At 46.2% G+C, this 144,179-nt stretch overlaps 3 protein-coding genes and 2 long non-coding RNA genes across 7 annotated transcripts; 1 reads left to right on the top strand and 4 right to left on the bottom strand.

Moving 5' to 3' along the window:
- Positions 1-2,035: 2,035 nt before the first annotated feature.
- Positions 2,036-30,402, bottom strand: LOC126525102 (techylectin-5A-like). Of its 2 annotated transcripts, XM_072287321.1 has the most exons (7): positions 30,211-30,402; positions 27,514-27,743; positions 9,737-9,938; positions 9,206-9,348; positions 7,813-7,918; positions 5,571-5,738; positions 2,036-2,639 (listed from the first exon to the last, which is right to left on the bottom strand). In XM_072287321.1, exons 2-7 carry the CDS (start codon positions 27,652-27,654, stop codon positions 2,356-2,358), a joined length of 1,044 nt encoding a protein of 347 aa, XP_072143422.1. In that variant the 5' UTR covers positions 27,655-27,743; positions 30,211-30,402; the 3' UTR covers positions 2,036-2,355. The 2 variants fall into 2 exon arrangements, with proteins under 2 accessions (XP_072143422.1, XP_050029120.2); XM_050173163.3 differs by lacking the exon at positions 27,514-27,743 and having other exon boundaries at positions 30,211-30,386.
- LOC140212846 (techylectin-5A-like) lies at positions 2,036-61,915 on the bottom strand. The gene is made up of 6 exons (XM_072286924.1): positions 61,759-61,915; positions 61,227-61,369; positions 59,836-59,941; positions 51,100-51,267; positions 42,402-42,751; positions 2,036-2,290 (listed from the first exon to the last, which is right to left on the bottom strand). The coding sequence occupies exons 1-5, from the start codon at positions 61,898-61,900 to the stop codon at positions 42,477-42,479; spliced, it is 834 nt and encodes a 277-aa protein (XP_072143025.1). The 5' UTR covers positions 61,901-61,915; the 3' UTR covers positions 2,036-2,290; positions 42,402-42,476.
- An 11,775-nt stretch (positions 61,916-73,690) lies between these two features.
- On the bottom strand, positions 73,691-94,037 carry LOC140216443 (uncharacterized). 2 transcript variants are annotated; one of them, XR_011893116.1, is made up of 4 exons: positions 93,957-94,037; positions 90,043-90,107; positions 74,680-74,728; positions 73,691-74,558 (listed from the first exon to the last, which is right to left on the bottom strand). It is a non-coding gene; the product is annotated as an uncharacterized lncRNA (long non-coding RNA). The 2 variants fall into 2 exon arrangements; XR_011893115.1 differs by lacking the exons at positions 90,043-90,107; positions 93,957-94,037 and adding an exon at positions 81,320-81,418.
- Positions 94,038-95,785: 1,748 nt separating this feature from the next.
- LOC126525104 (techylectin-5A-like) lies at positions 95,786-127,737 on the top strand. The gene is made up of 6 exons (XM_050173165.3): positions 95,786-95,891; positions 99,864-100,021; positions 108,277-108,419; positions 119,055-119,160; positions 120,010-120,177; positions 127,250-127,737. Exons 2-6 carry the CDS (start codon positions 99,883-99,885, stop codon positions 127,510-127,512), a joined length of 819 nt encoding a protein of 272 aa, XP_050029122.2. The 5' UTR covers positions 95,786-95,891; positions 99,864-99,882; the 3' UTR covers positions 127,513-127,737.
- Positions 104,617-119,039, bottom strand: LOC140216783 (uncharacterized). Its single transcript, XR_011893474.1, has 3 exons — positions 115,340-119,039; positions 111,920-112,150; positions 104,617-104,724 (listed from the first exon to the last, which is right to left on the bottom strand). It is a non-coding gene; the product is annotated as an uncharacterized lncRNA (long non-coding RNA).
- Positions 127,738-144,179: the final 16,442 nt, after the last annotated feature.

A 144,179-nucleotide genomic window follows, 5' to 3' on the forward strand; every position in this document is an offset into this window, starting at 1 on the left:
GCTCGTCTACAGCCTGATTCCGTAATGCCTGCATGACTGCTGAGGTTTCGACTGAATCAAACGCTTTCTCGTAATCAATGAAAGCTATATATAAGGGTTGGCTATATTCCGCTCATTTCTCTATCACCTGATTGATATGATCTATTGTTGAGTAGCCTTCACGAAATCCTGCCTGGTCCTTTGGTTGACACAAGTCTAAAGTGCTCCTGAATATATTTGCGATTACCTTAGCAAATACTTTCAAGGCAACGGACAGTGAGCTATTCGGTCTATAAATTTTTAAGTTTTTGGCGTCCCCTTTCGTGTGGATTAAGATTATGTTGGCGTTCTTCCAAGATTCCGGTACGCTCGATGTCATGAGGCATTGCTTATACAGGGTGGCCACTTTTTCTAGAACAATATGCCCGCCATCCTTCAACAAATCTGCTTTTACCTGATCCCCTCCAGCTACCTTCCCCCTTTGCATAGCTCTCAAGGCTTTCTTTACTTCTTCCGGTGTTACTTGTGAGATGTCAGATTCCTCTGCACTATTCACTCTTCCATTAGCGTCGTGGGTGCCACTGGTACGGTATAAATCTCTATAGAACTCCTCGGCCACTTGAACTATTTCATCCATGTTATTATTGATATTGCCGGCTTTGTCTCCTAACGCATACATCTGTTTCTTGCCTATTCCTGGTTTCTTCTTCACTGTTTTCAGGCTTCCTGCTTTCCTGGGAGCATGTTCGATTCCATCCATATTATGCTTCTTTGTGTCAGCTGTCTTACGCTTCTTGATTAACTTGGAAGGTTCTGCCATTTCTTTTCTAGCTGTAGGGTTAGAGGCTTTCATACATTCGCGTTTCTTAATCATATCTTCCGTCTCCTGCGACAGCTCACTGGTATCGTGTCTACGAAGTTACCACTGACTTCTATTGCACACTCCTTAATGATGCCCATAAGATTGCCGTTCATTGCTTCAACACTAAGGTCCTCTTCCTAAATTAAAGCCCAATACCTGTTCTGTAGCTTGATCCTGAACTCGTCTATTTTCCCTCTTAGCGCTAACTCATTGATCGGCTTCTTATGTACCAGTTTATTTCGTTCTCTCCTCAAGTCTATGCTAATTCGAGTTCTTAGCATCCTATGGTCACTGCAGCGCACCTTACCGAGCATATCCACATGTTGTATGACGCCAGGTTTAGCGCAAAGTATGAAGTCTATTTCATTTCTAGTATCGCCATTCGGGCTCCTCCACGTCCACTTTCGGCTATCCCGCTTGTGGAAGAAGGTATTCATTATCTGCATATTCCGTTCTGCAAACTCTACTAATCACTCTCCGCTGCTATTCCAATACCTTATGCCATATTCCCCCACTGACTTGTTCCAACCAGCTGCTTGCTTACCCTGGCATTGCATTCCCCCATGAGTATAGTGTATCTTGTTTTGACTTTACCCATCGCCGATTCCCCGTCTTCATAGAAACTTTCGACTTCCTGGTCATCATGACTGCATGCAGGGGCGTAGACCTTCAATTTGTACCTCTTATGAAGTTTCACAACAAGACCTGCCATACTCTCGTTCATGCTATAGAACTCCTGTATGTTACCAGCGAAATCCTTAATGATCAGGAATCCGACTCCTAGTTCTCGTCTCTCCACTAAGCCCCAGTAGCACAGCACGTGCCCACGTTTTAGAACTGTATATACCTCCTTTGCCCTCCTAACCTCACTGAGACCTATTGCATCCCATTTACTACCCGCTAATTTCTCCAATAGCACTGCTCGACTCGCATTACTAGACAAGGCTCTAGGGTTAAACGTTTGCCAGATTCAGATTCCAATGGCGGCCTGTAAGCTTACGGTGCAAGGATGTTCCACTTCGTGTTGAACTTACTGCTCCCATAAAATAAGTTATTGATTTCTTTTGTCTTTTTTAAAGCTTCTTGAAAAAATCCTTACCTTCTAAGATGCGTTAGCTTAAGAGTTAGTTTATTTCGGCAAAAAGCCAATGTATCTTTCCTGCAGAATTACGGTGTATCCGTAGGTCCATGGAATAGGAACACAGACGCTTTTAATCTAACATTCTGGGAGGGTTGGGGGGGAGGTTACAGTCAAATGCTGCAGACACAAAAAAGGGGGTAGTCGTAGAGCTTTCCACTGTCGGGTCCAGTGAGCATGGTTCACCACGGACGCTGCAGTGAGCTCCTCCTCGTCAAGCGCCGGCACCGAAAAAAAAACGCAGTCCGCACAATTTGTTCAGGCTTCACTGGCTGCCACGAGCTTTCTTTCTTGCTTCACTTTTTTGCAACCTAATCGCTATTTTCCCCTGCTATTGCTCCCGTTTTCACACAGGATTTGGAGCGTCCACCTTGCTTCAGCGGTCTAAGAGTGAGCCAGCCGGTCGTATCATCATGCGCACACTGGGGAACGAGTAATGGTAAAGGCGTGTGGGGTATCCCCGAATGCTCCACTCAATGCCGTCGGCGTAGCTGTCATGCGGTCCGTTCAGATTAAGGCCATTCAGGTTGGCGAGGTGGCACGTGTTGTACCACCAGCCACCGCGGTACTGGACAGCGCATTTGTCAGACAGCGCCCCGTCGTTGTCTCTATCGAAGGTGGAGAAATTCTGATCGTTGCCGTCGGCCAGTGCGTCCCAGCCTGAAACATGGAAGCAGTGTACTGTCAGATGAAGTAAGATAAAACTTCTACCGCTTAGTGTTCAATACATCTCATTATTCATTTTACCGCCTCAGTAGTCGTGCAACCAGTTCGGCCAACGATGGCCGCCGCCGTGCCGGGTAGTCTTTTAAAGGGAAGATTTTACGGGAATCCTCGCAAAAATTCCTCACTGTGATTGCTGCGGTACTCTAGCCAAATTTCTTTCCACACAAAGAATAAAATAATTGGGTGTTCGATGCTGCTACGAACAGCCCGATTCTGTAACCATGAAGCCATAATATTTTTTTTTACTGTTCGCTTGGCGTTGGTACACGAAAGACATCCGCAGAATTAGTCCACCAATACAGGCATACTTAATGCGCATTAACACCAAGGAGCTCTGAGACGACTGACGCGGGCGTTCTTGCGCATAGCACATGCTCCCGGGGCAGTTGTCATTGTCCCACAAACGCAGGAGTAAAGCGGGGACACAATGGTCAACCTTATTCATTGTCATTGTAATTCTCTCTGCAAGCACATATTTTTGCCATAATTCTGCCTAAAAACATTAAACGTCGCATCGATGTCACTACGTCGGTGTCTCTTACAGTGCATTCGCATGAATTGATCTTTGTATTTTGATAAAGGTAGTGAACGGTGAACTGCATAAAACAGGCTGTCCCAGCTATCATGCACCAGTGTAGTCGCCTGTCCATCCGTAGATGTTCTTGTATTCGTCCTCGTCTTCTTAGCGCTGTTTTTCTTCAAATAAGCAAGGTCAAATTTCCTGGGATGATTTCACGGTTCATTTCCCACTGCTGTTTTTCTTCATGAACGCGAAAGAAGTTCACCGACAATTACCATACTCCCTAATGCGAAAGTTGAGCATAGCTATGAATGTGCTTCGATTTGGCGATATATTGGGTTGGACCGGGAAATCTGTCTCATGCGGCACGTTGCATACGGACCGAAATGTGGCGTGACTGCCTCGCCAATTGGGCGATTACAAGGGGTAGCATGTGGGTGACGTCTGGGCGCGATTCTCAGCAGTCACCGCAGAGAGACCACTTCTCATGCAGCGCTTTGTTTCCATATACGATATCAGCGGACGCGCTTGCCGCACGCCTTGTCGATGGCGTCTTCGGTGAACAGACGAGGCGCGCTACTCCGGTGCCATCTTGTAGCGACTGTTGCCGCACAAGAAGTTTGAAGCGCAGCTACGCTTTTCTTCTTATGCTTTCGCAGTGCCTTTCTCCTCTGCTTCCCTCGTCGAGCTCTTTTGACTATCGTCGTCTTTCATTCCCCGCTGCCCTTTACATTTCCTCTTCCATGCTCCGCTATGCTTCTTTGCTCGGTTATGCCGAGGGACGCCGACGCTCAACTCAGGAACGGGCGTATAAGAGCTGCGCTCTAAAATTGTTAGACCTTCAAGCAAAGCAGATCAGTGGAATAGTTTCCACGGAATGTCGCACATTTACAGAGAAGTATGCCTAGTCATTTTGATCATAGAGAGTATCACGAAATCTGTCCCGGGAATGCCAAGTGGCTCAAGAAACTCAGAGTTAAAGACGCTGAGGGTGCTTTCTTAAAGTTACAACCTCGAATCATGAACGACAAGGCATACAAAGGAGCTGCATTGCAAAGCCGCCTTTGCCATTTGCATAAATTCACCTACTGATATTGTGACATAACGATCGACGCCTTTTACGACGCGCATTGAAACTCAGCTGCAGTTAATTCCTGTGCAATCTTGCGCAATTCTTTTACAACCTTTACACACAAACCAAAGAACACAATATCGCTTTCTTAGCGCTCCATCGCGTGATAACACTGTAAGAGTGTAATTTACGCAAAAAAACATAATAAACAATGCATAGTGATCAGTGAGCTCAGAATTTAATTTAAAGGCCTACATGTCCCCCTGCATATTAGACAAATCAAACACCTGCCTACGTCCAGTATTTGGCTCTTCTCCAATTATTCGGTTTCCAGGCTTGTCAGTTTCTGCTCGAGTAAAAGAGAAGATCACTGTGTTCTCGCTAAGCAGCCGCTACAATAATACTTTTTGTTTAAGGTAAATACGTGCTTCGCCGATAGGCAATGCAGTCATCTCACCCAACATATCAATAATATATTGATATATTAGAATAGGATCTCACGAATTCACTCGAGAAGCTATCTCTGTTCCTGTTTCTTCATTTTAATCGCTGAATAATACGCAATGATATGCAGGATGCCATATTTTTTTTATCAGTGGCTAATACTGTACCTCCACATGAATTGAAATCGATTAAATATGATTATTATAGGCGCAGGGGCACCATCTCATGGCGAAAGATGATACGGTTCTGCCGATGCTATATGTAACGGGATGGAGGCCGCGAGGAGATGTCGTGCCCCACGTTCTAAAGTTCATCTGAATATGCATTGCTTCTAAAGAAATAATGGGCACATCAGAATGGACGTTGTACCAATAGCTATCTGCAGGCAGCATTTTGTGCAGTGGAAAAGACGAAGACAGTGTCCGACATGCGTTCAAGAACCCCAGATAACCAAAATTAATTCGGAGTCCCCCACTACGACATGCCGCATAATCAGATGGTGCTTTTGGCACGCAAATCCCCCTCCCCCTGCCCCCATAAAGTGACGGTCCAGTGTCAGAATTTGATTAGCCGATAAAAACGAATAATCAAGACAAACTTTAAATTTATAATTTTTAATGATTCGCAAGCGGGTCCCCTATAATACGAGGTACACTAAGTTCCTTCTATAAAAGCTTTGAAGGCTTCTTCAAATGGCACGAAACACTATTGCGGTCCATAAAATGGACGTACACAGCAACTCTGTAAGGGACCTTAATGAGAAAAGCTATCACATCGAAAAAAAAGGCATTCGTCCTGAATTCCCGCCGTAAAAGCACACAAATATCACCTTCCGGTCCCAACAGCTTTCCGAGTCGCAACTTGAAGAGGTTCCCTTCGTTCTCAACACGAAAGCTCTCGTAGTCCACGAACACGCTGTCTCCAGTCCTGTTGCTCAGCACGACGCGCAGAGTAATCGCCTCGTCGTCTGACGTCAGCGCGTGCAGCGCCTTGTTCCCTGCAGGGAGAGGATGGACTCGAGTAAGGATATGTGTACAAATATTTTGGTGATATTTCGTCATTACTTGCCTAAGAGAAATAGCTTCAGCTTAGTGAAATGTGTGGCGGGAAAATTTTTTTTAACTTTGTCTTGTTCCTTTAAAGGGCATCTATTGCTTAAAGCCATCATAATCAAACACTTTGCAGTGCGAAAACGGGAGAAACCTTGCTACTTATAACGAAAAGAACGCCAAAGGTACACCATTAACAAAGAAACGTGCAAACGATTTACAGAAAAATTAGGACCCCATATGCAGACTTTCGGAACAGGCGTGTGTTTCAATGTAGAAACGGCGCCATTATGCATGCTGTTCCCTTGAATATTGAGGCCTGTTTTGTTTAGGTTATTGTGTCTGCCTGCGCTGCCTGTTTCTATTATACATGGAGTCCCTCTCCTAATCTTACCCTATAGGAAGCAATTAAATCGGACAGTTACATTTTTTCAAACGGTAATTGCTAGCCGCCGAGCACGTGGAGGGTACGGGAGAGAGTAGAGCGTCGGTGGCGGGAGCCGGTCGCTACTAGGGTGTCACCAAAAGCTACCGCGAACCAAACAATGCCTTGACAGTTACAATAACTATGGAGGGCTTATGACCCTCGAGCCAACTCTTGGTTAGGCCCCGAAAGAAGGGAGAGGTGCTGTCTAGGGATATTGGCTTGCCGATCCTCGCTACTTAAAATCATTGCCCCATTAATTTTCTTATTCTTTCCTTCCTCGAAGATATTCGTGTTTGACCCAGTGCAGCACCAAACCCGATTCAGCCGTCTGCTCCAGAGTAGGGATGTCGCAGTGAAATAACGTGAACGTCCTGAATTAGCCTGTCGCAAAAAAGAATTTGAAGTACGCTTAAGATTCGCTTTTAAGAGTGCAATGCAAAAGCATTCAAAGATCACTGACTGCTTCTCGGGGTTCCCTGCAACTGGAGCGTATGTAACCGCGATGTTTACCGGGAAACGCTGGCCGCGAACGCTATGCACGAAGGCGGGCTTTGTGGTAGAAACGCGGCCTCTTGCGTGGGCCGCGATGCGACGGAGCCGAGTGAAGGCTGGAGGTACTGCACGGAACTGAGCGCGCCGCACCGTGGCCCCCAAGACACACAACCGCGCGCCAGCGCGCGCAAAAGGCTGATGCCGCGGCCAGTGTGGAAATTGTAGAAATTCTGGAAAAGGATTTCTTTGAGTATTCGCGTAGCAGAATTATGCTTTCTCGTATAGTGGAATTACAATCCGATAGCTGTCATGACTGTAGGTTGTGTGCAAGTCCTAGTTTGCGATTCTTTTCACGTATTTTATCTTGAGAAATTTAATTTGTTCAACAAATTCCTTGCGTCACATGGAGGGCCTGGTTACGGGTGGTTCGGCAATCTTGTGCAAACGACGTCCGATGCCGACAACGGAATTTCTGCAACATGGGTTTCTTAACGCTTGCGTATTGAGATTTCTGTAGCTGCTAAGTAGCTCTGAATGCCAAAAATTTTGTCCGGGCGCAGTGAGAGCTACACTGAGAGTGAAGCAGTTTTCTGCTGAGGCATGCCTTTCTACCGTATTCCCTTACGCGTCATCCTGACCGGTTCTTGAGAATGCTAAAGGGTGGCAGCAGGAGCGTTAGATTACAGGGTGCGGAAAACATACTAAAATCTCAAAAATCTTTACAAAATAAACGTGCCTTCAACACTTCTTTTAAACTTACCTTGATAGACTCTCTTTGCTTTCTAGTCTTATATTTATGTTGGCTAGTGGGTTAGTTTTTATCTACGAGTGCATCATACCCACTATCAGAGATTGGCCAAGAGTCGGGCGTTAGGAACACATAGTTGAGCCTAAATTAAAACGGCAAGGATACATTTTTAACAGATAAAAAATAGGAATGAAGCCATGTATGGCCTCATTGACTTTCTTGCCTTTTTCATTTTTGGCGCTATTCAGCCTTAGCCTCATCGTATGCCTGAATCTTCATATAACTATTTCGTAGAAACGTCAAGCGCACTATAATTCGTCACCATATTTGCGGAACTTGCGTAAAGCCATATTACCGATCCAATATTCCTCGCTTGCATTTCCAAATCCATTCGCGTACTCTGTCCAGTTTCGGTAGAAGTGATACACACTGTTGCCAAACTGGCCTCTCCTCTGAATCACCTGCAAATAAAAAGAAGGAATAAAGAACAACTATACATAGGGAGCCCTGCGCGTTGATGCCATTTTCTTGCTTAATTAACAAGGTCTATTACTGCCATAGACACCTGTAAGGTACTTCATGCGCTTACCGGAAGCTGTCTACCTGTCTATGTTTCTAACTGCCACTAAGCAGGGACACTGGGTAGCCCACAGTAGATTGGGCAGCCGATCGTGCTGCTGTGCTGTGAAAACCGGATTCGAAACTGAGTACCTAAGAATCACTCTGCAACGAACCTACTTTGACGTCTACATTGACCACTGGGGATAAGGCACTGGTCATGTAGCATTGGGTATGTACCGCTTTTCAATGAACCTCTTCGACGATGCAATGGAGCGGTTGGCTTCCCCACTCGGTCTGTGGAGCTCTTCTATGAACCTTTCTGACCCCAAAGCTGGCCACTGCCCATGTGCCAGTAAGTACGGCCCCTTTTCAATGTACTTCCGTGAGGCTAACTAGCGTAACTAAGTATGTGCCACTGAGTATACACCGTTCTACAGTAATAAAAAAAATGATTGTTTAAAATTCTCCGACGCTATGAAAGGGATCCTGATTAATTGGTGTCGTCGATATGGTGTGTGTCAGTCTTGTGCCAAAAGAGTGGATAGGGGCTAAAGCACATACCACGACGTACTCACCCTTGTGCGTCCTCATTTCTTCCTCCTTCAAACTCGTCAAACTCGGAGCACTCTTGCGCTCCGAGTTTGACACTTGCAAAAGCGGCAGCTGATGAGAATGACCCGTATAGGCTGCAGTGTTATCGCTAAGGGCTTTGTAGCACAACTTTTCAATATGTATCCTTCATTCCACCCATGCGATATCATTTATTGCATGATGACGCCTCATGATACCTAAGACTATGTGAAGTAACGAAAGTTTTACACATAAAGAGAGAAAAAAAGGGGAAGGAAAGACGCAAAAGTAAACCAGATGAACTTTTCTTTTTTGTTTAGTTTGCTGCCCTGTGTTCTCAAAGGGTATGAAAGCAAGGAAGAAGTATAAAGAAAAGAGAGAAAGAATATCTTACGTGCTCAGCCTGAGCAGTTTGGTGCCGTTGCTCGTGAGGACGATGCCCTGGTGTAAATAAACATAAGTGAGGCGAACACATGCGCGGCTAGTAGAATAACTGCAAACATTTTCGTATATTTGTTACATTTTATGCTACGGCTACCTTCTACATAAACAAAATGTGAACCATACCCGCCCTTACTATAACAATGCTGGCTCAGCTCATCGGTCATTATTCTTACCGTCCAGCCTCCGCCATCCGTCTCCATATCACAGTAGACTCGCTGACCTAGCGGTCCAGCAGCCTTGTGGAACACGCTGTAGACTCCGCTGGAGCGCTGACCAGCGTGTAAGAGATCGGTGCAGTGGCGAGGCTGAATTGCGGCTATAAGACAAGAAAAAGAAGTGCATCAGCCGTATTTCCGACGACCACCTCATATATGTCGCGGAAAGCTACATATCTTTTCAGACAATAATTACGCGTCACCAAGCGATTTTATTCTGAGATGGGATGCTTCTTTTTCCGTCCTGAACGTTTCAGCTTATTCACCACATTTACGACTGGTGCAATTATTGAACCACAAATTACAGCACTGTTTCTAGAGCCTAATCACAATTATCCCGCGCAATCACCTCTGTCATATTGCTCACGGGGCTACACGAGCGGGCATATTGGCCTTTTCTTGCGGTAAGATGGCAGCCTACGAGCGTTGATGTATCTACGGGAGAAAGTGCCTCTCCGTATTTCACGCTACCAAATGAGAACAACGTACATTTTATGTCCCCGAGTAACTGTGCCAGTTCCCGCACACGATCCTTGGCCTGTTCAATGGAGGGTCTTCCGACTGCTGCCGACTGCACCGTTGTGACTACAGCGGCGACGGCGGCACAGATGAGAGTTATGTAGCCTGCCATTTCGTGACCAGTGCGCGCCAGGGTCCAAGGCGCTGCCTTAACGTGGGAGAAACTTCTCGCCTGAAAAGGATTCAAATTGCGTGATAAATTCGGTGAACCACTTGAGTGGGGCCAGGTGACTTGTTAATTTCTTTTTTAAAAAAATGGGAGCGAGAAGAATGAGGAGCCAGGAGGGGCTCGATTGCTTATTTATCGCAACCATATACGAAGTATCAATGACTGCAAAGAACGCATAGCGAAAGGTAATTGCCATCTTACATAACAGCATAAAAACAAAACAACAATTAGCTTTTCTTTTATTCCTCTGGCTTCATTGTTTGTTACTTCTCATGGTTAAAAGGAAGTGGTTTCACGAGGGCCGGTAAGTATAAAGCATGAATAAACATTTCTGTGATTAGCAGAATCAAAATGACCTCAAGATGTGGCCTGTAATAATTGGCTTAAATCTTTGTAATTTGCAGTGTTCTCGTGTTATTGGCCTTCGAAATGCATGATCAGTTCGTTAGCAACCGGGTATTCTTTTTGCCGGCATGCTCTAATGGCATGTACGTTATCACACTGACACAGTTTCATGGTTCAAATGGCACAAAGGAAATATCCTTTATTCGAGTGCACGTACCTTCCATCTGAAACCCCTCTATCCACGCGAACTTGCCTAAAGCTGGCTGGGCATGTACCAGCCAGCTACGCACCAGCGACGCGAAATTGATGCTCATTGTATGGATGACCAGCTCAGATTCTTCTTATTCTTCGAAAAAGTTCATCGTAGTACCTGCACTCCGCATCGTCGGCCACATTGCTTGAGCAGAATATTTGGCGAAAAAATGAATAAGTTTAGAACATGTTGCTTGATTTGACAAAACAGTGCGCCCTGCAGCTAAAAATGCACTGACTGAGAGATGTATATGAAATATACCTCATGTAGCCGATAAATGACGCAATTATCTCTCTTCTCAGCAAAAACCAAGAAATTGTCTTGCAAGAAGATCACAAAAGAATTGTTGCGCTACATAAAAAAAATAACACTGGCTTCTTTTGTACTGCCTGTCCTCCTGGCCTGCTTTAAATTGTTTACTGTTGTGAAAAGGACGAGGAGGGCAATCACTAGAAACAAAGAAAAATTATCCTTTTATGGGCATAGAAGAAACTTTAGCGCGCGTGCGATTGTCCATCATACAAAAACGAGACGCATACCCTTCCGACAGCATTAAGAAAAATAGGGAAAGATTGAGGCACCATGGCTTAGTGCGTCTGCAATGTGGAAACCTACACAAACGTTTTGGCGTTTCTTGGGACGCAATAGCCTTTAATGCCACTTGTGATGAATTTAGCGATGAACGCTTCATCTGGCGTCTGTATGTCTCTACTGCGAAATCTCCTTCTTGTTATTGAATCCACTTTCCCCGTTCCGTAGTGCAGTGTGATCAACTGGGCTCAACCTGGTCAGCCTCCCTATTTCTGCCTGATCAATTTCTCTCAATATTTTCTCAATCTCTCTCTTTCTCTTTATGTAGTTGCGATCTATGCGTAGGAAAGACGACAACGTATGGCTGCGAAGGAAAGGGAGTAGAGGACGACGATGTGAATATTGACAGCTTCTGCTCGAAGCTATTGAGCTCGCCTTAGCCACCAAAATAAACGTAACGTGCACTAATTCAAGAGTGCTTGAGGTGCTGGTTAAGCGCTCACAATGACTTCACCACCAGCACTGCATCTACGTCTAAGCCACCGACTTCACATCCTTCCGCCATCTGACCTTACAGAATATGTCGACGTCTCCGACATACGAGCTGAGGAAGGCACTCCGCAGCCAGCGCATATAAGGGTAACGCCTACCATTCCTCTACAATACTATCGAAAGCCGCACCACTTTCTGGAAACAAGTTGTAGAAGATGCTGACGAGGAGCTTACCCCCTACAAACGGTAAGCATATTTAACGGTGGCATTCAGCCGCAAAGCTATCCTTCGTGCTGTTCTGCCTCATCGATACTGCACTCGTCTGGTACGATAACCATGAGGACGCCCTTACAACTGGGTAACGTCTTGGTAAATAGTTGAAGTCATGCTTCAGGGACTCACTCAATAAAAAAATAATGCATGCCAAACTGACGCTCTCGCAACAGGCCTAGCTACCAGATGAGACATGTGCTACATCTATTCTGGAAGTATTGGAGCTGTGAAATGTGGGCAATGATCGGATTTCGGAAGAACACAAAAGTAGGACATTTGCAGAACGGCATGCCTGAAGACATGTAAACATTTTCTCATCGAATAAAAACACTTAAGTTCGTTGTTTGACGTCCTTCGGCATTCCATAATCTTCTAAACACTAAGGTTGCCCCGCATCAAGGCAAAGGTCGCAAGTTGGCGAGAGTGTAGGCGATTGCCAGTGTAGACACGCGCTGTTTCAACTTCGACCTACTTTCCACCATCCAACAGATTATCCGTGAGGAACTTACCCGCCGCGAGGAGACGTTCAGCTGCGCACCTGAAAAGCCCGTTGGGCAGACTTCGCACGAGGCAATGACTTCGCCGCTTTCGATCCTCTTTGCAACAAACGGTTAGCGAAGTGGCCGCAGTGTACAGTGCAGCTCCGCAGGGAAGAATGAGGGTATTCTTTCCGTCATGGAATTATGGCCAGCGCGAAAGCCGCGTGCGTTCCTTTCGACGCCCAATATCTTGGCGTGATACCTTCGACGAACCTACTCACTACACTACTCACGATGATACTGCTGGCTCTATGCAGGAGCAATCCACGCTTCGGCCTCTCCCCGCTGTGCTACCCCTAATTTTCCAAAGGTTATATATCACGGTTTCGCAATCGCCATGCAACCACCTCGCGGTATGGCCCACCACGGCTCGACCCTATCAAATGCTCTACGGCATCATGTGGTCCCGCACGCTTTCTGTCCAGCTGACATTAATAGACGATGATCTTCCGGAAGCGCCATCCGCGATCTGACAGGGGTCTTAAACCACCCCCTTATCTTCAACGCAGCGTCGCACACGACTTCTTCGACGCTGGAAGACTTGCAGGCGCGACCGATGGAGGTGAGGTCACTGAATATCTTCGACCAATAGAAAAGCAACCCAAGTTCATGCCTAAATACAAAATGCATGTCATTTTTGATCCTATGTCTGTGAAGGCTCTAGAGGATACTAGAGCAGCAGTTTAAGTTTAAGAGTGTCACATTCAAAACATCTTAAGGCGAAAAGTTGTATTTAGGTGGCCGACAACGACGTTATGCTGAGTGAGAGATGAGCCGTGGTGACTTTTTGGTGTGTCTACTACTGGCTGGTTTTTGGAAGGCGTGCTCCTGCGACGGAGTTTGCTGTTATTCCTCGATCACTCGACGATGGCTTTCTGGACCTGCGCTCCTTTAGGAAATGTGGTGTAACGCTCGATTGCTGCACAGGAAAGTAGTTCATAGGTAACCGAGTCCCTTCGGGACTCGTGGAGAGCGCGTTAGACAACGAAATTCTATTTTCTGCTTGTTTGGACGCTGGTCTTTCTCCATACCCTGCGCTTTGTGTTTCAGTTGCCTTCTGTGCAATGCCTTCTACAGTTTCGATACTTTACTTGAACCAATGGACATTAACTGTTTAAAGAAGAGCCTCTTGGTTGGGTACTGTGTAGGGTAGATCATCCGAGGGCATGCTGGCTTAAGGAGTGTAAACTGTTCCGCGGCTTAAACTAGCCAGCTAAAGACAGCTAGAAGCTCGCCTACTTCATCGGGCACATGTGCTCACCAGCGACTGTACTTAAGGATGCGTCTTAAGAACATGTTGGTATCTGTTGTTACAAAATGACGTTTTTCTTTACAACTTAGAAGACGCTAAACACATGTGAAAACCGAACCATGGTTGGCCTGCTTTCGAAGCGCACCTCAGTATTCCGCTTAGCACAAAAGAACGAAATGCTCTCCACATTGAACACGCCATCAACATGAGATCCCCAAGTCCAATTCGAGAGAAACCAAATAACATCTCATCTTCGGAGAGTAAAATCATCGACGAACAAGTGCGCGAAATGATGCAAAAGAAAGTCTTACAAAATTCACTAAGTCGCTGGGCAGCTCGTCATTCTTGTAAAGAAGAAACGTGGTAGTTGGAGATTTTACATTGACTACCACCGACGGAATGCTTCGACTAAAAAGGACGTTTACCACCTCCCGCGTATTGGTGATGCCATAGACGACCTTGAATCGGCCTCTAACCCTTATTCTGTTGACCTACGTTCCGACAAGTATTGGCAAATTTCAATGCACCTTGAAGACAAAAAAAGAGAGAACGTGTGCAACCAGAGACGGGTTCTCTGAATTTAATGAGCTGCTATATGGAGTGCGTAATGCTCTCGCAACTTTTGAAAGGTCCATAGACGCCTTCCTGCCTGCCTTCAACTTGAACATAATCTGTGTGCTACCTCGACCACATTACCTTTGAACGCACATTCAGCAAGCGCTACTCGTCTGGATATTGTGCAGAACTGCATAAAATCCACATGTATAGTACCAAACTCCAAAAAATGACGTTTAGGTGTTTGCCAAACTCTTCTGTGAAGCTATCTCGTTAACAAGGATGACATCGGCCCCACAAGGTAGCAGCCATTAATGCATTCAGTGCACATTGTTCTGTGATGGCGTCCCATAGTTTCCTGGTCCACCGCTTCATTGCTAACTTTTCTAACGTGGCGTGTCCTCTGACTGCTCCCAGCACACTAGTGGACCCCCAAATGCGACTTTTCTTTCCGCCAGTTGATGTTCCCTCTGAGGTCACCACATGTTTTTTGTCACTTTGCTCATACAGCCCCGACGGAACTTCAGACAGATGCAGTTGCATCGGCATCGATGCCTTATTGGTCATCGTCACACTAACCGCGAACACGTGATCCCCTATTAAAGTCGCTCAGTAAGCAGGCCTTATCAGAATTCCACGGTCTCGGAATGAGGATGTCTCACGGGGAAATTGTAGTTCAGCGGTATCACCCATACCTGTATGGGAGTCCTTGCGAAGTGGTAGCCGACTACTCCACTCTGTGTTGCGTTATCATCCTTTTTAACCCGCGATGCCGCCTTGTGCATTGAGCCCTTCGGCTGAAAGAACACATCTTCACTGTTTCATATAGGCGCGACCAACGACACGCAAACTTATATTGTCTATCGCGTATACCTCTCGGCTCAATGAACCGTGACGCACACAAATTCAATAACCTTGTAGTTTCTGCGTTGTCGAATATGTCGGATATCAATGGTATCAACGCCTAACAGCACAAGGACGCGAGTTTGACGCCACTCCTTACCACGCACTCTGCCCGAGTCAGCCACAGGAAGCCATTTAGTACACGAGGCTGACTTTTGTATAAAAAAAACCATCCCAGCACTAGTGCCCGTTTTCTCCCGGTGGTGCCGTAGCGCCTTCGAACCGCGAGTCTCTGTTCATGCATGACGACCCTACGTCTGGGCATTCAGGTTGTGCGCGGACGCTTTAGCGTACCCAAGAACAGTTTTATTGGGTCGAAAGGCTACAGTTTGCGGAGTTATATGGGGCCATTTGATTAGTAGTGTTCTGGTCACAAAGGTTAAACTACTACACCAGCTGGTCTCTTGCAGCCGGTGCCTCCTGCAAGCACGCCTTTTCATCCATTGAACTCATGCTCCTTTTTCTCAAGTCAGGCAAGGGCAACTACTGAATAACCATTTGTGGGGATTACTGCACGCGATACTGCAATGCTACGGTCAAGCCCTCCGCAACTGCAACCAGCGCGTCACTGTTCCTGAAAATGTGCGATCTTCTGGCAATGGCTACCTCACGTGATTATCAGCCGCTGCGGACGCCGATTCACAGCGGGTGTCTTGAAAGAGACGCTTCATTTTTGTCAGTCCCACTTTTGGTACTCTATGCCACAACCTCCGCAAATGACTGGCCTTACTGAGCACGCCATCTGAACTTTTCATCATGCTATCCATGTGCATTCCACCCTACTAGAATAATTGAGATTATTTCTGCCTTTTCTAACTATTAGCATTCTTAGGGAACAATCCCTCTTCTATTGTACATAGGTTTGTAGGAGCCTATGTATGTATGTATGTATGTATGTATGTATGTATGTATGTATGTATGTATGTATGTATGTATGTATGTATGTATGTATGTATGTATGTATGTATGTATGTACCGTATAAACGCGTGTAAGGGCCGCACTTTTTTTTACAAATTCGAGGGCCTATTTTCGGGGTGCGGCCCATACACGCGACATACGAAAAAAAAATTTTTTTTTTCAAGTAAAAACAGACCAATAAGTGAATGCGCGTTTATTTACAATAATCCTCATCAATCATCACTATTTACAATCAGTCATCATCACTCGCGGAGTCCTCAGACTCCGAGCTGGTGCTGCATTCTTCTGGCTCATCACCCCACAAGTCGTCGTCTTCAGTTCCGTCCAAATCGTTGGAAATCCCGGTCACTTTGAAGCTGCGGGATACAATGTCCGTAGACACCGAATTCCACGCGGTCAAAATCCAGCCCAGCACAGTCGCGAGCGGTGCCCTCTTGAGCCGCCCGGTCGGAGTCTCATCGTGATCGCCGTTTGCAATCCATTCCGAGTATTGCCTCCGGAACTCAACCTTAAAAGGCCGGTTAATGCTCACGTCCAGTGGTTGCAGCACGCCGGTGAGGCCGCCCGGAATAACGGCCATGTCTGTGCGGATACTGCCCAGTTGTTTTTTGACTCTATCCGTCAAATGACCGCGGAAGCTATCCAAGACGAGCAGCGATCGTTTGGCCAACATCGCGCCTGGGCGATTCTGCCAAACGCTCTTGATCCAATCGAGGACGAGCTCATCATCCATCCAGCCCTTTTCTTGGGCTCGAACTACAATTCCCTTGGGGAAAGCCTCATTCGGAATCCTCTTCCTTTTCAAAATCACATACGGGGGCAGCTTCCGCCCGTCTGCAGTGACGCACAGCATAACTGTGCACCGTTGGCGCTCCGCGCCAGTTGTCCGCACAGAAACGCTCTTCTTTCCTTTAAGCTCAACTGTGCAGTTCTCAGGACAGTCGAACCACACGGGGGTCTGGTCGGCGTTTGCTATTTCCGACAACATGTAGTTGTGCTCATGGCGCATCCCGATCACGTACCTTTGAAAGTTCAGCACCTTGTCGGTGTAGTCGGGGGGCAGCCTCTGGCACAGCGTGGTCCTTCGCCGAAAGGATAGGCCCTTCCTCTTTAAAAATCTCCGCAACCAGCCGACGCTACCTTTGAACTCCTCGCGGGGTATGCTCCTCGCACGCGCCAAAGCTTGCGTCTTCACGCGCAGCATGTCCGTCGTCAGAGCATATCCATTGTTCCGCACTTCCATTGCGTAGCGGAACAGCTCTTCTTCGAGCTCAGGATATTTGCATGGCTTGCCTCGAAAAGCACGCCTTTTGGAGCTGGTGGTCTTCAACGCATCCTTCTGGTTGCACCACCTTCGGACGCACTTCTCGTCCACGTCAAATTTTCTACCCGCCGCACGCTTGCCATGGTCGAGGGCAAACTCCACTACCTTCAATTTAAAGCCTGCCGTGTAGCTATTGATATGTTTGCCCATCGTGCTAGAATGGCAACGCTCGATGGCAATTCGTGAAAAATAAAGCAGAGCACACACGAGAGCCGCAACAACAGCGTGCTACCACGCCAACAACGCTGCTACAACTCGCGTGCCTTCGACAGTCGCAAAACAAAGCCGGGGTGGCCAGCATGGTGGCCAGGGCTGATGATACCGATGACGATATGGATTGCGGAAGCTCGCGGCAGAAAGAAAATATGATGATGATGATGACCCGCGACATCGGCGCCATCCGTGGGCGGCATCTGGAAGCTTCCGTGCGCGCGCATTTTGAAGGCTAATCACACGTGGGTCGTGGAAAGTTCGGGGTGCGGCCCTTACACGGATATTTTTTTTTTTAAATATTTGCTTCGGGAAGTTGGGGGTGCGGCCCATACACGGGTGCGGCCCTTACACGCGTTCATACGGTATGTATGTATGCCTTTCGGGTAATCTTGTTAAGGCTTAAATAATCGACGCAAAATCCTACGGTGCCGTCTTTTTTTTAATTAGGACGACTGGCCATGCCCAAGGACTACTAGAAGGCTGGATGACAGTGCGATTGAGCATATCGTTCACCTCGTCATTGATAACGCGTCTTCCACTCACCGATACTCGGTAGGGACGCTGTCAAATTGGTCCATGGCTCCCAGTGTCGATAGTGTGCAAAACAGACGTTGTGGGGCCGAGTGATGTTTGGCAGTCAAAAGAGGAAGAGAAACCTTGGAGCAAGCGAAGAAGTTCTTCGAGCTGCGTCGTCGTAAGGTCCCTGGGCAGTCCGGCGGAGTGCATGAGAGAGGCATAACGCTCTTTCTTCGCGTATGTAGAAACCGCCAGACCCAAGGTGCCCAAGGGACCTGACTGTTGCTTCCCTGGCTTCGGATGCTTGCATCCTCGGCGCCGTTATCGACGTGATATACCGGAGAAGCTTCGGTGCGAGCGCCCATGACTACACAGTCCATACTGCGAGTGCGTCATCGTGGGGGCAGCCGATCCAGGAGGGCGACACCGGGCGACAACCCTTAAAAAGCCAACGCCGATTGTGAACCAGCGCAATCCGGCGGAGTGCATGAGCACGGCATAACGCTCTTTCTTCGCTTATGTAGGTGAGAGCAGCGCTTCATAACTACTTCTGCGTTTGAATTTAAATTCTGCGTCACCGGACTGCACAAAGTTGTGTTCACAATGTCTAGCAATGATTGCCTCGCGTGCCTGAAAGCTATTGCACCTGATAGCCAGTGCCTTCGTTGCAGCGATTGTGATAACCGTTATCATGCCGGCAAATGTTCTGGCGTCACAAAGACTAACCTAAAAAGCATTTCAGTAGAAACGATCCGATCCCACGTGTGCAAACCACAAAACACGACTGACAAACGCTGAAGAAGGGGCTGGCTCCCAGCGTAAGAAGTTAATGGCAGACAGTGAGCAACCTTCTCTGGTTGACGTCATGTCGAAGCTTGACACTATGCTATGCTGTTTTGATGAGCTCGAAAGAAAACAGGAGGAGCAGCTGGCTAAACATGATACCACCAATGGAAAACTTGAGGAGCAAGCATTAACAATACAGAACATAGAAGAATCACTCGATTTGATCTCTTCCAAATATGATGAAGTGCTTAAAACTCCTGAAACCCAGAATCAAGAAGTAAAAGAGCTAAAGAAAAAAACTACGAACATGGAAGTTGAGCTGATAACAAAGGACACTAGACTTCCTCAACTGGAAATGGAGGTGAATATGATGGAATCCTATTCAAGACGTAATAATTTGGAAATACATGGGATCAAGTACCATGAGAGCGAAGACTTGAGAGCAGTTATAAATTCCCTTGCAGCGAGACTCGAACTATCCATTCCCAGCAATGAGGAAGCCGAAGCAGTGCACAGGATTAAAGGCAAAGCAGATGCTGAGGCTCCCATAGAAGTCCGTTTCACCAAGACAGAGCCAAGAGAAAAGTGGCTTGCAAAACGAAACATGTTGAAACATGAGAACATTTACATAAATGAAAATCTGACACATCTAGCCAAGAAGCTTCGATGGATGGCAAAGCGCCAAGCAACTGAAAAACACTACAAATATGTTTGGGTGCGAAACGGTCGTATATTTGTTAAGAAAATTGAAGATGCCCCTGTTATTCTTGTTGAGAATGAAGTGGATCTGCGCAAGATGAAGTGATGACTGAGATTGTACATTCATTTTCTGAGTGGATGAAGATACGCCGGGAGTTCGTGTCAGTTAAATCTGTTAAATTCAGTTAAATCAGTTAAAGTTTTGATCTTATCCATGTTAATGTGAGAAGTCTTCACAAGAATTGGAACTTGTTACAAATGTACTTGGAGAAAGCTTTAACTTTTCTGGAGGTCATAATATTTACTGAGACCAATGTCAGTGAGTTTGATTGCTGTCTTTATAATATACAGCACCATCAATCGTATGCCTTGTGCAGAGAGAACAAACGTGGTGGAGGAGTGTTAGTATTTGTGAAAAATTACTGGTTTTGTGAATGCTTGAAAGTTGAATTTCATGAAGCGGAAGTTATAGCACTTTATCTTTCTAACAATGAAGAGGAACTGCTAGTTTGTGCGATTTACAGATCTCCTAGCAAGAATATTTCAGTTTTTTTACAGGAGCTCGCTAGATTCCTGAAAAAGTATGGAGTAAATAAACGTGTGATCCTCGCAGTAGACTTCAACATTGACATTTCGGTGACCAATAGGGTAGGTGTAAGTGAGTACTTAAACATTGACATTTCGGTGACGAATAGGGTAGGTGTAAGTGAGTACTTAACGTTGTTGGCCAGTTTTGGCTTAGAGAATAAAATTCAGGGCTATACGCGAGAGGAATTTCTAGGAAGTAAATTCACACAGACATGCATTGACCATATCAGTACAACCGTAGCGCAACAGGAAACGTTCGGCAGTATTATCATAGAAAAAGTTGCTGATCATTATTTTGTTGCGCTTACGCTGGTAAAAGATAGTAAAATGGTGGCACAGGAGAGATCTAAAGAAAGGCTTGTAATCAACAATGAAAAAGTAGATAAACTAATTAAGTTGTATGACTGGACTTCCCTGTTGCAGCACAATCACCTATATGCTTATGAATTGCTCGTAGAGCAACTAAAATCAATTTACGATAAATCGAAAACTAAGGTGAGGATGAATGGCGAAATCAGGCAAGTCCTTGGATAAACAAGGAAATTATTGAGCTATCTTACATCAAGAGTAAACATTTAAGAAGGCGCAATGAGAGCCCTCATGACTTTGCACTGAGAGAAGAATTCAGGCAACTGCGAAATAAGATTACAACCAAAATACGACTGGCAAAAAAAAAAAAACGCTACCAGCTTAATCAATTCTCGGCATGCAGTAGGGATGTAAAAAAAAACTTGGACATTAGTGCAAACCACCATAGGAAAACCATCGAAGAAAAGCATTGATGATACTTTAGAACAGGCCTTTCCAGATAAAGTCAAGGTAGAATTGGCCACTGAGTTCAATAAACACTTTGTAGAATTTGTTACTTTCTTGTGTAGACAGGGAAGGAAAATGGCGAACGCTGCTGCAGTTGCTTCGAGCATTCATTCAGCTTACATGCCTACTGTTACTGAGCCGGAATTATGGGATGTGTTGAAAACAATGCCAATAACAATATCACCAGGCTATGATAGTGTTAGGATAAGAGATCTCATAGTGCATGTTGACATACTTAAAACTATATTACTTTTCATTATCAACGAAACGTTAATAACTGGGCAAATTCACACGTACATGAAAGTAAGCGTAATAAGACCATTGCAGAAAAAAGGCTCCAAAAACGGATTATAGTAATTATAGGCCAATCGCAATTTTGTCCTCCCTCACTTGTATCATAGAGAAAATTATACATGTTAGCATGACATCATTCCTTGATAAATACCATCTACTAAATGCAGCCCAGTATGGTTCCCGCAAAGGCAAAAGTACGGTAAACCTACTAGAGGTTTTTCATGACCTAGTCTACAAAGAAATAGATAACAATAACATTGTCCTAACACTTTTTATTGATTTGCAAAAAGCCTTTGATACTATCAATCACAATCTATTATTAGATAAACTTGACAGTATTGGTTTTAGAGGTCCCTACATGTCGTTCTTTAAAAGTTATATTGCCGATCGAGCCGAATGCGTCCAACTAGGCGGATTATACAGCCCGATTTTGAACGTTTCGACAGGTGTTCCCCAGGGATCAATTCTAGGACCCTTGCTATTTAATATTTACGTCAATGATATGACCTGTCTTCCACTGAACTCACAACTCTTTTTTATACGCGGATGATACTGCCCTGGCGATACCAAGTGAAACGTATGAACAGGCCTCCGACAGGATGCAACTGGATGTGCATCTTTTGATAGAATGGTTAAACACTAATCAGATTTGTGCTAATAATACAAAAACCTGCCTACTTTGTTTTCATAGCTCATATAAAGTGTTTAGAACACCATCAAATATATACCTTCATGAGAGGAACTGTACGTGCTGTTCATGCCCACCTTTGGAACTTAAATCCAATTTTAAATACCTTGGTATCACATTTCACGAAACACTGTCGTGGAATATACATATTGCAGAGTTAGCCAAACGCCTTCGCCTAGCGTGTGTTTATATATATGCTCTACGATCTGGTATATGGTATATAAGGGATGGGAGAGTCCATATTACGATACGGGATAACAATTCACGGAACCGCATCTTTATATAAATTAAACACAGTAAGCCGCATAGTGCACAGGATTACAACCAATCTCTCCTATGGAACCAACTATCATGATAAGTCAGCCCGAGACAGTATGGAATATTTTGACATGATATCTGTACACAAGCAATTTATCTTTGACATATTGTACAAGCATTTCTTTCACAGCTCCTTTAAAGTCTGCAACATTAAAGTACGGCCTCTCCGTCAATCAGAAAAGTATCTCACACTCGGCATCTTCCCTACTTGTGGCAAAAGAACCCACACCAACTATGTTCCTTATTACTTCAATAAAATACTAACCCTCCCGAGCATTACCGGATTAAAGGACCTTAAGAATTTCCTTCGACCTTGGTTGAGCGATAATATAGAATGAGGTAATTTACTGTTTGACATATTCTTAATGTTTTCAGTTCGTGTACGAAAGCGTGCACGGTAGATTTGCTACCATTTGTTCTGTTGGTTCTTGTTTGTTTGTTTGTTCTTATGTCGCACAAGCAGTTGCTGAGTATTTGGTTGATTTTATTTTCTCTTCTTTGCAACTATGATTTACTCGCTGTTGTTTCATGTGCTTAACCTGGCTGCCCAGCTCGGCACACAAGCGGCAACGCTTATGCAGGCTGGAACACGTTGTATGAATTGAAGTGAACAAAAATATATTATTATTTTTATTATTATTATTAATAGCTGGCGTAAAAGAACCCAGCAGTGCCTCTCGAGGCGATACCTCGAGAGGGGCAAGGTAAGTTGAATCATCCATCGTGTCAAATAGTGAAGATGAGGTCAGTGGCTCTGCTATGACAAGGCTTTCAAGGCGGCGTAAAATAATTGGTTCAGCGATGGGTTTGAGACGCACATCACAGAGGCGCCAGCTTTAAACTGGCGGACGGCGAAATGCCTTGGAAGTGCACGGCGGCGAACTAAGAGTTCAGACGAACCGAAGAGTGCTGTGCTGTAATCTACAGAGTCACAAGAGATACTGACAAGAGTGGAAGACCAGGCCGGTATAATGATGTCTTCTGAAACAGCGATTTTGCGACAACGGCCCTTGTAGTGAGTGATGATTTTGGTCAAAAACTGAAACAGCTCTATTTCGGCGCCGGCGCAGTCAATGATTGCATGATGTGTGGAGAGAAAGTCCAAACCTAATATGACGTCGTGTGAACATGATGGCAACGCGATTAATTCTATGATATAGAGGACCTCCTGAGTGACAACACGAGCGGTGCAGTCTCCGGATGGCTCGACGTACTGCGCGTTGGCAGTCCGAAGGGACAGTCCAGAAAGCGGCGTCGTCACTTTTCTTGCCGCAAATACGGGCATCTATCGCTGAAAGTGCAGCGCCGGTGTCGAAAAGTGCTAGCGATCAATGTTTCTTCTATTGCGACTTCAATAACGTTTTTCGGGGGAGTATGAGGCCTTATACATTTCGCTGACACCGCACTTCTCGCCCGCTGAGCTGCAATTTTTTAGTTTTCCTGGCGCAGAGGGCTTCGCCATCGGTGCATGGGCGCACCGACGGCATCCATGCACATAGAGATGATGTTCAAGTTGAAAGCAGGCAGAATGGCGTGCATGAATGTTTCAAAAGTTGCGAGAGCATTTCGCACTCCACATAGCAGCCCATCAAATTCAAAGAGCCCATCTCTGGTTACATAGGTTGGCTCTTTTTTTTTTGTCATCAAGGTGCATTGAAATTTGCCAATAATCGGAGCGTAGGTGTACAGAATAAGCGTTACAGGCTGATCCAAGGCAGTCTATTTCATCACCAATAGGTGGGAGGTGGTAAACGTCCTCTTCAGTCGAGGCATTCCGCCGGTGCTAGTCTATTTCCTTATTTATTTATTTATTTATTTATTTATTTATTTATTTATTTATTTATTTATTTATTTATTTATTTAAAATGCTTTCAAGGCCCGAAGGCGCTACAGAAAGGAGTGGTACATATACACAGAAAAATAATGCAGATCACTGAATAAAATATTTGTTAGATGGCATGGAAAGCAGTCTAGAACCTCGATGAGTCTGTAATAGTAGCGACCGATGCGGGGAGGTGGTTCCAGTAATTGCAGGTGCGAGGTAAAATAGAGTAACAGTATGCGTTCGTGCGTCAAGATGGCACGAAAACTTTATGAAGGTGATCGCTGCGGGATGGAAAGTAGGAAGGAGTAGTAAGAAGTTTTTCTTTTATTGCGGGGTTGTGGTAGATCTTGTGGAAAAGGCAGAGGCGACTGTATGCACGACGTACTGAAAGTTCCGGTATGTTAAAGGTTTGCTTCATGAGAGTTACGCTAGCATGAAGAGAGTAATTAGATACAATAAAGCGGGACGCGCGGTTCTGAATGGCTTCGAGGGAGAGGGTTAGTCATACTTGAGGGGGATCCCAGATGGCCGAGGCGAATTCTAATTTTGATCGAACAAGTGTCTTGTAGAGCGTCAGTTTTGAATATGCAGGAGCGGCGTAAAAGTTTCTGCGTAGATAGCCTAGCGTGCGTTAAGCGTCAGAAGCTATAAATTCAACATTCTTGTGCCATGATAGATCGTGAGTGATGTAAAGGCCGAGATACTTGTAAAAAGTAACTTGACAGCGCTATTGAGAAAATGCATGCGTGCATCAGTATTGTTACAGTGGCGTGATATGCGCATATATTTGCATTTATTTACGTTTAGTTTCATGTTCCACGCATTGCACCATACAGATAAATTGTTAAGGTCTTCTTGTAGTTTAGTGGAATCGGCGGGGTCACCAATCTTATGATATATTACGCAGTCATCAGCAAATAGGCTAATTGAAGACGATTTCACGCAGTCAGGGAGATCGTTAATATAAATTAGAAAGAGCAGAGGCCCGAGGACTGATCCCTGCGGGACCCCTGATGTAACCGATGAAAAAGCAGAGGAATCGTTATTGACAGTTACGTACTGAGTTTGATTGGAAAGGAAGTCCTTAATGCAGGCTAATACTAAAGGATCAATGTTTATCTGATCGAGTTTGAGGCTTAGTAGATCATGCGTTATGGTACCAAAGGCCTTAGCATACTCCAAGAAAATACAGTCAACGCCAAAGTTATTGTCAGATGCAGCAAAAATATCATTAGTAAAGCAAGCTAGTTGGGTTTCGCACGAGTACAGTTTTCTAAAGCCATGTTGACAGGAATGAAAGAATTAATTGGCTTCCAAAAATTCAACAAGGTGAGAGTAAATGTTGTGTTCCAAAAGTTCGCATGGGATGCTTGTCAATGAAATGGGACGGTAGTTCTCGGGAGCATGCACAATGCCTGGCTTTGGGACTGGAACCACCTTACCTTTCTTCCAGTCACGCGGGAGCGAAGAATACTGCAGCGACTGAGCAAACATTTTAGAAAGAATAACAGATGAAAACATCTCAGTGCATTACAATATTTTTGAATTAATACTAACAGGCCCACTGGCAGAAGAAATCTGCAGATTATTGATTAGCCGGCTAATACCAACCCAGTCAATTATTATGGGATCCATCAGAGGGAAGCTTGAACTTGGTGCACTCGGTAAATTGACGATGATATTGGCATTGAGGAAAGAGACAAACGCCTCATTCAAAACGCTGCAACATTGATTAGGTGGAACACTGGTGCCATCAGGGTAAGTTAAATGCATAATGTTTGTTTTAGTGCCATTAACAACACTCCAAAACTTTCGCGGACTCGTTTGAAGAAACGAGGGCAGTGTAACATTCAAGAAGGTAGTTTTAGCGTTACTAGTCATTTGGATGTACTCAGTTTCCACTTGACGGTACGTTGACAAATGAGCGGGGAGATTTGATTGCTTGGCCCGGCGGAAGAACTGCTTCTTTTTGTTGCGCAGGCGTTTAAGAGAGTTGTTGAACCATGGCGATCTAGTGTTTGAAAGATCTTTCGTTGAGGTATATCACTGTCAAATAAAGATAGTAGTTTATTTTTGAAAAGTTGCCAGTTATCCTCAACTGAGATTTCGTCAAAACCAAAGATGTAAGCAGCTATGAATTATTCCATTTCTGCCGTGATAGAAGCCGTATCAGCGCGATTGTAATCGCGAACAACCTTAAAGCTCTTTTTAGTAGAAACATGGGCACGCAAAGTGAAAAGAATAATCAAGTGGTCACTTAAACCAGGGACATAAGTAAGTTTGGAAACCAGATCAGGTGTAGTAGTAAAAATGAGATCAAGGATATTAGCGGAAACTGCAGTAGTACGAGTAGGTTCATCAACAAGTTGTGCGAGGTTCAAATCGGAACAAACACATAGAAACTGTGAGCATTCCATGCGAAATGCGATGCGAAATCTCCAACTACCACGTTTAGTTTTTACAAGAATGACGAGCTGCCCAGCGTCTTGGTGAATTTTTAAGCCTTTCTTTCGCATCATTTCGCGCACTTGTTCGTCGATGATTTTACTCTACGAAGATGAGATGTTATTTGGTTTTTCTCGAATTCGACTCGGCGATCTCATGTTCATGGCGTGTTTAATACACAGATATGGAGAGCATTTTGTTCTTTTGCGCAAAGTGGAATACTGAGGTGCGCAGCGGCGGCGAGGAGAAGGCGAACGGCGAGCGGAGAATGCGGTCTCGACGGCAAGAGGGAATTCAAAGGTGTCTGAATAGTTGCGGCGTTGTTGGAAACCTCGCGTATATAGACGCACATTGCTGGGGAAGTTCTGCGCAAGCAGGCGACAATGACGTACCACGTGTGCAGCACGGCCACAATAAAAACAAATCGGACGATTTGTACTTGTCTGGCCGTGTGTAAGTGAAATCAAGGAAAGGTGACGAGCCACATCTTCATGGACAAACTCCTTGATCTATAGCAGCAGCGAAGTTTTATCCGAGGCAACAACCAAGCTCGACATTGAAGTAGCCTGAGGTGTAGATTGGCGGGTGGCTATGCCTCGTTTGCGTAGTTTGTCGGAGCTTTGACAGAGACTGACGAGTTCACAGACTGTCCGGATTTTTCAAGAACAGCACCTGGAAGGCGTCGTCTTCAATGCCTTTAAGATATGGCTGATCTTCTCGGCATCAGCCATTGTGACGTCAGCGCAGTTACATAGGTCGACAACATCTCCTATATAACTGGCAATTGTCTCCCCGCACTGTTGCGCACGGCCACGCAAACGTTGCTCGGCGCGAAGCTTGCGAACCACGGGGCGCCCAAATACCTCTGTCACGTTAGTCTTGATGGCCATCCACTTTGTCAGATAACGTTCGTGGTTGCGGTGCCACATGCTGGCGACACCGCTCAAATAAAACGACACGTTATTCAGTTTTTTGATGTCGTCCCAGTGGTTGTAGATGCTCACCCGGTCGTAGTCAGTGAGCCAGTCTTCTACGCCATGGTCTCCGGTACCACTGAATATGGGTGGGTCGCGTTGACACAACGGGCTGGCGCAGACCCCGGTAGTCACCGGGGCAGCGGGTTGTGGTGGTCCTTCTTCCGGCATAATGAAGACGGGATGCAGTGTCCGATTACGAAGTTCCAAATTCCAGCTGTACTCAGCACCTCCACCAATTGTAAGGGGGGTTCATTCGGCTGTAGAGCAGCAGAGACAAACGCACTGAGACGTGTATCTTGTAAATTAGGCCGCAAAACAGATATCTACGAGATACCTGGTAATGATTACTGATTTAGCTGATAGGTAAACGTTATTTCAGTAGTCATCATTCGTAGTCATCGCAGCCATCGTGGCGAGCTATCATCTGACGCATTTGCTGGGTTTCTGCCACTGTTCTACACCAGCGTATCCCGTATAGTGCAACCGTTGTGCGTATGCTTTTACTTTTCATTGTCGCCTCTCTTACTGCTCTATTGTAGGGAACCAAACTTGATGTTTTCTTCGAGGTAATCGCTCTGCCTTTCCCTCGTCACTTTTTTTCTCTGCCCCAACGCAGCCAACGAAGCCGGTAAGAGCCACAAAGCAGTACTACGTATCTGATCTCTTTCTGAAAATTTTTTAGCCCCTTCTTTTCTTCTCAGGTATCATGACGAACAGACATAAATATTTAGAAGTACCTCTAGCATAGCTTTGTCGTTCTCAAGTGTGTAAATTATAGAGAGCTATTTCCTGTGTACTCATGTGTACTCGTTTTTACCCGTTAACGACGAGACATATAAATACTATTAAAATATATTTCACTTCTATCTAACTGTGCTAAACACATCAAGAATAATCATAACGAAGAAGAATAAAAAGTATCTTACAGAAACTTTTTTTCAACAATATGGGGAAAATCCCTGGCAGAGACGTAGAAGTGGGCTTAAGCCGAAGCCACGTAACCCTTCATTTGGAATTTGTTCAGGCAACTCTCATCATATGTGAACGATTGGTATAAATTTCATTTGCTTCACATCACAGCAGCCGGAGATCCGACACTGGTGTGTCTCCCCTGACAGCGCTTTCAAAAGAAACGGAGTCGCATGCCAAACTTCCTCGTCAATCGCTGTTTCAGCTCCAAACCAACGATTGACGCTTGCTGTCTGTGATTCAGAGTTGGCCCAACACATTTAGCCAGAAACTTCGTTCTTAATATCGAAACTCCGAAGGAACGTTTTTGCTCGTGCGTTACCTGTAGGCAACACCAGTCAAGAAAGGCTGAAATGATGTCGTTTCGACGTGCCTCTTATTTGTTCCACATGTGTTCGGTCCTGCTATTTCTTCTCAGTTTCATATCTTACATAAAACGTCCACTAAGAGTTATAGAAACATGTTTATTGCGCCTGGATATTCTCATTTTCATTTCATTTATTAATACTGTCAGCCTCATTCAAGGGCTGTAACGGGAGTGGAAAAAACAAAACGAAACTGAACAGCAAAAATAAGTAGTACAGAACATATTGAAAACCATAGTTATACATTAGTTAAAGGGAAAAAAAAGATAATCTCGTGAAATGCACACATAAACAAAAACAAAAATGCATCACTCGGAAATCAGAACAGCAATCTTATACAGCAGCAATCTGACCTCATCGAACTATGCTAGTGCCATAGATGAAATTATCTAAGTGGCGTAGAAATTCAGCTAGTGATGTCGACCGAACAGCTGAATCTGGAAGAGAGTTCCAGTCCCTACTAGTTCGCGGAAAATAACTAAACTTGAAACAGTTATTTTTTATTCTCGGTAATGGAATAAACTTACTATGACGATGCCTTGATGTTTCATTAGTTTTGATCTCAAAGTAATGTGATTTATTTATTTTAAGATAATTATTGATAATGAGGTAAAGAGTTTTTAGTCAAGACGGCGTCAATATACGTACGTGTATTCATAATACACGTATATTGAAGACCTAGCAGTACAGTGCTGAAAGCCATGTCACTACTTTTCTTTTGTGCTAGATTGAAAACAAGGTAAATCTGCTCCTTACAACGCTATCAACCTGTAATAAATGTATAGGCTAGCATAAGTCGAAACATGTTTGCACCTAGGTAAAATCTGAATTCTTTAAGATGACATTGCAGTGGACACAACCGGTGATGGGTTCTTCGCGACGCAATTCTAGGAAGTTGCCAGCATCTTTCAGAAAGAACACTGATTTAGTGAAGGTGCGAATGGGGCGCCGTGTTATAGAAACTTTCTTTTTCTTGCTGACACGTTCTTCTGTACACTTGGTATCCTGTACACTTGGCAGCAGCTAATAGAAGGTAGCGCCAGTGCGGAACTGATGGAGCGAATTTCAAACAGCAGATTGATTGCCCTACTCATAACAAAATTTCCCTTGCGCAAATATTCAATTTTGCACTAATTCGCGGTGACACCTGATCCAAATAAGTTTGTCTAGGCTTGGCTACTTTTTGGGTGTGTACTGGATGCTTGCCTTTGCTTTTATAGTAAGAAGTGGGGATATTTGACGCCAATGGCTCTGAAGTAAGCAGTTGTTGACATTAGCGAATTGAGGCTGGGCTTCTTAAACGTCTATGCGTTTAGTTCTCTTCGCTACGCTAGTACAACTTCAACTTGCATCTGATGGTAAAGAAGAAAACCATTTGTAGAGAACTTACCCAGACGGGGATGTGACGAAAATGCTGCGCTGCCCGGAATTCGGATATCTCTTGTCCCGGCAGCGTGCTCGCGGCGCACGCAGACTACGGCGATCTCTTATATATTCTCACACACACTTCGACGTCTGCCGAGTACACGTGCTGGCAGACGAAAAGAAAAGAAAGGGCGCACGCATTTCACCGAACCGATATCCCGGGACAGGCTCCCTTTCTCAGAACCTTCTCGTGTGTCCACAATCATCCGTCTTTCGGTCACCGCTGTAAGAACTCGCTTAGCTCGGCAAGCCAACGGAACAAGACACCGACAGAGGGGCTTGTCAGGTGAATGCCTTAAGGTCGCGTCAGGCGCCAGACGAGAACAGATCTACTGTAACACTGGTCTCGTGGGCAGAAAGTCCGTAGCAACTGAATCTGCGTCAGCTACGGTGTTTCATTTTCTCTTAACTAGCTGCCACTGACATTCGTCGATTTCACTTCCTTTGTACATTCTTCGCTTTCATTGTGGTTTCTTTCTCAAGTCATTGCGTTCTGTAAGTGTGTCTTTGTGCCTCAACCCTTTCCGTCAACATCCTGCGTCAAACTCACATGCAGTTCTAAAGGGTTTTTTTTTTTTTCTTCTTTCACGCGGCCACGTGTTAGATAAGCGAGTCCCTTCGCTGTGAGTAAAACGTGGACAAGGTGAATGCAGGAGCCAATTTTTCGACAAGTGGACTTGTCTTCTTCAAGTACTTACTGTGAGTACTTACTTGCCTTGAAGAAGTCAAGTCCACTTGTCGAAACGTTGGCTCCTGCATTCACCTTGTTCACGTTTTGCTCATCGTCTTGAATTTCCGTCTCCCGCATTCCCCGTCCTTTCCCTTTACTGTGTACTTCACGCTTGTGTCCACTATCGCGAAGCGTCCGGAATAGCCGGAACGGTAGCGTCTCCGGTGCTCAAAACCAGAGATGAGGAACACACGAGCCCCTTTGCACCACCACCAAGCAACGCAGAAAACAGGGTACCAATATATCTTTACGCAATGATTTATTTACGAGTTTATTCTTTCACTAACTCATTCGTTTATTTCTCGTAGCCTGGTTTTGACATAGTGCGAAAGATCAAGGCAGCTGTATCCTTCTTGAGAGGCGACCCACCACACAAACATTTCTCAGTGTTAACAAGCGACGACTAAAACAGGTATAATTCCTCGAAACGAGATTTTTATCACATTGGCCCCGCAAGTATAACTTTTTAATTCTTTAGTATAGGAGGCAAGACAGGCGCGATCGATACTATGGCGCAGTTCATTGAGCAATTATGCTCAAAGGAAAAATAATGTGAACAAACAGTCATAGTAAAGCAGTTCAAATTGATAATTAGACGTGTCGTTTAGCCTGGAAAAGGGTTTACATAGGCCCAAAAAGGATATAGCACCGACCAAGTCGGCATAAATGAACAGTACTTACTTGCACAAGATTAGAAAAAAAGTAGGTGCTAAAAATCTGTGCTGAAAGTTACAAAAACAATGAAATACTGAAAAAGTGTTAACAGTGCAGTCGGGTCAAATTTTTCCCAAGAGGTAAAAGGCACCCGATGTCTACGAAATGTCCCCGAAAGAAAAACCAGTTAGCTAGAGAAAGAAATTCATATTGGTGACCGTGCTGGAGATTAGAGCGAGAATTTGAATGGCGGTCACAACTGTGAAGCTTTTTGTGAGGAAGCTATCACTTTCACTCGAATCCCATTTTTTGAACAATCGAAGGGGCCCGTCGCTGACAAACGGGATGTATTGAGGCAAACATATTTTAATGCCTGTAGCCGTTATACCTGCAAGGGTCGTGATGGTAAAATTAGTTTTTTTTTTCAAATCGCCATTCTAATGCTTACGTGATGACATAAAATTGGGCTGTGCTGCAGCGTCTGCTGTATTGGTCTTATTCTTTCTCCCCTCTGCCCGCTTCATCGTCTTCCTGATGTAAGCACCTGAATTCATCTTTGTAAGGGCCAAAATCTCGTCGTCCTGATGTAAGCTCCTGAATTCATCTTCGTAAGGGCCAAAATCAGCAATAGCATAGGTCAAAAGAATGATGTACTGTGAAGAAATTTAATTTTCACCAGCAATGTAACGCCTCTTACTAAGAAGTGGAGCTGAATAAAAGCTTACTGAAAAAAAGGAGAAGGTGGGACAAGACGTAGATGAGTAGCGAGTTCAATACCATCATAACTTTCTAAATAACGCGTAATAGCCCTAATTCTAGAAAAGACGCAGTCCACATGAACATATTGTGACAGCTATTTCCAGCGTGCACTTCTCATGTTTATTTTTTTCTAACAAAGACGGGTTCGGTCAGCACTATTCAGTACGTCGGAGGATTAGTAGAACGAAGGAGGCAACGTTATTGCTGTCATGACGGTCTGCTTTCAATTAGGTGGACCACAGACCCATGGCCCTTGCGGTATTACGCATCACCCTGAAACTCAACATATCACCTTATGGAGTGCAAATGCTCGGGGCTCCTGGAAACAGCACTCTGCCTTCGCGCAAGCGTACGCTAAATGTCTAAAGCATCCGTAAAGCATGACGTCATATCCTTTTCGGCCACAGTCTATTGCGAAAGAAATATGGGCTGAGAAGCATATTCATGGATCTATTGTAGTCGGTAGGTGGCGCCGGCTACTCAACTGACTTAAAGTCCCTCAATAATTTCAAAGTATCGAAAGGCTTTGATCCAACCGACGACGCTGTTGATAGGCTGAATGGTGACATGTGACCTTGCTCCACCGCTCTGCCGCCATGAAAGTTCCTGCGGGCCGGGCGAAGCGCGTGCGTTTCGCCTGTTGTGCTATTCACATTGCTGCGATAATTTCGTTCCGGGAGGGCCGAAATGCCTTGTTGCTTTGCGGTTGGGGGCCGAAACCGGACGAAGGATGGCAAGAAGTTATTTTGCATCCCGCGCGGCAACCAAAACTTAACCAGAAGAAAAGTATGGTTGCACAGAATTTAACGGAAGGACTTTGAACCGTCGCTAAATGCACGACTATGCGAGGCAAGTAACGTAGAGCGATACGAAGGTGCGATAGAAAGTATACACGTGCGTGTGTCAAGCTGTGATAGTATTTCACTCGCGCGCATGAATTCTGATGGCCGAAGTTTCTGGTGAATATTTATTTTAGTTCGTTATGGGGAGGGGGGGGGGAGCCCGCTGAATAGCTCAGTATGACATAGGATGCGAAGGACCGAAATGCCTTATTGCTGTGCGGGTAGGTGCCGAGATCAGACGGAGGATGGCAAGAAGTTATTTTGCACCTCGCGCGGCAAACAAAACTGAACCAGAAGATAAATGTGGTCGCCTAGAATTGGACGGAAAGACTTAACCGTCGGTAACTGCACGACTATGCGAGGAAAGTAACGTAGAGCGTTACGAAAGTGCGAGATAATCTATACGCATGTGCGTGTAGAGCTGCGATAGTATTTCGTTCGCGCGCATGAATGTTGACGGCCGAAGTTTGTGGCGATTATTGATTTTAGTGCATTATGAGCCTGTTGACTTAACAAGTGCAGTATGACCTAGCATGCAAGCAAATAGTGTGGCAGAAGCGCATTAATTCGCTGACAAATATCCGCACTGCGTTACGTGCGCAATTTCAGCAAATTTCAGCAGCGAATTCTACTTTTCTACTTCCCTGTGCTTGCGTGCGCATTATTAACTGCGCTTTACAATATGTCTAAAAAGTCATTTCCAACTCTACATATCCTAACCGTATTTGGTGCATTGTCTATGTGAATAAATATATTCCTAAGTGCCTGCATTACTCTGCTTTCGAAAACAAATACAGCATAACTACTGCTATTGGGCATCAAATAATAAGGTTTAATAGAATAGATCAAGGTACATTGCATACAGCTGCTAGCTCGTTTCTTCCAAGTTTCCCTTACACTCGAAGATGTTTCAATAATCGGCGATGTCATTTTACTGGTGAAAAACACACAACTGCAAATTAACATAAGAAAAACGTCAGAACCGATACACGGAATACACTATTACTGCACTGTGTTTTGCCAGCAAAACACAGTGCAGTAATAGCAAGGCCAATCCGCGTGCGTTTAGTATAAGGGCTCCTAATTCTTACGGGGCTTTAGCGGTGCACGGAGGCGAAAAGGCATAAACACAACAATGCGCGACATGATTCAAGTTTACGTGGCAACGTCGCACGGTTCACGATAACAGTCAACCGCATTCACACACGCGCACACACTACGCTCGATGTTGGCGTGCCGCGAGATTAGATCGCTCTGGCAGCCCGAACGCGATCGAGGACACTCGCTGACACGATACTGCCGCTTCAGAATGTCCCGACAGTTGCACTGCCTCGTTGCATTGAACCGCAAGACGCAACAGTCGGCATGTAATCGCTACACGACAGACACACTAAGCGGCAAGAAGACTGTTGGCGCACTCGTTTCCACACACACACACATACGCAAGATGTTGTTTAGTTACCGTGAGGGTCGCACGTTTCAGCGACGTTATGTCGAAATTTTTTCGGTCCAAACGACTGTCAGCCTTCTTTTTTACATGAATTCTTCGATCAAAGTAACCGCTATGTGTATGCAGCACAGCTACAAGGAAAATAATTAACAGAGGAAACGGGATTAAGCGCAAGCAATCACCAAGGCTCGCGCGGTGATTGAGCACAAACGAACGAAATGTAAACATGTGGAATCGAGGTGATCAAGCACTCATTCCGCTTTTTCTTTCAGCGCTCATTTGAAATTAAAGGACTAGATTTAGCAGTTCAGGCCCTTCTTTCGTTTTTCACCACAGTCAGGCACCAGTAGGTTTTATTTCCGTGCGTGCGCAGATATTTTTTTACCTCACGAATGCGGTGGCGCCGCAGTTTAGCGTGGGCGCCGTCTGCTACAGGAACTTCCTAGGTGACGCGCGCGGCAGATGTCGTTACCTTGAAAATCATAGAGGGACCTTAAACTGACTTGGTAATTATTCTTAAAACGCCGATCATAGTTGCAGCAACGAAACAATAAATATTGTGAAGCTCTTTCTAAGAGCCCTTTTAATATTTTCTGTAAGTATGCTGTGACAAATGTACCTAAACACATAAACTATACAAATTACTTTGCATGGTTTTTCCACGAGTGATGAGCTGATTTAGTGCGACGTTGTATTCAAGCAGTACCGAGACAAGTATTTTACCTTCCATCTTTTCTTCTGTAGTAAGTAGCCAGTAACCCAGAAATCACGGCAAGAGACTTTGGTTGCTGCCGCGCTCAACATTTAATTTCTTGGACGCTAAATTGTAGGAACCAGTCTACCTTTCGATTTGAAAGACCTACCAGAATTTCGTTACTTGATGATATGCCTCGCAAACGGGAATTGTCACGTTATCGGAGAAGACTGAGGCGCACGCCTTGCGCTCAAGATTGGTCTTGCTAGCTGTTTCACTCCAAGTATGTAGGCTGCACGCGCCTTGTGATACCCAAGCCTCGTCCTTGTCATCCTCATTTCGTTGGCCAGCAGAGACAATTTTCTGCAGACAGAAGTCGCCGCCCTACTGGACATGGCTGATGACTGATGACCAAGGACTCCGGAAATGTTGAATTACACCTTGCTCAAGCACCTGATCCACTTAAGTGCTCGTTGATAATGCGCCGTTCTGAAGCGGAAACGAGATGAGGTCGTTGGCGTAAGGGAGCATGGCCAACGATGTATCGGTAGTGTGCAACCATCGGCGTACGGCTGAAACATGGCTGGGCGCAGTCGAAAGAAAATGAACGTCTCAAGAAGCTCAAGGAGTTGGCTCCGGTGGGTCGGTGAATGGTCGCCGGCAACAAAAGATTGGAAAGAGTCTGAAGTAGTGGGCTTCGAGCACGTGAGTTTATGCCATGTAGTTATACATAGAAATGCTGCTTATCAAAGCCCAGCTGACGAAGAAAGTCAGCGGCTGGGGTACGGCCCAAAGATTCTCCACAAAGTAAAGTGACCTAAAATATGAGCGGTTTTGGGACAACTATTGCCACAGCACGAGGTAGGTTCAACAGTAAAGAAGGCAAAAAGTAGTAACATGGCGCGCAGACGAAGCAGTTTCATTGGCGTAGCAAACAGGACGGTTCCGTCTCGTACAGTGGGTCAGCACGTGGCTACAGACGTCTATGCTGGTGGAACAATGTCAGTATTCGTAACAAGGAGAAGTTCGTGAACGTTGGGGAAAGGGTCCACCAGAGAGTCGTCCAATAAGATAAGCCCGACTTCCACACGAGTGCAGTCTATCATGGCACGATGACGCGAGAAGTCAAACCCGAAGATAATGTCCTTTGAGCATGAGGCTAGCTCACTATATTGTCCCATAGAGCACACCTCCTGTCATGATACGCGCAGTCCAAATAGCTACAGGCACAATGTACTGCGCGCTCGCAGGCCAGAACACTAGTTCACTGAGTTATGTGGTGAACGTTTTCATCTGACGTCATAGCTTCTTATAAATTATGGAAAGATGGGCTGCCATATGAAGAAACGCTAGTGCGGTGGTATCTTCGACAGTAACTTCGATAGCGTGGAAAGAGGGATGCCTTGAGTTTTTATTCGCACGCAGCTCTTGCCTCCGGAACAGCAGTAATCAATTTTCTTCTGCTGAGCGCCGGCGATACAGAGGCAACAGAGGGCGCCATCGAAGAGACATTGAGTGACGGGTAACGAAGTGACACAAAGTCATACAACGTGTGGCAGAGGCGGCGTCAAGGAGAAAGACGTCCTGACGGAGTCAAAGGCTAATCGGGGGCGTCGGCGACATTGGCGGGTAATGTGTCCAGCGATACGCCACAGACAAAGAGATTCTGACTATTTCCCGGTGTTTGCCAGTGTCCGGGCGGTGGGAGAATGGTGCCGAAGACATAGCGACATGAAGCGCAGCTGGACTCATGGGCGACGGCATAATTTTGCGTGGAATCGCAAGTCGGGAATAGGAGAGAAACTGTAGCAGCGACCGAACAGTGACAGCAGTGTAAGAAAGCCACGCGGTAACGGGAGTACGTTGGGGAACAGGTGGCAGGGCATCAAAAATGTGGGTTTAAATGACATGACTGCAGGTGCGAAGCGACAGTCTGGGTGCGCTCGGGCATAATTAAGAGGCGCTCGTCACGAGCATTTCGGGTGATTTTCGACGAAATTAAAGCTAATTTCAACACTTAGTGGCTGTCAACGTGGGTGAAGGCGTAGCCTTCACGAGCATTCATGCTGAAACGAGAGCGATTGGCGCCGCCATGAACTGCAGCGCCATTAGCGCGCGTAAACATTACAAACGTTAAACCCGCCGAATACCGTACGTTACCATAGCGCACGTAAACCACAGAAACCCAATAACGTTCGGAGAATGTGCAGTGAGGACAACTTAATTCCTTATGTACGTAATGTTTTTACGTTTGGCAGCAGACGTTATTGTAAAACTACCTATAAAGAAGTTTTTGAATATATGACAGTTTTACTATTCTGTATTAGACAGTTTTCAAGTATAATACCAATGCGATATTTCTTGACAGGGTCACCAGTCCCGTCGACGTACGGCGTTCAATTTCGGCAGAAGTACAAGGCTCCATTCAAGGTACAAGGCTCACCGTTCAGTGACTACGTGAAACACAGGAGGAGAACACGTAAGTACAAGAAATTGATGACTTATTGGGCGTTGACATATAGATCTATAGTGAGAACAGCATCACGTTTCCGGTGTATATTTACGACAAGTCAAATATGTGGCGTAATAGTTCTGCTGAAACCCGCAAGGTAGAGATAAGTTATTAATTAATGGAAAATGAGGTATCCACCCAATCGTAGCATTTCCAATATAGGAAACCCAAAGGGTTTCATTTGTAGCCATTCTATTATAGGCTGGATGTCTCATCTTCCCTTAGTTAAAAATAGCTTATGCAACATAAAATTAGCCTCTTGGTTCTTCATTCAATGCCTATAGAATGTACATAGCATCCAACGTTGGTGGCTGCCGATAAATATTGTTAACACTTGATAACAACGACCTCCTTAAATGTCCTAGGGCTCACCTCTAGGTCCGAACAGCTTCTTCGGACCAAGCAGACAAATTTACTGCGCGATAGCTTCAGCAAAATAGAGCCTACTCACTAAATATGACTGTATGGAAGTACGCGCAATTTTCCTTTTCACTTCGGTATGGCCATTTCCAAGATAGCACCAAGTAGGTACCAAAATAGCTCAGGTAACTCTAGATATGCAACGCGAAAGCTTCGTTTAGCATGGTTAAGTCTTGGTGTTACTTGGTTAACATTTTACTTAGCTGTAACTTTTATACTTAGGTATACAATCATTGTTAAGCCAGGTACGATGACTGTGCCTATGTCAGTGGCCATAAATGACTGTGCTTAGGCTTTGGTAGACACGCATCGTTTGGCGGTGCGACGCCTGTTGTGCCACATGGAAAGTACAAGTGCTAGACGTGCAAAGAGACCCCACGAAAATGCCGAGCATCGACGCACAGACGGACAGGGTGCGAATGCGATCGCTAGATTTATCTCGACTCTTGGACGCCTGCCAGTGAAGCAGCTCGCCGGGTGATATCCGCGGGGTGGTCAGACACCGCTTGGCGACGACGCGTCGTGTGATGGCGTTGGCAACGAGGAGACTCTTTAAGACGCACTCTGGAACTGTCCTCGATGCCATTTACAGAGGCGATCACTCGAAATCGCGATATCGCGCTCTGATGAAAGACATTTAACAGAGGAAATGGTTTACGAATGCCGACATCACAAGTCATCCAATCGGAGCGCGACTAAGGTACTTTCGCAGTTTGTAAGGACAAGAGGCTTCGGCTAGTGGCTGAAGCCTGAACCGACGTTTATAGACCTACAAGGGATACTGTGCTGTGCGTTGATAGTATGCAGTGATAGTGACCGACTGTGATAGTGTATGTATCTCTCTCTTTCTACATTCTATTCACCATACGTCACCCTTCCCTCTCTCTCCAGCGCTGGTTAACAAACCGGATCTTCCCCTCTGGTTAACCTACATGTTCTTTTCTCTTTCTTCTGTCCACACACCCATTTCAGAGATAGTCCCGTGTAACGATATCACATGCCTCTAGGAGGCCTAAAAGGCCAAAACCAAGCTCCAAAAGTCTTATTCGTGCGGTTCATTTCTGGTTTGAGAGCTGACCATCTTCTTTTCCGTGTAGCGTTCCTCTATTACATCCGTCTCTAAGTATAAAAGACCGACATCCATATATTATAGAGTTCCCGAAATATTCGTACGAAATCGTCGCAGCCTTGTACACCAGTCTTTAGGACGCATGCCATTACCGGTGAATTTATTGCATTCAACGCTATGCACATGGTGTTTCCTTGAATCATCGAGCCTAAATTGGGATTTGTGGCAATAAGCGCCAATGACTGTCCCAGCTAGTCATTTTGACCATCATATTACACCACATTTGATCTGATGAAAACGCTTATGCCCACATCCTGTACACTGAGCTACCAAAGTGATACTTCAGTGATGTTCTTTCGGACATTATTTTAGTGCATGACAAAGAGCCTTGTCGGTGTATTTATCCGCTGTATTCACAAGTATTTGAAATTTTCATCCCTTTCAACAGAATTTCAGTGTGCGAGAACTCATTCCGCCAACGGAGCTGTACAGTACGCCACTTTTGCACAGCTAGGACGTCCTTGCGAATACGCTGAGCACGATAAGACTGAGAATGCTCACGCATTGCAAATTGATCTCTTCTGTCAGCCGCGTTCTGTTGAGCGTCCGCTGATGACGCCAGTCTGTGACACCCCTTATATACTGACTTGGGACGTCTGTTACCCCTCATGCACGGAACGTTTGCGTGACAACGCTCGTTCACGCGTCCACACTGGTTCCACATTTGTTTTTACTTCCGATGCTTACAATGTTGAGTTCATACTCGGATTCTTTTCCAGTATTATGGCATTCTCGATGGATGCATCGCGCATCGTCTTCCTTGGTTTCTACGGGCGGCACACACTCATCATGCCGCGTTCTCTAAAGGTACATCTCGTACATTTCACTCGCTCTCTACACCAAGCCGTGTATCGAAAACACTCACGTTTTCAGAAAAATTTTGCTTCTTTTGCGATAGTGGAAGACCGCCAGGACCAAATTCAGCAGGATTTTTACTCGATTTGCGACAACGGAGCTCTCCGAGACTAGCACCGTGTTCGTTCGGAGAAATGACGGCCTGATTTTAGAGCCGCGTAAACGACGAGCCCTGTTCAAAACATGCTAATTCTCGCCTTCTTTTCCTAGTTAACATGAACGCTCAATTTTCTTTGAACTACAATGCGGCATTTACCAGTGCTATGCACTATATACTTCATTTTGTTTTATTCAATCCCCGTTAAGCTGTACTGCCATCTCTGGAATCTGAAGTAAACGTAAAAAAGGTGAATAAATCAATAAATGAATTCTCGAAGTCGATGAACAGTCTCTGCAGCTTCATGCCAGATGCCATATTACTGTCGTCATCATTCGTCACGCGGGATGCGCAAAACCGCAAGATAAGTGGCGCTGCTCTACGACGATGTCGAATGGGAAAGCCTGAAGTAACAGGTTGCACAGCCTAGAAAAATAAGGACACCTTCCCGCGCCTTCCTTCCCGAAGTTTCTCTAGGCATGTGACATTGACGACGACGTGGTAACAGAGCTCGCAAAGGGCCACCGGGTGACTTCAAGACCAAGCTGGAGAAAGCACGGGCAGCCCGGAGTACTACTTCCGCTCAAGTCTTCTATCACCAAAGCACTATTTGAGCACACGTTCATGTGTCGTGCCTCTGTGGTTGCCAGGCCCGCAAAAAGTCATGCTACGTCACCTCTCAGCATGACATTCAATTAGTGCAACTTGTCCGCCACTGTCAGGCTTGCGTTGCGATGAATCACCTAGCTTATATCCTCCCAAAGCTATGTCCGTCGAAACAGGTCTTCCGCAACGAGGGACATGGCAAGCTCAGGTATCTTAGCTACCGATGTCTGAGAAGCATTGCCTAACAATGACTTCTGGACTTTCGGTACAGAGCACGTGGCCTGGAAAAGCATTGTCGCTTGCGTGGACGCTAACTCCAGATGCGGGCGGCGTTGTCCTCGTCCTCCATAACGGTGAAGTGTAAGTAGGTTTGTCGACCGATCGTGCTTGAACACTTTTCCACATCATGAGGAAAGAAGGGTGCTGTGGCCAGTAGAACATTGCTCCTGCGCCCATAGCCATCCGTACGCAGAGTAAATGAGGGGCATGCTTAAGGATATACCTGCCATTGAATTCTGCTTTGTATTGAATTTGAAATATTATTGTGAGCAGTGCAAGGAAAGCCTCATGGGAAATTATACTACTGTCAGAAAGCATGAAATGCTAGAATTATTTTTTCCAGCCTGTACCCATGTAGAAGTGCCGGGTTATTTTAAAGTTTTGGGCTGCCAACTAGGCACAAGCACATAGTTCTTTTATCGATTCGGTGCAGCGATGTATTGCTGGACTCCAATAAATCATGAGGTTCAACGTCCAGAAGCATTTAACACACAGTCTATGGCACATGTCCCAATGGGGCACTACGGATGACATTTTGGCATCTTAGGGTTCTTTAGTTGGAATTAAAACTATGTACATGAATGTTCTGCCCACCCCGACCCGATCATTATACTACCTCCACCGCAGTTCATCAAACCCGCGACCTCATCCTCGACCGTGGAATTATAACCACCGAACCGTCACGGCAGGTAAGAACCGTTTAGAGCAAGGATGTTCCATTTCGAGTTGAACTTACTGTTCCCATAAAATAAGGCATTGACTTCTTTTGCCTTTTTTAAAGCTTCTTGAAAAAATCCTTACCTTCTTAGAGGCGTTAGCTGAAGATTTTCGCTAATTCAGCATAAAACCAATGTATCTTTCCTACAGAATTACGGAGCCGTAGGTTCCTGGCGTAGGAACACAGACGCTTTTAATCGAACATTCTAGGGAAGGAGGGGTATTACAGTCTAATTTTGCAGAAACAAGAAAGGGGGCCGCCGTAGAGCTTTCCACTGTCGGGTCCAGTGAGTATGAGGCACCACGGACACTGCACTGCGCACCGCCTCCTCAAGCACCGGTATCGAAAATAATGCAGTCCTTAGAATTTGCTCACGATTGACTCCCTGCTTCTAGCTTTCTTTCTTGCAACCTAATTGCCATTTTTTCCCTGCTATTGCTCCCGTCTTCACACAGGAGTTGGAGAATTCAGCTTGCTTCGGCGGTCTCACAGCGATGCAGCCGGTCGTATCATCATGCGCACACTGGGGAACGAGTAATGGTAAAGGTGGGTGCGGTATCCCCGAAGGCTCCACTCAATGCCATCGGCGAAGCTGTCATGCGCTCCGTTCAGATTCAGGCCATTCAGGTTGGCAAAGTGGCACTTGTTGTACCACCAGCCACCGCGGTACTGGACAGCGCATTTGTCAGACAGCGCCCCGTCGTTGTCTCTATCGAAGGTGGAGAAATTCTGATCGTTGCCGTCGGCCAGTGCGTCCCAGCCTGAAACAGGGAAACAGTGTACTGTCAGATGATGCAACATAAAACGTCTACCCCTTAGCGTTCGATATATCTCATTATATATTTTACCGCCTCAGTAGTCGTGCAACCAGCTCGGGAAATGATGGCCGCCGCCGTTCCGGGTAGTATGTTAAAGGGAAGCTTTCACGGGAACCCTCGCAAAAATTTCTGACTGTGATTGCTGCGGTTGTCTAGCGAAATTTTTTTCCACAGAAAGAATAATATAATTGGGTGTTCGATGCTGCGACGAACAGCCCGATTCTTTAGCTATCAAGCCATAATAATTTTTTTACTGTTCACTTGGCGTTGGTACATGAAAGGCATCCGCAGAATTAGTCCACCATTGCACGCATACTTCATGCGCATTGAGGCCAAGAAGCTCTGAGACGAGTGACGCGGGCGTTTTGGCGCATAGCACATGCACTCGGTTGCACCGCACATGGGTTCCGCCTTTACATCACCAAACGCTGAATAATTGACGTCAGCGCCACCACGACCTACCTAAATCGACTCCTTACGTCGAGTGGAACGCGTGGACACGTATATCTATACTGTGAGTCGCTTGCTCCACGAATTACCGGACTCTGAACTTCGCAAGAGGCGCCCGCACAGCTCAACCTAATGACGGGTACGGTCTAGCCGAAGCCCTTGACCCAGTTTGGCGCACCAAGGGCTACCAATGATGGCACCGAGATGAATATCGAGCACGCACAAATCCCACTTCCTTATGAACCTGCCGGCGGGGTCTGGCTCACTGTTAAGTACGGTCGGAAGAAAACATCAACTCCCACCAGCCCACCCCTCCAACCCCGACTCCCACCGCTGCCCCGAAACGACCTCAAAGTAATCATCCGTCCACGAGAGGAACTCAACCTTGCCACCTGGACTACGCCACAGGTTGCTGAAGGCATCAAGCTGGCATGTCCGCACCCTACTACTGAGAACGTACTGACCCTTCTTGTAAGAATTGACCCAGTACAAAATATCGCTATTGCTAGCCCACCAAACGAAGAGCATCCGTATGAGCATCCGTCACATCACTACTATTCACCTGGCGATGGAGAATTTGCAGTAGCTCCGTCAAAGGGGTCATTCACGACATTCCCGCAGGAACGCCCACAGAAGTCCTCCTTAACGGGCTCTATGCACCTGGCCGAGAAATCTTACATGCCCGTATGCTCGGACGAACCGCTGCGGCAGTGATCACATTCACTGGCAAGGCTGTACCCTTCTACGCCCTATATTACAGCGGTGAAGTACGATGCAAACCATACCGACAAACCACGCATTTCTGCCGAATCTGCCACCAAGTAGGCCACCGGACCGATGTATGCCCAACTCCAAAAGCAAACGTTTGCCCCCAGTGTGGTACACGGAACCCCACTCAGGAACACCCCTGTCACTCCCGGTGCGCCTTATGCCATGGGCCTCATCCTACGGCTTCCAAGGAGTGCCCTGATTGACTGAAGAAGGCATCCTGAGCATCCCAAAGGACCAGCCGCCGCGAATACTCACGGTCGAAGTCTCGGTCACATACAGACCAGCAACGGAAGCGTTCCCGCTCCAGGTCTCGCTCCTGCTCGCGGAACCTACCAGGAGCGACCCGGAAGCTGAGCGGACCTGCTGTACCGGGATCACAAGGGGTGAGCTGGTCAGCACGTCTTTTCCCCTCTCACACAGTCACCAAGACAACACCCTCTCATCGTGTCTACACACAGCACCCACCCCACACAATTCTTCGCCCATACACAATACTGCTGTTCAATTGCAAATTCCAGCTGAACTAAAGGCCATCAGAGAAGAAAACAAATGCCTTCATGAAGAAAACAACAAACTTCGCACGCACATTGCAGAACTCTACGCCACTCGTACTGCCACTCAGCATTCCACACCAATAACTACACCCTCAATGCCATCATCTTCGGAACGTTCTGAACCCATGATTCTCGCGGGATCAGTAAAACCGACAGAAATCGCACAAGTCGAGGAGAAAGTTGCTTTACTGCAACGGCAGCTTCTAGCAATGCAATAAATCATCTAGCCACTCGCAAGTGTTATTGAAGAAACACGGCTCGCAAAAGATCAGCGACGCAAGAAAGTGAGAACACTGGTACAACAGGAAGTAGAGCAGGGACACCCTGCTGATCCACCCGTCAGTCAGGACGAATAGCAAAACCAACCACAGAAACGAAAACCCATTCATAATCTGGCAATGGAATTGTCGCAGCTACAAACGCAAGCAAGGATCACTGAGACAGTACTTAAGTAACGCCAAAACGACACCAAGCGTAATCGCACTGCAAGAAACAGGCACACATCCAACTCAAACTGGCTACAACACACATACCACCACGGCTGAAAGCCGCGTGGCCATACTTACAACTAAAACGCTCACAACCACACAACACACAAGAGACGGCAGTGACGTCGATCATAACCTAATTGAGATCCTGCCGCTCCAACGAGGCCGAAAGAGCCTTTTCATACTGAATATATGCAGCCCACCCAAGCAGAAGCAGGCAAAGTTCAACTACTTGATCACTAAAGCGATTGGTATAGCCAAAAATAATAGCCTGCTGATAGTAGGCGATTTCAACGCGGCTCACCTGGCATGGGGCTACACGACAGCCACATCAAAAGGCACTGCACTCCAGTACACGATACAGCAGCACCGTCTCACCATCCTCACAGACCCCGCATACCTCACACGTCTAGGAAACAGCGCCTCCCGAGATATATGCCCTGACCTCATATTCACTAAAGGGATGCAACAAGCTGCCTGACACAACAAGGAGGAAACTCTGGGCAGTGACCACTGTATACTTGCCACCACATTGAACGTTACGCATGCGCGCCACCCGATAAAAAGACAACACTCACAGATTGGGCAGGTTTTCGCAAACAGCGAGCGGATGACTCCTCAACGGGTATTACGGATCTCGAGCAGTGGGTACGAGAGCTCCTACAAGACGTAGCCAGACATTCAAAACAGATCACACTTACCACAGACATAACGGCCGTAGACCCGCACCTTCTTCCCCTCTGGGAAGCACGTCGAGGCCTTGTTAAGAGATGGAAGCGCCAAAAACATAATCGTAAATTGAAACTACGTATAGCGAAACTCACGGCAACCGCAGAATTTTATGCTGTGGAGCTCACCCGTCACAACTGGCGACAACTATGCAACAAGTTGCAGGGCAGTCTTAGCACGGCCAAAATATGGTCGCTGCTACGCCATCTTCTTGACTCCACACAAAGCAAGGCAATTAGGCAGTAAACAATCCAACGTATCCTCCACAACCATGAGGGTTCTGATGACGAAATCCTGAAGGAGTTGCCGGCGCGGTACATAGGCGGTTTCGAACCCGTACAAGGACAACCTCCAACTTACAGCGGGAGCGACAATTACGACCTCGACAAGCCGATCACTATCACTGAGGTGCAACAAGCACTCCATGCAATCACACGAAACACCACCCCAGGCAAGGACAAAATAAATAACAAGCTTCTGCGCAATCTGGATTATGGCACCATTAGATCTCATACTGACCTCTTTAATGATCACTGGGAAGCGGGTACGCTACCAGCAGACTGGAAGCACGCGGACATCATACTCATTCCGAAGCCAGGCAAACTCTCCAGCTTAAAAAATATGAGACCAATCTCAACGACTTCATGCCTAGGCAAGCTACTGGAACATGTCATTCTGAAGCGGCTTCAACCTTACCTAGAATCCAGTGACCTCTTTCGTGATGTTCAGATTCCAGCCCCACCTTTCCACCCGCGACATACTTCTTCAGCTGAAGGAACAAGTCCTTAAACATATCTCACCGCACAATGCCAGAGCGATTCTAGTACTCAATCTCAAAGGCGCTTTCGACAATGTGGCGCAAAATACCATCCTAAGAAGCCTAAGCCTCACGTACTGTGGTCGGAATACTTACAATTATATACGCTCCTTTCTAAGCAACCGCACGGCCACAATAGGCATTGGCTCACTCAGATCCCCGACGTTACCTACCCGCAACAAAGGAACCCCCCAAGGTGCTGTTCTATCACCCACCCTTTTCAATATTGCTATGATGAAATTACCTGACAAACTCAATGTAATACCGGGAATCCGGCATGCAATATACGCCGATGACATCACTATCTGGAGCACCACTGGTTCCGAAAGAGAGATACAAGACGCCCTTCAACAAGCGACCGACGTCGTCCAGGAATATGCAAGAACAAGTGGACTCCGGTGCTTCCCCGAGAAGTCAGAACTATTAGCCGTCCGACAGAAATCACGAAGAAAACTCGATGACCTACCCCACATCATATTCACCCTCGACGACAAAGAAATGCCCACAGTAAACCGCATCCGCATTCTCGGCCTCCACATACAACAGGACGGCGGAGGCGTATACACCATCCAAGGCCTCAAGCAGACCACCTTCCAAATCATGCGAATGGTCAGCCGCATCAACACCAGACAATACGGACTGAAAGAAGACGACATAATACTGCTCGTCCAGGCCCTGATAATCAGCCGCATTGCCTACGCTTCGCCGTACTTGTCACTCACTCCCAAGGAGATAGATCAGTTAGACGTACTTCTTCAGAAAACCTACAAGCAAGCGCTCGGCCTACCACCGGGAACAGCGACACTCAACCTTGAAGCCATAGGAGGCCATAACACTATAAGTGAAATTATAGACGCCCACCTCACAAGCCAACGAGAACGCCTAGTCCTCACACCAACAGGAAGAACACTCCTAGCGCGCCTAGGCCACTCCACACCCGGCAAAGGCCACGAACAAACAATCCATCTGGCCCACAACATCCGGGAGCACATCAAGGTAGCCCCTATTCCCAGAAGCATGCGCCCGGAACATCATGCCGATCGTCGCCAAGCTCGTGCAAAAACTTTACAGAAAAAATATGGCACTCTCCCCGCCACACTATACACAGATGCCGCGCAGTACCCCCAAAAAGCAGCCATGGCTGCCAGCGTTGTCGATTATAACCTACAAAAGGTGATCTCGATGACGGTCCGCACTGCCAGCGCCCTCGTAGCGGAGGAGACAGCCATCGCCTTGGCCATCACCTCTAGTCTGACCAACGAATACGTCACAATTATTACTGACTCCCAGGCAGCTTGCCGTAGCTACGCGAGAGGCAGAGTATCTTCAATCGCCCACCGACTTCTCAAACAAGCCTCCCAATTCCCGGACGTTGAAATAGTGTGGACTCCAGGACACGAGTCCCTCCATAGAAATCAACGTGCGCACGCTGTAGCCCGAGTGCATGCCTCCCGGGTGCCACAAGAGAGGGATACGGCCGCATCCATGGAGCCCGTACTTTTACAATACAACGCCATACTACAAAACCACAGATTGAACAGACGACAATGCCCACCTACACACAAGACCCTCTCACGTGAAGACGCCGTAACATGGCGACAACTACGAATCAATACATACCCCCATTTAGGCAGTCTACATGCAACACACCCTACACTATATTCATACAAATGTCCCCTTTGTAATGGTTACGCCTCCCTATATCACACCACATGGGCGTGCCCCAACGTGAAGGCGGCCCCGCAAATACCCAACCCCCCACCCGAACAGTGGGAGGCCGTGCTGACTTGTTCGGACCCTCGTAACCAGCAGCAAACGGTGCGGCCGGCCCGGGAGACAGCAAGATCCGCAGGAGCCCTGGACTAAGAGCGCCTCCCGCACAAGCAGAAAGACACCTGCTTGTCCTTTATTTCTTTTAATAAATGTTTCTCCTCCTTCTCCTCCTCACGGTTCCACATACGCAGGAGTAGAGCGGGGCCACAATAGTCAACCTTATACATTGTCATTGTACTCCTCCCTGCATGCACCTATTTTCGCCATTATTCTGCCTAAAAACTTTAAACATCGCATCGATGTCACTACATCGGTGTCTATTAGAGTGTATTCGCATGAATTTATCTTTGTATTTTGATAAGGCAGTGAACGGTGTACTGCATAAAAACAGGCTGTCCCAGCTATCATGCACCGCGTTCTTTAAAAAGAATATGGGGCGGAGACAACCAAGTACATATCTGTACCTACAGTCGAGTGGTGTAGCCGCCTGTCCGTGCGTAGATGTTCTATTTGTCCTCGTTTCCTAAGTGCTGTTTTTCTTCTAATAAGCAACGTTCTCACGGTGCTTATCCCTCTGCTGCTTTTCTTCATTAACGCGAAAGAAATTCACCGACAATTACCATATTTCCTAACCTAAATTTGAGCGCAGCTGTGAATGCGTTTCGATTTCGCGATACATTGCGCTGGATCCGGCAATCAGGCTCATACGGCAAGTTGCACACGGAGCGAAATGCGGCGTGACTGCCTCGCTAATTGGGCGATTACAAGCGGTAGCACGTGGGTGACGCGTGGGTGCGATTCGCAGCAGCCACAGGAGACAGACCACTTATCATGGAGCGCTTTCTTTCCTTATACGGTATCGGCGGACGCGCTTGCCGCACGCCTTATCGATTGCGTCACCGCTGAACAGACGAGGCGCGCTACTCTGGTGCCACCTCGTAGCGACTGTTGCCGCACAACACGCCTGGAGCACAGCTACGCTTTTCTTTTCACGCTTTCGCAGTGCCTTCCTCCTCTGCTTCCCTCGTCGAACTCTTTTGACTATCGACGTCTTTCATTCCCCGCTGCCCTTCACATTCACTGTTCCATTGATCGCTTTGCTTGTTTGCTCGGTTATGCCGAGGGACGCCGACGATCAACGCAGGAACGGGCGTATATGAGCTGCGCTCTAAAATTGTTAGACCCTCAAGACAAGCAGATCAGTGGAATAGGGTTTCCACGGAATGTCGCACATTTGCAGATAAGTGCGCCTAGGGATTTTGATCATAGAGGGTATCACGAAATCGATCCCGGGAATGCGAAGTGGCTCAAGAAACTCAGAGTTAAAGACCCTGAGGTGTTTTCTTGAAGATACAACGTCGCATTATGAACGACAAGGCATACAAAGGAGCTGAATGCAAAGCCGCCTTTCTCATTTGCATGCATTCTCTTACTGATATTGTGACATAACGATCGACGCCTTTTACGACGCGCATTGAAACTCAGCTGCAATTAATTCCTATACAACCTCGCGCAGTTCTTTTACAACCTTTACACACAAACCACAGAACACAATATTGCTTTCTGAGCACTCCATCGCGTGATCCCACTGTAAGCGCGCAATTTACGCAAATTACATAAAAAACGATGCATAGCAATCAGTGAGCTCAAAACTTAATTTAAAGACCTACATGTCCTCCTGCATATTAGGCGAATCAAACACCTGCCTACGTCCAGTATTTGGCTCTTCTCCAATTATTCGGTTTCCAGGTTTGACAGTTTCTGCTCGAGTAAAAGAGAAGATCACTGTGTTCTCGCTAAACAGCCGCTACAATAATACTTTTTGTTTAAGGTAAATACGTGCTTCGCCGATAGGTAATGTAGTCATCTCGCACACGTATTATAGTGATGTTTTAGAATAGGATCTCACGATATCACTCGAGAAGGTGTCTCTTCCTCCATTCCACTATCTGAAAGCCATGTTCCTGTCGTTTCTTCATTTTATTCGCTGAATAATACGAAATGATATGCAGGACGCCATATTTTTTTATCGGTGGCTAATACTGTGCCTTCGCATGGAATAAACTCGATTAAATATGATTATTAATTGGGCAGTGGCACCATCGTATGGCGAAAGATGATACCGTTGTAACGACACTATTAGTAACGGGCTGGAGGCCGCGATGATATGTCGTGTGCCACGTACGAAAGTTCGTCTTAATATGCACTGCATGTAAACAACATAAAGGGCACATCATAATGGACGTTGTACCAATAGCTATCTGCAGGCAGCATGTTGTGCAGTGGGAAAGACGAAGACAGTGTACGACGTGCGTTAAAGAACCCCAGATAACCAAAATAAATCGGAGTCCCCCACTACGACATGCCGCATAATCAGATGGTGCTTTTGGCACGTAAATCCCCCTCCCGCTGCCCCCCATAAAGTGAGGGTCCAATGTCAGAATTTGATTAGCCGGTAACACCGAATAATCAAGACACACTTTAACTTTATTACTTTTAATGACTCGTAAGCAGGTCCCCTATAACACCAGCTGCATTAAATTCCTTCTATAAAAGCTTTGAAGGCTTCTTCAAATGGCACGAAACACTATTGCGGTCGATAAAATTGACTTACACAGCAACCTTTTAGTGACCTCAACGAGAAAAGCTATCACATCAAAAAAAAGGCATTCATCCTGAATTCCCGCCGTAAAAGCACACAAATATCACCTTCTGGTCCCAACAGCTTTCCGAGTCGCAACTTGAAGAGGTTCCCTTCGTTCTCAACACGAAAGCTCTCGTAGTCCACGAACACGCTGTCTCCTGTCCTGTTGCTCAGCACGACGCGCAGAGTAATCGCTTCGTCATCTGACGTCAGCGCGTGCAGTGCCTTGTTCCCTGCAGGGAGGGGATGGACTCGAGTAAGGATATGTGTACAAATATTTCGGTGACATTTCGTCATTACTTGCCTAAGAGAAGTATCTTCAGCTAAGTGAAATATGTGGCAGGGAAATATTTCTTAACTTTGTCTTGTTCCTTTAAATGGCATCTATTGCTTAAAGCCATCATAATCAAACACTTTTCAGCGTGAAAACGGGACAGCTTGGCGTCGCAGATGATTATGGCTTCATCCATTATTACTTAAGACCAAAAAGCCGTGTTCAAGTAATGCCCTATAAGGCATGAGTGCGCGGATGGTATCTTTAGAGGACATTTTAGCTCTAGCAAGAGAGTTTAAGATAAAATTATATTACTTATGCTAAATGCGTTTGGACATTCTTACCTGACGCTGGAACATATTTCAACTTCTTGCAACCAGATCATATCGCCCCGCCTGTAATTGCACACTTCCGTCCGTAGGTCATTAAAATTGTATTAAATAATTTCATAATTCTTTAATGCGCGAAACATTCTATACTTCCAACCGCGCATTGGACGGGACAAATGAAACGGACAGGACAGAAAGTACTATCTCTTCGCCACTCTTGAACAGTCATTGATGTTGTTCGACATGCTGAAGGTAAAACTAGCAGCTATGGGAAACGCAGGGTCCGCTGAAAAATGAAGCGCAGCGAGGAGTGCCTCGTCCCTCCTCTGTATTCCTATGCCTCCAAATTACACATCAAGAGCACAAATGCACGGCAGCTTATACATTCCATAACATCAAAAACGCTCACAGATTGGGCCTGGAGTAAGGCCACCTGCTCGGAAATACAGTGAGTGGCAATATATATATATATATATATATATAACAGCTAAGCTGTGTAGCGAAGCTGGATAAGGCTCAAATCCTCCGCTTTGTCGCTTCGGCAAGCATACCATCCTCACCAATGGCTCTTTCGAGTGCGGCTGACGTCACATCTCTATAGGCGCATGAAGTAATTGATCGCAGTTTCGTTCCAGCGGTGCAACGAGTAGGCCGCGCGTCGTCAGGACTGCCGAAGAACAGCGCGAGTATGAAGAGCGATCGAGGGAGCAGCGACGCGAGTGTGATCGTCGACCGCGTGCGGACGTTAAGGCGGCGGCCGACAAGTGTGCCTACGAGGTGGCACGTAAGCGACTAGCGAGAACCGACAAAGCATACCGTGAGTTAGAGAACGGTGCAAAGCGCCTTCTGGGTGAAGAGGTCAACGTGGAGGAGTTCAAGGATGCGAACGCGAAGTAACAAAGAGACTTGCTTGATCATCATTTCGGCTCTACCTGCAGCGTCTGTGACGGACTGTGGTTCGATAACGACCTCACTACAATTGTTGCCAACAGCGACGACGAGAAGCGGCGCCATGCATTGGAAGTGTTAACGCTGTGCTTCCCCTGCGTGTGTGTGTCGGACGTTCGTGGTACGTGTAGAGACTCTCTGCCAATCGGGGTGGTTTCACCTTTCTCGACGACGAATGGTTAAGTGTACCTGTATGTACCTGCGCATCTTCCGAAGCTCAACACTAATCGTAGCAGCTTCGTTCGCCATCCGCTTTTACAGGGTGGAATGCCTCATGATTTCTTTTTTCTCTCTCCCTGTCTCCTTTCGCGCATGCGCAACTGCTTACTACCACCAGACGGTGTTCTAGTGCCTTAGAAGTGAGAGGTACGCGCTCACGTGTTTTTCTGTGCTGAAGCTACTACTGATGATGATGATCTTCCTTTATGGCTCATCATCAATGAACCCTACTGTGCATTTTCATCACCATTTAAAAATCCTGATGCCTCAACAACATCCACGAAGCATGCAATAAATTGCGTGGTGCAGTTTCTATGCTTTCAAACTTTGAGCACTTTTGCAGCCCCAAGTGCGATTATTTGGTTTTTCTTGGCAGAATAAATAATATCTGACTAAATATAACAATTTAGAGCTATCATGTTGCATCCTATATATATCTCAGAAAGAATGACTCCTGCAGTTCTGTACGAACTAAACATTGTGCGTTGACGCTCGAGCAAGCTAGGAATACAACATGTGATCAGACAATTGCGCTTAGTCGTACTGAATTTTACAGCCGCTCAATTGCATAAGCGACCTCAACTGCGCTTTTTGCCGCCAAGCTGTATACGGCTATGGCATTCCCGTCGTACACGAACAACCGGCAACATAGTGACCGCGATTGTGCCACTTCTTACAGGTTTCTCGTTGTCTATTTCTACAGCTGGCTCCGCGGCCGCTCACTGTTTAATCGGGTATGAGCCATTCCTTGGCAAGAGGAAACTATCCTCGTCAACATCATTAACAGCAACAGCTATCGTCATCAGCAATGGCTCGAGCATCGTCCTCATCGCCCACAGCCTCCTCGTATGAACGCCTCCGCTCAACCGCTCCTTCGCGCTCGTGCCTATGCTTGCGCGCTTGTCGTCATCGGGTTCTTCCCGGCTGGCTCCGTTGCCGCTCATCATTCCAGCGGGGAATTTCATTTCTCTTCTGTTGTCATAATGGCGAGGTGGTGGTGGTAAGAACTTCATTGACAATCCGGAAAATTCGTGGCCTGGGCTTAGGCCATGCCAGAGGAGGTCCGGAGATCCTCTCTCCTCGCCGCCTCACGAGCTTGCTGGATGGCCCATAGTGGATTTTCGAGGTTTGAGCTGCGCAACGCGGCCGTCCATCGCGCCGCAGCTTCATCTGGGGAAACTACATTTTCTCTGCATATAACCTCAAATTCCCAGAGAATGTGTCGAAGAGATGCGTAAGCCCTGCCGCATAGTTTGCAGTTAATGTCTGAGTAGATGTCCGGATATATCCTCCTCAGATGAACGGGGTTGGGGAAGGTCTTTGTTTGTAGCTGCCTACAGTCTACCGCTTGGGCTCTGTCGAGTTTGGGGTTAGGGGGCGGATAAACACGCCTTGAGTTTTGATAAATTTTTTGAATATCACAGTACCTGGTCACTCTGTCCCTCTCTGTCCATGCCTCCGTTGGATTTCCCACCCCAAGAGAGGGTCCTTCTTCGCGGGCGCGGAATGTGAGACCTCGCGCTACGCAGTGGACCTCCTCGTTGAAGTTGGGTAGGGGGTGTCGGGGGACGTGTGAGCCGGGAACCATATAATGTGTCGTTCCTCCATCTCCTCGGAGGTTACATAGTTCGCGTTGGCTTTGAGTATAGCCTCAGCCTTCGGCGAAATTCTGCCTTGTGCATAGTTTCTGACCGCCGTCTGCGAGTCACTGAGTACGTATCTGCAACAGGGGTTAAAGATGGCTAGGGCTATCGCCACCTCTTCTGCTACCTCGGGGTTTTTGACACGTATGCTACAAGAACTGACCAATTGTTTGTCGGTATTGAGGATGGCCACTGCAAAAGTACGTCAATCCTCGTGTTCTGCAGCGTCTACGTACAGCGCTTCCTTGTCCCTACCGAGGGCTTCGAGTAAATAAAGCCTTAGCTCTACTCTCCCTTCGACCCTGATTGAATTCGGGACTCATGTTCTTGGGTAGATTAGCCACTGGCACCTTTTCCCTGATCGCGCTTGGAAGGGATGTCTTGTCGCCGTGCTGCTTGGGATAACTAATCCCGAGTTTGTCCAGGATGCTCCTGCCCGTTCGTGTCTTCGCTAGTCTCTCGAGTTGCTAGATTTGGTGTGCCTCAATTAACTCTTCAAGCGTATTCTGGACGCCCAGCTGTAGCAGAAGTTCCCTGCTGGTGCTGTCTGGAAGGCCCAGTGCCATCTTGTGTGCTCTTCTAATGAGGGTGTTCAGTTTGGCATATTCGGCCGCGTACCAGTTGTGGTAGGCGGCCACATAGGTAATGTGGCTAATAACGAAGGAGTGTATGAGTCTGACGACGTTGGCCTCCCTCATACCCTGATGTCTGTTGGTGATTCTTCTGATGAGCCTCATCGTGTTCGTGATCTTAGTCTCCAAATGCCTCACCGTTTCTCAGTTGTTGCCTTTCGATTCTATGATGAGTCCGAGCAACTTAATCTGCTTCACCCTGGGTATTTCTTGTCCGTCTTTGGTGCGTATGCAAATTTATTCGTACGCAGCATGCTGAATGTAAGCCTTGGGGGGTCTTCCCCTAAGCGTCGGGCGGTAGAGGAGGAGTTTCGATTTTTCTGCCGAGCAGACGAGACCGGTTCTGACGAGGTACTCTTCCACCACCTCCACCGCGGTCTGTAACCACTGTTCGATTTCTCCGTCGCTTCCCTCAGTCACCCAGAACGTAATGTCATCCGCGATCATTGTGTGATGCACTCCCTCGATGGCGTTGAGGCGCTCGGGGAGGCCGATCATAATCAGATTAAAGAACATCGGCGAGATGAGCGAGCCTTGCGCGGTGCCTACGCTGCCTATGTTCCTGTCTTCGGGTGCGAGTTTGCCCAGTGTTAAGGAGACTTTCCTGTTTGTGAGGAAATCGTGAACATAGCTGTACGCTCGGTTTCCTAGATTGAGTGCGGCAATGCTGCGTAGTATGGCTGTGTGAGCTGCGTTGTCGAAGGCTTTTTTCAGATCTAATCCTAGAATGTCCCTGGTACCTCTTGTCTTGTTGTCGAGTATCTGGTGCTTGATTTGCAACATTGCATCTTGCGTGGAGTGATGAGCTCGAAACCCGAGCATGGTATCTGGATACGCTTCCATGTCGTCCAAATGTGCTTTGATCCGGGTGAGGAAGGCGTGCTCCGTCAACTTGCCGACGCCCGACGTAAGGGATATTGGTCGAAGATTGGCCAGATCGGGGGTTTCCCTGGTTTGGGGATGAGCACCATTTTTGCTCTTTTCCACTGGTCGGGGATGCATCCTCGGGTCCAGCAATCGTTAATGTACTTGGTCAGTTCGGAGATGGTCTCTTTCTCCAAGTCACGAAGGGGCTTATTAGTTACGCCGTCCGGTCCCGGGGCCGACTTGCTGTTGAGCTTTTGCAAAGCAGCCCGGATTTCCGCCTCGCCAAAGTCTCTGTCCAGCGAGAAATTGGGATTTCTCGTGTATTACCCGTGTTTAATAGTCGGGCTATACGGGGCGTATCTGTCGCAGAGTTCGGAAAGAATTTCTTCCTCGTCCTTGGCATGTCTGTGTATTAGCTTGCGCATGGTATTAGCTTGCGCCTATGTGTTGCCTTGGTTTTGGTCGGGCCTAGCAGGTGTCGGAGCAGGCGCCAGGTGTGACCGGTGCCAATCCGTCCGTCCATCTCGTTGCAGATCTCATCCCATTGTTGTTTACTAAGAGTTTCGCAGTCCTCTCACGTTCCTCGTTGTCTATTTCTACAGCTGGCTCCGCTGCCGCTCACTGTTTAATCGAGTATGAGCCATTCGTTGGCAAGAGGAAACTATACTCGTCATCATCATTAACAGGAACAGCTATCGTCATTAGCAATGGCTCGAACATCGTCCTCATCTTCCACAGCCTGCTCGTTTGAATGCCTCGGCGCAACCGCTCCTACGCGCTCGGGCCTATTCTTGCGCGCTTGTCGTCGTCGTGTTCTGCCACACTGGCTCCGTTGCCGCTCATCATTCCAGCGGGGAATTTCATTTCTCTTCTGTTGTCGTAATGGCGAGGTCGCAATTATTTTTTTAATATTTACGGTGGTATGAACCATTGCTTAAGGCAGTATGAGCCATTCATTGTCTTACGTGAAGGGCGCATTTCATAACACAAGTGATAGGAGAATGTGCGTGGATACCTATCTTCACGATGACCACTGAACAAGACGCGCCAACCTTCTCACGCACTCGCTTGCCCACGAGAAATTCATGAGGATGTTGTATGTTGCTTGCATAGAGTTACTATTCTGGCTGTATGGCTGCTTGTCGATGCATGCCTCCATGGCGTAATGGTTTCAATACCAGGCTCATGAACTACACGTCCTGTGTTCCAATCCTGCCGTTGAACGGTCTTAATGGGGTCCGTAATTATTTATGAAAGAGTACTTTTTCGAAACTGAAGAGTTTACAACTTTTCACGAAGCCGTGTGAAGCCAGAAGAAAGAAGCTAAGGCAAATGTATCTACTAACCAACACTTCCGCGCGGCTTTAACACCCCGCTTACAGCTCCTGTTGACACTAACGCCAGAGTTCCCTTTAGTATGCATTGTATGAAACTCTATGGTTTGGGCTTAGTGCGGAAGCGTGTCATAGATTCCCGCGCGCATAAGTAGGTGGCGGTAAGCCTGCAGGAATTTGTGCATTCACAGAAATTACCCTTTCAAGCCTAGATGGCGCTAAAGATTTTTTGGGAAACGAAACAGAACGACGAATGGAACGGGGACGAAGATGACCTCGGCCACCTAACCAAATAATGCTGAGCATTAATCGGAACTAGAATTAGTCATTCTTTAAAGCTCGCAAACTTCAACGAAAATTAATCACATTCTCTGATTTTGTAAGTGGAAAACATTTTTATCCAATCAATCGAAGCAAAGCATTCTACACATTCTGTCGCTTCGACTCTGTACCATAAGAGCATACGTTCATGGCACTCGCGAATGTACGATAGTAGTGTCTTTTTTTACGAGGGATTACAGAAACCTTGCTACTTATACCGAACAGAACGCCAAAAGCACACCATTAATAATAATAAAAAAAACGAGCGAACTGTTTGCAGAAATATTAGAACCCCATATGCATACTTTCGGAACAGGCGTCTGTTTCAATGTAGAAACGGCGCCATTATGCATGCTGTTCACTTGAATATTGAGGCCTGTTTTGTTTAGGTTATTATATGTTTGTATTATATATGGAGTCTCACTCTAAATCTTAGCTTATGGGAAGCAAGTAAATCGGCAATTTAGATTTTATTTCAGTTCATACTTATGGAATCGCAAGCGACAACCATCGCTACTCTTTATTCGCTTAAAGAGAGGAGCGAAAATGACTAGGACAGTTTTCTAGCTTAGTCATGACATACCTAAAGGAATGACCCGTGGGGAAGAATAGATATATCTTCGCCATGTGGCAGGTAGACGGTAATTGCAAGCCGCCGAGTTCGTGGAGGGTACGGGAGAGATTAGAGCGTCGGTGGCGGGAGCCGGTCGCAACTAGGGTGTCACCAAAAGTTACCGCAACCAAAGAATGCTGTGACAGTTACAATAACCAAGGAGGGCTTGTGACCCTAGAGACAAGTCTTGGTTAGGTCCCGAAAGAAGGGAGAGGTGCTGTCAGGGTATATTGGCTTGCCGATCCTCGCTGCCTAAAGTCATTGCCCCATTAATTTTTTTATTCTTTCCTTCCTTAAAGATATTCGTTTGAAACAGTGCAGCACCAAACCCGACTCAGCAGTCTGCTCCCGAGTAGAGGTGTCGCAGTGAAATAACGTGAACGCTCTGAATTAGCCTGTTGCAAAAAAAAAATAATAATAATTTGGAGGACGCTTAAGCTTCGCTTTTAAGAGTCGAATGCAATAGCATTCAAAGATCACTGACTGCTTCCCACGGTTCCCTGCAACTGTAGCGTATGTAACCGTAATGTTTACCGGGAAACGCCGGCCGCAAACGCTATGCACGAAGCCGAGCTTTGTGGTAGAAACGCGGCCTCTTGCGAGGGCCGTGACGCAGCGGAGCCGAGCGGAAGCGGGAGGTACTGCCCGGAACTGAGCGCGTCGCTCCGTGACTTCCAAGACACCCAACCACGCGCCAGCGCGCGCAGAAGACGGATGCCGCGGCAAGTGTGCGAATTGTAGAAATTGTGGAAAAGGGATTTAAATGAGTTTTCGCGTAGCAGAATTATGCTTCCACGTCTGGTCGAATTACAATCTCAGAGCTATCATGACTGTAGGTTGTGTGCGAATCCTAGTTTACGATCCTTTTCACACATTTTAGCTTGAGAAATTTAATTATTTCAACAAATTCTTTGCGTCATATGGAGGGCGTGGGTACGGGTGGTTCGACAATCTTTTTGCCGAAACGACGTCCGATGCCGACAATGGATGTTCTGCTACATGGCCTCCTTAACGCTGGCGTATTGAGATTTCTGTAGCTGCTAAGTAGCACTGAATGCCAAAGAGTTTGTCCGGGCGCAGTGAGAGGCACACTGAGAGGCAAGCAGCTTTCTCCTGAGGCACGCCTTTCGGCCCTCTTCTCTTACGCGTGATTTTGACTGTTCTTGAGAGTGCTAAGGGGTGGCAGCAGGAGCGTGAGATTACAGGGTGCGCGAAAAATACTAAAATGTCGGAAATATTTACAAAATAAACGTGCCTTCAATACTTTTAAGGTTGCCTTGATAGACTCTCTTTGCTTTCTAGTCTTATATTTATGTTGGCTAGTGGGTTAGTTTTTTGTCTACGAGTGGATCATACGCACAATGAGAGATTGGCCAAGATTCGGGCATTAGGAACATATAGTTGAGCAGGAATTAAAACGGCAAAGATACTATTTTAACACATAAAAAATAGGAATGAAGCCATGTATGCCCTCATAGACTGTCTTCTCTTTTTCATCGTTGTCGCTATTCTGCCTTAGCCTCATCTTATGTCTGAATATCCATATAACTATTTCGTAGAAACGTCTAGCCCACTATACCTCGTCACCATTTTTTGCGGAACTTGCGTAAAGCCATATTACCGATCCAATACTCTTCGCTTGCGTTTCCAAATCCATTGGCGTACTCTGTCCAGTTTCGGTAGAAGTGATACACGCTGTTGCCGAACTGGCCTCTCCTCTGAATCACCTGCGAACAAAAAGAAGGAATAAAGTACAACTATACACAGGGAGCCCTGCGCTTTCATGCCATTTTCTTGCCTAAATAACAACGTATATTACTGCCATAAACACCTCTAAGGTACTTCATGCGCTTACCGGAAGCTGTCTACCTGTCTATGTTTCTAACTGCCATTAAGCAGGGCTACTGGGTACCCCATGGTGCATTGGGTAGCCGATCGGGCTCCTGTGCTGTGAAAACACGGTTCGAAACTGGGTACCTAAGAGTCACTCTGCAACGAACGTATTTTGACGCCTACATGGACCACTGGGGATACGGCAGTGGTCATGTAGCACTGGGTGTGAACCACAGTTTAGTGAACCTCTTCGACGGGGCATTGGAGCTCTCTGGGCTTGTGCCACTCGGTCTGTGCAGCTCTTGCATGAACCTTTCTGACACCAACGCATGTCACTGGGCATGTGCCAGTAAGTACGTGCCCCTTTTCAATGAACTTCCGTGACGCTAACTAGCATAACTAAGTATGTGCCACAGGGTATGCACCGCTCTACACTAATAAAAATGACTGTTGAAATTTCTCCAGCGCTTTCAAACTGATGATGATGAATTGGTGTCGTCGATTTATTTGTACCAGCTTTGTGCAAAAAGAATGGCTACGGGCTAAAGCGCATACCACGACGTGCTCACCTTTGTACGTCCTCAGTTCTTCCTCTTCCACTAATTGTCAACAGGACTCTTGCGCTCCGAGTTTGACACGTGCAAATGCGACAGCCGATGAGAATGACTCATATAGGCCGCAGTGTTATCGCCAAGGGCACTGTAGCTGAGCTTTTTAATAGGTATCCTGTATTCCGCCCATGCGATATGATTAATTGCATGATAGCGCCTCATGATACCTAAGACTTTATGAAGTAACGAAAATTTGAACACTTAACTAGATAAGAAAAAGGGATGGAAAGACGCAAAAGTAAACCAGATGAACTTTTCTTTTTTAGTTTACTACCCTGCATTCTGAAACGGTATTATAGCAAGAAAGAAGTAGAGAGAAAGAAAATATTACGGTGCTCAGCCTGAGCAGTTTGGTGCCGTTGCTTGTGAGAACGATGCCCTGGTGTAAATAAACATAAGTGAGGCTAATGTGCGAGGCTAACATATGCGAAGCTAATAGAATAAATGCAAACGTTTTCGTATATTTGTTACATTTTACGCTACGGCTACCTTATTCATAAACAAAATATGAATCAAGCCCGCCCTTACTATAACACTGCTGGCTCCGCTCATCGGTCATTATTCTTACCGTCCAGCCTCCGCCATCCGTCTCCATATCACAGTAGACGCTCTGACCCAGCGGTCCAGCAGCCGTGTGGAACACGCTGTAGACTCCACTGGAGCGCTGACCAGCGTGTAAGAGATCGGTGCAATGGCGAGGCTGAATTGCGGCTATAAGACAAGAAAAAGAAGTGCATCAGCCGTATTGACGACGACCACCTCATATATGTCGCGGAAAGCCACATTTCTTTTCGGACAATACTTACGGTTGACCAAGCGATTTTATTCTGAGATGGGATGCTTCTTTTTCCGTGCTGAATGTGTCAGCTTATGCACCACATTTACGCCTCGTGCAATTATTGAACCACAAATTGCAGTACTGTTTCTAGATCTTAATCACTATTATCCCGCGCAATCACCTCCATCATATTGCTCAAGGGGCTACACGAGCGGGCATATTGGCCTTTTATTAGGCTAAGATCGCAGCCTACGAGCGTTGATGTATCTACGGGGGAAAAGTGCCTCTCCGTATTTCACGGTACCAAATGAGAACAACGTACATTTTATGTCTCCGAGTAACTGTGCCAGTTCCCGCACACGATCCTTGGCCTGTTCAATGGAGGGTCTTGCGACTGCTGCCGACTGCACCGTTGTGACTACAGCGGCGACGGCGGCACAGAGGAAACTCATGTATCCTGCCATTTCGTGACCAGTGCGGGCCAGGGTCCAAGGCGTTGCTTAAATGTGGGAGAAACTTCTCTCCTGAAAAAAATTAAAATTGCGTGATCCATTCGGGGAACCACTTGAGTGGGGCCAGGTGACCTGTTAATTTCTTTTTAAAAAATGGGAGCGCGAAGAATGAAGAGGCACGAGGGGCTCGATTGCTTATTTATCACAATCATATACGAAGTTTTAATGACTGCAAAGAACTCATAGCGAAAGGTAATGATCATGTTACATTACAACATCATTACATCACAACAGCAGGTCAGTATAAAGCAGGAGTAAACATTTCTTTGATTAGCAGAATCAAAATATGCTCAGGATGTGACCTGTAATAATTGGCTTTAATCTTTGTAATCTGAAGTGTTCTCGTGTTATTGGCATTCGAAGTGCATGATTAATTTGTTAGCAACAGGGTATTCTAATGACATGTGCGTCATCCCACTGACAGAGCTCTATTGTTCTGATGGCACCAGGGAAATACCCTTTATTCGAGTGCGCGTACCTGGCATCGGAAACCCCTCTATCCACGCGTACTTGCCTAAAGCTGGCTGGGCATGACCACTTATGCTTCGGATACAAAACGTTTCTTCACCAGCGACGCGAAATTGATGCTCATTGTATACATTACCAGCTCACATTCTTCTTATTCTTCGAAAAAGTTCATCGTAGTACATGCACTCCGCATCATCCGCCACATTGCTTGAACAGAATATATGGCGAAAAATGATTAAATTGAGAACATGTTGCTAGATTTAATAAAATAGTGCGCACTACAGCTCAAAATGCACTGACTGAGAGATCTATATGAAATATACTAATGTAGTAGATGAATCACGCAATTCTCTCTCTACTTCTCAGTAAAAACCAAATTGTCTTGCAAGAAAATCACAAAAGTATTGTTGCGCTACATAAAAAAATAACACTGGCTTCTTTTCTACTGCCTGTCCTCCTGGCCTGCTTTAAATTGTTTACTGTTGTGAAAAGGGCGAGTTGGACAAGCACTAGAAACACAGCAAAATTATCCTGTTATGGGCATAGAAGAAACACTAGCGGTCGTGTGATTGTCCATCGCACAAGAAAGCGTCGCTTACCCTTCCGACAGCATTATAAAAATAAGGAAAGATTGAGGCACCGTGGCTTAGTGCGTCTTCAATGTGGAAACCTACAAAATCGTTTTTGCGTTTCTTGGGACGCATTAGCCTATAATGCCACTTGTGATGAACTTACCGATGAACGCTTCATTATGCGTATTTGTGTCGCTACTGCGAAATCTCCTTTTTGTCATTGAGTCCACTTTACCTTTTCCGTAGTGCAGGGTTATCATCTGCGATCAGCGTGGTCAGCCTCTCTGTTTTCGTCTTATCAATTTTCGCTCTCTCTCTCTCTCTCTTGATATAGTTGCGATCTATGCGTGGTAAAGACTACAACATATGGCTGCGAAGGAAAGGCAGTAGAGGACGACGATGTGAATATTGACAGCTTCTGCTGGAAGCTCTTGAGCTCGCCTTAGCCACCAAAATAAACGTGACCTGCACCAATTCAAGAGTGCTGGAGGTGCTGATTAAACGCTCACAATGACGGAACCACCACCACTGCAGCTTCGTCGAAGCCGACGGCTTGACATCCTTCCGCCATCTGACCTTACAGAATATGTGGACGTCTCCGACGTACCAGTTGAGGAAGCTCCTCCGCAGCCAGCGCATATAAGGATAACGCCTACCATTCCTCTGCAATACTAGCGAAAGCCGCACCCCTTTCTGGAAACAAGCCGTAGAAGATGCTGACGAGGAGCTTACCCACTACGAACGGGTAAGCATATTTAACGGGTGGCATTCAGCCCCAAAGAAATCCTTCGTGCTGCTCTCCTCATCGATACTGCACTCGTCTGGCACGATAACCAGGAGGACGCGCTTACAACGTGGCAACGTTTTGGTAAATAGTTGAAGGCATGTTTCTGTGATTCACTCACTAAAAACAAATAATACACGCCAAACTGACGCTCTCGCAACAGACCTAGGTACCGGATGAGATATGCGCTGCAGCTATTATGGAAGTATTAGAGCTGAGAAATGTGGGCAATGATCGCATTTCGGAAGAACACAAAAGCAGGACATTTGCTGAATGGTATGTCTGAAGACATGTAAACTTTTTCTCATGGGATAAAAACACTTTAGTTCTCTGTTTGATGTCCTTCGGCATTCGATAATCTTCTAAACACTGAAGTTGCGCCAGATCAAGGCAAAGGTTGCTAGTCGGCGAACGTGTAGGCGATTGCCAGTGTAGACACGCGCTCTTTCAACTTCGACCTACTTTCCACCATCCAACGCGCTGAAAGTGCAGCGCCGGTGTGGACAATTGCTAGCATCAATACTCCTTCTATCGCGATTTCAGTAACGTTTTTTCGGGGAAGTGTGAGGCCTTATACATTTCGCTGACGCCGTACTTCTCGCCCCCTGAAGTGAAATTTTTATAGCCTCCTCGATCAACCGCACCGGTGCGCACCGACCATCCTCGATCACCGGAAGCGCAGCCTGTTGGAGCTGTTTTCCGTTGCCCCGTCTCGCACCGAGAAAATCGGTGGTGCGCCGGGGTGCAATCCCAGCAAGCACTGCGGGAGGCACGACGCGCGCGCGCTGTCGACTGCAGAACCGCAGACGCTCTCGCCCGATAGCTACGGTTGCAACGGAGTTAGCTAGTGGAGATGTCGGCAATGAGAAAGGAAGCTCTGCTAGTTGCCGCAGTCGATGAGCTTTTTTCAAGTTCGTCTGACAGCAAAGACGACGTACATGCCGATCGACCTCGTCCAAAAGCAATATGGTGAAGAGCGGCTGAAAGTGGACAGGTTCGTTGAACGGGTCGTCAGGATTAATTATAAAGTCCATTCGTGTTTGCTTCGAACCAGGTATGTCGGAGCACGCAGTTCGACAAAATTTGAGCGCTTGCCGCGGATGCTCAACACATGCAAACAATAAAATGTGCTCGCGGGCGTGTTTGTGCACGTTTTGCGCGCCAGGCAAGCATCCTGCACGGGGTGCAGTTTTGTCCTCGATATTGACCCTGCGCAGTGCGCCACTACCGCGGTGCAAAGCGCACCTTTCTGGTTTTGGGACAACCCCGGGGCAAGGTGATCGAGGACGCTATTGGTTTTCCTGGCGCAGAGGCTCCGCCGCCTGTGCATGGGGGAAGGAAGCGGCGGCAAGGTGAAGGTGAACGGCGAGCGGAGAATGCGGTCTCGACGGCAAGAGGGGATTCAAACGTGTCTGAATATTTGCCGCGTTGTTGGGAACGTAGCGCGTATAGACGCACATTGTTGGGGACGTTCGGCGTAAGCAGGCTACAGTGACATGCCACGTGTCCAACACGGCCACAATAAAAACAAATCGGATGATTTGTAATTGTCTGGCCACGTGTAAATGGAATCAAGCAAAGCTAACGAGCCACCTCTTCACGAACGAACTCCTTGATCTGTAGCAATAGCGAAGTGCTATCCGGGGCAACAGCCCAGCTCGACATTGAAGTGGCCTGAGGTGTAGATTGGCGGGTGGCTATGCCTCGTTTGCGTAGTTCGGCGGAGCTTTGACAGAGACTAACGAGTTCAGAGACTGTCCAGATTTTTCGCCAACAGCTACTGGAAGGCGTCGTCTTCAATGCCTTTTAAGATATGGCGGATCTTCTCGGCATCAGCCATTGTGACGTCAACGCGGTTACATAGGTCGACAACATCTTCTATATAACTCGTAATTGTCTCCCCGCACTGTTGCGCACGGCCATGCAAAAGTTGCTCGGCGCGAAGCTTCCGAACCGCGGGGCGCCCAAATACCTTTGTCGCGTTAGTCTTGAAGGCCGTCCACGTCGTCAAATCACGTTCGTGGTTGTGGTGCCACACGCTGCCGACACCACTCAAATAAAACGACCCATAGTTCAGTTTTCTAACGTCCTCCCAGTGGTTGTGGATGCTCACCCGCTTGTAGTCAGTAAGTCAGTCTTCTACGCCATTGTCTTCGGGACCGCTGAATATGGGTGGGTCGCGTTGACGCAACGGGCTGGGGCAGACCACGGTAGTTACCGGGGCAGCAGGTTGTGGTTGTGGTGGTCCTTCTTCCGGCATAATGAAGACGAGCTGCAGTGTCCGATTACGAAGTTCCAGAATTCCGGTTGTACCCAGCACCTCCACCAATTGTAAGGAGGGTTCAATCGGCTCGCAGAGCAGCCACTACTGTGCCACTGTTGTACACCAGTGTATCCCGTATAGTGCAACCATTGTGCTTATGCTTTTACTTTTCATAATCGCCTCTCTTACTCCTTCTGTATTGTAGGGAACTAAACTTGATGTTTTTCTTCCAAGTAACTGCTCTACCTTTCCCTTGGCACTTTTTTTATATCCCCCAACGGAGCCAACGAAGCCGGTAAGAGTCACAGAGCTGTGCTATGTTTCTGATCTATCTCTAAAAAAAATTTAGCCCCTTCTTTCAGGTATCATGACGAAGAGACATAGTTATTTAGAAGTATTTCTGGCACAGCTTTGTCGTTCTCAAGCGTGTGTAAATAATGGAGAGCTATTTCCTGTGTGCCCAAGTCTACTCGTTTTAACCCGCTAAGGACGAGACATATATATACCAAGAAAATATGTTTAACTTCGATCTATCTGTGCTAAACACATCAAGAATAATCATAATCAACAAGAATAAAAGATATCTTACGGAAATTTTTTTCAGCAATACAGGAAAAATCCCAGGCAGAGAAGTGGAAGTGGGCTTAAGCCGAAGCCACCCAACGCTTCATTTTGAATTTGTGCAAACAACTTTCATCATATGTGAACGATTGGTGTAAATTTCATTTGCTTCACATCACAGCAGCCGGTGATCCGACACTAGTGTGTCTCCCCTGACAGCGCTTTCAAAAGAAAGCGAGTCGCATGCCAAACTTCCTCGTCAATCGCTGTTTCTGCTCCAAACCAACGATTGACGCTTGCTGTCTGTGATTCAGAGTTGGCCCAAGACATTTAGCCAGAAACTCCGCAAAACTCCGCGAAACTCCGCAAAAACTTGCTTGCAGGTGTGTTGACTGTGGGCAACACTCTTCAAAAAAGGCCGACATTAAGTCGTTTCTACGTACTTCTCGCTTTTTCCACATAATTCCGGTTCTGCTATTTCTTCTCAGTTTCATACCTTACATAAAACGTCCACTAAGAGTTATCCAAACATGTTTAATGCGCTTGGCTATTCAGAAAACATGAAGGTTGAAGAGCTACCAGTATAGCGTTGAAAGCCATGTCACTACTTTTCTTTTGTGCTAGATTAAAAACAAAGTTATTCTCCTTACAATGCTACGAACCTGTAATAAATGTATAGGCTCGCATCCGCGTAAATGTGTATGCAGCTAGGTAGACTCTGCATTCTTTAAGATATCATTGCAGTGGACACAACCGGTGATGGGTTCTTTGCGATGCATTTCAAGGAATTTGCCAGTGCCTTTCAGAAAAAACAGCGATTTAACAAAGGTGCGAATGGGACGTATGTTACAGAAATCTTGCTTTTTCTTGCTGACACGTTTTCTGTACACTTGGCTTGGCATCCTGGTTAATAGAAGGTAGCGGTCGTGCGGAACTGATGTAGCAAATTCCAAACAACACATTGATTGCCCTGTTCATAAGAAAGCTTTTATTGCGAATATATACAATTTTGTACTAATTCTCTGTGACATCTGATCCGAATAAGTTTATGTAGGCTTGTCTGCTTTTTGCGCGCGTGTGTTGGATGCATGCCTCTGGTTGTATTGTAACAAGTGCGAATATTTGACGCCAATAGCTCTGAAGTAAGCAGTTTTTGACATTAGCGCATTGAGGCTGGGCTTCTTAAACGTCCGTGGCTTTAGTTCTTCTTGCTACGCAAGCACAACTTCAACAGGCCCATCTCACGGTAAAGAAACAAAAATAACCATTTATGGAGAACTTACCTAGACGGGGATGTGGCGAAAACGCTTGCTGTCCGCACTTCGGATATCTTCTTGTGCCGGCAACGTGCTCAGTGCACACACAGTCTACTGCGCTCTCTCATATATTACCACACAGTGTCCGACGTTTGCCGAGTATATGTCCCGGCAAACAAAAAGAAAAAAAAAAGGCGCGCGCATTTCAATGAACCGATATCCTGGGACAGGCTGGTTTTCTCAGAACATTCTCGCATGTCTGCAACCATCCGTCTTTCTGTCACCGCTGTAAGAGCTCGCCTAGCTCAGCAAGCCAACGGAACAAGACACCGACAGAGGGGCTTGGCCGGTCAATGCCTTAAGGTCGCGTTAGGCGCCAGACGAGAAAATATCTGCAGTAGCGCTGGTCTTGTGGGCGGAAAGTCCGTAGCAACTGAATCTACGTCAGCTACGATGTTTTATTTTCGGTTAACTAGCTGCCGCTGACATTCGTCCATTTCACTTCCTTTATACTTTCTTCGCTTTCATTTCGGTTTCGTTCTCAAGCCATTGCGTTCTCTAAGTATGTGTTTTTGCCTCAACACTTTCCGGCAAAATCGTGCGCAATACTCACATGCAGTTCCTAAGGGTTGTTTTTTTTTCTTTCACGCGGCCACGTGTTAGGCGAGTCTCTTTACTGTGTACTTCGCGCTTGTGTCTACTTCCTCTCTCACGAAGCGTCCGAAAAAACCGGAACGCTAGCGTCTCCGGTGCGAAAAACCAAACGCACAAGTCTACGCTAAATGCCTAAAGCCTCCCCACAGTAGCCTCCCCAACTAGCACGGGGGCGTGTGCATTTCATTTTTGGGTACTGTTTATTGGGAACGAAGTATGTGCTGCGCAGCATATTCATGGAACTATTGTTGCCGGCAGGTGGCGCCGGCTACGCAACTAACTTGATAATTATTCTCAAAACAACGATCATAGTTGCAGCAACGAAACAATAAATATAGTGAAGCAATTTCTAAGAGCCCTTTTAATATTTTACGTAAGTATGTTGTGACAAATCTACCTAAAGACATGAACTATACAAATTACTTTGCATGGTGTTTCCACGAGCGATGAGTTGACTTAGTGCAAAGTTATATTCAAGCAGTACCGTCACAAGTATTTTAATTTCCGTCTTTTCTGTTGTAGTAAGTAGCCAGTGACCCACAAATCAAGACAAGGGACTTTAGTTGCTTCTGCGCTCAACCTCTAAATTTTTTAACGCTTATTTATAAGAACCAGTCCAACTTCCGATTTGAAGGACCTAAAAGATGTCCGTCACTTGGTGATATGCCTCGCAAACGGGAATGGTCACGTGATCGGAGAAAACTGACCCGCAGGCCTAGCCCTCAAGATTTGTCTTGGTAGCTGTTTCACTCCAAGTGTGTTGGCTGCACGCGTCGTGCGATACCCAAGCCTCGTCCTTGTGATCCTCATGTCGCGGTCCAACAGCGACGATTTTCTGCACACAGAAGTCGCCGCCGTACTGGACGCGGCCGATCACTGACGACCAAGGACTCTGGAAATGTTGAATTAAACCTCGCTCAAGCGTCTGATCCACTTAAGTGCTCGTTGATAATGCACCGTTCTGAAGCGGTAACGAGATGCGGTCGTTGGCGTAAGGGAGCATGGCCGACGATGCATCGGTAGTGTGCAACGATCGGCGTACGGCTGAAACATGTCTGGGCGCAGTCGAAATAAAATGAACGTCTCAAGAAGCTCAAGAAGTTGGCTCCGGTGGGTCGGTGAATGGTCGCCGGCAACAAAAGATTGGAAAGAGTCTGAAGTAGTGGGCTTCGAGCACGTGAGTTTATGGCATGTACTTAAACATAGAAATGCTGCTTATCAAAGCCCAGCTGATGAAGAAAGTCAGCGGCTGGGGCATGGCCCAAAGATTCTCCACAAAGTAAAGGGACCGAAAACGTGAGTGGTTTCGGGACAACTATTGCCGTAGCACGGGGTAGGTTCAACAATAAACAAGGCAAAAAGTAGTCACTTGGTGTGCAGACAAAGCGGTATCTTTGGCGTAGCAAACATGAGAGTTCTGTCTCGTACAGTGGGGCAACACATGGCTACAAGCGTCCATACTGGCGGAACAATGTCAGTATTCGTAACAACGACAAGTCAGTGAACGTCAGGGAAAGGGTCCAGCAGAGGGTCGTCCACTAAGATAAGCCTGACTTCCACACGAGCGCAGACTAGAATGACACGGTGAGGCGAGAAGTCAAACGCTAAGATAATGTCCTTTTAGCAAGAGGCCAGCTCAATATATTGTGACATAGAGCGCACCCCTGTTCACGATACGCGCAGTCCAAATAGCTACAGGCACAATGTATACTGCGAGCTCGCAGGGAAGAACACTAGTTCGCTTTGCGACGTGGTGAACGGTTTTATCTTGCGGCATAGCTTCTTAGAAATTATGGAAAGATCGGCCACTGTATGAAGACATGCTTGTGCGACGGTATCTTGGACAGTAACTTCGATAGCGTGCAAAGAGGAATGCCTTGAGCTTTTATTCGCATGCAGCTCCTGCCTCCGGAACAGCAGTAATCAGTTTTCTTCTTCTGCTGTGTGCCGGCGATACAATGGCGACAGAGGGCGCCATCGAAGAGACGGGGAGTGACGGGTAACGAAGTGACACAAAGTCATTACAACGTGTGGCAGAGGCGCCGTCAAGGAAAAAGATGTCCTGACGGAGTCAAAGGCTGATCAGGGGCGTCGGCGACAGTGGCGGGTAACGTGTCAAGCGATATGCCACAGACAAAGCGATTCTGACTATTCCCCGGTGTGTACCAGTGTCTGAGCTGTGGGAGAACGGGGCCGAAGACATAGCCACGTTAAGCGCAGCTGGACTCATGGGAGACAGCATAAAATTGAGTGGCACTGCATGTCGGGAATAGGAGAGAAACTGTAGTGCCGACCGAACAGTGACGGCAGCGTAAGAAAGCGACGCTGTACCGGGAGTACGTTGGAGAACAGGTGGCAGGGCATCAGAAATGTGGGCTTTAATGACATGAGTGCAGGTGCGAAGCGACAGTCCGGCTGTGCTCGGGCATAATTAAGAGGCGCTTGTAACGAGCATTTCGGGTGATTTTGGACGAAATTAAAGCTAATTTCAACACTTGGTGGCTGTCAACATGGGTAAAGGCGTAGCCTTCACGAGCATTCATGCTGAAGAGGGAGCGATCGATGCCGCCATGTACCACAGAATCATTAGCGTGCGTAAACACTACAAACGTTAAACTCCCCAAATACCACACGTTACCATAGCACGCGCACACCACACAAACGCAATAACGGTATCAGCATGCGCAGTGAGGACAACTCCAATTTCTTACGTACGTAGTGCTTTTACGTTTGGCTGCAAACGGTATTGTAGAACTACCTCTAAGGAAGTTCTTGAATATGTGACAGTTTTATTATTCTGTATTAGAGAGTTTTCAAATATAATACCAATGCGGTATTTCTTGGCAGGGTCACCGTTCCCGTCGACACATTTCGTTCAATTTCAGCAGAGGTATAAGGCTCCGTTGTCGAAATGGCCTCACCGTTCAGTGACTACGTGAAACACAAAAAAACAAGTACGAGAATTTCATGAGTTATTGGGCGCTGACATATAGATCTATAATGAGAACGACATCACGTTTCCGGTGCATATTTATGACAAGTCAAATATATGACGTAATAGTTCTGCGGAAACCCACGAGGTAGAGATAAGTAATTAATTAATGAAACATGAGATATCCGCCCAATCGTAGCATTTCCAACAAAGGAAACCCAAAGGGTTTCATTTCTAGCCGTTGCTACGATAGAGGGGATGTCTCACCTTCCCTTGCTTAAAAATAGCTTATGTAACATAAAATTAGCCTGTTGGTTCTTCATCGAATGTCTATAGAATGAACGTAGCATCCAACGTTGGCGGCTGCAGATCAATATTGTTAACACTTGATGACAACGACCTCCTTAAATCTCCTAAGGCTCACCTCAAGGTCAGAACAGCTTCTTGCAACCAAGCAGACAAATTCACTGCGCGATAGCTGCAGCACAATAGAGCCTACTTACTAAATATGACTGCATGGAAGTGCGCAAAATTTTCCTTTTTACTTCGGCATGGCCATTTCGAAGACAGCACCAAGGAGGTAAAAGAAATAGCTCAGGTAACTCTGGATATGCAAAGCGAAAGCTTGGTTTAGCCTGGTTAAGCCTTGGTTTTACTTTGTTAACCTTTGACATAGCTCTAAGTTTTATACTTAGGTGTACAATCATTGTTAAGCTAGGTATGACGACTGTGCCTATCAGTACCCAGAAATGACTGCGATTAGGCTTTGGTAGACACGCATTGTTTGACGGTGCGACGCCTGTTGTGCCACACGGAAAGCGCAAATGCTAGACATGCAAAGAGACGCCGCGAACATACGCAGCTTCGACGCACAAACGGACAGGGTGCGAAAGCGGTCGCAACATTTATCTCGACTCTGTGACGCCTGCCAGTGAAACAGCTCGCGGGGCGATATCCGCATTGTAGTCACGGACACCTCTTGGCGACGTTGGATCAAAGCCTCCCGCTTCCGCGCAACGCAAAGAAGAGACGGCCCTGTCTCGCTCTCATCCATGACCAACGTTCTTAAATTAGGTCGTCTGGATAAGCGCGTGCGGTCGCCACAGCGATGGAGTGAGCCCCTCCCGTATCCAGCGCAGAGGTGGCGTTGCGATCGCGTTAGGGTTGGCTTCTCCATGTTGACCAGCGGAAGCAAGAATATTCTCTTCAATGGAATTCCGCTAAAGCTGCTAGAGAAGGGCTAATTGAATACCACTTACTCATAAATAAAAGCCGCGACAGTCCCTATGCAATATTGGATGGTTTGTTGCACAGCTCTCAACCAATTAGATAGAAAACCGTTCACCTTGACCAAGATCTTGGGACCATGGCCTCGCATATCGCAGCTACAAAAGGCCACAAAAGCGCTGCTGCGATATTTGAAAGATACAGGGTTGAGTCAGCGTCTGTGATCCGGACTGAGTGACTGAACGATATCCCCGGTGGACTTTCTCTTCTTTCTTTAATCTTTCCGTCCCCGTTTCCCTTTCCCCAGTGTAGGGTAGCCAACCGGGCTCAGTCCTGGTTAACCTCCCTACCTTTCATTTATCATTTGCTCTCTCTCTCTTGTTGTTGCATTCAAGAGGGCTCACTCTTGCCTGTTTCTGGATCGAATCCGAGATGCAACTGCGCTAATCTAGCACAGTAGCCTTTAGTTATCATATGTGCATGTTAAAACCAATGTATAAATTAAGCTTGAAAATATATTTGCAAACTAACCAACCATTTGAGCATTATAACGGGAATACGAAGGCGGCAGTGCTAGTCTTGTACTGCTGAGTGCCACGATAGCGCGGTGCTTCACGTCGGTAAGCGCACCTTACTGTTGAAATACCTGACAGTAACGGCACAATTTATTTGAAGATGCCTCACGTCCGCAGTTCCCTTGGCTTTTCATTAAAATTTTCCCACCAGCTACGAAAGAGGTATTAGAATGAAGGAGGAAGTAATCACGAAAAATTAGAGCACTGTTCAATCCACGACATACCGACAGGATTGTCCTTCTAATATGCACTATTTAGAAAAGCTTCCAGTGCCAATGATGCGTTTATTTCCCAACAGAGTCAATTCACACTTTACATCAACTTCTTTCTCACAGAATCAATAGCTCCGCAGGCAGTCAGCATGCATCCTTTGCAGCGAAATGCAAGAAATCAATTAAATTACGGAGTTTTACGTGCCACAACCATTTTATTATTATGAGGCACGCCGTAGTGGATGAGTTCGAAAATTTCGACCACCTGGGGATCTTTAACGTGCACCTAAATCTAAGTACACGTGTATCTTCGCCTTTCGCCCCCCTCGAAATGGGGCCGCCATGGCCGGGATCTGATCCCGCGACCTCGTGCTCAGCAGCCCATCACCATAGCCACTGAGCAACCACGGCGAGTTGCAGCAAAATGCATTCGCAAGACAATGTAGGACTGCAACACTTCTGCAGTCAGAGTGTTCTTGGGCGTACTGCATCCTACTCCTTGTATACCGTAGCTTTAGAGTTAATCCAGGATTTCCCAGAAAGGCATGCACGCAGAGGCTGTCTTCTTTTTTTTTTTTGCAGTAGATGGGAGGTTTTATTTTCGGCGCTTCTAAACATGTTGAATAAATCCCACGAAAGATACTTAAAGCAGGTTCAAGGAAGGATGCTTAAGGCATCCTTCCTTGAACTATCTTTGTAGTGTTAGAAAAGCTTATGGGCACTCTGTGCACTTCTCATGTTTCAAACAAAGTGTGTTCGAGATAACCACATAAGTAGTACACAACTCAATATTGTGGAGCTGGCATGCTCTATCCATGATCTGGTCTAGTGTTTCCCTTTGCCGGATCACTCTTTGCTGAAGTGCATAGCTTCAACAGCTTAAATTTGGCCACAGCTTGGAGCTGTTCATGTATTGCCACCTCTTCTTTCTTTCCTGCATTCATGGTTTCTTTAATATCAGCACGCACGAAAGTTGGCTCTGTCACGACATTGCCAGTGGTGCAAGTCTTAAAGGTGTGCAGATTAAAAGCATGCATATGTGTGAGAACCTGATGATAGTCGGGTGGACATCATCCCATCCAAAGCATCTAGTGACTCCGAAACATCTGCGAAAGAAAGAAAAGTGCAATGACGTCTGTTTCTCTGAAACATTTCGAAACACTTGCGTCACTGTACCAACAGATATGTGACATATGTAACCTTTCAAAAATATTCTTCATTTCCTACCTCCAAGGGATCTTGGTCGAGTTTTCCTGTCAGGACGTAGCGTCTGCCTCTGGAATGAAGGACTCTGATCAGATCCAAGAGAGACGCAAGTGTCACTCGGAGGGACTCCATGGTAACTTGTAAGGCAAACATGACGGTTCCTTCTCTGATGTGGTTCTGCTCGGTCATATGTACAACTCGAAGGAAATTTTGAACCAACTTAAAGGTAAACCAGTATGTACCATTCATTAGCAGTGCACAAGAAAGTAAAATACCAACAAGTTTTGCGCTACTTTCTGCGCTATTGCACGCTTGTCGAGAAAGCAGCGACATGAGCAGCACATGTGTTTGAACAAGCAAGTTTCATGCTTGGATCAACAGGATACTCTTCTAACTGAAGCCTAATGCGGTCACCGATTTCTCTGCTAGTTACCGTCTAAGCAGGCCGCACCAAGCGTGTTTACTTAGCTAGTGTTTCCTACAATTCATGCTGCCAGTGTACGTACGAACATTAATTCCTGTAAAGAACATGTTGCTATCGTAGTCATTGTTTAGCCTTTCTGGCGAAAGTGACTTGTTTTCGCGTACCATTATTTCTTTTGATGAGCTTCGTAATCCCAAAACGGGACAGCTTCATGTTTAGGACATCAAAGAGATCGTTCGCCGATAATGTGAACTGCGCTCTTCCTTCATAGTTTTCCAGGCTGGGGTGTTGAAGCGTTCTGTACATGCAAGTCTAGTGCGCATAACAGCAAACGAACTTTTCTGAGCGCACGCCGGCAACAGACAGCGCAGACAAACGCCATGAAAAGCACTGAACGCGCCCGCCGAAAGCCGGCGGCTCGATCCCAGCCTGACACAAGCGTCACCTCTCTCTAAGGATACGAGTTCAAGCCGCCTCCGAAGCGTACTTTTCCAACTGACGTAGTCTAAAAACGTTGTCTATGACCAAGCTCGCACTGACTAAGCGAGCGCGGCGTTCCTCTTAGACAGGCGCACGGCAAGTCCTGTGGTCAGGTGGTTATCCAGCTGCCGAGAGCGCATTCGCCACGCCGGCGGGGGTGGCGGCGGATCTCGGCGTGGCGAGTCACGTGATGCGTCGCCAAGGCTGCGGCGCAGCCGCGGTCAAATGAAGGTCAACCTTGCGGCAACGGCAAAACTCAGGTGGAGAAGCTTAGTAAAGCTTTCGCTTAAAAAGAAATTGCTGCAGTGGAGATGAGTTCTAAAGGTGAAACCGGCCACCTGGATCTTACCAGGGCAATCGATTAACATTCGCCTTTGGCGGAGAACAGGAAGCGTTTTTTTTCAGACTTTCAATTACACTAGCAAGGCCAATTTTGCCATACAGATGTTATTCATTGGCTGTTCTTAGGCTGAAGCTTGAAAATCTCAGCACCTTCTAAAGCCAGCACCACAATCAGCCTATGGCAATATTTTAACCCGAAACAACATTATTATTTTGTCTAAAGTTTATATTACCAGATCAAGAGCAGTTGAACTGTGACCGTTATTCGTGTAGTTCAGCACGGGGGGCTTTCAAGGGTGAAGTAGCTGCAAGTGCTGGCTTTCCCTGTGGTAGTAAGAAGCTGCGAGGGCTTTCTTTTTATATAACTTCCTCGGACAGCACAAACCACAATGAGCCAGGGCCAAAACACAGCGATGGTCCTGCACAGATGCGTAAACTTCCCGCCTTTATTTATAGTGATCAAAGTTTGAAGCAACAAGAAAAGCTTCAGAGCTTCGGCTTTGTCCCCGTTACACTGGGTTAAGTAACGCCGCTGCGTGATCTTGCTTACCATCTGCCAAGCGGAAGAGATAAACGGAAGATGGACATGCGGAAGATGGACACGGTGTGCCATATCTGATTCTCTACGAGAGGACAGACCTAGTATACAAGGACAAGGAGGCCACACCTAGCACCTCATTCTCCTTATCTTTTGAACATGGCGACAGCGCAGCAGAAGGAAGCACACCAACATGATTATGATCAGTGGCAACGACGTCGTCGTGTTCCTAATATGTTACCCACTTTACGAACGAAGGACGGAGGACGTAAACACAGCGCCGATACGACAGCAGACGAAGGAAAAAGCACACAACATTACGTACCTACACGCAGAGTAAAAGAGAGGTGGCGAGATTTTCATACTATGACGTGACTTCCGCGGCAGCTCGCCGCCAATGGGTGTGGCCGTTCTGCCGCAGATGCGTTTTACTGCCGCCGGTGCGCATAGCGCGCTTTTTCGCTACTGTGCATAGCGCCGCTCTTAAACCAAGCGAACGAACACAGCGAAGGATGAAACAGTGAACGCGGAGCGCATAGGAAGCTGAAAAACGCGTGAAGGAAAGCGGAGGAGGAGTATGCAGCGGAGCCATGAGGCGGCAAGCGGAGGAGGAGGGTATGACAAAAGAGCGAGTACTAAAGCCTAGTGCGGCGACGATGGCTACGAGATGGCGCCAGAGTAGCGCGCGTCGTCTGTGAACTCTGTCCGCTGTGAATCGCAACCACGCGTCACCCACGCATTGCCTTTCGATATCTCCAGATTAGCGAGGCAGTCGCGCAACATTTCGCCCCGTTTCAAACGCGCCGCATGAGACAGATTGCCCGCGCCAGCGAATACATCACGAAATGAAAACGCCTACAGCGCTGCGCACATATTTCGCGTTAACGAGTATCGTAATTATCGGTGATTTTTTTTTTCATGTTTAGAGTTCATTGTCTACGTCAACTGAGAACACCGTGCGTACTTACCCATTTACTCACCGGCGACTCGCTGCGCAGGAGGCAGGAGCCTGCTTAGGTTGTGAAGCATAAACTGTGGAGGCATGACATGCTATTGCAGTCAAGTGTCCAACATGACAGCTTTCAACATTCAGCATCGCGTATCTCAGCCGATTACTTCCTGATATAAATATTCATCTTCTTATATCATATTAGCCGATGTATATGCCGTCTTTAAATTCGTGGCTCGTTGAAATATTTGTCGACTTCAACAGCATTATGTTATTGATAAAATTAAATGATGCATTTACCATTGGGAAATCAACTCGTTCCTCGGGAATAGTCCCCGAATTTCTGGCTGCGTAACACATGCGAAATATATATTTTGTGAGACATTTTCGGGTATTCGAAAATACCCCGTTTTACTTGAAATCAAGAAATCGCAGCGCATGTTTCTTATTCCCCACTGTGTAACGCGCAGAAAAGGACTCGCAGCATTGTGAAATATTGATATATATGTTAAGTTCACCTGCTCGGTTCGCCAGGCTTTCGCTGAGAGTTAACTGATGTAACGTTTTCATTTACAGATCCAAACAGGAGGTATGCAGGGAAAGCTGTCTTACGAAACATTGTTTGTGCGCTTGCAGGCATACTGGCATTGGCCATTAAGCATAGCGACTAGACTGTACTGGACAGTCCATCTTGACTCAAGAACATTATAGCCACCTAGTGCCCCTACGAATCACAATGACTGGATAGCGAATGGAAAGGAAGTAATTGACGTTTCGACAATGCATTGTAGGGCATAAGCCGAAACTGCAAAGTTGAGGCCACACAATAAGGATTTCATGTCTGCTTAGCAGCAACCATAAGATACATCACAATCCAGATATGCATCCCAAACATACAATAAACAGGATATTGGCATTTCATTTAAAGCGGTGCGGACATTATATTTCTGAGTATTCATATTTTGGCGTTAAATGAAGGTCCTATACCTCAAAAGCCTAGTAAATAAAATGAAAACTCCCAGAGGGCGCTAACAATATAGTAACTTTCTCACAGGTAGTTTTTGGTTTAGTTTACCAGGACGGTACAGTGTAGTGGTGTCACGACAAGGTATCCTCCTCGAAACGAAACCTAATCTAACTGCAGAAAAATTATTAAAATGAATTTTCATGGTCTTTTTCTGAGGCTTGTAAGCATATTTCTTTGGGTACGGAGGACTAGAACATTCGTTTACCGCAAGAAATGAATTGACGAGAATATCGCTTCAGCCCTGCGTTAAGGTTGCCCAGAACTTTTCCGGCGAGGCATTTGTAGCACTGTTTACTGGAACACCACTGCATTTTGTATCAAACTTTAAAAGCGAATATATGGAAAGTGGTGCTGCAGTCGCATGATTTGTGACATAAGTTGTGTCTGTATCTGTATTGCCCCACCTGCGCTTTCTCCCCACTTTATTTAGAAACATGTTGATCGTTTTAAACGCTTCAGTGTACATAACACATCATAGGAGCGTGTAACAAACGTTAAAAGCAAATATTTGTGTCCCCATGCTAGGCAAACTTACGGCGTTCCAAAATCACTACTTATATAACTGCCTGAGACTTAGGTGCGTATTCCACCATGACTGCGTCAGGAGAGCATGCCGTGGCGCTAGTCGTACGTAAATCGGCGCAGAAAAATAACAAACCAGAACACACGAGGTTTCTGCCCATTCTCGAAAACTTGCGGTGCAAATCAGACCAACTAATTCACGGCCGCCTGTGGAAGTCAAGCTTGAAACGGCTGCAAGAGTGACAGTTTATTAACGCTCTTCCACTTGTCATTTATTAATTTTTGGGAGAAAATTCTTAGCGCACTTTTGTGACCAATTTCCTTCAGACGGTAAGCAACGAGAACCGAACTTTGCAGCGTATTGTCAAATAATATCGATGCAATTGGCCGCACGAACTTCGTACGCAGCCTCCCTTGTACAATGCCCAAAATTTACATTTAAACACTCCAGGACAACTTGAAATTAGGGAATTACTATAAAACCTAACAGATGAACCAAAACTGATTCTTCTGCGCTCCAGCTACCGCACTTTCTGTTGCTGAATTTCCGTTATTTTCGTGAAATTTATTAGGAAGAGACAAAATATATCAACAAAAAAGATTCCCTGATAGATAACACGCTCATTGCGACAAGGTAGCATGTGTACCATGTCAAGATAATTTTGTCGTGCAGACACCAAGAAAGGAACAACGTCATATATAAAAAAATATGCATTAGCAGTATAAGTACGCAAGCGCACAAAAAGCTCACATGAGTTAACGGGAACACAAACACACAACATGAGTGTTCTGCAGGTAAAAAAAAAATATATTTTTTAGCCGATATTCAGCACGTATATAAGTTTTACGCTTCTGCTTTCGTTTCCCTACCGGGTTACACCAGCTCTTTTTTAACGAATAATCCTTACCAACCCGCTGATCTTTCAGTGGTAATCGCATGACCGTCATACTTTATTGAAGCTTTGCTTAGCTTGCTTGGTATGTTTTCACCAATCGCAACAAAGATCGTGGCATATTTGACACTCACTTTGCTTCTAAACTCAAGTGTGTTGCCTTACGATGCAGGTAGCCAACATATCAGAATCTTTGTTTAGCGTCTTTCATTACTTTAAGTTCGCTTATGCGATCATTGATCATCTTTTTCTTAGTTCCTGAAGTGTGCCACAGGTACAGCAGTGACACTTGATGTACGTATAGTTCAACGCTCACGGGCAGGCTCTAGACCTCAATCCCAAGTAGTCAAAGGTTTCTTTCCTATTCACTTCCTGGGTGTGTTACTCAATGAGCCTGCGGTTTTGACAGAAGATTTAATGTCTCCGATCCTTCCCGATATCTCATCGACCATTTGTAAACGTTTTTATTCTTTAACATGCATAAAAAAACAAATAATTTGCAAGCTAAGTAGATCATAAAAGTAGCAAGTTTCAATAAGCCGGTAGTGGACGTGCAATAAGCAAGCGCCGAGCGTGGCCTTTACTGAACCGAACTGGTGTCTGAGTGGCTATGACATCCTGCTGCTTAACACGAGGTCGCCGGTTTGGTTCCCAGCCATGTGGTCCCGTTTCGAAGGGGGAAAGGAGTAAATGATGATGATGATGTCCCTTGATTTGGGTGCACAATAAAGAAGCAAAGGTGGTCAAAAATAATTCGGAACATTCCGATACAGAAACCCACCAATTGCAATGAGTTGTGTTTGGATGTACAAACCTATACCTGAATTTTCAGAGTTTTCGTGCTGGAACAAGGTGCACTATTTCCCTAATGTAAGAGCAGCACAATTCGTCTAAGGGTGCGAGGGCAAAAACAATATAAAGCATGATGTAAGCTCGTGGTCGCAACATGACAACAATATCTGCAGAACGTGTATTGAACGAACAGTGGCAAATGTTTAAGCTATACTGTCTCGATGCTGCGTCGCTTCTGAATGGCCGTGCCACTATTTTTCCACATAATTATTCCGTCGGTGCTTCCAAAACCAAACCAGGTTCGGTGAGTGGTCTTATCGCCACGAATAAAGAATAGCAAAAGAAATTCTAGCATTCTGCCTTTAATTTTCTCCGCCGCTTTTAAGGCCGTTCAAGGAATTGAGCACATGTTATGCAAATATGTTGCTTTGCTTCGTCTCCTGATCAGGGTATACTGCCTCCATACGCTGCCATGGCGCAATGATTGCGCATAATAAAACTCTAGGAACCTGTGACATTACACCGGCGCTTCCTGCCGGTTTCCTTGTATTTAGCCTGACAAATCAGCCACATCAGTTCCTCTACCAAATCATTCCCGCCCCCATTCTCACCAGTGAACACGGGTAGGCACGTTTATTGCCTATCATGCGCCGCTCACAATTCGAAAATTGGGATAAGATATAGTGCTAGTTACCTTGGTAATGCAAGTAGCCAGTGTGAGTAGATACGAGGAGCCAGTGCCTGAGTGATCGGCGGGCAGTCATATTTTATTTCTTTGGGAACGGGGCCTTTTCCGGCTACAGAGAAAAAAAATCAGTTTTGTTCCACATAATAATTCATCTTTAACGCGTACACGTCAATTTGACGCGGTTAGATTTAGCGGGCTTGTGGCGTGGCGTGACAGAGAGACGAGGTGGGCGAAGCCCGAAAACGTTTGACCAATAGAAGAGGTCTCATGGAGATAAGGTGTCGAATCAGTAATAATTATTTTTCTTTTGCTCAATTTAATCATGCATATCGCGGCTTAGCGGTGCGCTTCTAAGCACGAGATCGCGGCATGAAACACTGACCGCAGCGGCCTCATTTCGGTGGGGGCGAAATGCAAGAACACCAGTGTACCGTCCATGGAGTGCGCGTTAAGCAACCCCAGATGGTCAAAATTAACCTGGAGTCCCCTAGTACGGCGTGCCTCATAATGAGATCGCGGTTTTGGCACGTAAACTCCGAGAGTTTAATTTCTCTTTTAGATTCGATATTGCCCGTTATTTTTCGTTGTAGTCTGGCGCATCAAATTTCGCTTGGGTGGTAAAAGTCTAAGGAAATCCACGAATTCCAGAGAGACGGCCGGTCAATATGCATAGATTATTCTCATTTCGCGTTAATTTTCCTTTTTAACCATTGGTACCATCGAAGCTGCCGTGCCTTCAATTTCACCTTGATAGGTCTCCGAGTTTGACGAAGGATAATGAGCCTGTAGAAACGGAGGAAAGCAACTTCACTGTGAACGTAAATGAGCCGAAAAGGGCATCTTAAGGGATGTGACCTCCCTTGAGAACACGTGCCAGAAAACCGCGCTCCCTTAGAGTGGTGTAGAAATGTTCAGCGTCCTCCATTTCGCTCCCTCGCGAAAGGGAGATGAAAGAAGGAGAAAGAACCTCAATTCTACATCCTTTTTAAGAGGGAGTTTAGAAGATAGAGGCCTCCCTTTAGCGTAAACGGTTTCTTATTTTATGCTTTATTTTCTTTTATTTTGCATATCTGTGAGAAGGAAATGAGAAAGGAGAGATATATTGTCCAATTGGTTCTTTTTCTTTTTTTATTTCTGCAAATTTATATATTTCCGGAGTGCAAGCTAACTTATTTAGGGCGATATAATAGACGATTTGTTCGTCTCGTCAACCACAATCTCCTGTCGCGCTGCCAGAACCCCCGGTTGGCACCTGACTTCGGAAGCGGGACCATGCAATACTTCGACGGCTTCGGCCGCAGAATGCCCTCACTTCTATTCGTTTTCCCATCAACCAAATGTGAAACTGAAGGCAAAGCCCGCAAAGCGCCACTGTCGTCGGCACCACTGGCGGCTCCTATTTTGCTCATCGTAGCTCTGCGTGTGTGTCTATATGCGTGCTTACGAGGTGCCGTCGGTGAGTGTTTCGTGCACTGTGGAACCTCACAAGAAAGCTACCTGCCCCACTGCGCAGCACGGCGGGGATCGGCCACCGCGTAGCCATCGCCGTGTCGTGATCTGTGTACTAAATTACACTTTTGTGGTTCGCGCAGCCATGCTCGGGCATTCCCTACTGCGCCACGATATGAAAGCGGCTAGTGAAACCTCATCCCGAGTCTTCGCAAAGTCGGACCGCGTACGGTGTCGACTGCTTTGGGAACGGCGCGTTTCTGATTACCGCTTGCCCAGTTCCCTGATGGTTCACGCGGCCTTTTTGATCTGCGGTGGTGAGTACAGTGCGGACCCATTGCGCTATGCGCATAATGCCCACACCATTTATGTCGCGGTGTTGAGACCCATCGGTCCGCTCAAGAAAACTCGAGGAGCCAGTGCCGCGCAATAGACATTTCAATGTTTTTTTTTTTGTTTTTTTTTTTTCAATTTCTCGTGTTTTGCGTGTCAGGACCATGATCTGATTATGAGGCACGGCGCAGTTCGGGACTTTGGAATATTATTTACCTCCTGGGGTTCTTTACCGTGCACAGTTTAATGCACGGCACGAGGGCGTTCTTGCAGGCCCCAGTATCGAAATGCTGCCGCCGTGGCGATGATTTGATCCTGCGACCTCGTGCTTGATACTAAGCAGAACGCCAAGGACACCACGGCGGGTCAAAGAGTGTTGGCGTTTGGTCATCAGGTGTGTTGCATAATCATTTCGCCCTAAGTGTCGAATACGTTGTCACAGCGATTTGTGTCACAGCAACATTATTTTGAAGGCGGCTGATACTGTTATGCAGCGTGAAGAATGCGAACAGCCAGCCTCTTTCTTTGTTTAATGGAGGAACGCAATGTGTGCACGCAATTATGTTCATTTTATCAGTTTTGTGAAATAAGCTTCAAAGTGCATGCATTTTCACTGAGAAGTCTGTACCAGCACTTCCTTGTACCAAATTGTCAATGCACAAAAGCTTGTGCATTATAAATCTTAGTTTCAGGCAGTCACAGCCTGCGTTTTCATAGTCATGTATTGCACGTTTCACCAGTGCTGAAAAGGATAAATGGAATAAATTCAGAGGCCTGCGAATTTGTTTGCTTGGTCAGGTTTTGATGTATTTGAGTAACGTATTCATCTGCAGATGTCGTGCGCATGCATACTTTGACTTTACGTTTCACTGCAATAAAAGAAACCACCTAGCCAACCTCAATTCCTTTTGTTGTTTCTTGCCCTTGGTGTCCACATACCTGAATGTATTCTGAGTTTTTCTACCAAGACAACGGCAGCGCATTACAAATGCTAGAAACATTAAAACAAAGAACAAGGAATGGGGCACAAATGATCCAAGGAGTCACAAAACAGCAAACAGGCAAAGAGGTGAGAAACGAACCACCGGCTGTCTTAAAGACATAATAATAATAATAATAATAATAATAATAATAATAATAATAATAATAATAATCAGCCTGGTTACGCCCACTGCAGGGCAAAAGCCTCTCCCATACTTCACCAACTACCCCGGTTATGTGCTAATTGTGACCATGTTGTCCCTGCACACTTTTTAATCTCATCCGTCCACCTAACGTTCCGCCACACCCTGCAACGCTTCCCTTCTATTGGAATCGAGTATGTAATTCTTAATGACCATCGGTTATCTTCCCTCCTCAATACATGCCCTGCCCATGCCCATTTCTTTTTCTTTATTTCAATTAAGATGTCATTCCCTCGCGTTTGTTCCCTCAAACAATCGGCTCTCTTCTCATCCCTTAACGTTACACCCATCATTCTTCTTTCCATAGCTTGTTGCGACGTCCTCAGTTTAAGTAGAACCCTTTTCTTAATTATCCAGGTTTCTGCCCCGTAGGTGTGTACTGGTAAGACACAGCTGTTATACACCTTTCTCTTTAGGGATAATGACAACCTGCTGTTCATGATCTGAGAATGCCTACCAAACGCACCCCAGCCCATTCTACTTCTTCTGATTATTTCAGTCTCATGATCCGGATCCGCGGTCACTGCCTGCCCTAAGTAGATATATTCCCTCATCAATTCCAGTGCATTGCTACATATCGTAAACTGCAGTTCTCTTCCGAGACTGTTAAACATTAGCTTAATTTTTTGCGGATTAATTTTTAAACCCACCCTTCTAGTTTACCTGCGCAGGTCAGTGAGCTTGCATTGCAATTGGTCCCGTGAGGTACTAAGCAAGGCAATATCCTCAGCAAATCGCAAGTTACTAAGGTATTCTCCATTACCTCTTATCCCCAATTCTTCCCAATCCAGGTCTCTGAATACCTCCTGTAAACACGCTGTGAATAGCATTGGAGAGATCGTATCTCCCTGCCTGACACCTTTCTTTATTGGATTTTTGTTGCTTTCATTATGGAGGACTATGGTGGCTGTGGAGCCGCTATATATATCTTTCAGTATTTTTACATACGGCTCATCTACACCATTATTCCGTAATGCATCCATGACTGCTGAGGTCACGAATAAATCAAACGCTTTCTCGTAATCAGTGAAAGCTATATATAAGGGTTGGTTATATTCCGAACATTTCTCTGTCACCTGATTGATAGTGTGAATATGGTCTATTGTTCAGTAGCCTTTACGGAATCCCGCCTGGGCCTTTGGTTGACAGGAGTCTAAGGTGTTCCTGATTTTTTTTGCGATTACCTTAGTAAATACTTTGTAGGCATCGGAAAGTAAGCTGATCGGTCATTAGTTTTTCAAGTCTTTGGCGTCCCCTTTCTTATGGTTAGGATTATGTTAGTGTTTACCAAAATTCCGGTAGTATCGAGGTCATGAGGCATTGCTTATACAGTGTGGCCTATTTTTCTAGAACAATCTGCCCACAATGCTTCAACAAATCTGCTGTTACCTGATCCTCCCCAGCTGCCTTCCCTCTTCGCATAGCTCCCAAGGCTTTCTTTACTACTTCCGGCATGAATTGTGGGATTTCAAGTTCCTCTAGACTATTTTTTCTTCCATTATTGTCGTGGGTGCCACTGGTACTTTATAACTCTCTATAGAACTCAACCACCTGAACTCAGCCACTTGAACTATCTCATCCATATTAGTAATCATATTGCCGGCTTTGTCTCTTAACGCATACATCTTATTCTTGCCAATTCCTAGTTTCTTCTTCACTGCTTTTAGGCTTCCTCCGTTCCTGACAGCATGTTCAATTCTATCCATATTATACTTCCTTATGTCAGCAGTCTTGCGTACCCGCCGTGGTTGCTCAGTAACAATGGTGTAAGGCTGCTGAGCACAAGGTCGCGGGATCGAATCCCGGCCACGGCGGCCGCATTTCGATGGAGGTGAAATGCGAAAACACCCGTGTACTTAGGTTTAGGTGCACGTTAAGGTACCCCAGGTGGTCGAAATTTCCGGAGTCTTCCACTACGTTGTGCCTCATAATCAGAAAGTGGTTTTGGCACGTAAAAACCCATAATTTAATTTTAAAGCAGTCTTACGCTTGTTGATTAACTTCGAAAGTTCTACCAGTTCTATTCTAGCTGTAGGGTTAGAGGCTTTCATGCATTGGCGTTTCTTGATCAGATCTTTCGTCTGCTGCGTTAGCTTACTATTATCCTGTCTAACGGAGTTATAACTGGCTTCTATTGCACACTCCCTAATGGTGCCCATTAGATTGTCGTTCATTGTTTCAACACTAAGGTCCTCTTCCTGCGTTAAAGCCGAATACCGGTTCTGTAGCTTTATCCGGAATTCCTCTATTTTGCCTCTTACCGCTAACTCATTGATCGGCTTGTTATGCACCAGTTTCTTCCGTTCCCTCCTAAGGTCTAGGCTAATTCGAGTTCTTACCATACTATGGTCACTGCGGCGCACCTTGCCGAGCACGTCCACATCTTGTATGATGTCAGGGTTAGTGCAGAGTATAAGGTCCATTTCATTTGTAGTCTCATGATTTGCGCTCCTGCTTCCACTTTTGCCTATCCCGCTTGCGTAAGAAGGTATTCATTATCCGCATATTATTCTGTTCTGCAAAGTCTACTAATAACTCTCCCTTGCTATTCCTAGTGCCTATGCCATATTCACGCGCTGACTGGTCTTTAACCTCCTTGCCTAACTTGGCATTGAAGTCGCCCATCAGTATCATTTATTTTGCTTTGACTTTACCCATTGCCGTTTCCACGTCGTCATAGAAGCTTTCGACTTCCTGGTCATCATGACTGGATGTAGGGGCGTGGACCTGTACGACCTTCAATTTGTACCTCTTATTAAGTTTCACAACAAGACCTGCCACCCTCTCGATAATCCGATAGAATTTCTGTATGTTACCAGCTATATTCTTATTAATCAGGAATCCGACTCGTAGTTCACGTCTCTCCGCTAAGCCCTGGTAGCACAGGACGTGCCCACTTTTTAGCACTGTATATGCTTCATTTGTCCTTCTAACTTCACTGAGCCCTATTATATCCCATTTACTGCCCTCTAATTCCTCCAATAGCACTGCTAGACTCGCCTCACTACATAACGTTCTAGCGTTAAACTTTGCCAGGTTCAGATTCCAATGGCAGCCTGTCCGGATAACAAACAACTAAAAATAGAAAGGTCCTTTATGTTTACCGTTCCCTAAACGTTGTGAAGACTTTAGTGTTGCTGAGAAAGCGTAAAATCCTGTAATTATCGATGTATATAAATTCTTGTGCGCTGTTTACCCATGCAATCAACGTGTGATGTATGCTGGGGGTGGCCGGGCACGGATGCACCGAGGCTAATCTGCTCGCCCACGAAATCGCCACATTCACAACAACAAAAAATTTCAACTCTTCTATAGCTGCACTTTCCATGGATTGAAAACGTTTGATTTGGTAGAAAAATTAAGACATTATACGCAATGCTTGTAGGACAACCAAACCTCGAATAAATTTCATCAAATTAGGACACACTTAAGCATTTCACCATCGAGAATAAAATCACGAGAAATCGATCTTCTTTTCTGTCGACTAAGAATTGAACACACTGTATACACAACTTCTTTCCGATTGGCGATGAACCTGCTACGTACTTAAAAGGAAGATGTCCGGACACCAACCAAAATGGCTTAAAATAAATAGTAACGTCCCCCCACCCCCGGGAACCTTGTTCACAATGAAACAAGTGGCAGAGCTGGTGCCCCTTTTGTGTGCGGCTCAATACATGACTAAGACATTTGGCATGCCTTGGCGGTAGATTGCCTTCGTTGCGATTAAGAATGTGCGCCGTGGTTTGGATAATTAGGGACTCAAGATAAAGACGCGAAGAATGATTTGGTTCCTTGGCAATCACGCTAGATTTCTCCCAGTTAATCGTATGTGACGTGGTTGCGCAGTGCTCGGCCAAGCCATTCGGTGCGACGTGTTGTTTCTGGACGTCACTCTTGTGCTGTTTAAGTCCTGTTTAGAAATCGCTGGTTCCTCCGACGTAGACAACCAACCACATGAACGGTTCGTACGCGGAATGGCATACACCACCCCTCGGAACTTGTCCTTTCCCAAAGGGTATTTCACATGTAGGAGCTCGTGTCTAAGCTTCCGGGAGGCCACGTGCCCAGCCTGCACGTCATATGACCGCAAGACGCGTGCAAGAGTCTTGCTTATGCCGGGAAACTGCGGAATCGAAGCCCGTTTTTCGTGGGGTACAGGCTGGGTGGGTACTGTGCGAGCCAGTTGGCGCCCTACTGAGTCAATGAAGTACTCAGGGTGTGCACAAGCCGCCAATTTCTGCCGCACACGTGCATTGTCCGTCATGCGGTCTTCCGCTGTTGTGCACACGTTTTTCTCCCGACGAAGAAGAAGATGATGATGAAGCAACATTTGCTGGGCCCGAAACAAATTGGTGGTGCACGCAGGCACTAGACGGGAAAAAGAGCCGACAACAGACCACTTTTGCGAAGCAGAGTGCCCCGATGTGTAATTCAAGGCACCCGTGGTGGAGCCGGAACGTAACTATCTATTTTAGACCATTTTGGTCGGTGTCCAGACCTCTTCCTTTTAGGTATTCATCATCCCGAGCAGGCGGACTTCCGTCATACTCTCGACTTCAGCCATCTACATGTAGTAGATGTTATGAAAGCTGACCGTAATGCACGTCTGTGGGGAACGTCAGTAAACAGAAATCGAGAGAAAAAAAGCAATTTCATTTAGCATATCGACAGCCTATCCATTTACGTCCAGCAGTTTCTTGGCGCAAACCCAAAATTCTACAGCAAGCCTGTTTGATATTTTTAATGAGGTTGTTACACTAAACATTATCAGTCCAAATGTCACGCAGTACGGCCTTTTTCTAGAGGCTGCTACTGTGCTAGGTACACCTAATACAGCACGTGTCTCCAGGACCTTGCATTCAAGGGCCCTGATGAGGCGCTAGTCCATTTACACATTTTGTTACATCGTCCCTGCGTAACAAAACACTTGCGGTCATAGTTGAGATCTCTCGTCATTGTCCTTGCTTCAATCATTTGTATATTTTACACAATTCACAGTGACTTATTTTAGGCCTATTTACAGGCATGCCACATAAACCACTTAAAGTACATTTCTCAATTTCATAAACGATTCATTGAGAACCATTCACTATGTGTATGGCGCTCTTTGGTCATATCTCGCCCTTCCTTCATAAAACCCCATACATCAATCTCTTCGTTTATCAGGGAACGGTCCCGGCATACATAAATCGTTAATTTCTTTTTAACTTCACATTGATCCACGCCAACGCTGGCGAAAAATCAAAAGGAGACAAAACGCTTATTTGCTTCACAGCAAGGCATAACACATACGGTGCATGCAAACCGAAAGGCAGGTGCACAAACAGAAAAGTGCCACAATTTTCAAGTTTTTCCGTGCCCTAAATAGTTCTGTAATGGGAATTATGACAGCGTATTTCATGCATCCATACTCCATTGTATATTTAAATAAGGTGTTCTGCCGCAATGTTTACAAAGCCTTATCTAAACGCATTGCGCTGGCAGCCACGATGTGTCATCTGGCTGACCTTATTACGAAATTTCCGCGTCCTGGCCTTACTGCGGTACAGTATTTTCCTGAAATAATACAGCGAGACCAACGGGAACAGGAAATATTCATAAACTCACTTCCTTTCTTTCTCTTCTGTTCCACATTCAACTGAATGTGTGTTTTGTAAAATGGTCCTGCAGGAGAGCACTTATTGCAGCTTCAGATATTTTTTTTAATATATACGATGCGCACTTAGTGCATATAGCTTGCACCAAGTAACAAGAGCTTACCTGGGACCCCAAGTAATCCAAGATAAGGGTATTCTATGTCGAGAGCCTCGCATTGTACTCAATGGCTGGAACGAGCGAAAACGAAAATACCCGAAGCTGCAACTTTCAATTGTGACGTGGCAAAATTCAATTTCATATATATGTGCGTCGCTAAGGTTTGCCTTGGCTGTGCAAGATAAACACGATACTCTGTTCACCTTTCATTCGTTGAGTACAACAAATGCAGCTAAATTCGTGTGAAGTCCCATTAAGTCCTTGCCTTCATATATAGAAATATTAAAGGTGGTGCGAGGGTTGGCATTTAGTGCAGCATTTCCTCTCAATGGTGATGTAAAATTGGCACGAGCTCACAACGGATGGCGCATACCATGTTTAGCTATTGCATTCCACTGGTAAAACTCTAAGAAAACGAGCAAGGAGAAAAAAAAAACCACCCAGGTGTTTTTACTATAATCATTCCGAAGCAAAGATTGCTTTGCCCACAAATACTTCGGATGAGGGGGGAGGGGGGGGGGTTCTTGAGCTTAGTGAACTCTGCAAGGATGTGTGCTAGAGTACCTTCTGATCGCCTGCAAAATGGGCATGAAGTGTCATGCTCTGTCGGGAACATCTTATGCAAGAGCACGGGATGCGCTAGCGACCCCGCTTGCGTGCGTCGCACAATCGTTTGCTGCTTTCGGCTGAGTTGCGGATGCGGACGGGCAAGCCTACATCTGCCGCTTCTGTACATTTGGGATATGTCTTTGTAATTTGTCACGGGGTGCGGTAGCTCTGGCTCATCCTCGGCCCGGATTGACAGTTCTCGGGCATAGTGGTCGGCAAGTGCGTTGCCTTCCACTTGCGAATGAGCCGGGACCAACACGAGCTCAACGGCCCGTCCCAGTTATTTGCGTTTAGTGAGGATCGCTTGTGCCGCGGGAGAGATGTTCCCCTTGCGGTCGCTTGCCTAGACGGTATTGGAGTCTGTGACCATGGTCCTCCCTCCAGGTTGTGCGTGTGCGAGGGGCACGGCCACTTCTGCTTCGGCTGTATTCGTCATCCGTATCGACCAGTTTATCGGTGGTGATGACAACCGCCGTTGCCCTGGTGCCGCGCTTGCGAAGCGAGGCGTCACGCTGCAAGCTGACCGTCACAGAAAGCCACCTAATTGATGGAAGGGGTCAACGTCAACGGCTTCCGTGAGAACAGCGCCGACTTCAGAATCTCAATTTGCTTCGGGGTTGCGCAACATCCGAGGGGAATTCCAGCAATTTGCTGGGATGTCATGGACGGGGATCTGCGAGCACTTCGGCCTTTACGATCGGCCGAGACAACGTCATCAAATTTCATCTTCTAGTTACCTAGGGAAAACAATTGCTAAAATCAGACATCTTTGATGCAGTGTGCGCTCTGGCATATAGTGTGATCAGCCGTGCAATGTTCTCCGTATTGGAGCTTGTATCAGCATGGGCCCATGCTTGCTGTTGCCAGAGCACGAGTGCCAGGGATTTATTGAGCAGTTGTTTGATATAATGAAATGAGGCAACGCCTCCTCAGCTAATGCATAGGACACGTGTCAGACGCGATACGATACCGAGTTAAATTAAATTCTGGAGAGGTACATGTCAAAACCACGATTTAATTATGGGGCACGCCGTAGTGGGGCACGAAGGAATATGTTTGGCCACCTAGGGACCTCGAATGCACACCCAATGCATGGGACACAGACACTTCTGCATTTCGACTGCAGAAATGCGGCCGCCGCAGCGCCGCGCTTCCCTCCCGCGACCTCGTGCTTAGCAGCGCCATGCCGTAGACACTAGCAGCCGCGGTGGGTTCAGACACGAAGTGCGCTCCCATATTTACGGAACGTTGATCGTACAAATATTGTCAAGACGGCGGAAACTGGAAAGACAAAAACATTGGTCAAAAGGAAGAGTAACAAGAACGGTCTTATTGCCGAGCGTTAGTCACTTCGTCGTCACATGGTCACTAGGTTTTCTTCATATGCCGATACTATTCATATCGCCATTGCCTTTGATGCACTGCAGACGCAGCAAAATGTAAAATAGACCAATGCGTTTACCTTCAACCTGCAGAACTCCCCTCCTTACAAAGAATGAACTCAGAGAGGTAAAGACGGACGACGGCATGGGTCCGCTTAATAAGTTTAGTACGACGCCCCGGTATAGTGCAGGGCGCGTAATATAATTTAGGCACTCAGGCGTCGCAGACATGCGACCTTCTGTGTGAAGCCTGAGTCAGAACCCCCAACTCCAAAACCGGGCCACAAAAGATGCAACTTTTTCAACTACTAAGTGACTATAATAAAACCAATTGCTCCGGCATGTCGCTAAAGAAAAAGAAATTGCTGGTCACTAAATAGAAATATTCGTCCCTAAACAACAAGAAAGTCGCTAAAGCTACCAACGAGATCGCTAATATTGCAAAACTGCTCGGCACGTATAGCAATATAGAGCGCATCTGTCAAATGAGTCAGTTTCGTTTGATGCTTAAAGCTGCTTTCTGAAATTAGAAAAAAATATATACATTATTTGCTTCATTTGTGCTTTGGCTCCTCCGATGTCTTTTGTTGATGCCTTTAATGCATGTTATGACATAAATCACTGGGGAGAAATGGCTAAATATGCAGCTATGTTACCACTTTCTAACGAAGCAGCTCCTAGCTATTGTCGCGCACAACTTCGTAATCAACCGCAGCAACGGAAGTGGAGGGAATCCCTACTGAATTCATTGCCTTGAAATTACAGCCCTCATTGCAGTGAAATATTACTGTGTTATTACGCACATCTGCACCAAATATGAAAGATGATTTCATGCACAGTGACTAGCATTCATTTTTGCTGCTTCGTGTTTTGCTTCCTCTCTATGTGTCTGTTCTCACGCCTATTAAATTGCTCTTCTTTATTAGGCATCTTTGTTATTTATTTCGCTTTGTTCTGTTAAAACATTAGTACATTAAATTTAAGTCATGTCAAGCATTTTCACTTATAAGGGTGTTCCACTGTTACGATTGGCCAGCGGGGTAGTGACCTTATAGCCTTTCTTACACCACTGCGATTAATCACTTCGTGAAGCTAACAATGCGTCCCCCTCGGACAGACCTGTGGCGACAGTAAAGCAAGACATGTTTGGCGGATCGAGTATTTGTTGGTCCACTATCACCGACATGGATTAATGGGAGCCAAAAACTCCTGGAAAAGGGTATTCTATGGCGTTTCCTCACCAACTCCGGCAACCACCACGCGTCGTTCGAGGGACGCTCCCGCTAACAGCTGGGTCATCTTAGGAACCAAGACGTGCCAGTCTGAGTCAAGCGTGACAATCCATGTCTATGAAGCTCCAATGCATGCTGTGTGCTCAGTGAATAGAGGTGCGGCAGTAATTGTGTGAACCCTTGCCCTCAACATGGTTCCTTCGATGAGTTCGGACGCTCCGATTGGACAAGGGGGGGCGGGGGGTGCGCGAGGGACGGCAGGTCTCCCTGTCCAACAGATCTAGGAATAACAGAAGGGATCTAGGCTAACTTTGTCAGCTGATCTGGATGCTTCAATTTAGTCATGCTAGACTAAAGAGGCGTAACGTTCTCCACTCTTCATGTTAATATTCTAAATAAGTCCAGGACTCTTCGTGCTCGATCAGAACATGTTCCGCCATTCAACAACGTCCTTGGCGTGGATGAGTAGGACGGCCCTTTTGACATGCCCGACCCTAACTCTTCCACCACTTTCCTCATTTCGCCGGCGTACATTCGGTATTCCGCCGGCACCTCTAGACGAATTTTGTCCACCACGAACGCCATTGTGGCGCGAACCTGACTGGCGACCCTTCGTCTTTCACGAATGCCACCAATCGCTCCCACTAATTGCTCATTTTTGATGCCGTTACATTCGAATTGAAGTCTCCCTACTTACTGAGAGCCCAGGGGTTTCTCTCTCCATCAAATTTATGATTTCCTCTTGCTGGTTCGATATTTGGAAGGTAGGCATGGCGATGTGTTGCAGTTCGTTCACCTATAGCAAATAATTCATATGCGGTCATTGCGAGGAAGGCGAGCAAACAATTGAAAACTTTGTGTGCAATTACGATCTGTATTGACGCGAAAGCATTATGTGCCCTTTTACCCAAAAATTCGTCGGCTTGATTGAAAGATGGCAGCAATAATTCCCGACTCGGCAAAGAGTAGTAAACACGTCAGAAAATGCTCCGATTGTCGTCACATCTCTCAGGGAGGATTCTGTAAACAAGGTAAATGAATGGCTTTGAAAAGAAAGCTTGGTATATTTAGGTCTGGGTATGAATTGAACCCGGGCCTCCGGGGCGCGAGACGAGAACGTTTCCTTGGCAGAACGGCGGCTGTATGGTTCTGGTTGCCTAAAGATGTTCCTAGTGCTTGCGTCATTGCAATCCTCACGTTCATGAACTGTTTGTCATAAGAGTTTTACGTCAGACTTGGTAATATTAACTTTATGCAAGCAGCACAGAACACCCTTATGAATTTCTCTTGGGCAAGCAAGCGCATTGAGATGCTTTGGTGCAGTTTAACTGGGCCTTGCCGACACGCAGTTAGAACGCAGGCGAGAGCTTGCACGTACAAGGAAAGCGCAGAAAGAACATTTCACCAAAGAGCCTATAAATAATTTCTCATTTCCAGACGTAAACAGCCGTTAATGTATATACCGAACACTTTCATTCAAATGAACAGTCATTTGTTATTTCTTCTTCTGCAAACTACACGTGAATTGAAAAGCAAACTGACCATAAGTGCCGGCTGTTCACATCTGAAGGCTTGTGATGAACACTTATAACTCTTTTTGACAGGCAGAAGAACAGCAGACGAATTTACGACAACCACAGTGCGTCTTAATATAGGACTCCACTGTAGCTTTGTCATTCTTTCCATTATCAACCTGGGCTTGCGTCTTCACTCGGTTGACGCTTAATTTTTTAAGATACCGCAGTCAATAAACTCGCACAGTAAGTTCAGCAATTGCATTCGTCTGTGCTCAGCTCAACCCATTTGAAAAGGGAGAAGCCACCTTTACACTATGTTGCTTGGGCGCTGCACGGAGACTGACACAGACTCAAACACAAAGTGAATCGCTTTAAAATATCATCAAAATGTGTTTCGCAACCCCGTGAGTGGCAGCGCACTTGCATAACAAATTACGGCACTTCGAACATTCTTTTCACGTTATTTTACCTAAAGCGGTGGTGGTCAGCCCAAGTCAGTGTGCAGAATTCATACGGAGACCTATACACTCGAAATCAGCACACCGGAGCCGCTATGCACTCCCACGGCGCGTACTCTGCTGGTTTTCCACGCGTTCGAAAGGGCGCGTTGGCAATGCTTCGATGACGTCAAGATTAAGCAGTCGCTTTATTTACCCAATGTGAGTATCGCTGAGGCGATAGAATCGCCGGAAGTAATTTTCGCAGAATACAGTCCAAGTTTTTGCCCTTCATCTCGCAGCAAGCAGCGATAACAAATCATCTGCTTTGTCTTTCGATACTATAGATAAGGAAGACTATGGAGCAATTTTAACTTACCTGGAAGTAAATCGGTGCAATCCTATCGTTGCTTTCATGGTACGTGGCAACACGCATTTCATGGTAGACGTAGTATTCATATCCTTCGCGCTATACAAATGAAGCGTCTTTTATCTCAAGTGATTACCAGCTAGGTCTATCAGGTGCTCCTGAGAAAACCAGACATTGAGCTTCCGGGAGAAATACATCGGCCGCTCTGTAATAAAAGCCGGTCATTTCTCATTGCATAGCTTGTACCAGTTTACCGGGCTACAGTATCCCTGCGACGTGCTGGCTCGTCAGTGTCATCTCTAACTGCAGTAAGTGCCTCGCGCAATTTTATCTCTATTTCGCTTTCCTTAATCGCATGCCTCTCGCTCTTATATGAATTTTGTGAAACCTCTGCAGCACGTTTCGTAGCGAAATCGCTATACACAAGCGAAAAAAAAAAGGCTTTTCGTGTAAATCAGCCACGTATGTACTGCAGTGGCCTTCAGATTTTAGTATCGCAAGCCACTACCGGCAGGCCTTCCTGCTCTTTTTAATGTATGCACGGCTTTCAAGTCTTCTCGGTCACTTTTTTCCTGACTCACGGTGATTTTAACGTGAATTATCTCAGGCTCTTTTCCCAAATGTGCCGCCACGAAGAGAGTCGAACGTAGGATTCCTCCCATTTTCTACCCCATTTTCGCCATTAACCAGCGTAAAGTAGCCAACCAGACACATTTCTGCTTGATGTACCTGCCTTCCCTTTTCAATTTCCCTGTTTCGAATTTTGGCAATCTTTTTCTAGGCCTGAATTAACAAAGCTGCTTGTTCGTAAGTGCTGTTTTTCATTGGTTAATTGCCTTCGCTAATAATACGCCCTAACATCACTATTGACTGGCAGGAACGCTTCACGCGTAATAACGCTTTGTGAATGCGGGCCATGGTATTCATGTACCGCTATGTGCAACACAATCTTTATATACATGATATGTTGCACCTATTGGCTTGCCTGTACATCGAAAGCCTGCTCAATAAACTAGGCCCTCATTCACAAAGCTTTCCGATGACATGTGTTGCTTCGCATTGGCCAGCCGCCTTTGCTAATACTATGTCATCATGATTGGCTGGCGTCTTTTACAAACATTTATAGCGTAGGCATTGCTTTTGTGAATACGGGCTCTAGTTCTTATTTCTTGCTCCGTTGCAATCTTTTGTTATCCGTGCAACGCTGACGCTCACAGGCCAAGCGTTTCTTTGAGAACATTAAAGAGCTATTCCTTCAAGTTTAAAAAGTATGAGCTACTTCTGCTTTGGCCTTACAGCGTGGGTATCCTGACCCATTGCACTCACAAGCTATCGACGTAATTCACCGTAAATTCATTACATAGAGATAGCTTCGGGAAAAAAACATTGTGGCTGCCTGAATGTATAATGTAGAACCCACCAAATTAAAGTTACTAAATTATTGAGATTTTGCGTTCCAAAACCACGATCTCATTATAAAGCACGCCGTAGTGGGGAACTCCGAAATAATTTGGAGCACCTGCGTTTTTCAATGTGCACCTTAATCTAAGTACACGGTCTTTTCGCATTTCGTCCCGATCAAAATTCGGCCCCCGTGGCCGCCATTCGATGCCGCCCCCTCGTGCTGATAAGGCCGACGCCATAGCCACCTCGCAACCACGGGGGATTACAACACAATAAGGTTGTCACAAGCAACACGAATTTCTGTTAACTCGTAAAGCTTCATTTGTGACAAAGCTTTTTTCGGAGTAGCTTCGCTCTTCAGAGGGATAATTATCGTCCATCCGAATGTAGCAGGAAGCTATAAAGGACACCCATGCAGCCTTTTCATAAATAAAGTTTTGAACTTGAGGAAAAATTCGTCCAAGTCCGGGACACTAACCTGGAACCAACGCCGCTTCTTGGCGGTCGCGTTACCAGCTATTAAAACAAGAGAAGAGCAGATCACCGCAGGAAGACGAATTTTTCGACAATTCCAACAACAGGGACGCTACATATATGTATATATATATATATATATTGCGGCGGTGTGGGTCCGCGCTGCGCGTGCGAAAGTTTCCTTTTAGTGCACTTTCATTGCTCTTTTCGTCAATATTTTGTAAATTTCAGTTTCAACCACAGCTAATTTCCGCCGATGCGTTTCCTCGCTTCGCTTCACGCTCATGTTTTGCTACAACAAAACATAAGGCAGTCGGTGCCCCTTCTCCTCTCATTTTTCATAGCGAGTGTCTCGAATCTGGCAGCCTTGATGTCATTAGGTAACACGCGAAGGTTTTCTTATCCACGTGCCTGCTCTCCTAAGTTCAAGTGCTACGTGACGCCACCGGTGAAAGATGAGGTCATCCGCACCACATGCCTCTGAGTAACGCTGCCTAACACTCCCAGGACTACATCTAGTAGACATAAACCCATGTTAGTGGACGGATTGATAGCTGTCGCCGAAGCGCAATCGGTGGTGCAAGACACATGCAATGCCTTTGAGATCGGCTCCCACCGGTGTTAAGTCGCCCCTTTTGTCCACTTTCATTTTCATTTTCTCTTTTCTTTCTTGCGTTCCTACCACAGGCAACTTCCCCGTGCTTTCCTTGGCTTCATTGTCTGTTGGCTCCATATGGTAGCGAATAACGAAAATTCTCTCGTTGCTCTTCTTCTCTAGTTTCAAATAATTTATCATTTCTTTAACTCAATTAGTAAGTAGAAGTAAAATGTGCATGTTGTCCTTGGTGTCTTCGTTTGTGTGCTTCCTATGGTATTCTTAGTAAATACCAGGCCCCTTGGTTCCCTTTCTTCTCGTTCATTGCATTATGACGATCCCGAATCCGGCAACACCGATGCTTTTAGGTATCATGCGTGGATTTCTTGATCAGTTGCCATCGACCAAATAGATCATGCACTCGTGACGCCTGCGGCTGTAAGGATGTTGCACATCCGCCGCCAAGGTATGAGAGTGGTGGGACTGGTAACACTTCAGGGTTAGTTCTAGTAGTAAAACATATTTACCACTGAAAGTGGATGGGAAAAAGGGGCGGCGTTAGTTCAATTAGTAAGAGCATCGCACGCTTAATGCGAAGACGGGGCTCGTATCCCACCTGCTGCCATTTGTTTCTTCATCCACTTTCATTTACTGTATTTATCACTTCTTTAAATCATTCAGTAAAGTACGAGAAATTCCTCGATGTGGTCCACTGTGTCTTTGCGGGGTTTTATGACATGCGTAATTAAATTTGGGCTCATGTGTTCGCTTTCTTCTGATTCGCGCGCGCGCGCACACAAACACACACACACACTGTAAAGAAGTGGGTCAACTCGCACAAGAATTTTATGCATTAAAAGTGATCACGTGCATTACCTGTGGATGAAAACAGAAGTAACTTGGCGCGTTGATCGCTGAAATTTGCTGCCTGTCTCTCATGGTACTTTGGTGCTGCGGCACGTTTATACAAAGTCGAGTGTCTTGCGATTGAACACGCTTTATTGCTGGATGAAACTTCCTCTCGCCCTGGAAGACCCACCGCAGTAGCTGAGTAAATTCTCTGCGCAACTCTCATAGCAATGTGGTGTGGTCACACCAGAGCACTTATTTTCTAAATAGAGAGGCTTCCATATTGTACATACCATATACTGTGTTTCGATAGACCATTGTCAAAAACTACGAAAGCTTCACATATATAAAATTGCATAGGGAATCCGTTCACAATGTTTCTTTTTTCTTCGCGTCCCCACTTATATCGCCCGGTTAGTCCTCATAATTACGATTAAAGAACTATGCCATGCCGAAGTGTAGGTAAAAAGCGATATTCCACATCCTAATGCTGTTCATGATGAAATAAGCTGAAACTAACCCGTAATTGTTTAATCAGACTGAACTGTCGGTGCAATGTTGAGGAAATAAGTAATGCTGATTACCCAGAATTTAAGTCTCTTGGTAATATTGTTTTTCAGTAATACCTCACCCTAAACTGGCCGACAATATAGCCTTCGCCATTAGCATACATAAAAGCAAGTAAATATTTTCACCCTTTAAAAAAATTCGAGAGTAACAGTGTAGTAACAAGTTAAAATTACATTTTCCGTGAGCGGAAAAATCAGGCCTTTCATTAGTTAACAACTTTAGACATGTAAGCTGGCAGTACTCCTGTGGTGCACTGCACAAGCGATGCACATAATCAAGGCAGCCCTGCGGCGTGATGCAGGTGAAATATCCGAAGGCAACATTAATTGTTTTTATTAGGTAACCTTAGCCTGGTCCAACAAAATTACCTCCTTCTGAAAAAATGCAGGTACAGCCGGCCGGACATTATGAAGCGTGCAATCGCCATTCTGTGCATGGTCGCTTCGGCAACGAGCGGTGTGCTGTCGGTGCCCCGGGCCCAAGCTTCGTACAGAAGCGTTCAAGAGCGTATACGGCAGCTAACGGAGGAGTTCAACGCTCTTCAAGGTAACCTGCATATATCGCTTATTTGCGTGTCCCTGATACAACTGAAAATGTTAAAGCTCAACTTATTTTACCTGCGCATCTGCTCTCCTTCCCTGCCACAATCGTCACCTGTCTATCCGCCAATCAATTTAATGCCGAGTAAAACGCAGCGATACCGTAGAAAATATACTCAAAACTCAGCCGCTCGCCGAGTAGTTGCAGTCAAAGTTGGGTCAGTCCTGGAGGCTGCGTAATCCAAGCTTGGGCTTCGTTCAGCGATCCATACCAGTGCAGCGAGTGTCTTTTCATGGACGACTAAGGAAGCGTGAACTGAACACACGAGCACACGCGCGCACCCACCCACACAGACGCACACAAGCGTTTGTGTGCTTGCTTATTATGCTTCGTTTTAGGTTTTTCCAGTTCGTGCTTCCCTGGTCATCGTTTTGGAATACTAACGTTCCCCAAATTTCCAATTGGTCATTTAAAATGTTCAATGTGGTCCTTAACGCGAGCTTTTCCTTGTTACATTACGATTCTGATAATCGTGATAGGGCTATCACATTACACTCCCTCAAGTGCGGACATTGCGTCTTTGCCTGTTCACATGGGTTAAACATGGGTGTCTCGTCGAGTACACGTGGAATTGTAGGAAGAGTGGTGGTGGGTGGGATCCCACGTAGGCCACGGCACGATAAAGGAAATTCACGCAACACTTTTAGAGGCCACGAAATATTTGCAAAGCAAGGACAAAGGGCTCGTCGCTGGGTGGTGGGCATGTTTGACCGCGCGTTAATCCGTGATGCTGAAGAATTAAGCCTGTACTGTCCCTAACTTTATTACAACTATGTGCCACGCATCTCTGCTCGCAATGCTTCCTTCATCATGCACAAAACCTCGCAATAGCCGGCGTTCTATCGCTTCATCCACGTGGCCTACAATGTGACCATGTGATGTTTAGTGTGCAGTTAGGCAAAGGTTTAAAAGAGTTGCATAGCCAGATGCACGTCATACGCGTAGGTGCCAAATACTATGCCCAAGACCAGGCGCTGTGTGTCCCTGAGCATAGAAATTATACTAGACACTTCAACAAAACTTCGCTTAAAGTACATTACCGTAACTCTGCTTCTCTTTTTGCCATGGTGCGTTGGTATAAAAGCAGAAGTATTCCTAGAAAAAATGAATCGATTTTCACACTTGTTATTGGGAGAGGTTTTACCCGGCAACAAAAGCAGCCCAAATTTTACAATGAAGCAGCATCGGCGCTTGTAAAATGTATGCGCACGTCTCCAATGGGATCGGCATTTCCACACACGTCACCGCACATTGCACAGAAATCGCTGTTGGTCACAAATATACCAAATTGGAGCAACATCTTTGTCGTCATGCATGCAATATAAGTCACGCCTGCCTCGCTATCGAATTGGCAACAACGCATAGTTCAAGTTCCGTATCCAGCGAACCTTCTGAGTGCTATCGAGACGCCTTGATAACGATGAGCACCTGCAAGACAGGGCAAGCAAGCGGAGAAACAATGCACTCGCCACACCAGTTGCGTCACTAGGCGGGAGGGGGTCACGTACCGCCCGAGTGTTCAGCCCGCTGAAGGGCTGCCGCCCGTTGAGCGGTGACGGTGCTGTGGTGGCCACAAGAGCCTTTGCTTTCTCCGCTGCACGTAGCCGGCTGCGGTCGACGTCTGCGCCGAGGCAGCTGAATGGGCGGATGAGGAGAATAGCGTGAAGCAGATAAGTGCTGACGGAACAGCGTAAGGTGGCATTATCTTTCAGGCACTTGTATGCGTGGCGCGATACGTCATGACGCCAGCTGCATCACGTGAGACGTGACGCACATGCTTGGCTTAGCGTTGCTATGATTTTTAGGTGATCACTTTAAAAACACTCTACTGGGCTACTTACGAAAACAAAAGCAACCGGAGGAACAGAGATAAGATCCGCAACAAAGCGACGTTGACCGTAAAATGTGTCGTGTCTTACTCTTTTGCTCACTCTGTTGCTCGATATTACACACGCTTGCTCAGCGCTGGCCTTCCGCATTCAGATACGGCTTCAAGGCCAGAAAGCTCGAAGGTTGTTTTCTCTACTACAGCTATGCAAAATGCGCACTACATTTACTAAGTCTGAATGGTGGAATATAAAACGGAATGGTGGGTTTGCAGGGTAGGGGGAGGATGACAAGCCATGCAGCCGCTCCGGTTGCCGTGAAGCCATGTAACGACATTGCGCTACACTACATGCAAGCCGAAGATTCTGTCCGAATAAGCAATGAATGTAAAGCCACGCAAGACACCATAATGCGTTCAAATCTATTGCTTAGTCACCACACCAAGTATTCTTTGTAGATTTCTCTTTCATTGTAAGTGCAGTTTCTTCATGCTTTTTACTGACCACAATGAAAGGACTAGTAATACTTGAATCTGTAGACCAACCTTCCTTGAATCTAAGCTTGTAGTAGTCGCAGACTTTAGGCTGCACAAAACAACGTAATTTTAACAGACTCCAAGCTAAGCAACGCTAGAATTTGGCACGATGTGCAAATAGCATCAGATACTGTAAGCGCCTACTAACGATAGCCAAGCTGCTATAAATCGTTAAAGAAGAAACACGGTAAGACATGCAGTTATAAAACCTACGGTGTTCCGTCACTTGCGATGCGGCAGTCGAACACTGCAGGTCGTAAGACCGCAATTTGCAATGTGTACTTTATACTGTTATTTTTTTTCATTAAACAGCTTCATTAGTGCTCGCAGGACACCCCCCATACGTGTATATTACACGGAATATTTGATTTTTTTAATAAAGTAAATTTTGTGATATAAAGCCTATGAGCATTGGGAACGTGCTGTTTTCGTACGTGAGTTCCTCGGTAAAGTATGTTCACTGTGCAGAGGAACTTTGCCGGTTGCTATTATGCACCTATTAGGTTTGGAAATAGGATAAAAAAAAATCTTGAATTGCGGGCACTTTTCAACGTCTAAAAAGATATTGGTGCCTTCATAAGTGGCCACCTTCAAACTTGCCATATGAGAAACTCCCCATGTTCTAACAGAAAAGTTATGTAAGAAATTTTTGTTTATTCTTCTTCTAGTATGTGTGCCTATATTTGGAGCATATTTGTGTAAACGCCACGATTGCTACGCACGTAGATTTTTTTTAAAGAGATATTTTTGGTGTAAACAAGGATATTCATACTTGGTGAAATCACTTTATTGTTTCCGATTACAGCGAAGCCGATACTGCATGCTTCAGCGCCGTGAAAATCCTGACGGGCCTGAATTCGCCTTCACAATTTCTTACGAAAGTTATGGTACTGTTTTTTAGAATAAACATGACGGCTCCCCACGAAAGAAGACTTCTAATCTCTCCCAATTGGATTGCAGACCTCCGCAATGATTCTTTATGTTTTTCAATATTATGTGGCGGGCCTCATTGCCCCAGGATCCTTCTACCCACCTTCCCAAAATCAATTGTTGAACCACAATATAAAATTGTTTATCCCTCACAAACGCGGAAGTGGGCATCGATTGCTGCCTTGTAGCTTGCCCATGCGGCCGCCTCGGCAGCGCTTCAATATGAATGTACAGTCGACTGTATCGTGTGTCCGAACAACGTTAGCCAAGCTGCTGAACGAAAAAAAAATAGTTAAAAAGAGTGCGCAAAATACAAACACAAAACCAACTGTGTTGGGTCGTCAGAGGTGTGACAACCGAAGAAAACATGTCTTAGCTAGTATCTTGTGTCGTGTTTAAAAATTTTGTATTTGGATGAACATATTGGCTAAGATTAGCGGGGCCACTCTATATACACAGTCGTTAATCATATGAAAGGGTACAGAAATTTTTTTTGATTCAGATAACTCCTGATGCCTTGGTTCAAATATACATAGAGAATAATTCGTTTTCCAATGGAACATTTAGTCCCATTCAACACTTTTATGAAGATAAACAAAACATACTCCTTGAACGTGTGCTTGCATAAGCATTTCGCGCCGAAGGGCCCGTTCTCTGTCGTGTATTGATGTACTTTCGAAAATGGCATATTGTCGCCGCAAGGCACACAGATTTTTTGTTCGATCAGCCAGATCTGGGAGCCACTTCGAAAATTAGCTCACAACACCCAATTATCCTTGCACGTTTTTTTTCCGCGGAAGTTTTGGGGCATATTGCTAATTGTCTCACTAGGTTCTTGTTTGGTTTTATTGTACTCTTTCGTTTATTGTACCCACTAGGTTCTTGTTTGGTCAATCATGTACTCCATTTAAGGCATTACTGTAGCATGCATTTATCCCAGTTAAGCGTTAGGCCAGAGGCACCGGCAGTGTTGGAAGTGTACACAGCCTGTCCGGATGCGTTTCCCACGTGACTCGCCGGATAATGATCTGATACACACAAGCCCGCATGGTGGATAAGCTTTTAAGTATGTATATCATCGTCCTGCGAAGCACTTCCGGCGCCAAAACCATTCCTAATTTGTAGCCTTAAAAACCCCTAACGTCCTAATTGGCTTATGAACATGCAGTTTGTGTATCGGTATTTGTATCTGTATCTGTAACTGTAGGTTTCTGTATCTAGCGGGATTTCATGAAAGCCGCTATTTCCATTCAGTTTATTGAAATAAGTCTCGAATGCCAGCTTGGTCTCAATCTCTTCATGGAGGGGAAGTTGATAATGCTCCCTCTTTATCTCTTGATTCATGTTCCTGGGTTCCCTGCAAATACAAAACTTCCCGTTATACTTACACTTACAAGTAGGATCACCCAGTCAGACAGTTATCGAGCTTTCGTGATAATGGCTGATGCTTTCAGGCGGTCTATTTCTTGTTTAAGTGGAGGTACTCAAACGAGGGAAACACGTCTTGCCGGCTCTGCTACTCGGCGGATACCGTCTTTCCAAGGTCACTCTGTACTTCCGTTGCAGCTTGTCAATACCTGAGAACACGCTCTAACACACTTTTCATAAGCAAATAGAAAACAGACAGACCGTGAAATAGTGAAAGTGTATTATATAAGGAAATCAGGCGTTAAGTGTATCAGACGTCCTTCCGTGGCGGAGCATGAGAAAAGAAAAAGTCGTTTCTTTGCAGGCATCTGGACAGGTGGATCGATTGATTTGAGCGATTCTTTGCATGATAATGTATGCCTGATGCACAGTGCTTCAATATAGCCGGCCATTTTATGTAAATGCTAGTTGAAAGTTCGGCATCCATCCTGACCTTTGTGTACTTTTCTTCCTCCTCCACAACACAGCTTTAAAAACACTGTCATGCCTTTAAATTCCGGCAGTTAGCGATTACACAGATTGCTTTATCCTTACACGTCAAATCCTTGCTTAATACTCATCAAACCGAACCTTTCACCCCCTTCAAGCTGCAGTGTGGCCTGTTTCTTTTTTTCTCAGGACGAAAAAATCCACCGCACGGCTCTGGAACCCTACTTAAACATAGAGGCGGATCTTTCATATGTACTTAATTTTGTTTCTTTCGTAACTGCGAAGAATAGCTACTGTGGCCAGGGAACGCTGTCGGGCAGTCAATGCCTCCAAAGTGAATAGTGAAATACTGAAAGTTCGCTTCAGCACCCGCATCCACTATAACTTTACGGCACCGCCAAGTCTGCGAGTTATAACAAGTCAACCACGCCTTCACTTATCGATGCTGAGGCTACCAGCCGCAAATATTTCCAGAAAGTCTAAATATTGTTAATGCTGCCTTGCACAACGTCGCTTCGCTGTGCTGCGTTTTCAGCCCTTGGTTGTTTCCTTCTGTAGCAAACAGCAAAATGGTTTAGCTTGTTGCATTCAGCACCAGTTTTAGCAAAAGCTCAGCATGGTCTAGAATTGTGACCTCCGACACAGTAGCCACATCTGCTGTGTACTTGGTATCTGTCTTGCTGCTTTTCGTTGACGTGCTTTACCGGATTAACCCTATTTTTCCTCGCCCCACGTTCTACTTCGCGCAAGACCAACTTATTCTGCTTTTGTTCCCTCTACGGTTGTCTCAACGACTGAATCCTTCTAGGCTAAAAGTTTTTTCTCGAACTTTCTTGCTTGTAGTTCCGCCAACTCCTTGATCCCGCAACACACAGCCTCGCAGTCTGCCAAAATACAGCTCCTTTGTTTTCAACTGTAGGTCCACGAAGAACTTTTCCAATGACTCTCCATCAGCTTGCATTCTGCGGCATAACACGTACCTCGAATATGTTTTGATGGTTTGCGATGAACAATATACCTCGAAAGCTTCCACCAGTTTGTCGTAGTTGGGATTGTCTTTATCGCTGGTCAATACGTAAAACGATGGCCTCTTGCCCGGCGAGGTGAAGAAAGATGGCTGCTTTCGGAGCCTTACTGAGTTGCTTTTGTGGTTCCTTTGGCCCTGTTGCGATGAAGTAAAGCTGCATTCAATGCTTCAACTTCCGTCACTTGTCAGGCGCGTTTTCACCAAAACGTTATCACCCTGCTGGCCGAATCTTTGTCATGGCTGTACCCGTGGTCGGCAACGGGGGCTGGCCACTTCTGGCACCACGTATGTGACTGATTTCACACGTGCATGAGTGTCTCGGCAGTCAGTGGATTTTACTATCAGCGGCATGATTTACATCGAAGCTGCTATTGCCTAGGCGAAACACTCAAGGTCCGATCAGAGAAAGCCTACTGTGGGGGCATGAGCCATGGGTTAGGGGGGGGGGGGGGCGGTATGGGCCATAACATTCCTCTCACATGACTGACGGACAAAGTTCTCGTTGAGTTGAAACACAAGCTAAAACACCGCCCATGCACTCCGTGCACATGGCAAACCAGCGAGGTTGAAATGTGCGGCCCCGGTTTTTATGATGAAGTCGACGTTGTCGCTGCTCTACGTCGCGGACCCGAACCGCCTGATCCTCGGCCTGACTTTGCCGCTTGTGCTCCGCATTGCGAGCCCAGTCTTCTGCAGAGGCGTCGGCACGACGCCAGCGAGAACTCTCCCGCTCCTGCTCTCGGCGCTGTTGTTCGCAGGCCAGCTGCTCCTCGGGAGAACGAATGATGCGTGGCCTTACCATTACAAAGTAGGAGAGGGAGAAACGACGCCACTATCAGTGCAGCCAATGGCGCGCCACAGCTTCCGCCGGAGGGGTTTCTGTGGTCAAACCCCCAGCGTGTCATGGTGAAGACAACACCATGACGGCACAGTTAATGAAGTACATTTAAAGGGAATCTGTATATGCCTAGGCGAAACACTCGTGGTCCGACCACAGAAACCTTCCGGCAGCAGCGGCGGCGCACCATTATCTGCGCCAATAGTAACGTCCTTTCTCTCTCGCAGCAGAGCACACGCGCAGCTGTGTCTCTCGGTCTTCGAAATAGGTTCCAAAATGTGTCCCTGTCTTTAAGTTAATGAAATGTGCGGACCCGGTGTCTCATTTGGTAACTACAGTGCACGGCTCAGTCATAAACACTATGAATGATGCATTAGGAAGCACAAATGTGTCACATATTTCAGAAAAGCCTTGATGAACTCGCTGGATTAACAGAATGAACCACTCATTGCACCACTCCATGAAGGCGAATTTGCAAAGCCCAATGTGTGGCATTTCAAATAAACACTCTGATAAACACAAGCCACACATTTGCGTAAACTCTTTGAGAGACACAGAGACGTAACCAATAATAGAGAAATAGTTCAACAAACCGTCGGAATAAACCCAGCGATAAACGTCGGGGCAGCATTTTCCCGCTTCGCTGGTTTACCATTTGTAGGAGGTGCGTGGGCGATGTTTTTTTTAAGCAGGCCCGGCTTCTACTGCGATGCCAGCATGCTATACACGATACAATGTGCGCTACCTCTTACGGCCGTCTGAAAAAAAAAATGGTGTAGCATTGCGTATTGCGGACGACTGTCATCAATCCGTAGGTGAGCATGAGATGTGAAGGCATCAAGAAAACTTGGTAAGAATCTGGGCCAGCGTTTACAAAAAAGTCCTTCCTCTAAACTGTTAATAAGATACCATCCGTTCTTGTAGTCATACATTTTAGTTAAGCGAAGGTGGTCGGCGAATAAGAAGCGCCATTTATAGATGGTAAGCTGTGGTAACTAGGTCCTTGACGTTCATGAAATGGCAATAACACGAGCACGATGACGTTGGCCCTACATAAGCGAGGGTGTCAGCCCATACCGTGATGTGAAACGAGTGCTACGTCAATGGCGTATTAGCGAACAAGCAGAGGTATACAAATAATATCATATACCTACAGACACTATCTTGACGTTATTTTATTCTTCCAGATTCCTTCCACCCTCGGCACTGCGCAGACCTCCTTCACAACGGCCAAAACACAAGCGGTGTGTACACCGTGTTCCATGAGGCCACTGGCCCTTCAGGACAGAATGTATACTGCGACATGGACACTGACGGCGGAGGTTGGACAGTAAGGACATTTTATGGTCTGCACAATATGCTGTGATGAAGTGTGATGTTCCATTTGCACAAGCGAGTTTACAGTTCGATGAATTCTTAAAGCCGCTTTAGCGAATCAAAAATTATCGCTTCTAGTGTGTATGAAGTCGAACACCGTCCAGGTTACGTGTTGTTATCCTAGGAGTGCATATGTATTCCACAGCTTTAATTAAGGCCACCTAAGCGACGTACTGCTGTCTTACAGGCGTTTTTGTGCAATATGGCCCCGTTAAAGATTGAAATAGGCCGCTGTTCGTCGCAACGCTGTGTACATAAAATCCGCACGTGCAGCTGCTGCACCAGAATTAAAACTGCGCAATTTTGTAATCTACGCTACTGTTTAAGGTTCTATATAACCTGTCGAGCCTAACACTTTCTTGCATGTGCTTGTTCGAAATAATTTCCCCGAACTGGACTTAGTGGTGGTGCCTCAGGCATCACTATGGCATTTGCCATGGAAGGCCCCGCTAAGGTAATAAGCGAAAACCTAAATTCATCGCACATAAAACGTCTTCATTGTATACATCTGAGTGAGCTTGTTTTATGAAAAGATCATAAAATTATGTTAATCTATTTATTGACAATTGTGCGTTCCGCTCTAGCATACCTTCCCTTTCTAAAATGGTTACCGCGTCGGCATCACGTGTAACCGAGAGAACTAGTATAGCGAAATTTGTGAGGGAAATGGCGCGCCGCGGGGGATGAAAGAAGCCGTGTAAGGGACGATGTGGGAGAAAGATAGCAAAGAGGAGGGTGCAATGGCACCATGAGGCGGAATGCGGGTGACGCTGTGACGAAAGGGTGAGGAGGTAACCGGAGTGTCGGCGGCGACCAGGCATGCAGCCAGCGCAGAAGCAAACGCTGGCGTAGGCTTAGCAGCCATTGCGCATGCACTATTTCGCTTTCGCCGTCGCCGCCCCTAGGGAAGGCGCTCAGCGGGAGCTACGGGGTCCGGTGCTCACGCTTTGATCCTGAACAATGAGCGTCGCAACTGGTGCGAATGCTTCATCTGCCACTGCTGCTAAAGGAGCTCCCCGAGCAGAAGCTCAGCGTCGCCGCAAGGAGCACCCTGTCGTTCAGAATCACGGGGCCAATTCATAAAGTTTTAAAGGCAAAAGCCTTTTTATTCTGATGGTGAAGTTTCTGTCAGCAGAATCTGACCGCAGGAGTGTCCGCCAACACATCATCCTGCCATTGAAGACAGAATAACACATGAAAAGTGATTGATAGCGACAGTTAGTGAATGATAACGCTATAAAGGAGATTGGTAGAGGTTAATAATGACTACTAATCACTAGGAAATGCCCAATATATCTAACGGCTGCTTGTTATCACCACAATTGATTACAGAAAACTAAAAAGGGTTACTAGTGAGCAGTAATGACTAGTAATAACTGTTAAATGACCATTAGGTCTAGGGAGAACTTGTAACGAGCACAAATGTTTAGAAATTACTAAACATGCTCAGTAATGACCAGTAATGACTAATAATGACTGAAATGACTTGTAATGACTACTGATGACCAGGATATGACCAACATGTCTAACGGCGGCTTGTAATGACCACAATTGATTACAAATGACTAAAAATGTTTAGTAGCGAACAGTAATAACTAAAAGAAAGAAGAAAGAGAGAGCAGGCCAAGATATTGAGGCGAATGATAAGAGCAAGAAGAGTAGGCTTTTGCCGTTCACGTCTTAAAAGAAATATTGAGACCCTATAATTTTTCCTTCGGAAGTGCTTTTTTTCATTTGCTGGTCGCCGTCGCTAATAATATGTCTTACATCACCATTTTGTGGCACAAACGCTTTTAGCGTGAGAACGTTTTTTGAATACGGGCCCTGATTCCCAGCCACAATACATAGCGAATTCGGAAATCTAATAGCTGCACTCAAAACTTGAATTAGGGAGTAATAATAAGAGTTTCGTTACAATCTGTGGAAAATTTTCTTTATGGTCCCTCCAACCATAAAAAATCTAGCTAGCTTGTCAGGAGTAAAACTGGGTAATACACTCGATGAACACTACTTTAACACAACATACAGAGAGAAGGATACGCGAGGAACACCGAAATAAAACTTTGAACTACGTAAAAAAGACATATTCGGTCGAAAAGTTCCCCTGAAAGCAGCTAGAAACATGTGGGGTCATCTGCGGCGGGCTCGTCGAGATTACGAACTAGGGAAGCATCGGACTGCTTGTAACTCACCGCCGAAAACGACGGCGAGTTCGTACGTCGTGTAGGACTACTTGCCGTGCATGTTGGCGTGCAGATCGTCCCCTGCGGAGGGCATTCTTCAGCTGAGTCCCGATGCACGCTCACGCCACTTCGATTTCCCAAACCAATCCTCCGATCTCCGCGGTTACGCCGAATCAGTCGGGCCACTCGCGAGAATGAAGGTTCGCTCCCATACAGCTTCTTAATCGGGGCCGTAGCTGCGACGGTGCTGGCGATCTTGTTGATAAGGATACGTGAGAACAAACTTTCTTACCATGTTACTAGCCCCATCATACAAAATTGCGCATCAGTTCTACGGAATAGCACAAGCAATTCCAGTACCATGCTATTTGAGCATACACAGAAAAAGTTCGTGTGTACCGTACACAACGTTGGATTGTAGTAACGGTGAGCCAGGTATTCACCAAAACAGTTTTTCATAAATCTAAGTCTTGATTGAGCGAACTTGTATCCAAAAAACCAGGCATACTCCCAACACAACTATATCAATGGGGAGTGCAGTAGGCGATCGTCGAAATCTGATCCGCGGGTCCAGCGCGCCGGCTTTTTACAAATGAGTCATGCTAAACTCGAACGTAATCGCGGCTCCTCGAGCCCCTTCTAGAATGTACACTGCTATTCGCATCGCGAATGCGCGCTGATTACACACTGCACGTCCGACAACAGCAAGAATAGGTAGAATCGTCGACAACATTCCAGACAGTTGCGACGTATGCGCGTAAACCTCGCGCTGAGCGAAAACAGCTGTTAGTACGCCCAGTAAAAACGATCACCGAAAAATGAATAAAATGTACGCGCGTGTCAACATAAACATCGCTTGCTGACAACAAGCTACTACCACTTTTCAAGTTTGAATAATTATCCTACGCTTCCGTCGCGTAGCTGGAGACGGAGCCGTACCAACCTGCTTTGTTTATACAAGCTCAGTCGTGATATCATTGCATGTTCTGATCTACTACCTTTTGTTTCTTCAGGAGTTTCGCATATGACTACCAAGAAATATAGACCCTTTCACGTTCCTGTGTCTCTGAGCAGACACTCGCTTCACCATAATATGAAGTCCGTAGAGTCATTTTCTACATCTACATATTGTTATGGTGCGATTGGACTGGACCATGCAGCTCAAGAGGGAGACAAAGAGGAAGTGGTGGACCGTCGAAGGGAACTGTGACCTTTTTACCAGCCGGCGCGTTTGCCACTAGCTTTTTCTTACTTAAATAGTTGTACATACGTTTGCGCATCGGACTTCCTTTTAGTCAAATTTCGTGGAGTTGGGGGGTGACGACTCAGAACGGAGCTTCGCAGTGTCCGCCAATTCGGTTCTTCACCAATGTCGCAGGAGACGGTGCCTGGTTCAGCAACGGCTCCGTCGACTGCGTCGACTGCATCGACTCTCGTACTCACGCATCCGAGTAATCCGGGAAACTTCTGCGGCAGCAATGATGCTGAGGTCGACGAGTACCTGCAGATGTATGAGCGGATCAGTAGCCACAACAAATGGGATGCCACTGATGCTCGCAAACATATTTTTTTTTCACCTGGCGGGAACAGTGCAAGTGTGGTTTCAGAATAACTAAGCAGAACTACGTGACTTGGAGACCTGCAAGCAGAAGCTGCGGGATCTGCTCGGAAAACCGTTAGGTTGGAAGCTCAACGCCAAGAAAAAGTTGGCATCATTTGTTCAGACATCCACCGAGTTACCTCGCCTATACATAAGACGTGCTGGCACTCTGCGGTAATGCCTACGCTGAAATGCCCGAGTATGACAAAGTCGGCCATGTTTTAAAAGGAATCGTTGATGAAGCCTTCAATCTACTGATTTATAAAAACTACTTCGGTTAATGACGTTATCATGGAGTAAAACCGTTTCGAGCAGGTGAAAGGCCGTCGTATCTAACCGTCATTTACACCGCTTCCAATACGTACGGCTGCAACATCGTCTTGTGAAAACCCACAGGTTTCTCCTGCCTGGCAGCATTAGCAGCCATTAGTGCAGCTGACGAATATTGTGAACCGTGAGCTTCAACCCATGTGTATTGCGGCTCTGTACCCACCTGTCAACGATACACGCGCTCCTATAGTTTCCCTTGTTTAGGCTATTTTGCGACAAGAACTCACCAATGTCGGCTTTCAATCTGTTTTGACGGTGGCCTTTCCCCGCCCGACCAAACGTCTTTCGCTCGTGCATACCCAAAATCAATGCGTCTCTCGACGTTCTCGCAACATAGCAGAGTGGCGAACAATGGATGACCGACCTATTTGCTTCAGTTGTCACCCCATTGGTCATGTCGTCCGCTACATTCGCAGCCCCTGGTTCTCGATGCCGTTCTCGAAAACGCCTCGTCTAGACAACAGGTTTCGCTATTTCTAGCCGCATGCCGAGCCACTGACGATACGACCGCATGGTACCGTCGTTCACTGTCGCCAAGCAGTCACCATTCCCGTTCGCTGCAAAGTCGTCGCCCATCGTTCAGGTAATCCCAGACCCGTCGCCTGTCGCCGTATTTCCTACCTGGGCGCGTGCCTCTGCAAAAATATAGGATGCAGCTCCCGGAGATGACGCTGCATTGTCGACGTCTCTGCCAAAGCTTCTCACCCTGCCAACTAGACGCAATATAGTCGATGCGGAAATTGACGGTGCACATGTCTCAGCACTTGTTGATACTGGAGCCTATGTCACGGTAATGAGCAACCATCTTCGTTGCCTCCTGAAGAAAGTCGTTACACCTGCCGCCTCCCCCTTGTTATCGGGGTTGCCGATGGAGCAACGCCCATTATCTTTGGCATCTGTACTGCCAGAACAACTGTTGCTGTTTTCAGCACTTCCGTTTTATGTGCTGTTCTTGTGTGGTCAACCCACGAGTATATTTTGAAACTTGGGGTGCGATCTTGTACGCGTTCCAAAATAGAACGGAGGCGGCCCGTTCTTTACGTCACGAAATAGGCGGTATGTTCCGTTCCGTTCGTCCGATAGCAGACGACACGGAATGATTGACAGCAGATATCACGTCACAATTGACGTCATGGCGTTCGGCACGGTTCAAATTGACGAATCGTATTTGGCTCGGTGGAACGAACCGCCTCCGTTCTATTTTGGAACGCGTACAAGATCGCACCCTTGGTGTCTTCTTTCCGTTCGAAATTTAGCACATCCTTTTGAGCATTCTTTCCAGCTGCACTCCTCCTCCTATCTTCTCAAAGTTTCTCTCTTCTGTATCTATGCGCCTGTCCTCGACTTGTAAGTATTCTTGCTATATTGTGGCTTATCGAGTAGCTGTTTATCAAGTTCCTTGTTATTTTTCTTTTTCATCAACCTTTTTTACCCCAAAGCTTTTGGTTTAGAGGTCTTACTTTCCTACTTGTTACGTTTTGGCGTTTGATGCGCTAGCATTCTTAGCGTGATTTTGCACTTTCAGAGGCCTATGTATCTATGTGTCTAACTACGTTTGTATCTACGTTTGTATATTTGTATCTAACCGTTTCCTCGGCTACCAAGTCACTGGTAGTCAGTTGTCGAATAGCTAATTTAACGAGCTGCTGTGATGAGGTAACAGGGTTTGAAACCAATCATTTGACCAACTTGGATCACTGAGTAGGCGGCAATGTGTACATATGTGCCGCTCTTTAAAGAACCTCTGTCATGCTGACATGGTTCACAGTAGACGCGGCACTGGGTGGTTTAGAGACTCGGAGTGCCTTTTAGGCCGGGAATCCTCCAGGCAAAGGCATGAGTACATCGGGAGTGGGAATGAAAGAGAAAGGTGCGTTTTACGTATCTACACTGACTGCAGATATTAAAGCCCACTCCATGTAGGAGCACAATAAATGTCTTTAGCACACGTGAGGACACAGTCACTCCACCAACTGTGTCTACAATTATAACAGTCGTCTTCCATGGGTGACTACGCACGGACAAGGGAATCACATGACTGCGTCTCGGCCAATCATACTCGAGGAACCATTCGCGACATCCTGCTCACGGAGTTGCACCGTTCCGGTGGACTTCATCTACAATGTTTCACGATCTCCGCCGCCTACGAGGCAACCACGTGGCAATTACGGAATTCGATGCCAGCGCAGTTCCCTCAGAAGTCGTCGACTTTGGCCCCTTTCATCAATTAGTGGGATCTCCATGACGGTGAGCTTGGAAGCGACAGACGACTGCCCTTCATGGTCGTTACAGCTTCCGCGGAGGGTGGCGGTTGTTGTCGCCTCTGTGTGAGCTCCTTTTCTGGTGCATCACAGTCAGCGTCGGACCCCGTCCCCGTCTGGGATGGGCGCTGATGATAGGCCTCCTTCGTGGGTAGCACTCAAAGAACGTGCATGGCGGATTGGGGGCGTAACACTCGTCTGCGACCATGAGATCCGACCTGACCAATACGAGCATCACAACATGTGGTCACAAAAAATGCCGTCCCTCTCAAATCTAACCTTAACGTCTGTACCGCGAAGGTAAACAACGCATCGAGTGGTCTGGCAATAATGCTTGCTGTTGTGCATGCAGAGCTTCTGTGAGGAGCGAAAGCTTGGGCTCTACCACTTTTTATGCCAACAGTTACAGTCAAATGCAGTTCGCGTATTTTGCATCTATGAAAAAAAAATCATTTTACCAAACAAATAAAGGTTCAGGTTTACGGGTGATAAAACTCACCTATGCTGTACAAGATTTTCTTGGCCTGGGCGTGGACAGGTTTTCCTTCGACAAACCTAGCCACAGATGCGCGTCGGCTCGGACCACGGAACGCTTTGGACGTGCGTCGGCAGGTGACGTTGACGTGCTGCCACCCAGGGACACATTATTCGTTCAAAGGTGCTGGAAAAAGAGATACGGACGCCCGAAATCCGCAAAGCATGAAGTAGCGTGGAACAAATTTCTCCGACACGGCAACGTTTTTCTTGGTTATTAAGTTAATATCTTGTATTAAGAAAGAGCAAGTTACCGTAACATTTTTATTTACCCTGCATCGCACAAATATTATTTCAATAGGGAACTACATGCAGGGGCGTAGCAAAACAGATGCGACTCGGCTCCGTAGCCTTGGCTGCACTGCCACAAAAGTTGTCGCCAGGTGTAAGAGCCTACCACATTTGGGAGCCCTTTAAATGTCTGCGCTTACACATGTGAACACACATCAGGACCTACTCACTTCACCAAAAGTATCGGCTCTTAAAACAGTCGTCTTCCGTAGCTGACTTCACGTAGACCCGGGAATCATATGCATGCGTCCCGGCCAATCATAATCGTCGCAACATTCGGGAAATCCCGCCCACTGTATTTCACCATTCCACCGGACTCCTCCTCCAATGCTGTGCGATTGTCCCACTTTAAGGCACAGGCATGGCAATTTGGGACGCCGCTTTCGACGCAATTCCGATAGAAGTCCTTGACATTGGTGCCTTGCATCAATTGGTGGGTTCTGCATTAGGGTCTGCTTGTCCGGGTCAGAACGCTGGTCTTCGCGATCGTTACCGCTTCCAGGGAGGTTGGCTGTTGTTGTTGCCATGAAGTGAGCGTCTTTGTTTTCGCGTCACAGTCGGTGCCAGACCCCGTCCCCATCTGGGCGGCGCTGATGTAAGGGCTGTCTCGTGGAGATCACCAAGGAATGTGCACGGCGGATTTGCGGCGTAAAAGTAGGTATTGCCGTTCGGGGAAACTCTTTTACGCCGACTTGGCCTACTGGGTATGTACCACTTGGTCTCTCCAGATCTCCAATGAACTTATTTCAAGCGAACTTGCATAACTAGAGAGAGGGAGAGATAAACAGAGTGGCAAAGGCAGGGACGTTAGCCGGAAGAGATTGTGGCTTCCTACGCACCATTGGGAGCAATGGTATCCGAAATGAAAGACGGAAAATATTGCGCAGTGAAAAAGCAAGGGCACGAAAGAAAAAGGAGGTTGGGAATGTCAGTGTTTGTGTAACTAGACATGGCCTACTGGATATATGCTTCTCCATAATGACGAAAGAAATCCCTTAAATTCCTCCGTTGCTAAAGGCATAAGTACCGCCATTACAAAGGTTCCTCAAGCACAGCAAGCCGACGTATTAGCAGGCCGCGCCAGAAATCCGCTGGGCATGTTGGCTTTTAGATGACCGCCTTCCACGCGAACGCTCTAGCGAGCTGCGCCATGGATGCAGTAGGGTTTGTTCCGCTCTTCAATGGATGCCTCGCCAACTTAAGTCTTTGAGTATGTGCTAGGTATTGTGCGGCAATGAAAGGAACAATTCACAGCGTTCATAGGCACCAGCGCATCACGCTTCTCGTCTCAGATGCTACTCGCGGACTTCTCGGCAGTGTCACAACATGGCACTGCTTGTTCAGAAAGAAGTGCGAGCGAGGAGCCTGTTTGCCGCATGACGCCTTTCTCACCGTTAACACGCGTCGGCAGGCCATGCATTTAGGAGACCATGCAGAGGCTTTGCAGCGGCGGCTTCAAATGGCGCCGAGTATTCTTACGAAAGCGTTAAAACGGAGACACGCTCCAGTGCTCTCCTCATACATAACTCGTTTCATCGGTTGGAATAGAAAGGATCGCTATATTGATTCAATGCGAACGAATTACCGTCGATATTCATGGTGAGATGGGATGCGCCATAGTTTAATTTGCTTTAGCATTGTTTGGGTATTTCACGCACTTTCCGGGGGCTACCTATGTATTTGTTTATGTTTGTATCTAACTTTTTCGCGCCTACCGGAGTCACTGGGTAATCCGAGGTCTAAAGGTCGAAAGCACCGCACTGTTGTTCTGAGGTAACAGGGTTCAGAACCAACTATCGGACCAACATGGTTGTCAGTATGTGCTTGTGTGTACATACGTGCCGCTCTTCAACGGACCTCTTTCATACCGACATGGATCACTGCAGATTCATGGACTGGGTGAAATTGGAGCACTCGGTATATGCCACTTGGTTCGTGCTGGACATCAATTAACCTTTTCAATGCAAACTTCAATCACTGGTTATGTGCTCAGTAGGTGTGTGCCGCTCTTCAAAGAACGTATTTCATGCCAACTTTGATTGATAACTAAGTATGTGCCAGCTGGCATCGGCAGGTCTAGAATGACGAAAAATATCCCCTAAATTTCCCCGATGCTGAGCAGAATCGAAACCACGTCAAATAGTCCCGCAAGGGCAGAAACCCGACACTTTCGCACGTTCGCCCACAGATATGGGACACTCTTCGATGAACTCCTCGCCAACTTTGATCACTGAGTGTGCGGCAAGTGAGGGAACAATTCTCAGCGTTCGTAGGCTCCGGCGTGCTACGCTTTAAATCTCGGAGGAAAAGGTGGCCACTAGGTGGCGCAGCGTATCCTGGAATAAGAGTGATAGCGGAGCCTTGTTGCCGCATGACGTGTTCGTTAGCGTTCGCACGCAACGGTGCGCCATGCGTTTCGGATGGCATGCGCAGGCTTCGTGGCGGCAGTGATAGGTGGCGTGGGCTGTTCTTAGAGAAGTACCACAGAGGAGTACGGCTGCAGTACAGGCCTCGTACATATAACTCCTTTCAACAGCAGTACTACGTTGTGCAACTATATTAATCCAACGCTAACGCATTACCGCCGATAGTCATCATGAGATGTGTTTTACCGCAATTTCTTTCTGCACATGAGGACTCAGACAACAGTGTTGTTTCTGGGCACGTTAAGTGATTGATTGATCAATTGATGTATTGATTGAACGATTAATAATTTAGCAGGACAGACGTATGCTTATTGGCAAGACTTCGTCAGCATGCATAGGCTGATAATTCCGTTCCGGGTATTTGCATCGTCGCAAATGAACTTTCCACGTAAATGCAGCATAATTTGTCCGCTGAGGTAGCGACCTACCCAGCAGCAGGAGCAGTAGCAACAGCCAGGCCAAACACGGGAGTGTAGCGAAATATATCGTCGCTTTATAAGCTGCCTTTAAATTACACCACCAGTGTCTTGTTATTATTTCAATATGGCTGATCTTTTTCTTAAAGAAGTTTTGTATTCTTAACTTAATCTAGAGCCGACCTAACCTTGCTTTTGTTCGTCGCAATCTGCTATTCTTGGTCCATTAACACAGCCAGGACCCACTACACTTATTTAGCAAATACTGTGTTCTTTATTCCAAAGACGACAATCGATCTGCTTAGAGATCTTATATTTCTAAATACTTGCGATGTTCTTCTATCAGCATCTCACGGCTGCATGTTATTATACCATATAACAATGAGGTTTTTGTAGCCAGCTTCTTTTCAGGTATGGCACCTTATTGCTCAAAAAAGATTTCAACCTTCTGCGCCGACTTTGGCCCATATCGCTATCGTAAAAGTGAAGGCAGTAGGACAAGCTTTCGTATATTTATGCTTACATGATGGCTTTTTCCTTTTTTTAGGTCATTCAACACCGCGGCCAGTACGGAAACCCTGCATACTACTTCTACCGAAACTGGACCGAGTACGCCAATGGATTCGGAAATCCCGCTGAAGAATACTGGATCGGTACGATGCAGCCTGTAGAGTGCAAGAAGACATATATTGGTTCTGAAGGAGAGTTGCAAGGGTCACTGCTCGGCACTTGAGCGTTGACAGCTTTTCAGACAATCGAACATGGCGAGTCATTGTGCCTTTCCTAAGAAAGGTGCCAATTAGTGTCTCAATGAATAACGAGTGTACCCAAAACTTTCACCAATGGGCAATTTCACCAACTTCTGCATCCATGAAAAGCATGTGGCGAAGTACAATTCTAAATTATCTATCTTGCTCATCCACCCTCTACAATCTGGTTGCCTACCTGTATTCAGGTGTATTTATGCATTCGCCGACCGATGGTGAATGCAACACAGTTTCGCCTAGTATTGTCTATCCAAGGAGAACTTCTGAAGTTCTGCAAGTTTAGGAAATTAGATATTCCAGTTTAAAGCTATTGGGCTATTTATTCATTTCCAGAATAGAACAGAAAAAGGATCACAGGAAAATCGCTGCATGAACTGCAGTTTGACTGAGCCCGGCCATTGCGGTGGCGGTTTGAGGTCGCGGACTCGTGCTCAGTAATGCAAAGCCATACACACGAGCCATTGCTGCAAGTATTTGAATATTTAATTAGAAGGTGTTTCTGAAAAGGACTATCAGGGATCCTCGACGTCATAGAGGGAACTTGAAAAGGTACCTCAAGCTGGTTGACGCTAAATGAGGATCCCAGAAGATGTCCTTTCGAGGAAAAGCACTCACCTCTGCTTTGGGGGCAATGATCATTTAATGGCATCACTGTTACAGTAAACTTTTGCCATTTCGCGATGTTATAGCCTAAATTTGAAGCCATATTTTTGGTATGTACTTTTTTGCTTACAGGCAACAACGCCCTCCACGTTCTCACGTCCGGTGATGAGGATATGGATCTGCGTATTGTATTGAGCAACAGCACGGAAGAAACTGTCTCCCTTGGCTACCAGAATTTCACAGTAGCGAGTGAAGAGCGAGGCTTTAGGCTTCATCTGGGAAGTTATACAGGAAATAAAGGTGAGAACTCAAAGTATGCGCACTCTCTTACCATCCTTTGTTGTCTGCAGATGTTTATCGTGTACGTTCATCACATAGGATGGACACATTGGTAAGATAGAAACTCAATAGCGCCCCACAAAGAGTTCATCTGTATTTGGTATTTACTTCGCCAACACAGCATTAAAACGAAACATTTCACAAAAGCAGCGGCACACATGCCTCACAAAAATGTATGAAGTGCTAATCCATGTTATTATGTGCGTCACAACAAGGTCGAGTGTATGTTCGAATGCGCAGCCCTCTCAATGGAAGCGTGACATATGACAGCGTCGTTTATATATTTCTCACTGGTTATGAATTTGACTTATAAGTCTCACATCCATGTTGCTTTTCGCATGTATCCATCACAAGCTTCACCTTACCAGCGGCGTCGTATCTTCTTCATCATAAAAGTTCACGCAGAAACACCTCTGGGAGTTGCCTAAGCCCCAGCCCGGTGTCACTATGAATATTATGGAACTTGATCCTACCAGCATAAACGACAGGGCTGCGACAACACAAACTGCTGCGGGCGGCGGCGCAAGAAAGCTACTGCAGGTGGTGGCGCCAGGTGCGCTAATGACGCTCCGATCATTATCATCCGTTAACGCTACCTTAAACCCTTATCCCTCCACGTCGAGCCATTAAAAACCGTAATGAAACGTACTCAGACGGCTATTCCGTATGACGCGCCGGCTCGGCCCCAATATGAAAGCAATCTGCTGTTGTAATAGAATGCGTCAAGTGCTGATAGCTTCGCGCGGGCTGTGTTCGGCAACAAGAAGGTCAAATCAATCGCTGCTGCGGGCCCTATCTTGAACGGGATCGTCATACGGGACAGATGGACGAGCGGGTTTCTTCTTCCGTTAGGCATACAAATGCTCAAGCACTCAAAATCGAACAGTTTAAAGCATGCCAGGTCATTTGTTATTCCAAAGAACAGAACGTACCTCATCACAGCAAAGCAGGGAATCCAGATCCTGTAGCTGCATATTCAATACATTTGAATGTAGATACGAGGGTTCGAAGGAAGTGAGACACCATGCCTCTTCTTATTTTGAATGTGTGTGCTTGGGCAAAACACTAGTCTTGTTAGGGCTCATAAGTAACTAAAATGCTATTTTTGTGTGCATTAGGGAATCAGCGACAAACAAAAACGCTTTTGGTATGGCGGCCGCCTGCCGACCTGCACTTTCATTTGAACTCAAGGGAGTTCAATTTGTGTGCACCCTTCATGCGCAACTCGCAGTTTTCTTCTGTATGACATTAAGTATCGAAGAAACGTCATGTCATACTTCCACGCTAAAGCGGCTATTTCTTCTGAATTAACAAGAAATGTGTATTCAAAGAAACAGTAGCTCTTCTGAAATATTGTATAGTTATATGAGGAACTTGGTCTAGGAATTCGCATCTTAACATCAAAAACATCAAGCAGATATATTTGCCGTTCCTGTAGCGAAACGGTAGTAAAACAAAACATTTGCGCCAAGACAATCGTAATATGTACTGAGGGTGCCTATATTAGTCGGTAATAAAATGTTACAATTTATCATACTGTATGTCCCAAAAGTAACATCGTTCTGTTAGAGCTGCATGCAGCATTAAATAAAAATAGCCGCTACTCCTTTATTCCACATAATAATTAGTGTTGATTTAGGCTGGTGTTCTTCAGGTACTATGTTAAGCGGACCAAAAATAGGCTTCGTGTGTGCATGAAGGAAGCATCGATAATTGAACGGGTAGAATACAATTGCAAAATGATAAAATTTAGAACGATAAACTTGGTAGTTCTCACGCAAACCCAATGGCAATAACTTGTTGCTGTTCAATGGCAGCAAGTTATGCAGTTGTCGAGCAGTATTTCACATTTCCTGATATATGAAAACTTTTGATAGGACGGCATTTCAGAAGTACCCAGAAAGGTTCTATAAAACCACTTCAACAGGAAAATACCAATATCGGCTTTGTTGCGAATTTCCTTCATAACACTTTGCACTAGGCACATTCTGAAGCTTTGCATTTAAGAAGGGGAGGTTGATATTAGCAGCTATGCCCTTTTTTTTTGGCATGACATTAACCTACTTCAGTTTTTAAAGTTTTTACAGATAGCGAATTATAAAGGGACTCTGTTTTTCTAAGCAAGGAATGCAAGGAACTGGCAAAGAATGCTAATATACACCTAATTTCCTGTTTTCAATACTACTGTTTTCTTCATATGCTAGTGTAGGCTCACCGTTGTAGAAGAACAGAATCTGTTGCTATAGTAGTCCAAGAAGTTGGAAGAGCGCTTGCCGCTATTCCAAGCAGTAAGTGAGAGCAAATTTCAAGGCGCAAGAGCGGACACGGCTGAGCGAATACGCTCATATATAAACGTGGGTTTCGTAAATGAACTGCCGATGTACCTGTAAAGTACTACGTTAGGCAGCACTATGGAATATCGCAAGCTCTCAACCCATAATCGCTTCCATCTTTCGACACGAATTTCTTAATCGATAACATTAAGGCTACGTTGATACTTGGTCTCGAAGCGGGCGGAAGCACCAAAATGTAAAAAAAAAATCCGCTCACTTTCTCGCCCAAGCAGGCGGAACCTAACCACGATCCTGGCTGGTCTCGGACAGATTTTCTCCCCACGGCAAAAAGTCGAAATTTGTTCAACTTGACCGGAAGCTCCACAGGTGTTTAAGCGTCCGGTCACAAATTGAACAAGGCGCCCACAATGTCACTGTCACAATGTAAACAGCGTTTCCCCAGGTACCTTTCAATGGCCCCTGGAACACCTTTTACCGATGTCGCGCCGCCTATTTCACATGAAAGAACCCAGTTTTATAAATATCTTACAGTAAAAAGAGCATTTCAATCCTTTCAGTAAAAGCCGAGTTGCCGGCATTGAAAGATCGCCTTTTTTGCCTTCCATGGTGCTACCACTCCTCTTCGACAGTTTGCACTGCAGATGCTACGGCGGCCGCAACGTTCCACCCACTGAATGGCGCGCCGTTCAATCTTGGTTTATTATGTCCGCGTAGACACCACTACTTCAGGTTTCGCGGTCCACGACACTTAGTGTGCGCTACTCTTCTAAGAGAGTTTTTCACGCCAAATATTTAGCAAACTGCTCCATGAATGCGCGGTGTATCTCCCGCTCTACAATCAACCTCTCCCCAACATAGGTCACTGAGTTTGTGCCACTGGGCTTAAGGGAAGCGAAGGAGGAATTCTGAGCAGTCTGAGCAATTCTGAGTAGATTGCACATAGTTGTAATAGGAAACGGTCCTTAATTTTATCGATGACTTGATTCAATCACGATGTCTATTGTAATTTTGCAACTGTGGTAGGAATTAGAGGGCCCTATTCAACAACGCGCGCAAATGTCTTCAGGTGAGTATGTGCGACTACACTGCCTGGACCGCAGGTCTCATCCAGGGTGTTGACGCACTGCCTACCCCGAAGGCAGACAGGCAGAAGGCTCCACCATTGCTTTGCTTTGCCAATTTTTCTTTCTTTCTAATAATACCACATGACACAGCGTGTCTAGCAAGAAGTGCGAGAGAGGAGCACTGTTGCCGCATTCCGTATTTCTCACCGTTCGCACCCACCGACGTGCCATGCTTTTCGGTGGCTACAGGCAGGCTTCGCTGTGGCGGCGCTAGATGGCGCCTAATGTTGTACTAGGTATGTGCGTCTGCATGCAAGCGCTGTTACATGTAGACTGCTTATGCTAAGGGAAGCGCGTAAAATGAGTCCCGCTGCAGTAGACAGCTGTTACACAACTCATTCTGACGATGCAATACGTTGCAGTGCCATGTTGATTAAATGCTAAACACGAGATGTACGAGGAGCCTTCTGCCGGTTTTTATCATTGCAGCGACACATTCGCATTGGCCCATAACTTGTTACCTCAGAACAACGGTACCTACCAAGTCCCGCGTCCACACTGGCGCCTGTCAATGTGAAAACGCTTCGTTGAAATGCATGCACTCATTACCCCATACCGAATGACCCAAGTTTAGCCGATTGTTGGTTTCAAACCCTGTTCCCTCAGCCCAGCAGCTTGAAGCGCTACCTAATCGACCACGGACTACCCAGTGACCTATGTAGAGGGGAAAACGAATAGATAGATAGATAGATAGATAGATAGATAGATAGATAGATAGATAGATAGATAGATAGATAGATAGATAGATAGATAGATAGATAGATAGATAGATAGATAGATAGATAGATAGATAGATAGATAGATAGATAGATAGATAGATAGATAGATTCATGTAAATGACAATTCCTACTGAATCCTACTGCGACACGTTTTGGACGAGACAGACGGATTGCTCTCTTGAACGCATCCATTGTGATACGAGCTTAGGATCACTCCCTCTAGAGCGATCACTGCTTCCAGCACGTCCTTCCTGGATCTCGCTGGCATCCACTATATGTGTTGTGGCAGAGCCATAAAGAGGGTACGCAGGGCCTAATCACAGTCCTCCTGCTGTGTTTCGTCTTGGCGCTCTTGAGGTCTCTTCAGTGCAGGTACGCAATATCGCTTCTCCGAACATAAATGTGAGCGCATTAGGTGAACCGCCGCACCAGAGTGCGACGTCATGGCCGGGAAAGTTTACTTGCTCCATGCTGAGGCATGTAAAAAATCGGAGTCTAGGAAGTTCATCGTTGGATGCTTGAGCCCCCGCGAGTGAAAACAAGGAAAGGTGGACAGAACATTTCGTGGCATTGATGGTAATACAACTGAGAGCGTCCGATGACCTGTTTAGGCTGCCATTGACGTAGCGTATGGACGTCGTGAATGCAGCAAAAAAGTAAGATGCCGGAGCTCTTAGGAGTATGGGTGGCGCTCCATGAACGTAAAGCCAAAATAAGTGGTTTGTGATCGATAAGAATTATAAATTGTCGCCCGTCAAGGAAGTACTTGAAATGCTTCACTGCTGGGCAGGCCGTGAGGAGCTTCCATTCAAATGTACTGTATGGCATTCAGTGTCGCGTAACTTGCGAGAAACGTAAAAGGGGGCCGATGCACGAGTATTCTACTGACGTAGAGCGGCCTCTCTTCCAGTACTTGAAGATGGCCTTCATCTTCTTGAAGATGGCCTCTTTCCTGTGCAATGGAGTCCTCGGACCCAAACGAACCCGTCGTTTCGCGCGAAGCCTCCTTAACGCTCTAGGACAATTGCTCTAACTGGCAGAAGTACCTATAAGTACCTATCTCCATTCCAATGGAGATAGGTACTTTTCGCTTCCATTTGTGTCATGGCGTTCTGTTGTCTGTTCTTTCGATGGAGATGAAGCAATCCCGCGATCCAAGTCCTTTACCGCTTCACCGTAAGGTCCCGTCGCAGGCGGCGATCTATTTCGGAAAGACTTCTGCCGCCCAAACAAGCTCGCCGTTTTCTAACCAATCTAAATGCGAGGCAGAAGCAGGCGCTATTTCTGACAGTCGCACGTAAAACAAACTACGTATTTCAAGGGGAGACATACATGACGCACGACTCTTTTTACGTCGCTGGTACTAAGTACTGGTACTATAGAGTCATGAACCAAATACTATCCCGTATTTCGACTCTAGCGAAGGTGTTGCGCCCCCCCCCCCCTAAAAAAACTGAAGCCATGGTGATTCCAACTGGTGTCTGTCTTGCCCCTGTGTCGTATCTATCAGAGCCGCGAGCTAGCTGCGTGCTCGCATGTGATCATGCTCGTGTGCGTACTGTGCGGTGTCGTCAATGAAGAAAATACAACTGGCACAGCGCGTGTCGTTGCACGTATTATGCACCTAAGGTTGGTCTACTGAGAGCCCTTTTGAAACAATTGCACAGTGGTATTACTACAGTGGCAGGCTCGCATAAGCTTATGCGCAGCATGAGTGATTTAACGTTGCTTGCTGTGGTAAGCCAGGATGCGTAGGGATACGGGCCACACATAAACGAGTAGTTTCGTTTTCTCCGCTAATCGCTGCACGTTTGGATTATTGCCAGGAAGTTGCCGGCTAGTTTGTGCGTTTAGCTTGCTTACTTCGCGTCTGCAAATGTTCACGCTTGCAAAAAAAAAATAAAAGCAAGTTAAACGAATATCCCATTCCAGATAGCAAGTGACAAGATCTGCACTGCCCTTCATTATGTGTCAATAGGTTTGCGCCTGCAATGAAGTCAGTGCTAAACATCTCTGGATAAAAATAGTGAAAAAAAAATTGTGCGCGAGCGTTAATGCTGTTAAGGCTGGAGCAATACATAGCGGTTTGATGTGCAGCCTAAGATAGTAGACAAAAGAGATTAGCGAGCAGTGTGCTGCACGGAAACTTCGCCCGCTCTTGCCGCTTCACTCACCTACACTTGGCCGGTGTGACGTTAGCCCAACACTGAGCAATCGACAGCTAGTCGATTAATATGTGACGATACGTTGTCAAACTGTCTTTACAAGAAGAGAAACCATAACAGAGGCACGTGAGCACACCAATATAATAAATGTTTGCTTGAGTGCCAGCCTTATTATTTCATTGAATTGTAGATGGGTAAAATGAAAATGTTCATACAGTAAGCTTACTACAGCACAAGTTTAACTAGTGAAACTTTGAGAGCGCAAGTGTTGATCGTACTATGTGAAATTCTTCAATTAAACGTTAGTCCACTAGCACAACTAAACGTTCTCGTCCAGTTCTCTAAAGAAACTCCGCGCAGAAGACTTCATTCTCGCTACTAAGGTTTGCGCAGTCTACGCGCCATCATGATAGGTGTTCAGAACGCCAACCGCTATCGCAATATAAGGTACATGGTCGATTTGTGCTCGCTGCTATCTCTACCCTTCTCCTTTTGCACTTTTTCTCTTTCAATCCCTCTTCCCCATTCCCCCCCTCCTGTTTTGGGTAGCCAAACGGAACAAGCTATAGATATTTTTACCGGCCTTTCTATGCATCCTTCCTTTGTGCATTATAGTAGTAGAGCCATTCGCGAGAACACTGCGAAGGAGAATTCGTATAATGATTCAGGCCATTTGCACTCAAATGTGCATTCCAATTGAACATAATACTTTCAACAATTCTCTGTTCTAGGTTGGGACGCCATTCGACCAGTTTCAGGCCAGAAATTCTCAACCTTCGACCGTGACAATGACGCTTCCTCTTATAATTGCGCTGCCCGCTACCGTGGTGGATGGTGGTACGCTAATTGTCTAGGTGGCAACCTAAACGGGCTCAATTTGAACGGGCCCCACGCTAGTGTTGGCGACGGCATTGACTGGGACACAACAGAATCTCTGTCCCACTACTCTTATCCCAACGTTCGAATGATGATCCGACCAGGAGGTTCACGCTAGGTGGCCACCACTCTGTGGCCGTCTGGGCTTGAAGGACAACACCGCGTTTAAAACTTGAGTCCGCCGGTAGTGTTTCAAAGCGGAAGAAGCTTCTTTTACCTTCTTTTACCTTGCTCCAGCAGGTTTAGCGAAATAAGAAGCATGGATGACTAGTATGACGTAACGGATTCTTGCCTGCTTGTAAGGTTTGGCTTTGTGGTTGTTGAATAAACGAAATCAATCATGCATTGTTGAGCTTATGAGTGCTTGAGGATGGCATGTGTGGAGGACAAAGAGTTTGTTTTGAAATCAAAATTATGTTAGAAAGTAGCTGCTTAGAATTTCTTCATTTTAAATCCACAGCGATGCATAGAAAGCTACCGCGTAAAGAAACAATATCCAATAGCCTCACTAATATATGTCTCCGAACCCAAAGCAGTAACGGAAGAGTCCATCTCACAATGTCTGTCCACGGTTTTGCGATTATTATACAAGCAGTGTAGTGACAAACCATATTGCTGAACAGAAGTTCATTTAAATTCTGTAGAGGCCATTCTGAGACTTTCATTGCTTAGGCAATATGAGAAAATCACTGTCTCTAACATCAGCTTAATTTGGTATAACGCTCGCTTGCCAAGATCCCCCATGAGCACAATGGAATGACGAAGGAGGAATGGTGTCAATGAGACGACAAAAGTGGTATGACGACGGAGGCATGACGACACAAGCACGTAAACATTGACATGACAATTCGGAAGTGATGACGATATTGTAGTGACGACAGCGTGACAATGATGTCTTCGGGACAATGTTACGGCGACGTGTGCATAACAAAGTGTATAACGAGTGTATGACCAGTGTATGTGTCATTCTGCGAAGCTGGAATTATGACAATGACGCCGCTAAGACGCCATGACAACGGATGCTACGGGCTTTGTGACAACGGCACAATGGCGGCAAGGGCATGAAAACGGCGGCTTGGGCACCTTTACATGAGGACAGCTTGCTTAACCTAATATCACCAAAAAATAGTAACGTCGATGGAACGCAGAAGGCAGTATGACGACGATGGTGTAACGACAATTGTACAATTTTACGGGAGTGATGACGATAGGCCGCCATTGCAAGGCCGCCATTGGAATCTAAACCTGGCAACGTGCAACGCTAGAACCTTATCTAGTGAAGCGAGTCTAACAGTGCCATTGGAGGCAATAGAGGGCAGTAAATGGGATATAATATGGCTCAGTGAAGTTAGGAGGACGAAAGAAGCGTATTCATTGCTGAAAACCGGGCACGTCCTGTGCTACCGGGGCTTAGCGGAGAGACAAGATCTAGGAGTTGGATTTCTGATTAATAAGGATATAGCTGGTAACATACCCGAATTCTATAGCATAAACGAGAGGGTGGCAGGTTGTGTTGTGAAACTTAATAAGAGGTACAAATTGAAAGATGTACAGGTCTACGCCCCTACATCTAGTCATCATGACCAGGAAGTCGAAAGATTCTATGAAGACGTGGAATCGGCGATGGGTAAAGTAAAAAAAAATACATTAAACTGATGGGCGACTTCAATGCCAGGGTAGGCGCTGGCTGGAGACAAGTCATTGGGGGAATATGGCATAGGCTCTAGGAATAGCAGGGGAGAGTTATTAGTACAGTTTGCAGAACAGAATAATATGCGGATAATGAATACCTTCTTCCGCTAGCGGGATAACCGAAAGTGGACGTGGAGGAGCCAGAAAGGCGAGACTAGAAATGAAATAGACTTCATACTCTGCGCTAACCCTGGCATCATACAAGATGTGGACGTGCTCGGTAAGGTTTGCTGCAGTGACCACAGGATGGTAAGAACTCGAATTAGCCTAGACTTGAGGAGGGAACGGAAGAAACTGGTACATAAGAAGCCGATCAATGAGTTAGCGGTAAGAGGGAAAATATAGAAATTCCGGATCAAGCTACAGAACAGGTATTCTGCTTTACCTCAGAAAGAGGACGTTAGTGTTAAAACAACTAGCTACAATCTTATGGGCATCATAATCCTAATCCATAAGAAAGGAGTAGCCAAAGAATTGAAAAAATATATACGATCAACTTACTGTTCGTTGCTTACAAAGTATATACTAAGGTAATTGCAAACAAAATCAGGAACACCTTAGACTTCCGTCAACCAAAGAACCAGGCAGGATTCCGTAAAGGATACTCAACAATAGACCACATTACCAGGTGGTAATGTGGTAGAGAAATGTGCGGAATATAACCAACCCTAATATATAGCATTCATTGATTTCGAGAAAGCGTTTGATTCAGTCGAAACCTCAGCAATCATGGAGGCATTACGGAATCAGGGTGTAGACGAGCCGTATGTGAAAATATTGAAAGATATCTATAGTGCCTTCACACCCACCATAAAGAAAGCAACTAAATCCCAATAAAGAAAGGCGTCAAGCAGGGAGATACGATCTCTCCAATGCTATTCACAGTGTGTTTACATGATGTATTCAGAGACCTGGAGTGGGAAGAATTGGGGATAAAAGTTGATGGAGAATACCTTAGCAACTTGCGATTCGCTGATGATATTGCCTTGCTTAGTAACTCAGGAGACCAATTGCAATGCTTGCTCACTGACCTAGAGAGGCAAAGCAGAAGCGTGGTCTAAAAATTATTCTACAGAAAACTAAAGTAATCTTCAACACTCTCGGAAGACAACAACAGTTTACGATAGGTAGCGAGGCACTGGAAGTCGTAAGGGAATACATCTACTTAGGACAGGTAGTGACTGCAGATCCGGATCATGAGACCGAAATAATCAGAAGAATAAAAATGGACTGGGGTTCGTTTGGCAGGCAGTCTAAGATCATGAGCAGCAGGTTGACATTATCCCTCAAGAGAAAAGTGTATAACAACTGTGTCTTACCAGTACTCACGTACGGGGAAGAAGCCTGGATGCTTACAAAAAGGGTTCTACATAAATTGAGGACGACGCAACGAGATATGGAAAGAAGAATGATAGGTGTAATGTTAAGGGATAAGAAAAGAGCAGATTCGGTGAGCGAACGAACGCGAGTTAATGACATCTTAGTTGAAATCAAGAAAAAGAAATGGGCATGGGCAGGACATGTAATGAGGAGGGAAGATAACCGATGGTTGCTAAGGGTGGAATGGAAGCGTAGCAGGCGGCGGCAGAAAGTTAGGTGGGCGGATGAGATTAAGAAGTTTTCAGGGACAACATGGCCACAATTAGTACATGACCGGGGTAGTTGGAGTATTATGGGAGAGGCCTTTGCCCTGCAATGGGCGTAACCAGGCTACTGTTGCTGCTGCTGATGATGATGATGACGATAGCGAAACGGAGACGTGACGATGATGACATGAAAACAATGACATGACGAAGACTATGTGACAGTGATGGCCTGGCGACGATGGTATAATGAGAGTGGCACGACGAAGATAGTATGACGACTGTGGAATGTCCCCAACGGCATAAGTATGCCATACACAGTAAACGCCTGACCTGGATGGCATAATTTCATGAAGGTCATGGAATGACAACGAGTGTATTACGAAGATGGCGGGACGCCCACTGTCTCCCGAAAACTGTATGACGACTACGGCGTGACGACAGTGGTATCATGACGGCGACGTAACGAGAGTTGAATGACGAAGCTTCAATGACGGTGATGCCAAGATGGCTGACCAAGATGGAAATAAGGCGACTGTATACCACTGAATGTATCAGGATTATATAACAATAGCGGACACAACGGCCTGAGGTGAACGCAATGACGACTATCACATAAAATTTTAGTAATCACGATTGAATGATGACGGCATGATTACCCTGGGATGTCGGAGAAAGGATGATGACAATGGCAACACGAAGGCAGCATGACGACGACTGCTTGCCGACTATGGGACGACTTGTTTCAAGTGATGAGGACAGTGAAATGAGAGAGTGACCAGAGCGTCATGAGGGAGATGAGCGCAATTAGGTTCTCAAGCTGGTGGACAACTTGGATCGCTGGGTCAACGAAAGAAGACAGACAGGCAGACTGACAGACAGACAGACAGACAGACAGACAGACAGACAGACAGACAGACAGACAGACAGACAGACAGACAGACAGACAGACAGACAGACAGACAGACAGACAGACAGACAGACAGACAGACAGACAGACAGATAGATAGATAGATAGATAGATAGATAGATAGATAGATAGATAGATAGATAGATAGATAGATAGATAGATAGATAGATAGATAGATAGATAGATAGATAGATAGATAGATAGATAGATAGATAGATAGATCTAAAGCGTCACAAGGCCAAAAATACTTATCGCATTAGGACTTTCTGCTGATGTTTTTATTATTTTATTTCGAACCTGTATACTGCACATGGTTATGCTAGCGTCAGCATGGGCTAAATGTAAAAAAAAATGTAACAGCAGAACTCATCTCGCGATGACTGTGGACAGTAATTCTAATAGCAATGGAGTAGTGTAGCGACACACCCTATTGCTTATGTCACGTTTATTGAACGCGTGTAGTGGCAATTCCGAGACGTTTATTGCTTCCGCTTTGTGCAGCAAGCGCCGTTATGGTCTCACTTTGCAATAGCAGTTGCTTGCCAAGGTCCCTCAAAAGCATGGCTTCATAGCGGCGACTGTGTGTAACCGACGCAGTGACGATAGAATGATGAGGGAGGACTGATAAGATAGGGTTACATAATCAGTTTAACGACGACGCAAAGACGACAGCGAGATGTCGATTCCTAAATTATGACAATAATGGGCCGATAACAGCGATTCGACAGCAACGTGAGGACATTGAGATGACGACTGTATAGCGACTATAGCCTGATGATGGCGGTATGTGGACAATGGAAGAAGCTGGAAAGATGACCATGGAACAAAACTGGTGCCATGAAGACGCTTGCATGACGACACATGCATGATAGCATCGGTCTGACTTCAGCGCAATGACGATCATGGCATAAAAACAGCGCAACAATGACAATTGACGGACAAGACATTATTGCGATAGAATGACGAACAAGGAATGATGGTAATGGATCGATGGATGTAGTATGAGTATGGCGGGATGAAGACATTGTGATTACAACAGTGAAGTAATCGCGATGGTACGACGACAACCGGATGAATGAGCTGGAATGACTGGGAAAGAACAAGCATGGCTGCATGACGACTGTCGTAAGGCGACGGATATCTGATAGCCTCTGTCAAACGAGGAAGCAATGACAACTACGACGTAACAGCGGCATAATGACTATGTAATGATGAGAGCATGATTACGGCAAAATGACCAACAAGGAATCATGTCGATGGATCCACGAAGGTGCTGTGATGACGGCTGGGTGACGCCAATAAGTTGACGTTTATGAAGTCCTGACGGTGGTGAAACGACAACGTGAGGATGATCTCATGATGACAACGTTTGACGACGATGGCCCACGATGATCGCGTGACGAGAGTTATCTCTCAAAGTTTCAATAACAACGATGTAATGAACGCAAAACATCACGAATATGGTATGACAACGAATGTATGACGATGACAGTATTACGACGACATAATGGCTATGCTGGTATGGCAACCATTGATGATAATGAAATGACAAGGAGTCTAGGGCGGCAATGGCATGGCGGCGACATTATCACGCAACCTGTATGGCGCCAGTGTTGTCATAACGACGGCACAAAGCAAGCGGGGTTACAAAACTGCAATCATTAAAATGGACGACCTTGACGGCATCACGACCACGAGAACCTACCTTGTCTTTCAACCTGTTACAGAACTGGGGCCACTGGGTCAGAGTAGAAAGCGTGACAGCGACGGCATCACGAGAGCCCGATCACAAAGGGGGAATGCCATGACGCAAACAGCGAAGACGGCATCACGACCATAGAACTTTTGAGCCAAGCTGGTAAAGAACTTGGTCTTCTGTGTTGGAACAAGTAGATAGATAGATAGATAGATAGATAGATAGATAGATAGATAGATAGATAGATAGATAGATAGATAGATAGATAGATAGATAGATAGATAGATAGACAGACAGATAGATAGATAGATAGATAGATAGTTAGATAGATAGATAGATAGATAGATAGATAGATAGATAGATAGATAGATAGATAGATAGATAGATAGATAGATAGATAGATAGATAGATAGATAGATAGCTATAAATGCTGAAGTAGGTAGGCAAAAAATGCTAATCACAATAATAAATCTGGCATAATATAGAACGACAGATTCAGTGCTTCAAAGGTACAAGCTTATAAAAGAGGTAGAATGAATTATAGCCGAAGTCATTTCATAATGACTGCCGTTGATAATGCGATTAGCAATCGAGCAATGTAGCTAGACACCATATTTCTGAAGACAGGCGTATTCAACATCTTTAGCGCTCATTTTAATACTTTCCTTGCTCCGGTTATTTCTGACATAGTCCGGTGTCGCCTCACTTCATCATCGTCCAGAGTAGCGACATGACGATGACTGCATGACATCGACACGATCATGATGATGGAACGACAAAGAAGGAATGACCTCGGTGAAAGGGCAGTGGAGGTATAACGAATATGTCGTGACGGCAATAAGATGCTGAATCCTAATTGAAGAACAAGTTATAAGGACTACAGCGTGGTGACAATCACGTGAGGATCATGGGTGACGACGAGTGCATGACTACGAGCAGTAAAACAGCGCTAAACAAGAGGTGCCTGACGTTGACGTTGATGGTGCGACGACGGCACTATCACAACCAGAAGACAAGGCTGAAATGAAGATGATGGCTCTACAACAACGGCATGCGGCCAACGGTATGACAACGAATGAGAGTAGTCGTTTTCTTACAACGCAATGACAACGATGACATGACAGCGGTGGCATTATCAAAGTTGAATGAAGAAAGCATAATTACGCTATAATGCCGAAGAAGGATTGACGTCGAAGGAACGACAAAATTGGTGTGAGGACGGTGGCATGGTGACGTTGTTGAAGTGATGACGTTGGTAAACGATAGAATGACGATACTACAGCATGACGAATGCTTGAAGACGACGGCATGACGCGAGTCGGATGAATAAGTTAGAAGGACGACGACGTAACTACCACGACGGCAGCACGACGGGGGTGTGACAACAAATGCATACCGACGACACATTGAGAATAATAGAATGAGAACAGTATCAGGGCAATTTGATGAGTACGCGTGTTTCATGAGTATGGCGTGGTGATGACTGAATCACCAATATTGTATGACGACAATTGTGAGCCGCTGAGAGCATAACGACAGTCGAATGAAGAAGATAAAATGGCAACGGTGGCATGAAAGCAACGGTATCTCAACAAATGTATGACAACGACATCATGACGGCAATCGCATGGCAACGGTGTCAGGACAATAATATGGCGACGCATGCATGAAGATCACGGCATGACGACTATTCTATCAAGGATCCTCCATGACCATGATGGTGCGACGATGACGGCGCGTATAGAATCGAATGGAGAATCTGGAAGGGCGATGCTGGAATGACCCCAATGCCATCGCGTCACCAGTGTGTCAAACATTGCATGATGAGTGTATGATGATGACGGCACGACGGAAGTGGGGAGGGAAATGGACCTATCGCAACGACATCACGATCATGTTATAAAGAATAAATGTATCATGAAGACACAATGGTGACTATGACATGACGACTATTTAAACACAATCGGATGACGACGATTGTATGACGACAACAGGGTGACGCTGACTACAACGAAACAGCCTCTTGACAATGACGTGATGACGACAGCATGATGAGATACGGATGGCAGAGCTGGAATGACAGCAATGGAATCACCACGACGGCATCACGATCACAAAAGTAGTGGCCCAAGCTATTATGCAGTTCAGGTCGTTGGGGCGGCGTAGATCGCCTGACAACCAAAGCATGACGAGAGTCAAATTACGATGCTAGAATGACGATGAAGAACCTACAATGGTAGCTCTAAGACCATGAGCACGTAACTAGTGGACCAAGCTGGCAGATAACTTGGCTAACTGCGTCGGCGTAGATAGATAGATAGATAGATAGATAGATAGATAGATAGATAGATAGATAGATAGATAGATAGATAGATAGATAGATAGATAGATAGATAGATAGAGGTAAATGACCATTATCGCCCACTCAATTTCACAGCGACACTTTTATGACGAGACGGACAGATTGCTCTCTTGACCACGTCCACACTGATACACGCAGTAACAAGAATTGGAGCTTAGGAGCGCTGAGCGCATTGCAATTATTGCTTCTAGCATGTCCTGCCTGCAGCTCACCGGCATACTCGAAATTCGTTATGACAGAGCCACAAAGAGGGCCCTCAATACCTCATCATATTCCTCCTGCCATGTTTCCTCATGGCGCTGTTGAAGTCTCTTCCATGCAGATGAGCAACAACACTACTCCGTGTTTTCAGCAGTCCTCTTCTTTATGCAGTTGCTGTTTGATGGTGTAGAACAACCAAGCCCAGTTAAGAGCAGAGGACTTTTTTTACGTCTCTTGACTTGATCTACTCCACCGCTTCAAACTCCTCTTCCGCATTACTTAAGTCCTACCCACTAGTCGCCCAACTCTGAATCCAGCGACGCGCCAGAAGAAGAAAATTTTGTCATATATGCCCCTCCCCCCCCCCCCCCTGCGAACAAGTGGCCGTCGTCACAAAGAGGGACAGCCTAACGGCCATCCCACCACCCCGGGCTTCCTGATCCGCCACTACTTCACTTCTGCTGGGCCACCTCCTATACAGTCTATCACCAGCCTACTCCTCCAGTCGAACCCACTGGGTCCTCCCGGCCGGTTGCTCTGATGCTGCTTTCTTACCTTTCCCCCTCCTACCCTCTCTCTCATTTACTCCCATCGCCCCGACCCAGCTGGCGCTGAGCCGTGCTCCCGCATGGGTTGCATAAGATAGTGCTAGCCTTTCCTCCTTACCCCACAAGAACCACTTCTCTCTCTCTTGAAGAGGTGATTAGACGGAGGTGTTGATAATGGGAGCCGGTTTGATTCTTGTGATAGCAACTGTGTTTTCACGCCCATTGTGCATGATTGTGAAATGGTGATGAGAACGTTTGATAACGGAGAAAGTAACGTCGTAGTGGAGCTGATGAGAACGACGAGGCGTGTAAACAGCGAGAAAAACGTAAGAGGATGTTTGCAGGTTTGCGTTTGTGTACAGCCTAAGAAAACACTAAAGGCGACCTCCAAAATTTCGACGCACGCAAGATCAGTGACGGAGATCTTACTGACATGTCGTAAATATAACTGCCGTGAGAACTGTCTTGTGAATCTTGCCGTTTTACCTTATCTATTGCTTTCAAGCTGCCATTTTCACTTTTTAGCTACGTCTTTCTTCTACCTCCATTAAAATGTTTTCTATTCTTTCCATTTTGAACATGTATGAATTATTAACAACATTTATATATGAAAATTCATGCTTGCAGACTATTCAAAACGGGCCTGTATTTCTTTTGCGTTGGGATTAGTTCCTTGGTAGTGAATTCTCAGCTGTTAAAATGCGTAGCATCCCGAAATCCAAATAATATATGGAATCCCACGATTGTGTCAGTTCTGTGCACAAGCTTGAATGTTACCTTCCCTGACATTTACAATTTCAGCCTACTGTCACCCACCGCTGCAGGATAGCGGCAGTGGCACTGTAGTGGAAAATACAATATTGTTGCGTGAAACGACATCAGGCGTGACTATTTACAACGTCTTTACTCTGAGGTACACAGCAGCAACCGGTATAGTGGACAGCCTATACACACCAGACATACCTGTCTTCATTGTCGTCTGCGCCAGGCAGAAAGTTTCTCTCAGACTGTGTTCGCGTCGTAATCTTACCGCCCCTGGTGGGAGCGCCGTCTTGGTGCACTCTAAACATTGATGTTAGGAGGGCGGTATGCTTTCAGTCTGCTGACGTGAACTATATCTCTGGGACCGATCGTTGGTGGCACAGTCGGCGAGAGGGGAACAATCTCGTAGGCGATGTCCAGGATTTGGCGGACGATACGCTAAGGACCCCAGTACCGAGATGACAACTTCTCTGACAAGCCAACAAGACGGAACGGATACCGCAGGAGAACTAAGGCACCGGGTGAGAAACGAACGGCCGGCTGTTTTAAAGGCGCTGCTCGGTAACGTGAGAGGCCGACAGCCTAGAGCGGGCGATCTGACGCGTGTGATCGGCACGCGTTGTGGTATCATGTGCATATATGCTAGGTGGCACTGTAGCATCCGTAAGTAGGCTGTCCAGTGATAACGCCGGTTCACGGCCAAAGAACATACAAAAGGGTGAATAACCGGCGGTGTCGTGGCCTGACGAACTGTGAGAGCATGCCCATGAGGGTCCGATTTAGGCGCAATGTGAGGCAATTTGTTTCGGGATGAAAGGAAAATCGTAAACTTGTGCTGCGCTGAGGATGTGCCCAAAAGATCCTCGATTACTCAGGGCAAAAATGCGGGGCCTCTATGTGTGAGCAATTGGCGACGGGTACCGTGATGTAGAATAACATTGTGGTGCAAAAAATCTGCAACCACAGTAGCACTGCTGGTGGAGCGCACTCGTATGATTGCATATCTGGTCGCATAATCTATAGCAACAGCGACCCGCTTATTGCAGGATTTTGAGTCAGGAAAAACACTGAAAAGCTCAAAACCAACGCGGAAAAATGTTTCGAGGCCAGGTAACGTCGGACAGACCTCGCGAGACCGTGCCAGAAGATGCGATGCCGGACGCGGTTTTGCGTGTGAGATACGCCATGGTGATTGGCAGTTGGTTCGTCGTGAAACTCATGCAGGACTGTTGAACGCCGATGTTCGGGGACATCGAGAAGCAGCTTAGAGTCACCTGGCTGGACGTTACGATGGTAAATTGTGCTGCTCAAGAGGAGGAACATAAGCACGGAAGAGTCGTTGGGAGTAGATTCGAGACGGTCAATGAGCGATCGCAAGAAAGCCCCACGACGTTGTTCGTCATCAGTCTGGAGAAATTTAGACATAGACATGATGCAGAGGCTAGGCTTGATGTATGATAAATCTGGGTGGTCAACAGGGTAGCGGGACAAGCAGTCCGCATGCAGCTTGAGGCGGCTACTGAGTAACAGTACTCGTGAAGACGCAGCGCCGAATGACCAAGTGAACACAAGTGAACAAAGCCAACAGTGAGGAGAGCCAACAGAGTGCGTGATGGTCAGTGAGAAAACGTCAAGGTCGACCTTACAAGTATGGACGGAATTTGGAAACCGCTCAGACATGAGCTAGGCATTGCCGTTCTGTAGTAGATTAGTTGTATTTAGATTTCAATAGGAGACGACTCGAGTGCCCAATACCACGATCAATGTTTCGTTGGTTTAGGGCCAAAACTGCACCGATACCGTGACCACTAGTGTCCATAGGGGAAGCTGGATCAAAATGTGCAAAAATAAGTGGAGTAGTTAGAACGGTGATGAGCTGAGAGAAGGCGTCAGCTTGTCGAGGTCCCCAAGGAAACGGGACGTCTGGTTTGAGAAGGTCATGAGTGCACGTGCGAGTGCAGTAAAGCTTTTCACGAAACGGCGAAACTAGGAGCACAGCCCCACGATACTAAGAACATCATGAACAGAGTGTGGAACGGGGAAGTTCATGATAGCGTATACTTTTGCAGATTTGGCCGCTCACCGGAAGCGTCAACAAAGTGGCTCAGCACAGAAACTCGATGAAGAGCAAAATGGCAGTTCGAGAAATTTAGCTGGAGACCAGCTCGTCGAAATATTGCTGATGGTCGAAAGCTGGTCAAGGTGTGTTGCGAAAGCGGGTGTGATTATCACGTCGTCTAGGCAACATAAACAGACCGACGATCTAAATCCTTAACGCAGGGAGCCCATCATCAAGGTAGCTGGCACGTTCAAGAGACCGAAAGGCATGACCTCGAACTAGTAAAGGCCGTCAAGGGTAACGAAGGCGGTCTTCTCGCGATCCATGTCATCTAAAGCAATGTGCCTGTAGCCTGAGCGAAAAGCAGATGAAAAGAAGGTGGCATCATGGAGGCAGCTGAACGCGTCGTCAATACGCGGAAGAAGGTGCACGTCATTCTCGGCAATTTTGTTAAGGTGCCGGTAATAAATGCAGGAACGCCAGGAACGTCTTTCTTTTTTACTGAGACGACGGAGGAGGCCTAAGGACAAGATAGTGGTTCGATGATATCCTTCGCAAGTATTTCGGCCACTTCTTGGAGAATGACTTCAGCTCTGAGCGCAAGGATGATAAGGCTGACGGTGAATTGGCAAAAAGTCGCCATTGTTGACGCATGTGTCACAGTCTTAGTCTGGCCCAGGGGTCAGTCACGGATGTCGGAAATGTCGCTGTGTGAGACAAAAACCGGGCAGAGAGCGTCGGTTTTGTCAGGCGAAAAGTCTCATCTCAACATTTTTCGAGAAATGGTGTCGTCCAAACCAGCTGCCAGCGTAACTTCAGCATCTTTAGGATCACTTATGGCGACAACCTTCACATCATTGTCTGCTATAGCCGTGAGTTGGCCAAGCTTCATCTTGTGGAGCAAGACTTGAGTGGTCAGACCAAAATTGAAAAGGGGGATGAACACACAATTAGCTTCTATTGTGGCGATTGTATGTGGCACAGTAGCATTACGCGTCAGACGTAAGTCAGTAATCGGGGTGATGATATATTCGCCGTCAGGAACGGGAATGCTCAATGACAAACACAATTGCGTGACGGTTCGAGGCGCTGGGTGAACAAAGGGAGTGGGGCTTAAGCGGCTGGAGGGCGTGTCACAGACAGCTGATAGATGAGGAAGATCAAAGCAGAGTGTATCTGAAGAACAATCAATTAATGCCGAGTATGCCGAAAGAAAGTCAACGCCAAGTATAAGGACGTATGGGCTGTGAGCAAGGACAGCAAAAATAACAACAGTGTGAAGACCTGCAATGCTGACACGGGCAGTGCACGTTCCCATCACGTGAACAGCACCATCATCCACAACACGTACAGTCTATGTCATCGACGGCGTCATAATCGCAGGCTGCAGTTTAAAGGGGCGCCCATAATCGGTAGTTGTGCGCCAGTATCGATGAGGGCGGTTTCAGAAATATCTGTGACTTTTACTTCTAGGAGGCTATGGTGAGTAGCAAGCGTCAGTAGAGGACCGGTAGGGGATGATGGCATTGCAAGTTCCCCTCCATAAGGTACCCTATCCAGTTTTTCGGCAGCGAGCGTCCAGAGAAGGTCGGCGACGAAAAGCGGCGAGGCAGGGGCGAGCAGGATTGGTGGCGTTGTGACGACGGGGAGCGGCAGAAGCGGCGAACAGGAGGAGTGGCGTCAGAGGTAAGAGGCGCGTGTAAGGGCGACGAACAGTAAGTAGGTGAAAGAGTAGCTGAACCTCTCGAAGGAGTAGGCCGCATGGAGGTCGGGAAGGTCTGGTGAGGCGTGTAGTTGGAATGGCGATGGCAATAACGAATATAGTGCTCGGCATGATGAGAGAAGAAGCAGGTCGGCTGATTGCCGGGCATTTTCCATTCTGTAGGATTCCACAAAGGCAATGGAGAAGTGTAGGGTGGTTGAGTGATGCGTGTGGAATGAGATCGAGGATCATGACGAGTCAGTGGACACGCTGTTCGAAGGCCCATATTGACAAACTCCTGCCTGACTACAGCCTAGAGGGACACGAATGGTGGAGATGGGTGGTTGAATACGGGAGGCTGAAAAAGATGCTGGACAGGCAAAGTAAATCTCACGACGAACGATGTGCGTGGCGCTCTTATAGGTTGGCGGCTAGCGAACAACATCACACGAAGAAGCTGTGGCCGCATTGGGCAGCCGTGTGAATATCTGCCACTATTTCATAATGGTGTCGACGGCATCAACGTTTGTATAGACGAGCAGTCTAAAAGCATCGTTGGCGATACTTTTCAGCACATGAGAAGCCTTCTCGGACTCAGGCGTGTGCTGGTCGACCAGGTGGCAAATAGCGATAATATTCTGAATGAAAACGATTTACGGCTCGCTAAATGTCTGTGCGTGACTCGCCAGTTCATTCTGCGCAGCAAACTGCCGACCAGTGCTGTCACCGAAAAGCTTGTGGATCTCCTCTTTGAAAACTTCCCCGCTTGTAACGTCAGCATCGTCCTTATCCAACCACACCCGTGGTGGGCCATCGAAGTGAAAAAGCACGTTGGCGAGCATAAGGGGCTGGTCCCACCTGTAGCTGGCGCTGATTCGTTCATAAAGGTTGAGCCATTTGTCGACGTAAACCGCATGCTAGCCAAAAAAACACGCCAGGATCCCGAGCTGGAGGGAGAACTGTTTCGGTGGGAGCCACAGGAAGGGCTGGTGGCGAAGACAACGTCCCGGCAGCAAGTGACATGGTAGGCGTGGTGATGAGGCAGCCGTTACAGAGCTCATTGATGGTTACATGGAAGAACCAATACCTCCACCACTAAGATATTATGTAAAACGACATGAGGCGTGGCTATTTACAATATATTTACTCTGAGGTACATAGGAGGAGCCTAGATGGCGGACAGCCTGCCCACCAAATGCCCGTCTTCTTCGTCGTCTGCTCAATGCCGAATGCGCCACTCGTATTATGATGGCATCGTAACAATATTATTGTTTACAGGTCCTATTTTTAACCAGTCTGTTTCATAGTCATAGTGACAACATCCATATTGTGCAAAAACCGAAACTTGGTAGTCCAGGGCTTATACGGGAATTCTGCAGAATTAGCGAGAGAATAGCAGCCTATACAATGAAGCACGCTCATAGACTTTAATGCTAGAAGAGCGTTGAGTTGCCGATGTACAGAACACAGGCGGAAGGCACAGATACAGCCAGACAAGAAAGACTCGCAACTGAATTTATTGAAGCATAAAACATTCCGCAAACGTGTACTGCACATGCGCGTGAACCATTTCGCTTTTGAGCAACACGTACAAAACAAGTAATAAGGGGGTCTTCCGTGAGAAAGATAGTATGCCGAAATGTAGACATGAATCATATCTGATCCAGAAACCTTAAAACGGAAGTAGTTAAACCTAGTTTAAAAGATGACGCCTGGACCCAAATTAAAAGCTATAAAACTGCAAAAGAAGCATAGAGAAGGAAGTGAAGTAGAAGGTGGTACATCTAAAAAATACCAAGTCGTCAAACGGGTAATTACTTCCCGGCGAGATGTACAGAGTTTGCAGTAATGCACAAATGTGCTGAGTCGCTTGTTCGTCAAGCCTCAAGAATCTCTTTCTCCAACCCGCCCCTGTCTCTGCTAATCACCTTGGCATCACCAAAGAGGGAAGAGCAGCCGCACTTCCTGCAGTGCACTGGAAGGTGCGCTGCCTTATTTTGAGGCTCCAGAAACGTGGAAGGCTCTCCCAATCTGTTTTAAAATGCTCCCCGTCTGCCCTATATAGATATAGACTCATAGACTCGTATACCTAAAGTGTTCTCAAAGTTCTATGCAAAACGCCTAATCATTATGGGGAAGAAATAGAAATGAAATAGACATAAAAAAAAGGAAAGCTGAAAACCGGGTATAGGGGAATCATAAGAGCATTCATTGTGAAAGTGCTAAGAAAACGGGCTAAGGAGCAAGAGGTCAAAACTAACAACAGCTGTAGAAATAGTTCAGAACATATGTCGGCAGAGTTGCCAGAATGCAATCAATTGTGATCAACGAATAGTTTCTGTAGGAAACACTAAACGCAAATATATCTAGGAAAACTTGAATAAAGGCGGATTAATTGAAGTAGATTTCATCATCATCATCAGCAGCAGCAACAGCAGCATCAGCCTGGTTATCGGTTACCATCGTTTATCTACCCTCCTCATTACATGTCCTGCCTATGCCCATTTCTTTTTCTTGATTTCAACTAAGATGTCAATTACTCGCATTTGTTTCCTCACCTAATCTGCTCTTTTCTTATCCCTTAACGTTGCACCCATCATTCTTCTTTCCATAGCTTGTTGCGTCGTCCTCAATTGAAGTAGAGCCCTTTTCGTAAGCCTCCAGGTTTCTGCCCCGTACGTGAGTACTGGTAAGACACTGTTGTTAAACATTTTTCTCTTGAGGGATAATGGCAACCTGCTGTTCACGATCTGATAATGCCTGCCAAACGCACCCCAGCCCATTCTTATTCTTCTGATTATTTCAGTCTCACGATCCGGATCCGTGGTCACTACCTGCCCTAAGTAGACGTTTCCCCTTGCCACTTCTAGTACCTCGCTACCTATCGTAAACTGCTGTTCACTTCCGAGACTGTTAAACATTACTTTAGTTTTCTGTAGATTAATTTTCAGACCCACCCTTCTGCTTTGCCTCTCCAGGTCACTGAGCATGCATTGCAATTGGTCCCCTGAGTTACTAAGCAAGGCAACGTAATCAGCGAATCGCAAGTTACTAAGTTATTCTCCATTAACTCCTATCCCGAATTCTTCCGAATCCAGGTCTCTCAATACCCCCTGTAAACACGATGTGAATAGCATTGGAGAGAGCGTATCTCCCTGCGTGACGCCTTTCTTTATTGGGATGTTGTTGCTCTCTTTATGGATGACTGTGGTGGCTGTGGAGCCGCTATAGATATCTTTCAGTATTTTTACATACGGCTCGCCTACACCC

Source organism: Dermacentor andersoni, chromosome 3 (assembly GCF_023375885.2).
Source record: "Dermacentor andersoni chromosome 3, qqDerAnde1_hic_scaffold, whole genome shotgun sequence".
NCBI classification, from domain to species: Eukaryota; Metazoa; Arthropoda; class Arachnida; order Ixodida; family Ixodidae; genus Dermacentor; species Dermacentor andersoni.

What these genes read in the sequence shown, in the direction of transcription:
- LOC126525102 (XM_072287321.1), bottom strand. Translation starts at nt 27,654, where the DNA reads ATGCCGGAAGAAGGACCACCACAACCCGCTGCCCCGGTGACTACCGGG. An exon ending in CGGATGGCGGAGGCTGGACG is followed by an intron (nt 7,919 to 9,205) that starts GTAAGAATAATG and finishes TTTTATTTGCAG; the next exon opens with GTGATTCAGAGGAGAGGCCA. An exon ending in AAAGCTGTTGGGACCGGAAG is followed by an intron (nt 2,640 to 5,570) that starts GTGATATTTGTG and finishes TCCATGTTTCAG; the next exon opens with GCTGGGACGCACTGGCCGAC.
- LOC140212846 (XM_072286924.1), bottom strand. Translation starts at nt 61,900, where the DNA reads ATGGCAGGATACATGAGTTTCCTCTGTGCCGCCGTCGCCGCTGTAGTC. An exon ending in AAGCGAAGAGTATTGGATCG is followed by an intron (nt 51,268 to 59,835) that starts GTAATATGGCTT and finishes CCCTCCCTGCAG; the next exon opens with GGAACAAGGCACTGCACGCG. An exon ending in AAAGCTGTTGGGACCAGAAG is followed by an intron (nt 42,752 to 51,099) that starts GTGATATTTGTG and finishes TCCCTGTTTCAG; the next exon opens with GCTGGGACGCACTGGCCGAC.
- LOC126525104 (XM_050173165.3), top strand. Translation starts at nt 99,883, where the DNA reads ATGAAGCGTGCAATCGCCATTCTGTGCATGGTCGCTTCGGCAACGAGC. An exon ending in GGAGTTCAACGCTCTTCAAG is followed by an intron (nt 100,022 to 108,276) that starts GTAACCTGCATA and finishes TTATTCTTCCAG; the next exon opens with ATTCCTTCCACCCTCGGCAC. An exon ending in CTGACGGCGGAGGTTGGACA is followed by an intron (nt 108,420 to 119,054) that starts GTAAGGACATTT and finishes TCCTTTTTTTAG; the next exon opens with GTCATTCAACACCGCGGCCA.